The 144,179-nt window shown below is 43.7% G+C and overlaps 4 protein-coding genes across 8 annotated transcripts in view; 1 reads left to right on the top strand and 3 right to left on the bottom strand.

Annotated features, from left to right (window-relative positions):
* Positions 1–52,974: 52,974 nt before the first annotated feature.
* ppm1aa (protein phosphatase, Mg2+/Mn2+ dependent, 1Aa) lies at positions 52,975–70,411 on the bottom strand. Of its 3 annotated transcripts, XM_014210735.3 has the most exons (7): positions 70,258–70,387; positions 70,081–70,125; positions 64,955–65,800; positions 64,642–64,759; positions 64,383–64,494; positions 62,366–62,423; positions 52,975–56,943 (listed from the first exon to the last, which is right to left on the bottom strand). In XM_014210735.3, the coding sequence occupies exons 3-7, from the start codon at positions 65,789–65,791 to the stop codon at positions 56,914–56,916; spliced, it is 1,155 nt and encodes a 384-aa protein (XP_014066210.1). In that variant the 5' UTR covers positions 65,792–65,800; positions 70,081–70,125; positions 70,258–70,387; the 3' UTR covers positions 52,975–56,913. The 3 variants fall into 3 exon arrangements, with proteins under 3 accessions (XP_014066210.1, XP_014066209.1, XP_014066207.1); XM_014210734.3 differs by lacking the exon at positions 70,081–70,125 and having other exon boundaries at positions 70,258–70,411; XM_014210732.3 differs by having other exon boundaries at positions 70,081–70,387.
* Positions 70,412–70,794: 383 nt separating this feature from the next.
* Positions 70,795–96,581, top strand: dhrs7 (dehydrogenase/reductase (SDR family) member 7). 3 transcript variants are annotated; one of them, XR_006770972.2, is made up of 10 exons: positions 70,795–71,019; positions 72,029–72,181; positions 72,348–72,454; positions 75,194–75,433; positions 75,536–75,658; positions 75,912–76,127; positions 95,673–95,791; positions 95,876–95,994; positions 96,092–96,165; positions 96,364–96,581. XR_006770972.2 is itself a non-coding variant. In XM_014210736.3 (7 exons), the coding sequence occupies exons 1-7, from the start codon at positions 70,896–70,898 to the stop codon at positions 77,476–77,478; spliced, it is 1,005 nt and encodes a 334-aa protein (XP_014066211.2). In that variant the 5' UTR covers positions 70,795–70,895; the 3' UTR covers positions 77,479–78,020. The 3 variants fall into 3 exon arrangements, 1 of the variants encoding a protein (XP_014066211.2); XR_006770971.2 differs by having other exon boundaries at positions 95,876–96,165; XM_014210736.3 differs by lacking the exons at positions 95,673–95,791; positions 95,876–95,994; positions 96,092–96,165; positions 96,364–96,581 and adding an exon at positions 77,437–78,020.
* On the bottom strand, positions 77,834–88,001 carry pcnx4 (pecanex 4). Its single transcript, XM_082956539.1, is given in 12 exon segments — positions 77,834–80,633; positions 80,635–80,669; positions 80,742–80,841; positions 85,212–85,356; positions 85,359–85,575; positions 85,729–85,868; positions 86,207–86,602; positions 86,676–86,743; positions 86,905–87,084; positions 87,206–87,340; positions 87,342–87,802; positions 87,804–88,001. Coding segments are annotated over 12 exon segments (2,718 nt in total). The 5' UTR covers positions 87,891–88,001; the 3' UTR covers positions 77,834–79,879.
* Positions 96,582–129,572: 32,991 nt separating the features above from the next.
* The window catches only part of lrrc9 (leucine rich repeat containing 9), a 24,773-nt gene continuing 10,166 nt past the window's right edge, over positions 129,573–144,179 (bottom strand). Inside the window, exons 11-33 of the mRNA XM_014210737.3 lie at positions 144,155–144,179; positions 143,814–143,931; positions 143,591–143,726; positions 143,272–143,412; positions 143,001–143,125; positions 142,695–142,883; positions 142,447–142,566; positions 142,143–142,334; positions 141,912–142,037; positions 141,597–141,737; positions 141,267–141,444; positions 139,253–139,473; positions 138,989–139,111; positions 138,757–138,887; positions 138,527–138,635; positions 138,066–138,205; positions 137,419–137,555; positions 136,416–136,633; positions 135,566–135,634; positions 134,349–134,474; positions 133,229–133,406; positions 132,770–132,929; positions 129,573–132,637 (exon numbers count right to left, since the gene is read on the bottom strand). The exon at positions 144,155–144,179 is cut by the window's right edge and continues 155 nt beyond it. Coding sequence (XP_014066212.2) covers positions 132,598–132,637; positions 132,770–132,929; positions 133,229–133,406; positions 134,349–134,474; positions 135,566–135,634; positions 136,416–136,633; positions 137,419–137,555; positions 138,066–138,205; positions 138,527–138,635; positions 138,757–138,887; positions 138,989–139,111; positions 139,253–139,473; positions 141,267–141,444; positions 141,597–141,737; positions 141,912–142,037; positions 142,143–142,334; positions 142,447–142,566; positions 142,695–142,883; positions 143,001–143,125; positions 143,272–143,412; positions 143,591–143,726; positions 143,814–143,931; positions 144,155–144,179 — 3,143 coding nt within the window. The 3' untranslated portion in view covers positions 129,573–132,597. The remainder of the gene's footprint in view (positions 132,638–132,769; positions 132,930–133,228; positions 133,407–134,348; positions 134,475–135,565; positions 135,635–136,415; positions 136,634–137,418; positions 137,556–138,065; positions 138,206–138,526; positions 138,636–138,756; positions 138,888–138,988; positions 139,112–139,252; positions 139,474–141,266; positions 141,445–141,596; positions 141,738–141,911; positions 142,038–142,142; positions 142,335–142,446; positions 142,567–142,694; positions 142,884–143,000; positions 143,126–143,271; positions 143,413–143,590; positions 143,727–143,813; positions 143,932–144,154) is intronic.

The following is a 144,179-nucleotide window of genomic DNA, read 5'->3' as shown; positions in this document are numbered from 1 at the left end:
CTTGGCTTGTGGTTGATGGCTGAGCGACGTACTCAGATTATTGCAAACGTGTGCTTTCGCCGTGAAGCTTTTTTGAAGTCTGACACAGCGGTTGGATTAAGGAGACATTTATCTATAATTCTTTCATTAACTGTTGAATATTTTATCAATATTTATGATGAGTATTTCTGTAAATTGATGTGGCTCTCTGCAAAATTACCGGGAGTTTTGGTGGCAAAACATTTTCTGAACATCACGATGTAAAATGGGGGTTTTGGATATAAATATGAACTTTATCAAACAAAACATGCATGTATTGTGTAACATTGAGTCCTGGGAGTGTCATCTGATGGAGATCATCAAAGATTAGTGATTAATTTTAGCTGTATTTCTGGTTTTTGTGACGCCTCTCCTTACTTGGAAAATGGCTGTTTGGCTTTTGTTGTTTAGGTGATGTCCTAACATAATCTAATGTTTTGCTTTCACCGTTAAAGCCTTTTTGAAATCAGACACTGTGGTTAGATTAACGAGAATCTTATATTTGAAATGATGTATAATACTTGTATGTGTGAGAAATTTGAATTATGAGATTTTTGTTTTTTGAATTTGGCGCTGTGCTATTTCACTGGCTGTTGTCAAATCGATCCCGCTAACGGGATTCGCGTGTTAAGGGGTCACTAAGAGGTTAATCCTTTATTGATGCTTTGCTTGTTTGATGGTTCGTCTGAGGGCATCGCAGGATTTCTTATAAGCGTCCGGATTAGTGTCCCTCTCCTTGAAAGCGGCAGCTCTAGCCTTTAGTAGTGGTTTCTTTGCAGCAATTTGACCATGAAGGCCTGATTCACGCAGTCTCCTCTGAACAGGTGATATTGAGATGTGTCCGTTACCTGAACTCTGAGAAGCATTTATTTGGCTTGCAATCTAAGGTGCGGTTAACTTTAATGAATTTATCCTCGGCAGCAGAGGTAACTCTGGGTCTTCAATTCTTGTGGCGACCCTCATGACCCAGTTTCATGACCCTCATGACCCAGTTTCATCACAGCGCTTGGTTTTTGCGTCACTGTACTAAGTTCTTGAAATGTTCCGTATTTACTGACCTTCATGTCTTAAATCAATGATGGACTGTTGTTTTTCTTTGCTTATTTGAGATTATTTGAGCTGTTCTTGCCATAATATGGACTTGGTCTTTTACCAAACAAGGCTATCTTCTGTATACCATCCCTACCTTGTCACAACACAATTGATTGTGTCACGGATCCCCCCGGTACCACTGCTCATTCTGTTCACCAGCTCCGGAGGTCTACGTCACCGGCCTTCTAGACGTCACTGAACTGGATTCATTACCACCAACCCCGGACTGTCTTGTCTCATTACGCACACCTGGTTCCCATTCCCCCTGATCAGTATGTTATATGCCTCTGTTCCCCATTGTCCTTGTCGGTTATTGTTAAGATGTCCATTGGTCCTGTGAGTACCTGTGCTGTTGTATCGGCTTCCATGCTACGTTTTACTGTGCACTTGTTTTACGGGTCTTGTCCCGTGTATTATTTAGAGGTTTACACCTCGCTCTTTTGTTTGTGTGGAGTAAATAAAAAACCCTATTACATATTCCTGCGCCTGTCTCCAAGCATTAGACAATGTGACAGATTTGCTCAAACGCAGAAATAAATTCCATAAATGTACTTTTAACAAGGCACACCTGTTAATTGAAATGTATTCCAGGTGACTACCTCATGAAGCTGGTTGAAAGAATACCAAGAGTGTGCAAAGCTGTCATCAAGGCAAAGGGTGGCTAATTTGAAGAATCTCAAACATAAAATATATTTTGATTTGTTTAACACTTTTCTGGTTACTACATGATTCCATATGTGTTATTTCATAGTTTTGATGTCTTTACTATTATTCTACAATGTAGAAAATAGTAAAAATAAGTAAAAACCCTGGAAAAAGTAAGTGTGTCCAAACTTTTGATTAATACTGTACATCATGTGCTGTTCCACAATCTGTGCTCTGAAATATGATCTTCTGTCAGACTGTGTGCGCAACTGGTCAACAGGAGTCAGGTGCAGGAGAGCAGAGATGAGTGAACAGGCACACTTTAATTGGCAGAAGCAAATCAGTCAGACGCAACAGCGTCACAACACTTCAGCCAAAGGCAAAAGCGAATAGCGCACTGGTCACACAAAATCATGTACAACAATACAATACCACAGGTTCAAAACAATACCCGGAAAACCAGCCTGACGTGTCACACAATAAACTTAAAGAACAATTACACACACAGACATGGGGGGGAACAGACGATAATATACACGTAGAGTGATGAGGGGATGTAAACCAGGTGTGCGGGAAAACAAGACAAAACAAATGGAAAATGAAAGGTGGAGCGGCGATGGCTAGAAGACCGGTGACGTCGACCGCCGAGCGCCGCCCGAACAAGGAGAGGAACCGACTTCGGCGGGAGTCATGACATCTTCATACAAGTTCATGGAGTACAGCTGCTGTTTCCGTATGACAGAATGGAGAGGTCTTATCAAAGGCTTCCTAGAATCTACCTCTCAAGTCATGTAGTAAATGAGAAAATTAGATTTGGCTAATTGCAAACACATATGCCTGAGCAGACCTCTGCCTTCATCTGTATAGTATCTGGATGCAACAAAATGCCATGAGGAATTTTCTCGAACATCTCTTTCCAAAATCATGGGCATTAATATGGAGTTGGTCCCTCCTTTGCTGCAACAACAGCCTCCACTCTTCTGGGAACTAGATGGAACATTGCTGCTGGTACTTGCTTCCATTCAGCCTCAAGAGCATTAGGAATTTAATTCAGTCTGGTATTTTTTGTAACCACAATGACAGCAGACATATGTACACACACGTACGACCAAAATAATAATCTTGTAAATATTTTCCATTACTTTCATTTAAACCTCTATCCATCCATGCAATAACTGTCCAATCCATTTTCGTGTCCAGCCCATTAGTAAAAAGCTTGGATGGATAGACGTTTAATTGAAAGTAAGGAAAAACATAGACGAGATAAGTATGCTGGTACTATGTTTGTGTGTGTGTGTGTGTGTCTGCGTATGTGTGTGGTGTGTGTGGTGTGTGTGTAAATAAGTGAATATAGGCTACAAGATACATATGGGTTTGTTGTCACTATTAGGTAGGCCTATAACACTCTGCACTATATATGGTTGCTATATATATATATATATATATGCTAGCCACAAGCCATCTAATTTCCGTCTATGTGGAAATGCTCATATTCAAATGCTCACTCCGAAATAATGATGAATATGCATAACACACTGAGTGTAAAAAACATTATGAACACCTGTTCTTTCCATGACAAACTGAACAGGTGAATCCAGGTGAAAGTTATGATCCCTTATTGATGTTACTTGTTAAATCCACTTCAATCAGTGCAACTCAATATTAGGAAAGTGTTCATAATGTTTTGTACACTCAGTGTAAGACATGGACATACAGGGTGTACTGTATAAGCAGGAATAATTTTCAACCCAAATCCTTGAAATATGTCTGAAATAAGAGTGAATAGAAAAATGAATCCGGAAAATATATAAAATGAAAATATCTGTAATTGTTAAGACTGTTTCTTGTATAGTGTTACAGTACTGTACAGTACACTGTGGCATTGATAGTGTAGATAATGGTAGGTATAGGAGAACAAATAGCTACCGTAGTATGCTTCATGACAACTACCTTGGACAAATGTCAAAAACGCAGTTGAAGGCTAGCAACCTGGCTGTTCAGCAAGGAAGTATCGATAGCAAGACCTTTTCTCTGATAAATCTGTTGCATGTCAAAATAATTGATCTTCTTAACATTCTTTCAGTGTACACTTTCCACTTTGCTAAATGTACGCTAATTACATTTTAGACAGAAACAATATGTTTATTTCTCATGAAAAAATGTTGGAACACTTTTGAAGAACATCAAAACAAAATTACAAAATGCAGTGTCAATCAAAGCTAAAATACAGTGAACATTGTGATGACATGGCAATTATCATCAGATAGCCTTAGAAAATGAGTTTAGCTTTTCACAATGTTATTCACCATCACTGAATGTTCAGATTTATCCTCTTTCAGTCAGAGGAAAGATGGTCACCCGCAGAACGTTCGTGGCTGAGGAAGCATCCCTCCTGTCTTGTCCATGTCAAAGGGTCTTGACATCACCCAAAGGTGATAGGTGTCAAAATTCATCATGGCGCGAAGCTAGGCCAGGGACCCAAATTATGCGTGAGTCAGGCCACAGGTCTCTGTGCTGCAGTGTTGCTGCCTTCCCCTCACCTCCTCTTCACATTGTCTGAGAGTCTCAATCACTCTCACATGCATACTAAAAGACTCTCCCTGTCTGTCGGTCTGTCAATAAACATTTCCCTTTGCTATAGCCTTTGCCATCACGGATTACAAAGGGAAACCCAGCCTCGAGCTGCCCAGTGACACAAGCCTACCAGATGAGCTACATGCCTTCTATGACCGCTTCGAGGCAAGCAACACTGATCCATGCATGAGAGCACCAGCTGTTCTGGACGACTGTGTGATCTCGTTCTCCATAGCCGATGTGAGTAAGACCTTTAATTCTTCTGACGGTAGTGTCCCATCTGGCCAAGATCCGGTGAAATTGCAGAGCGCGAAATTCAAAATACCAAATTCAAATATTTAACAATCTTGAAAATATATGTGTTATACATCAAAATAAAGCTTAACTTCTTGTTAATCCAGCCAAGGTGTCAGATTTCAAAAAGGATTTACGGCGAAAGCAAACCATGCAATTATATGAGGACAGCGCCCCGCATACAAATGCATAACAAATCATTTTCAACCAGGGAGTTGCGACACGAAAGTTAGAAATAGCGATATAATATATGCCTTACCTTTGAAGATCTTCTTCTGTTGGCACTCCAAAAGGTCCCAGTTACATTACAAATGGTCCTTTTGTTCGATAAAGTCCTTCTTCATATTCATAAAAACTCAGTTTAGCTGGCGCGCTTCAATCAATAATCCACTCGGTTTCCCTCCTTCAAAATGCATACAAAATGAATCCCTGTAACGTTCGTCAAAAGGAGTAGACCAAGGTGCAGCGTGGAAAGTGCTCATATTTATATTTATTGTAACTCAGAAAAAACGAACGTCACGTTCTGCAGGCTTACTGAGCTGACAAAAACAAGATCCCACACTGAAGGAGGGAAAAAGGCCTGCCTAAGTATGATTCCCAATCAGAGACAACGATAGACAGCTGCCTCTGATTGGAAACCATACCAGGCCAATCAAAGAAAAAAACAACATAGAAATATGACACATAGAATGCCCACCCCATGTCACACCCTGACCTAACCAAACAGAGAAAAACGGCTCTCTCAGGTCAGGGTGTGACAATCACAAACATTACCAATAAACTTATCCAAACAAGTCAATCAATGTTTATAATCAAACCTTAGGTACCTAATACGCTAATAAATGATACCATTTAAGACGGAGAATAGTATGTTCATTACCGGAGATAAATAACAAAGAACGTGCTTTCTTCCACGCGCATTGGAAACACTACAGCCAAAATGGGAGTCACTTAGATAAACTCCAACTTCTCCCTCATTTTCCAAAAAAACTGCCTGAAACTCTTTCTAAAGATTGTTGACATCTAGTGGAAGCCCTAGGAACTGCAATCGGGGAGGATTTCGCCTTATTATAATAGTGCCAGCCATTGAAATCAGTGGTAGGATGATTTTAATTTTTTGGGGGTGGGGATAGTTTGTCCTCGGGGTTTCGCCTGCCATTTCAGTTCTGTTATACTCACAGACATTATTTTAACAGTTTTAGAAACTTTAGAGTGTTTTCTATCAAAATCTACTAATTATATGCATATCCTAGCTTCTGGACCTGAGTAGCAGGCAGTTTACTTTTGGCACGCTTTTCATCCGGACGTCAAAATACCGCCCCCTAGCCAAAGAGGTTAAACAGGTTACCATTCAGAAGACTGCGGGGCCAAACGGATTACCAGGACGCGTAATCAGAGCATGCGCTGACCAGCTGCCCAAAAACGCCAAGGTAATCTGTCTAAGCGGGTCAAGAGCTTTAAGATCCTCGGTGTCCACATCACTAAGGAATTAACATGGTCCACACACACCAACAAAGTAGTAAAGAAGGCACGACAACGCCTCTTCCCCATCAGGAGACTGAAAAGATTTGGCATGTGCCCTTAGATCCTCAAAAGGTTCTACAGCTGCACCATTTAGAGCATCTTGAATGGCTGCATCACTGCTTGGTACGGCAACTGCTTGGCGCTAGAGAGGGTAGTGCGTATGGCCCAGTACATCGATGGGGCTGAGCTCCCTGCCATCCAGGACCTCCATACCAGGCAGTGTCTGTGGAAAGTCTTAAAAATTGTCAAAGACTCTCTACTATCGCATGGTACCGATGCACCAAGTCTGGAACCAACAGGACCCTGAACAGCTTCTACTCCCAAGCCATTGACTGCTAAATAGTTAACCAGAAACACGGATCCCCTTTTTCACATACGCTGCTGCTACTGCTTATAATCTATCCTGTTGCCTAGTCACTTTACCCCTACCTAAATGCACATACACTACATTACCAAAGTATGTGGACACCTGCTCGTAAAACATCTCATTCCAAAATCATGGGCATTAATATGGAGTTGGCCTCCCCTTTGCTGCTACAACAGCCTCCACTCTTCTGGGAACTCTTTCCACTAGATGTTGGAACATTGCTGCAGGGACTTGCTTCCATTCAGCCACAAGAGCATTAGTGAGGTGGAGCACTGATGTTGGGCGATTAGGCCTGGACTCCGGCCGACGCTTGGCATTGCGCATGGCGATCTTAGGCTTGGGTTTCCATGGCTGCTCGGTCATGGAAACCCATTTCATGAAGTTCCTAACAAACAGTTCTTGTGCTGACGTTGCTTCCAGAGGCAATTTGGAACTTGGTAGAAAATATTGCACCGAGGACAGACTATTTTTACATTCTACACGCTTCACTGCACTCAGCGGTCTCGTTCTGTGAGCTTGTGAGGCTTACCACTTAGAGGCCAAGTCATTATTGCTCCTAGATCTTTCCACTTCATAATAACATCACTTACAGCTGACCAGGGCAGCTCTAGCAGGGCAGACATTTTACAAACATTCTCTGACGGTGCCACGTTGAAAGTCACTGAACTCTTCAGTAAGGCCATTCTACTGTCAATGTTTGTCAATGGAGATTGCATGGCTGTGTGCTCGATTTTACACACCTGTCAGCAACGGGTGTGGCTGAAATAGCCGGATCCACTAATTTTAAGGGGTGCCCATATACTTTTGTATATATAGTTTATCTACCTAAATTACCTCATACCCCTGCACATCTATTTTTCTCTCTGAATTGTTGGGAAAGGCCCGTAACTAAGCATTTCACTGTTCGTCTACATCTGTTGTTTATGAAACATGTGACTGTCAAGAGAATTTTCAATCCCAATGATAATAACTAACAATCAATTAAGCTTTGACCAACTGAGCCTGTGGCTGTAGAGCATGGTGTGTGCAACGCCAGGGTTGTGGGTTCGATTCCCATGGGGGGCCAGTACAAAATAATGCATGAAATGTATGCATTCATTACTGTAAGTCGCTCTGGATAAGAGCGTCTGCTAAATGACTAAAATGTAAATGTAAATCCCCAAGGTTTGTAAGACCCTGGGTTTAATAATAATTAGGCAAAGACTCAGCTTATGCAAAAGGTTCATACAGTTTATTCACGAGAACGTTCTAAAGTCCACAATACAAAGACATGCCATTTTATAACTCACTCCCTACTTACGCACATACCTCCACACAAACAGTAGATAGCCTATGCACATACATACACACAATCAGTAGGTGGAATGTGTCCTTCCCCATGGTTCTCACCACTGTTTATCACTACCAAACTGGCAGTTCCATTCCCCCGAGATTAGAGGAACCTTGACAGGACTCCCTGTCCTGCCGTAAGTTTCTCAGAGTTCTAGCCAGGTCAGCTCATACACAGTTTAATTGTTCTCGGTATCTTCTTAGTCACACACACATTTCTACTTGTCTCGACCAAACCTTATTAGACTGAAGTTTATCATTCTAATTCATTGTACATGTTACAGAATCGAATGATTACTAATAGTTACGTTTGTCTAATTATTCATTATATCTGTTACATAATGTCATAATTACGTTTCAGGGTGGAATTGTTTAGTCATTATCTTTAAGCATATAAATTCCCTTATCAGTGACAAATTACATTTGATTTCATTTTCTCTTTCATTGTCTGCAAATCTCAGCTTTTCAGCAACAACAACCTCTAGACACCCAAACTGGGGATATCTCCTAGATAATAGAAATAGTGATATTGTCTTATGGTTAGATTTCTATATGCATGAATTTGTATATCTTGATACATGGGGTTGTGTGATTCATAGCAGGCCCCTGGTAGCACAATGACCCACCCACTGGCTCCATGTCATCTACAAGTCTCTGCTAGGTATAGTCCCGCCTTATTTCAGCTCACTGGTCACCATAGCAGCACCCACCCGTAGCACGTGCTCCAGCAGGTATATCTCACTGGTCACCCCCAAAGCCAATTCTTCCTTTGACCGCCTCTCCTTCCAGTTCTCTGCTGCCAATGACTGGAACGAACTGCAAAAATCTCTGAAGCTGGAGACTCTTACCTCTCTCACTAGCTTTAAGCACCAGCTGTCAGAGCAGCTCACAGATCACTGCACCTGTACATAGCTCATCTGTAATTAGCCCATCCAATCTACCTCATCCCCATACTGTATTTATTTATCTTGCTCCTTTACACCCCAGTATCTCTAATTTCACATTCATCTTCTGTACATCCTACCATTCCAGTGTTTAATTGCTATATTGTAATTACTTCGCCACCATGGCCTATTTATTGCCTCACCTCTCTTATCCTACCTCATTTGCACATGCTGTATATAGATTTTTCTACTGTATTTTTGATTGTATGTTTGTTTATTCCATGTGTAACTCTGTGTTGTTGTATGTGTCGAACTGCTTTGCTTTATCTTGGCCAGGTCGCAGTTGCAAATAAGAACTTGTTCTCAACTAGCCTACCTGGTTAAATAAAGGTGAAATAAAAATAAATAAATAAATAAAAATGACTTCACCCTGAGCTCAGAGTTACAGTACTCTACACTTTGGTCTGTTAGACTCCGTCCCCACTTCTTCAATGACTTAAGAGGCTCCCTTAATTAGTTCAGTCTCCATAAAAATAGTACTGTTCTGCTTCCTATTTAGGAGTAAGTATTTTAATAGACTCAGCCGTAGTACAGCCAGGCACCTATCGGTGCCTTCTGTATCGGGAACGGGTATTTGGGCTTTGCATAGTAAGTCCAGGAGCAACGTCACCAGACAACAAAAGCAGTGTGACATATGTCACGGCATGTAGCTTACAGACACCAATCTGTTACTTAACAGTAAAGCATGATGATCATGTCTTGGAATAGGTGTCTGGAACATGTTGTACATTCCTAGACATCACTAGTCAAGTATTACAGGGAAAGGCCATCAAATATATATTTCCTCTGGGACTGTTCTTTTCAAACTACAACATAACGCAAAGCAACATTTTGCAGAACTAAAAAAGCATTCCCACACTATTAGAAAAAAAGAGTACGGTTATTGTACTGTATTGTTCCCTGGGGTACAAATATATCAAAACACACATAATGTACTTTCAGAGGTACACATATGATCTCATATGGTACTGTTGGGTACCTTTTAGGGTACATGTGAGGATAATCTAATATAATAGTACATTTTTGTACCCAATATTTTGAATATAAAGGTACAATCATCACACACTCTCAAAAAAAGGGGTACGGCAAAGGTACATTTCTGTTTCCAAGGGTACAAACTTATTTTGTGTACCCTCAAGGGTACACTAATGATTGTTCATGGTACTGTTCTGTCCCTTTGCTTAGCAGAATAGCTAGAAATTGACAATGTATTGAAGAGGCATGGCTTATTGGAGGCATGGCTTTTAGTTAGATATTTTTGGGCACTCATGAGTGGAAGCGCTGTACCAGTTTAAATTGTCTATGATTATGTTAATTAAGCAATAAAGCCCAAGGGGGTGTGGTATATGGCCAATATAACAGCCCTTAGCTGTGGTACTTTTGTGTAATATGTGTGGCAGCACAGAACCTAGATTTCAATCTGAGTGATGTTACATGGATAACTGTCAGCTGTGCATTAGATCAGAACATCCGAAGAGGGACTTGTGCCCAGATTACAAGGTCAGCATTACTGCTGTGTGTTTTTCCTCTTCAGGAGATCAGGGGCCGGGGATCTCCTGGATTTCCACAGTCTTAATGTCTGTCAACTGTGCTTTATTGATGGCTTATGTCAAATGCCATTCTGCCAGAGTTCATTAGGCTGAGAGGCTCTGCTAGGTAGAGTGAAGGCAGGGGAAGGCAGAGCTGGTGCGATGCCCGATCACTGTCTGTGCAAACCCTGCTGTACCAGTACCAGGGGGTTGATGTGGTGATGAGTTTGACAGGGCTTTGCTGACACGTCTGTGTGTGTGTGTGTGTGTGTGCCCGTGTGACTACTTGAGTCACACTGTGTCACAGAACAGGTCCCCTGCTTGATGCCATGACTCCGATCACAACTGACAGGCTGAGAGTCGTCTCACTTTCACCCCTCACACATATTCAAATATTTATCTCTGTAGAGCCTCTCCAGTGCAGTGCCTCACATCAGCAGTCCTGCAATGGGAAGACAAGGCATTGCAAAGGCATCTGACAGACTGAGTGGGTGAGTCAAAGGACTTCTCATTGGTTTTTCAGCGCCTCCACCAGTCCCACAACAACAGATCCCACTGTCCACCCCTCTTTCCCCTGGTCCCAGCGGGATTTGACTCGTGCTCCCGAGGGTGTATGATGGGACAGCTGCCGGATGCCAGGGTTTTCTACTACAACTGGAGCTCTACCTGGCGACCGTCCACCCGGCTCCTTCGGGGCGTGAGAGTGTGTCCGCCCTCTTCTCCTGCCTCTTAGGCAAAGCCCTGGAGTGGGCCAACGCTGTATGGTGTGAGGGAGATGCGGCGTTGGATCAGTACGCAGAGTTCACCCGCCGTTTTCGGGCAGTGTTCGACCACCCACCTGAGGGTCGAGTGGCGGGTGAACGTCTGTTCCACCTGAGGCAGGAGACGAGGAGCGCGCAGGACTTCGCCTTGGATTTCCAGACCCTGGCCGCCAGCGCGGGATGGAACAATATGTCCCTGATCGATCACTACAGGTGCAGTCTGCGCGAGGACGTCCGTCGGGAGTTGGCTTGCCGAGACACTGACCTCACATTGGACCAGCTGGTGGACATGTCCATCCGGCTGGACAACCTGCTGACTGCCTGCGGACGTCTATCGAGGGATCAATCAGATCACAGTGAGGTATAGCTACCCGCTGCCTGTCATCGCCAGTCCGATCGAGTCAATGCACGTGGCGCGCTTCTTCACAAAATTGGATCTCAGGAGTGCTTACAACCTGGTGCCTAGCCGGGATTTAGTACCACCTCAGGGCACTATGAGTACCTCGTCATGCCGTACGGGTTGATGAATGCTCCATCAGTCTTCCAGGCCTTTGTTGACGAGATTTTCTGGGACCTGCACGGGCAGGGAGTAGTGGTGTATATAGACGACATTCTGATATACTCCGCTACACGCGCCGAGCATGTGTCCCTGGTGCGCAGGGTGCTTGGTCACTTGTTGGAGCATGACCTGTACGTCAAGGCTGAGAAATGTCTGTTCTTCCAACAGTCCATCTCCTTCCTAGGGTACTGCATTTCCACCTCAGGGGTGGAGATGGAGAGTGACCGCATTTCAGCCGTGCGTAATTGGCCGACTCCCACCATGGTAAAGGAAGTGCAGCGGTTTCTAGGGTTTGCCAACTACTACCAGAGGTTTATCCGGGGTTTTGGTCAGGTAGCAGCTCCCATTACCTCACTTTATTATGAAGCCCTTTTTATATCAGCAGAGTCCACAAAGTGCTGTACAGAAACCCAGCTGTACAGATGTAGAATCCCTGCTCTCCTATCCAACAGTTCCTTGCATTGCCAAGATTCTGAAAAAACACTGATTGAATATGCAGCTACAATATGCTACTACACACCATATACCATGCGCACGCACGCACATATGCACCCATGCACACACACACACACACACACACCAGTCCTGCTACAGTAGCACGCCCGTAGTACTGTTACAGCAAACGATTCATGTAAATTGAGAATTTCTCCAAGGTAGAAATTTGTCCTATCGTTTTTTCGACAATGAACGTAAAGTGTTCAGTGTACAGTGTCCTGTGAACTTATCCCTGTGCTCTGGATAAGAGCGTCTGCTAAATGACGTAAATGTAAATGTGTTTTGGTTTATGGGCTGAAATATCATCTAAACTTGATATCGCCGTTTAGAATTCTTTCTCCATCCACATCTATTTCCTGGTTCAAATGACGCCAGCACTGGGCCTTTAATTATTCCTGTTGTAATCCGAAAATGCAAATCACTCACAATTCAGTATGTCCTCTCTCAGAAAACATATTATGTTGCACACAGTTTACACCACACACACACCCCAATCTCCCCCTTTTATTCTGTAAGCCTTTTGCTTTCATACAGAAATGATGATCCATCAAGCAGAAAAACGAATGTGCAATATTGAGTGTTTTCCCATTCTCTACTGTATGCAATTAGCTCGATGTGGAATAACTTTTCTTTAGGAGAACAAAATTACCTTTTTTTCTGAACAACAACCCTTCAAGGGGAAAAATAGAAATGCATTCTATGAAGTAGTCAAACGAGGACATTGATGAGAGTCATTGAGCGAGGGCAAGAAAGAAAAGACGGAGAGAGAGAGTAAAAATACTCAATTTAGTAATAGTTGTTGGGACAGTTGATATGGGATAAGGAGGAAAAATACGTTAGTATACTATGGCATAAATACTAATAGGTAAGACTAGAGTCTGAACAGATAGTTCAGAGCTTCTGCTCTTTTCTATAACCTATAGGGAACACAACTTATGGTCTATACTTGGTATGTAGGTTACTTACTCATTGGTTGTACAAATTGGGATATGGGGGAGGGGAATGGGTAGGGTATATGCAAATTAAATACTGTAGTATTACTATAGTAAGAAAACTGTATGTCACACGCTGATCTGTTTCACCTATCTTTGTGATTGTCTCCACCCCCTACAGGTGTCGCACATCTTCCCCTATTTATACCTGTGTTATCTGTTTGTCTGCCAGTTTGTTTTGTTCATTCCTACCTACCAGCGTTTTCCCCCTTGCTCCTGTCCTGTCTATAGTGCCTGTTTTCTAGTTTTCCCGGTTTTGACCTTTTCTGCCTGCCCTGACCCTGAGTCTGTCTCCCGTCCTGTACCTTTGCCCCGCTACTCTGGATTACCGACCTCTGCCTGAGCTGACTCTGAGCCTGCCTGCCGTCCTGTACCTTTGACTGCACGTGTTCGAATTAATACACTTTTCTTACTTCGGCATTGTCTGCACCTGGGTCTTACCTTCAAGCGTGTTACTGTAGTGTTTTTGCAGACACTGTAGGGTTTTGGTGGACATTACTGTAGTATTTACTGCAGTGTTTTTTGTGGATAATATTGTAGTATTTACTATAGTATTAGAAAGTGTGCTACAAAATGATATAGTAAGTACTACACATGATCAAGAGATACTACAGTGTGGAATATAGTATTTGTACCTTTATTTATTTAACTAGGCAAGTCAGTTAAGAACTAATTCTTAGTTCAATGACGTATAAACTAAAACATTCTCTAGTAAGTACTACACATGATCGAATGATACTACAGTATTCTACAGTATACTTTAGTTTACTACAGTTTACTACACAGTTCTATAGAAATTACTATAGTATCCTATAGTAAACTGTAGTATTTTTTTAATGTGGGGTGGTATGTTCCTTTTGAGAAAGCCTTTACTGTTTTAATTTACACAGAACGAACGTGAGTTTCAAACCCCCCACGTATACAGTACATACCTGTATCCCTGTGCCCATTGACTTTCTATAGACTAATTTGTTTAACAATGAGACAGTATTAAGGCCGATGAGGTCAGTAAAGATCTACGACAGATGCCTGAGTTACACTATATATACAAAAGTATGTGGATATTTCAGCAACACCCATTGCTGACAGGTGTATACAATCGAGCACACAGCATTGCAATCTCCATAGACAAACATTGGCAGTAGAATGGCCTTACTGAAGAGCTCAGTGACTTTCAACGTGGCACCGTGATAGGATGTCCCCTTTCGAACAAGTCAGTTCATCAAATTTCTGCCCTGCTACAGCTGCCACCGGTCAACTGTAAGTGCTGTTATTGTGAAGTGGAAACCTCTAGGAGCAACAACTGCTCAGCCGCAAAATGGTAGGCCACACAAGCTCACAGAACGGGATCGCAGAGTGCTGAAGCACGTAGCACATAAAAATGGTCTGTCCTCGGGTTGCAACACTCACTATCGAGTTCCAAACTGCCTCTGGAAGCAACGTCAGCACAAGAACTGTCGTCGGGAGCTTCATAAAATGTGTTTCCATGGCCGAGCAGCCGCACACAAGCCTAAGATCACCATGTGCAAGCCAAGCATCGGCTGGAGTGTTGTAAAGCTCACCGCCATTGGACTCTGGAGCAGTGGAAACGTGTTCTCTAGAGTGATGAATCACGCTTCACCATCTGGCAGTCCGACGGACTAATCTGGGTTTGACGGATGGCAGGAGAACACTACCTAACCGAATGCATAGTGACAACTGTAAAGTTTGGTGGAGGAGGAATAATGGTCTGGTGCTGTTTTTCATGGTTTGGGCTAGGCCCCTTAATTCCAGTGAAGGGAAATATTAACGCTTCAGCATACAATGACATTCTAGATGATTCTGGGCTTCCAACTTTGGGCAACAGTTTGGAGAAGGCCCTTTCCTGTTTCAGCATGACAATTCCCCCGTGCACAAAGCTAGGACAGTACAAAAATTGTTTGTCGAAATCGGTTTGGAAGAACTTGACTGGCCTGCACAGAGCCCTGACCTCAACCCCATCGAACACCTTTGGGATGAATTGGAACACCAACTGTGAGCCAGGCCTAATCACCCAACATCAGTGTCCAACCTCACTAACGCTCTTGTGGCTGAATGGAAGCAAGTCCCCGCAGCAATATTCCAACATCTAGCCGAAAGCCTACCTAGAAGAGTGGAGGCTGTTATAGCAGCAAAAGGGGGACCAACTCCATATTAATGCCCATGATTTTGGAATGAGATGTTCGACGAGCAGGTGTCCACATACTTTTGGTAATGTAGTGTATGTTCACTCTAAGCCCATAAGTGTCTCATATCAAGATGAATGGATCTTGATATGATATCAAAGGAGACTTACACTCTATCCGTGTCTGTCTCACTGCACAATGCAAAGGGAGAGGTCAGACCAAACTGTTTCTATGTAACATTGTCTATATGTCACATTGTTAAATTATTTAACAATCTACCTAGAGCCAGTTTGGTCTGATCGCTCCCTTTGCATTGTGCAGTGAATCAGAAGGGTTACTGTCAGATGAGTTGCCTAACTTTAGTTCCAGAGAAATTGTGTGGCAGATGAGATCATTGTATTTTTTAAAAATCTTGTTGTGTCTTTATAAGTAACTGAGAGCCCAGGAGTTTCTCTCATCGCCATTTTCTATACCTTGAATGCTTTTAGAAACATTGCCTACCATGGCCTTGCGCTTAATACTCAGCTTTCAAGTAAGCAGGGGAATTTTTCTATGGGCACAGCCTAGGTGTGCCTTGATAGTCTAAGCAGCCTCCGGCATCACAAAGGAATAGAAGATCCTTTCGATGTGAAGAGGAGGGCAGAGCGAGGTGGGGAAGCATATCCACAATGGGTTTCCCCTCTTGGTGTATTCGGTTGAGACTTTCAAGCTAAGCTTCAAATAAATGCAACACTAAGGGGTAATACACAACATCGGCATTGCCCTGAATTTCTGTACCATGCACTATGCCTTGGGTGAATACGTGACGTTCAAAGACGGACACAATTCTTTTACAAATTCTGAATGTTTTGTTACATTTTTTACAAATAAGAGACCTGGGTAAATTCTGTACAAGCACTAGAATTCCACTATGACACAGACATTCACATAATTCTGCCAAACTAAAAAATGCACCAAATAAACAGCGTAACCCCTTCACTGTGGCCCAGTCCTCCTTGGCACATCATAGTGAAGCTAAACTATTAAGATGCTCCCTGTCTCAGTGGGTGCTGTCAGCATTTTAAAGATACTTGGACCCACCCTTAATATTCATGCAGTTAGGGGCCAGATGACTTCTCTAGCCCTAGGTCACCCCACCACACCACACAGACACAGACACAGACACACACACTCTTCCTTGTGTGAAATATCAAAAGAGCAAGCTGCAGATGCTACTACAGACTTCAACGTTTTCTATCAACAGTCCGTTGTACACATGCTGTTTCAATCTGCAGAAGCTTGTGTCAATGATGGCTACAGTGTATTGGAGTTGTCTCAGGAGTCTATCTGCCATGTTGACTGTACTCACATGCCTCTCAAGCTCACACTCATCCTTCCCTCCATCTCCCTCTCCATCCCTGGCCTTAGACTGTCCCCTGAGCAGTAGAGGTGCCATGCTTGACATGCTGTAATGGGGGGGTGATAAGATGAGTGATCAGACTGAGTCAGGTAGTGCTGGAGCCAGGCACACAGAGGATGGAAGAGAAAGAGTGTCTGCACAGGACATTTGAATTATTATGTAGAATAAAGAAACAGGCTCTTAGTGTACCTAGGTTTGTTAAAATGGCTGACTAAAATGGGGAAAGAACACAGTTTCAAATCAAATTATATTTGTCACATGCACCGAATACAACACGTGTAGACTTCACAGCGAAATGCTAACTTACAAGGCCTTAACCAACAATGCTTCAAGATGTTTTTAAGAAAAAAAAGTGTGAAGTAAAAAATGTAAAATAAAAGTCACAAATAATTAAACAGCAGCAGGAAAATAACAATAGCGAGGCTATATACAGGGGGTACTGGTACAGAGTCAATGTGTGGGGGCACCGGTTAGTCAAGGTAATTGAGGTAATATGTACATGTAGGTTGAGTTAAAGTGACTATGCATAGATAATAAACAGAGAGTAGCAGCAATGTAAAAGAGGGGTTTGAGTAGCCCTTTGATTAGCTCTTCAGGAGTCTTATGGCTTGGGGGTAGAAGCTGTTAAGAAGGCTTTTGGACCTAGACTTGGCGCTTGGGTACCGCTTGCCGTGCGGTAGCAGAGAGAATAGTCTATGACTAGGGTGGCTGGAGTCTGACAATTTTTAGGGCATTCATCAGACAACGCCTGGTATAGAGGTCATGGATGGCAGGAAGCTTGGCCCCAGTGATGTACTGGGCCGTACGCACTACCCTCTGTAGTGTCTTGCGGTCGGACGCCGAGCAGTTGCCATACCAGGCAGTGATGCAACCAGTCAGGATGCTCTCATTGGTGCAGCTGTAGAACCTTTTGAGGATCTGAGGACCCATGCCAAATCTTTTCAGTCTCCTGAGGGGGAATAGGCTTTGTCGTGCCCTCTTCGCGACTTTCTTAGTGTGTTTGGACCATGGTAGTTTGCTGGTGATGTGGACACCAAGGAACTTGAAGCTCTCAACCTGCTCCACTACAGCCCCGTCGATGAGAATGGAGGTGTGCTCGGTCCTCCTTTTCCTGTAGTCCACAATCATCTCCTTTGTCTTGATCACATTGAGGGAGAGGTTGTCCTGGCACCACAAGGCCAAGTCTCTGACCTCATCCCTATAAGATGTCTCATCGTTGTTGGTGATCAGGCCTACCACTGTTGTGTCATCGGCAAACTTGGTGATAGTGTTGGAGTCGTGCCTGGCCATGCAGTCATGAGTGAACAGGGCGTACAGGAGGAGACTGAGCACACACCCCTGAGGGACCCCTGTGTTGAGGATCAGCGTGGCGGATGTTTTGTTATCTACCCTTACCACCTGAGGGCGGCTCGTCAGGAAGTCCAGGATCCAGTTGCAGAGGGAGGTCTTTAGTCCCAGGGTCCTTAGCTTTGTGATGAGCTTTGAGGGCACTATGGTGTTGAACGCTGAGCAGTAATCAATGAATAGCATTCTCACATAGGTGTTCCTTTTGTCCAGGTGGGAAAGGGCAGTGTTGAGTGCAATAGAGATTGCATCATCTGTGGATCTTTTGGGGCGGTATGCAAATTGGAGTGGGTGTAGGATTTCTGGGATAATGGTGTTGATGTGAGCCATGACCAGCCTTTCAAAGCACTTCATGGCTACAGACGTGAGTGCTACAGGTCGGTAATCATTTAGGCAGATTACCTTAGTGTTCTTAGGCACAGGGACTATGGAGGTCTGCTTGAAACATGTCGGTTTTACAGACTTAGTCAGGGACAGGTTGAAAATGTCAGTGAAGACACTTGCCAGTTGATCAGTGCATGCTCGGAGTACACGTCCTGGTAATCCTTCTGACTCTGCAGCCTTGTGAATGTTGACCAGTTTAAAGGTCTTACTCACATCGGCTACGGAGAGTGTGATCACACAGTCATCCGGAACAGCTGATGCTCTCATGCATGCTTCAGTGTTACTTGCCTCGAAGCGGGCATAGAAGTAATTTAGCTCATCTGCTAGGCTTGTCTCACTGGGCAGCTCGCGGCTGTGCTTCCCTTTGTAGTCTGGAATAGTTTGCAAGCCCTGCCACATCCGATGAGCCTCAGAGCCGGTGTAGTACAATTCAATCTTAGTCCTGCATTGACGCTTTGCCTGTTTGAAGGTTTGTCGGAGGGCATAGCGGGATTTCTTAATAGCTTCCGGGTTAGAGTCCCGCTCCTTGAAAGCGGCATCTCTACCCTATAGCTCAGTGCAGATGTTGCCTGTAATCCATGGCTTCTGGTTGTGGTGTGTACGTACGGTCACTGTGGGGACAACGTCATCAATGCACTTATTGATGAAGCCAGTGACTGATGTGGTGTACTCCACAATGCCATCCCAGAACATATTCCAGTCTGTGCCAGCAAAACAGTCCTGTAGCTTAGCATCTGCTTCATCTGACCACTTTCTTATTGACCGAGTCACTGGTGCTTCCGAGTCACTGGTGCTTCCTGCTTTTTGCTTGTAAACACATTTAACATGCTGGTAGAAATGAGGTAAAACGAATATGAGTTTCCCTGCATTAAAGTCCCCGACCACTAGGAGAGCCGCCTCTGGATGAACGATTTCCTGTTTGCTTATGGCCGTATATATACAGCTCATTGAGTGCAGTCTTAGGGCCAGCATCGGTTTGTGGTGTTTTATAGACAACTAAGAAAAATACAGATGAAAACTCTATTGGTAAATAGTGTGGTCTACAGCTTATGATAAGATACTCTACCTCAGGCGAGCAAAACCTCGAGACTTCCTTAGATTTCGTGCACCGGCTGTTGTTTACAAATATACATAGACCGTCACCCCTTGTCTTACCAGAGGCCGCTGTTCTATCCTGCCCGAAAAAGCTTAAAACCCGACAGCTGTATGTTATTCATGTCGTCGTTCAGCCACGACTTGGTGAAACATAAGATATTACACTATTTTAATGTCCCGTTGGTAGGATATACGTGATTGTAGTTCGTCTATTTTTTATTGATTGATTGTACGTTGGCTAAAAGGACCAATGGTAAAGGTAGATTGCCCTCTCGGCGATGGATCCTTACAAGGCACCCGGACCGTCATCCACGATACCTCCGTCTCTTTCTCCTGCGAATGACGGGGACGAGGGCCTTGTCGGGCGTCTGAAGTAAATCCTTCCCATCCGTCTCGTTGAAGAAAAAGTATTCCTCCAGTACGGGGTAAGTAATCTCTGTCCTGATATCTAGAAGCTCTTTTCGGTCATAAGACATTATGTACAAAATAAGTTACAAATAACGCGAAAAAACATACACAATAGCATAATTGGTTACGGGATCGGAAAACGGCAGACGACATCTCCTTCTGCGCCAGTTTGTGCATATATTTAATACTGTTAGTAGGAATAGGTAGTAAAGGTATACTTTATACAAGGCATAATGTCACTGCTGTGCAGATTAATTCAATGAAATGTCCTTGGTAACAAAAATGACTGTCTATAATTCATAGATCTTACCAGAAGTTAAATATTATAGTGGAAAATAAAACTAACCATACAGAGCACCACACTGTATTATATTATTTGTAATATAATATACTTTGAAATTCTGAGACGGGTCCAATGTATCTTACCGTTCGTTCCCTTTGATATTGATGCTGTATTTGTATGATAAGGAGCAGATAGAGCCTCGATATTCCCTGGTAGCATCCTTGCTATGGAGGAGAGTGGGGACAAAGGGAAATTCAGCCTGTTTTTGTGTCACTTACCAGCTTCCAGAAAATACCATATTTCTGCTGATGTTGCAAAGTGTCTCTAGGAAGCAAATACTTAATGCCAGATTCTATACTCACCTCTACATAGTTAAAAAGATGATGACTGGGTTCTTAAGTAGTGGTCGGTAAACAGTACGTCTCCTGCCTGTTTTAGCCACTCTCGCTTTACCTTCATTATCAACACTTCATCAATGAGGAGGGACGGGCAAGTAAATTGGTGGGAGGAGGGAAGGAATAAAACAGAAAGAAGTGCCAAGCAATGAGAGCTGGCATGCTGCAGTAGTCTGTCAGTCACCTAGCAACAAGTTGTCCCCATCACTTATCCCCCCCATCTCCCGCTGTGCTCTCTAATTCAACAAATCTGCTCAGAATGTATGGCTGCTCTCCTGACAAAACACATACTGTGCTGGGGGCTAAGGATGTGGGCCTCTGCTGAACACGCCACTCAGCTGCCCATTGACCACCGGGGCCTTTCTCTGCACACACTAAGGAGCTGGGGACAAAGCCCCTGAAAGAAGGCCAGCTCCACAGAGAAAACATTTGCTTGTAATTGTGTTTGACTGCGTAATGAAAATGATGTTCTTTTTGAATTTGGGCTTGTTAAGGCCACACTATTTTCCTCTGGTCACCTGATTATTTTAAAGAAGCCCCCCTCCCCCACATTGTAGGGGCTCTTTACTATAACCCCTCGTGTTTCAAGTATTCAGTGAGAACAACATAAATATGAACACTTGGTTCATTACAGGATGGGAGACAGGATGCCGGAATTTGGGTTTTCAGATAGGAAAAGGGTGTGCACACAAACACTCACTCACACAGCTCTGTCATCCGGTTCTAAAACCTGCAGTGAGTTGGGAGGTATTGAGGAGGTAGCATTCCTTGTGCTACTTCAGATAAACAGGCCATTAGGGGAAGCATCGGGCTAGCACCAGAACACTGCCTCAATGGACACATTCACAACCACTGGTGATTTGCACGTTAGCCTCTAATTTCCTGTATCATTAACTGGACTTTCCTCATTCCACATCCACTTGGTTTTCTTCCATTTCTCCTTCACTTTAACGAATGGAAAGGTGAATGTACAGGTGAATGTACAAGGGATAAAAAGTAAAAAACAAATAGAAAACCCTCACAATGAAAGACCCCTTAGTTTGATTGTTATTTGAAAGGGTTGTAATTAAGCTTGAGAGAATTTTGTTCCTAATAAAAAAAAAAAACCTTCCGCTCTCTCCAAGAGGTCAGCATGTTTTTCTCCAATGTACAGCCAGCCACACATTGTTGTCATGACTGATAACATGTTACATGAAACTTGTGGCCATCAAAGAGCAAAGGTTGTTGTATTCCTCAAAGTTTCTCCTCACACCTCATATAGATTGTTATTGAATTACATAATTGCTTTGGATGTTGTCCCATCGCTCGCCTTCATTGCACAGCAATGAGTGAGCATGAGGCTTTTCAAAGAGACAGGGGGAAAGGAGACATTATTTCTGGTTCAGATATTGATATGCAGTTTTTTAATGCATATCTCTGAGCCACTGGCTTACGTAACCCTGCTCCATGTATGCTGCTTTTCATACACATGTAGCTGTTTTCTTTGATCGTGTCCACATCTTTGCTTACGTAAACTAATGTCAGACTAGCACTCTGCAAACTTATTCAGTTTTCCCAGGTAGAAAGAAAAAAATCTACTTTATGGTTCTCTATAGCCACACACAACTGCACAAACTGAAGAGGAAACTTCTTTCAGGACATCTCTTACATTGTTATTACTGATGTATTTACTTCTAAGTGTCTCTCTCATGAGCACAACCGCAGTGGGATTTCAGACAAATACTATACCTGCGAACTTTTAGTCCATTTCCCTAATCTCTGTAACACTATAGTTTATGTAGGGTTCAACGGGTGTATGAAGTAAGGATTAATAGTCTGTGAGGTCAGATGTGAGTGGTCTCAGTCTTAGGGGCTTGGTCACACTTGACTTGCTTGAGGGCTTGCGGTGACAACCCTCACGGAATTAACGAGTTCCACCACATTGACCAGAGCCTGTTTTATTTGTTTTTAAAAGTGGAAACAAGCAGAAGTGTGGGTCTGTGGGTGTTTTTGGAACTCTTTCACCATCAAGACTCCAACTCTGACACCAATTAAAGAGATTATGTTTTAAACTGAGAGGAAAGCTATAGCCCTGTCTGTTACCACGGTGATTGCTTTTGACAAGGTCATGGGGTGCCATGCAACAGTGCATGACCTTAACAGAAATTTACTTGCTGCACAAATGCCAATTTAACTAATATTCCTCTCTGCATTTAGCAATTTCCAATACCCAATTACGGTGGCATATATCTGGACGAAGGGACACACCTGCACATATGATAGACAAAGGGACACAACTGAAAAGGGTGATCCGTTTTTAACTGTTGCCCACTCAAAACAATATGATATTAGCCATATTGTGATGAAAAAAAATCAGAAGTGAAAAAATATGGTAAAAATGTTTTTCATGCTGTTTGTGAACATGCCAGTTTATGAAAAAGGTTGGAATAGGTTAGATGTCTTGCTATTCCTTCTTGTCATAAATAAAACATGTGCAGTAGCCTTTTTAAGTGCTCTGAAAAATCCTGTTATATTTTGAATTTATAAACATTTCTTAAACCTAGAATCCTTAATTGAAACAATAACAAAGTGGTCATGGTTCCGGTTAAAAGCTGAGGGATGGTCCGGCAAAATGTTTAATTCATGATATATAGACTGATTGTTGAAGAATATAACTTATAAATGGCTCATGAGCCTAGTTCAATTGTCTAACCCCATCAGAACCCAAAATATAAGCTTTATAAGCTACGTCTTTGTTTGTAAACAATGTAGGCTAATGGTTGCCTAAACAAACTCTATATGGCCTCAAAACATGGTTAAAACTATACTGAACAAAATTATAAACACAACATGTAAAGTGTTGGTCCCATGTTTCATGAGCTGAAAATGTCACGCTGGTATAAAGGATTTTGAAGATAGGCGCAGGAATACACAAAGGGGTTTTTAATACACCCAAAACAAACACATATACAAAAACACTGGGCTGTACCCAAACAAAAGAGCGAGGGTAAACCTTGTTGACTGACACGGGACGATACCCGTAATACACACACACACACATATATATATCTATCACACATATATACACTCACACACACACACACACACATACATAACATACATACATAGCACAACAGCTGCACCAACGCATAGGTACTCACACCACCAACGGACATGGGAACAATAATTGACAAGACCATGGAAACCAAAGGACACATATATACTAATCAGTGGGAATAGGGGACAGGTGTGCGTGATGAAAGTTCCGTGACAGAAATAAAAGATCCCAGACATTTTCCATATGCACAAAAAGCTTATTTCTCTCAAATCCCTGTTAGTGAGCATTTGTCCTTTGCCAAGATAATCTATCAAGAAGCTGATTAAGCAGCCTGATCATTACACAGCTGCACCTTGTGCTGGGGACAGTAAAAGACCACTCTAAAATGTGCAGTTTTGTCACAGACATCTCAAGTTTGAGGGAGCGTGCAATTGGCATGCTGACTGCAGGAATATCCACCAGAGCTGTTGCCAGAGAATTTAATGTTAATTTCTCTACCATGAACCGTCTCTAATGCCGTTTTAGGGAAGTTGGCAGTATGTCCAACTGGCCTCACAACCGCAAACCACATGTAACCATGCCAGCCCAGGACCTCCACATCCTGTTTCTTCACCTGTGGGATCGTCTGAGACCAGCCATCTGGACAGCTGATGAAACTGAGGAGTATTTCTGTCTGTAAAGCCCTTTTGTGGGGAAAAACTAATTCTGATTGGCTGGGCCTTGCTCCCCAGTGGGTGGGCCAGGCTCCCAAGTGGGTGGGCCTATGCCCTTCCAGGCCCACCCATGGCTGTGCCCCTGCCCAGTCATGTGAAAGCCATAGATTAGGGCCTAATGAATTCATTTAAATTGACTGATTTCCTTATATGAACTGTAACTCAGGAAAATCGTTACAATTATTGCTAGTTGGGTTTATATTTTTGTTCAGTATATAATTGTGATATCATGGATGGTCAGTCCTTGCACCCATAGCTCTGTCTATGAATTTGAAAATGGTTACATTTCTACAGCCCCAACCCCTCAGCTGTTTACAGAAACAGTGTAGATTGCCCCTTTAATGACTCCGAACACGCATTCTCAGAGGAAAATAATAATTGATCTTATGCCAATCAGACAACCTTCAGACAGTCCAACTGGTTTTAATCGGATATAGGAGTTTTGTGCAAGATGGGTTCTTTACAGGCTTTAATTAACTACGTCATGTCTTCCCACAGGTAGCCTATTCAATTATCACAAGTTTAGTGAAATATACATGTTGTGGACATAGGCCTACATGCCATGTTCGTTGGGAATGTGATTTACTGCTTGTAGGCTACATACATGAGTATCTTTTGCTATTTTGAATGTTTGCGATGTCTAGTTCAACATATAGAGGGCCGGAGGATATAGATCCATGGTCATCTCGTCTCACAATGGTGTGTGCGTGCAAACTAGAGCGGCTCATCTCTTTTCAGTTCAAGTTTAAGCTAAGTTATTTGACAATGTTTTACTTTACAATAATACACGAACAGTGGCGATTTTAGCATGTAAATCTTGGATGGGGGAAAAAAAAGTGGGATGCATGCCAGAAAAGCTACTACTCAACACTAAACAATACATTAATTGCACTATAACAGTGACAAATGGTGCCCACAAACTGTTAGAGCCTACATAAAGCTGTCCCAACAGCAGAGTCCCAACAGCAGTCCCAACACCTTATCATTGCTACATCTAACTATCAGCGGAGTCTTGTCTGGCAGCGAAACAGTTCATTCAGCCTCATTTACTGCCTTTTAAAAAAACATAGCTGATATGAATGACTTGCTTAAACAAATGTGGTTTCTACTGACAATTGAGATGTACAAACTATGGCATAATGGGACAACAAGTGGATAAGAGACAATCTGTAATTTGATATTAAGACATTAATGAGCGAGCTAGGACGGACGTAGTCAATATAACTATTTGTTAAGCACTTTTGAAATGTACAGCAACAGAATTCAGAACATCGGTCGTTCTTACAGTGTTCTCCCTATACACCAAGTCAGAACCATAGGATAAATAATGGGGGCATATAAGCAGACAATGAAAGCTCTTACAATATTCAATGATTACATTTCTCAAAAACAGGTTATAGGCTACAATTTCACCACCAAGTCAGAACAGTAGGCGAAATTAAGAGGTGAAAATAGACCAAATTATTAGGGTGAGGCACATGGGCTACTAACAGCTTACTACACAACATACACTTCATCTTACTTTCTTAGCTACATTATACATATCTCCCTGGCATATTACATCATTTATGCAGCGGCATACAATACATTTTTGGACTCACCCTGTTGTGCTGTGTTCACTTGAACAGGAAGGTGGTGCGGTGGTCCTTTTGGGCAAATTTTGTTATCAAACTTTGTCATCAAAGCCTGGCATTCTCTGGATTTATAGTGCTTTCAAGACAACTGGGAACTCTCGAAAAAAAAAGGCTGAATCATGATGACGTCAGTGATCTTCAGGTCATAGCTCTAGAAAGAGGCCCGAGTTCCGAATTTACATTTCCGAGTTGGATGAAAGTTCCCAGTTGTCTTGAACTCACTAAAGTCAGATTTCGCAGTTCCAAGTTAACAGTTGTTTTGAGCGTGGCACAAATCATGCTTCATTGACAGCATGGCCAATGTTGAAAGTTTATAATTTTAAACTAGGAAAAGAGACCCTTAATCTTAGACTTGGGATCATACAGCAACTCCACTGAATAGCAGGCTAATGACTGCTTTGCAATGCTTGCAGTTATAGCCACTGATTCCTTCCAAACCAGTCATTGTTGAATTTGTGATTTCCAACTTGTTGTGTAATGTTTATGTCTAAAGGCCGATGAGCACCGATATGTTTTATCTATAATTACTATTCATTATTTCTCTTCATATGACAAGGATTACGAAGGATTTGCCAGTAAATTGTTGACTTGATTCATGATGATGACTGCTTGCTAAGATTTTGAAAGTATGATGTCCAATCAAAGATCATATTCCGTTAATCTAGCTAAACAAAGTTACATATAAATCGAATAGACATACATTTTGGACCAACGTTTATTAAGACCAAATTAATTAACCTGTAACAAGTTGCCTACAATTTCAAAGTGAGCATATAGACCGAAGGCTCCAATAATTTCTCGCTGGCCCATGGAAGGAAGATTTAACAGCAGCCTATCCCGGGGGTCAGCCTAAAACACACTGCTCAAAAAAATAAAGGGAACACTTAAACAACACAATGTAATTCCAAGTCAATCACACTTCTGTGAAATCAAACTGTCCACTTAGGAAGCAACACTGATTGACAATAAATGTCATATGCCGTTGTGCAAATGGAATAGACAACAGGTGGAAATTATAGGCAATTAGCAAGAAACCCCCAATAAAGGAGTGGTTCTGCAGGTGGTGACCAGAGACCACTTCTCAGTTCCTATGCTTCCTGGCTGATGTTTTGGTCACTTTTGAATGCTGGCGGTGCCTTCACTCTAGTGGTAGCACGAGACGGCGTCTACAACCCACACAAGTGGCTCAGGTAGTGCAGCTCATCCAGGATGGCACATCAATGCAAGCTGTGGCAAGAAGGTTTGCTGTGTCTGTCAGCGTAGTGTCCAGAGCATGGAGGCGCTACCAGGAGACAGGCCAGTACATCAGGAAACGTGGAGGAGGCCGTAGGAGGGCAACAACCCAGCAGCAGGACCGCTACCTCCGCCTTTGTGCAAGGAGGAGCACTGCCAGAGCCCTGCAAAATGACCTCCAGCAGGCCACAAATGTGCATGTGTCTGCTCAAACGGTCAGAAACAGACTCCATGAGGGTGGTATGATGGCCCGACGTCCACAGGTGGGGGTTGTGCTTACAGCCCAACACCGTGCAGGACGTTTGGCATTTGCCAGAGAACACCAAGATTGGCAAATTTGCCACTGGCGCCCTGTGCTCTTCACAGATGAAAGCAGGTTCACACTGAGCACATGTGATAGACGTGACAGAGTCTGGAGACGCTGTGGAGAACGTTCTGCTGCCTGCAACATCCTCCAGCATGACCGGTTTGGCGGTGGGTCAGTCATGGTGTGGGGTGGGGTGGCATTTCTTTGGGGGGCCGCACAGCCCTCCATGTGCTCGCCAGAGGTAGCCTGACTGCCATTAGGTACCGAGATGAGATCCTCAGACCCCTTGTGAGACCATATGCTGGTGCGGTTGGCCCTGGGTTCCTCTTAATGCAAGACAATGCTAAACCTCATGTGGCTGGAGTGTGTCAGCAGTTCCTGCAAGAGGAAGGCATTGATGCTATGGACTGGCCCGCCCGTTCCCCAGACCTGAATTCAATTGAGTACATCTGGGACATCATGTCTCGCTCCATCCACCAACGCCACGTTGCACCACAGACTGTCCAGGAGTTGGCGGATGCTTTAGTCCAGGTCTGGGAGGAGATCCCTCAGGAGACCATCCGCCACCTCATCAGGAGCATGCCCAGGCGTTGTAGGGAGGTCATACAGGCACGTGGAGGCCACACACACTACTGAGCCTCATTTTGACTTGTTTTAAGGACATTATATCAAAGTTGGATCAGCCTGTAGTGTGGTTTTCCACTTTAATTTTGAGTGTGACTCCAAATCCAGACCTCCATGGGTTGATAAATTGGATTTCCATTGATTATTTTTGTGTGATTTTGTTGTCAGCACATTCAACTATGAAAAGAAAGAAGTATTTAATAAGATTATTTCTTTCATTCAGATCTAGGATGTGTTATTTTAGTGTTCCCTTTATTTTTTTGAGCAGTGTATAAACAGTTAACAGTGTTTGCCTGATACTTTGACGTTAAGGTTGATGATGACCTTTATTACGAGTGTATGATTTATCTTACATTTTAGACGAAAGTTAAAGCTGGCTTCCTCTATCATGGGAGTTCTCTTTTTGTCTGTTTTCACGTTAATTGGTGGTTGCAATGGGAGCCGTAAATCAAGCACTACGGAGTGTATTAATGAGTTGGACCACCCAAGACACCATTTTATCCCCAGTTTCTTGATGGACAATGTAAGGATACTCGAGTCTGCCACGCTCTGAAAACCATTAAGGGCTAGGTGGGACGCTAGCGTGCCACCCGTGGTGCACTCCATCAACAGCAGGTGCATTTCAAGAGCGGCAAATTTGAATCCAAATAAATGTCAAAATTCAAATTTTTCAAAAATACAACTATGTTACACCATTTGAAAGATAAACATCTCCTTAATCTAACCACGTTTTACGATTTCAAAAAGGTTTTACGGCGAAAGCATAAATTTAGAGTATGTTAGGACAGTACATTTACAAGAGTTGTGTGTAATGTTTTGTCAAGTCAAAGACAGGGTCACCAAAACCATAAAACCAGCTAAAATGATGCACTAACCTTTTACAATCTCCATCAGATGACACTCCTAGGACATTATGTTAGACAATGCATGCATTTTTAGTTCTATCAAGTTCATATTTATATCCAAAAACAGCGTTTTACTATGGCATTGATGTTGAGGAAATCGTTTCCCTCCAATAACCGGCAGTCAAGTCAGCGTAACAAATTAAATAATTAAAATTAGAAAACATTGGTAAAATATTATATTGTCATTTAAAGAATTATAGATTTACATCTCTTGAACGCAATCAACTTGCCAGATTTAAAAATAACCTTACTGGGAAATCACACTTTGCAATAATCTGAGGAATGCGCCCAGAAAAATACGCGTTGCGATACAGACTAGACGTCATGTTGGGGAGATCTAAAATCGAAAATACTATGTAAATAATCCATTACCTTTGATTCTCTTCATCAGATGTCACTTCCAGGTATCACAGGTCCATAACGAATGTAGTTTTGTTCAAAAAAGCTCATCATTTATGTCCAAAAATCTCCGTCTCGTTAGCACATGATGTAAGCCAGCCGGACTTCTCGTCATGAACGAGGAGAAAAAATATATTTCCGTTCGTTCAAACATGTCAAACGTTGTATAGCATAAATCATTAGGGCCTTTTTTAACCAGAACATGAATAATATTCAAGGTGGACGAATGCATACTCTTTTATAACGTATTGGAACGAGGGTACCCAACATGAACTCGCGCGCAAGGTGTCTAATGGGCCATCATCGTTCCATGGCTCTTGTTCGGTCAGATCTCCCTCCAGAAGACTCAAAACACTTTGTAAAGGCTGGTGACATCTAGTGGAAGCAATAGGAAGTGCCAAAATATTCCTAAACCCCTGTGTTTTTCAATGGGATAGGTTTAAAGTCAATACAACACATCAGGTATCCACTTCCTGTCAGAAAATGTCTCAGGGTTTTGCCTGCCAAATGAGTTCTGTTATACTCACAGACACCATTCAAACAGTTTTGGAAACTTTAGAGTGTTTTCTATCCATATATAATAAGTATATGCATATTCTAGTTACTGGGTAGGATTAGTAACCAGATTAAATCGGGTACATTTTTTTTATCCAGACGTGCAAATGCTGCCCCCTAGACCCAACAGAATATTCACAAGAGCAATGGTCTCCTACTGTCACATTTCCAGTACAGGCCTGTGGCGGGGTGCAGGCCTACAACTGAAAAAAATATTTCACAAAGCTGAAGTATTTTGGACACAAAATTCAACTATTTTGTTTATTTTACATGCTATATGTTTGTCCAAATCATGAAAGGTGTGCAATTGCATTGAACAACAATGTAAGAGGGACGGGCCTAGTGGCTGTGCAATAAACTGTTTTGTAGATTTTTTAAATATTTGAAATCGTGGGGAAATGTGAATGCCATTGCCATACCATGCAATATTTGAATACGTGATATTTTACAAAAACACCAAATGTCATTGGTGCATAATTGGGCTCATTTCAAACGAGGGAACACGTTGTTTAAACTTATAAAAATCTTAATACAATTGGTTAACAGTTTCAGAAGAAGGCCTTTGGTCCGTCTGCTATCAGCTTCTCTTTTGTTTTGTTAATAGGATTTTTTATTTTAAATCAGCAAAAAATATCCTAATAAAGGCCTAATAAAAAATATATAATACATATCTATAAAAGGCAGAAACGTTTTTTTGCAAAAACATTTTTACATTAGATTTTTGGTCAGACGCTCATATCCAGAGCTATTGAAAGCTATTTATCCTTTTCAACCCCAATGCGTATCTCCTGGTGTTTCTTCAGAGTTCTGAGTTGTGAGAATGCTTTCTCACAGACATTGGAACTTTGGGGCAGTTTCTCTCCGGTGTGTTATCATGTGATTCTTTAGAGCTCCAAATAAAGCATTTAAAGTTGATTTTACGTCATAGTATAAAGTAGGCGACAAATCACGTTGTAACATGAAACATCTCAATATCTCCAAGGCCTCATTCCAAAAGCTCATTAAGTTGTTATTACTTATTATTATTATGCCAAGAAACGCAAGACCATAGTCACAACATTGAGACGGCCTACTGAAACGTCAGGCAGTCAGCAATGAATTAACCTACCATTATTCCAGAATATGCCTATGATTTACAAAGCGTAAAGATGATATTTTTTTAAAGTATTATATATTTGAACTTTTTATGAACTCTTTGAATAGCAAAATTAAATATATCAATCAGTCACTCACCAAAAATCACATTCAACTAGTCCTATGTTCTCGGTATTTTGTCTTTTAAAGTGCACTTCATTGATTAATAACTTAGTTCAAAAAAGTTATTTCCCCAAAAAGTTTTACTTCAAAAACCTGCCAGAGGTTCTTATCGGAAAATAAAGAATTATACCTATTTTGCACACCAATGAGGAGCGCAGGCTTTTACCACCACCTAAATTGAAAATTGTCTTCCATTATAACAGTTCACAAAGATAGACCAGTGAAGTATAAAACACAAAGGCTATAATCTTGTTAAAAGGTTTTTCCTCCAGGATACAAAATACTACATTTGCAAAATACACTCATCAATATGAAGGGAAAGTATTATTAATTGAAATGTTAACCTTGATGAGCAGGCTTTGAACTTTCAACCAAGTTTGGCATTCATCATTCATAGTGAACCCAAATTAAACATCACATGCACATAAGACTGATAATTCGAAAGACTGATGATTAGTTTTTCAATATCTTAAAAAAAAAAACATTGTTTTGTCATGTCAATGGGTAATATGTATGTCCCTGAAAATTTGTTTAGGAATCCCCACTGCTCTAACTCACCCGTTTCATCCTTCTCACCTGTCCACAATAACTATCACTTGTTCAGGTTAGCATTCAAGATGTAGGATTTCTGCCTCCTCTCTCCTTCCTTCTTTCCCTCACACACTGTCTATTTACTCAGCCAGGCTGTCCAAGCCATTCCTAAAGTGGAGAGCGGAGGAGTCCACATGGGGAAGCTAAATGCCCATCTTAAGAGACTTTTGTTCTCTGACACTGTGGCTTTTTAACCCACATCCTCGTGCTGAAAGATGTCGTCTTCCCACACCTGGCCCTGAAATGTGTTCTCTCCAAACACTGTATCTCTCTAAACACTGTAGGCCTGTGTGTGTCCCTCTCAATGAAGGGACCTCAGCCAGACAAGCAGTTCAACCAATTACCTTAAACTGGATGGATGACCATAGATATTGAAAAACGGGCTCATGCAGTTATCTTACTTGAAGCAGTTCTATACTGAGAACACTGAAGGGGATGTAACAAAATAACTGCCTCATATTCAACAACTGCCTTTTAGGTTGAATACAAATGTAAGTAACCACCCATTCTAATCATAATCACACCAAGTCTAACGGTAGTTGTCACCTAATTACTGTTTGGGTTTGTGTGTATGGTACGTCATTGCACTGGGAAATGAAAAACAAAAGACTACTGTGATAGAACAACCGTGAACAAGTGTTAGGTTGCTATTCCTACTTGATTCCAGTCTATCCTTTCTTACCCACATCATCATATTTTTCAGCCTGGTCTCATATACTAGACGTAACATAGTAAATGTAAATCCGGGCCACTCAAATTAGTATGAAATGTTATTTTGGTATGGTTAAACAAGACTGTCAAGTCCTCCTCTTGTTCACCATCCAAAGGACACAGGGACAACTCAATTTTCCAACTCAATCTTTTTTATTTTTAGTTTGCCTTCAGTTGATTGGTCTGTCCAGTAATTTAGCCAGTAAATTAGCCAGTAAATTAGGTTGTAAACCTTTAAAGACAGAACAAAAAGTTACCATCTTAATAAAATGTTTTAATGAACTTAAATTAGTTTAAACATTTAAATAACATTCTAAATAACTAAGATGAATTAACCATTTAAGCCTTTTACCACTGGCATCTTTGGACTGAACCTGTGAGTGAACTTGGAGTTTTCCCTCTGAAGTTTGTTCTTCTGAATGACTGACGCCCTCCATTCCTTCACAGGTGCTCCAAATCAGTGAAAATGATTGATCAGGTGACAAGCAGCCGGTTTGCTGCTGCTGGTGCACTCTGGGAAGTGTAGTCCTTTGACTCACTCCTGATATTCAGCTCAACAAAGACAGATGGTTACTTAAGGCAAAAATGAATGTAGGGTGGTTGGTCGGGGTGGACGAGTGGGCATACAACCCAAGCGTCTAGCAATCCAAAGGTTGTGAGTTTTAAACTCATCACTAACAACCTTTTCATTTTTCCTAATTAGTAACTATTCAGCTCCTTACTACTTTGCAGCTACTTAGCATGATTGCTAACCCTTCACCCAACCCTTTTAGCTAACTCTTCCCTAACACTAACTTAACTCCTAAACTTAACCTTAACCCTAACCCCTAGCCTAGCTAACGTTAGCCACCTAGCTAGAATTCGCAACATAATACATTTTTTGAATTCGTAACATATAACACTAATTGTAAATCACAACATATCATACCAAATGGAGTGTCTCAGATTTACGTTAAGAATTTTTTTATTTTGTTATTTCACCTTTATTTAACCAGGTAGGCTAGTTGACAACAAGTTCTCATTTGCAACTGCGACCTGGCCAAGATAAAGCAAAGCAGTTCGACACATACAATAACGCAGAGTTACACATGGAATAAACAAATATACAATCAATAATACAGTAGAAACGTCTATATACAGCATGTGCAAATGAGGTAGGATAAGGGAGGTAAGGCAATAAATAGGCCATGGTGGCGAAGTAATTACAATATATCAATTAAACACTGGAATCATAGAATGTGCAGAAGATGAATGCACAAGTAGGGATACTGGGGTGCAAAAGGAGCAAGATAAATAAATAAATACAGTATGGGGATGAGGTAGATTGGATTGGCCATTTACAGTCTATGTACAGGTGTAGTGATCTGTGAGCTGCTCTGACAGCTGGTGCTTAAAGATAGTGAGGGAGGTAAGAGTCTCCAGCTTTAGTGATTTTTGCAGTTCGTTCCAGTCATTGGCAGCAGAGAACTGGAAGGAGAGGCGGCCAAAGGAAGAATTGGCTTTGGGGGTGACCAATGAGATATACCTGCTGGAGCGCGTGCTACGGGTGGGTGCTGCTATGGTGACCAGTGAGCTGAGATAAGGCGGGGCTTTACCTAGCAGAGACTTGTAGATGACCTGGAGCCAGTGGGTTTGGCGACGAGTATGAAGCGAGGGCCAGCCAACAAGAGTGTACAGGTCGCAGTGGTGGGTAGTATATGGGGCTTTGGTGACAAAACGGATGGCACTGTGATAGACTGCATCCAATTTGTTGAGTAGAGTGTTGGAGGCTATTTTGTAAATGACATCGCCGAAGTCAAGGATCGGAAGGATCGTCAGTTTTACGAGGGTATGTTTGGCAGCAAGAGTGAAGGATGCTTTGTTGCGAAATAGGAAGCCGATTCTAGATTTAATTCTGGATTAGAGATGTTTAATGTGAGTCTGGAAGGAGAGTTTACAGTCTAACCAGACACCTAGGTATTTGTAGTTGTCCGCATATTCTAAGTCAGAACCGTCCAGAGTAGTGATGCTGGATGGGTGGGCAGGTGCGGGCAGCGATCGGTTGAAGAGCATGCATTTAGTTTTACTTGCATTTAAAAGCAGTTGGAGGCCACGGAAGGAGAGTTGTATGGCATTGAGGCTCGTCTGGAGGTTAGTTAACACAGTGTGAAAAGAAGGGCCAGAGGTATACAGAATGGTGTCGTCTGCGTAGAGATGGATCAAAGAATCACTAGCAAGAGCGACATCATTGATGTATACAGAGAAAAGAGTCGGCCCGAGAATTGAACCCTGTGGCACCCCCATAGAGACTGCCAGAGGTCCGGACAACAGGCCCTCCAATTTGACACACTGAACTCTATCAGAGAAGTAGTTGGTGAACCAGGCAAGGCAATCATTTGAGAAACCAAGGCTTTTTAGTCTGCCAACAAGAATGTTGTGATTGACAGAGTCGAAAGCCTTAGCCAGGTCGATGAATACGGCTGCACAGTAATGTCTCTTATCAATGGCGGTTATGATATCGTTTAGGACCTTGAGCGTGGCTGAGGTGCACCCATGACCAGCTCGGAAACCAGATTGCATAGTGGAGAAGGTACGGTGGGATTCTAAATGGTCGGTAATCTGTTTGTTAACTTGGCTTTCGAAGACCTTAGAAAGAATAGAATAGATAGTAGAATAGATATAGGTCTGTAGCAGTTTGGGTCTAGAGTGTCTGGGGATGACCGCGGCAGCTTTCCAATCTATGGGAATCTCAGACGACACGAAAGAGAGGTTGAACAGGCTAGTAATAGGGGTTGCATCAATTTTGGCTGAAAATTTTAGAAAGAGATGGTCCAGATTTGTCTAGCCCAGCTGATTTGTAGGGGTCCAGATTTTGCAGCTCTTTCAGAACATCAGCTATCTGGATTTGGGTGAAGGAGAAGTGGGGGAGGCTTGGGTGAGTTGCTGTGAGGGGTGGAGGGCTGTTGACCGGGGTAGGGGTAGCCAGGTGGAAAGCATGGCCAGCTGTAGAAAAATGCTGATTGAAATTGTCAATTATAGTGGATTTATCGGTGGTGACAGTGTTTCCTAGCCTCAGTGCAGTGGGCAGCTGGGAGGAGGTGCTCTTATTCTCCATGGACTTTACAGTGTCCCAGAACTTTTTGGAGTTTGTGCTACAGGATGCAAATTTCTGCTTGAAAAAGATAGCCTTAGCTTTCCTAACTGCCTGTGTATATTTGTTCCTAACTTCCCTCAAAAGTTGCATATCACGGGGGCTGTTCGATGCTAATGCAGAACGCCACAGGATGTTTTTGTGCTGGTCAAGGGCAGTCAGGTCTGGAGAGAACCAAGGGCTATATCTGTTCCTGGTTCTACATTTTTTGAATGGGGCATGCTTATTTAAGATGGTGAGGAAGGCACTTTTAAAGAATTACCAGGCATCCTCTACTGATGGGATGAGGTCAATATCCTTCCAGGATACCCGGGCCAGGTCGATTAGAAAAGCCTGCTCGCTGAAGTGTTTTAGGGAGCGTTTGACAGTGATGAGGGGTGGTCGTTTGACCGCAGACCCATTACGGATGCAGGCAATGAGGCGGTGATCGCTGAGATCTTGGTTGAAAACAGCAGAGGTGTATTTGGAGGGCAAGTTGGTTAGGATGATATCTATGAGGGTGCCCGAGTTTACGGATTTGGGGTTGCTCTGAGACCAGGGTATATTTCTTCATACAGTATTTGTAGAAAAAACCCATGGAGTTGGTGGAATAATCCTTTAATTCATTGCCACCTACTCAGCTGGGCCAGAGGCACTTTAATTAGGTCAGGTGGAAATGTCCGACAGATCTCCAACTCTATAAAAGGAGGAAATCACCATCGCCTGATCGCGCTGCTTTCTCTTTCTTCACTCTGTCTAATCCAGAAGTTCTGTGCGTCCATGAAGCCACGTAAGTCCACCGACTCTGTTACCTTTCATCTGAACTTTCATCTGAACTATCTGTTGCGATCGGGAGAGTGGGCCATCAGTTGTTGTTTGGAGTTATTATCGCGAGCGCGGCTTGGAGCGCACGCTTCAAACATTTTGTGTAATGTGAATGGTCAATGATCCCGGCCCTACGGATCATAATAGGACAATTATGCAATTGGTATAGTTAATATGTAATGAAATTATGTGTACGCATGAAGACACTTGAAGGGGTGAAATAAGAAAGTCATTGTTTGTTGAACTGATCGGCTCTGATCCAACTAATGGCGATTATAGATTGAATAACCGATCACTGTTTGTATTATTCTTTCATGATTTATGATAAATAGTTACGAGCCTAAATTGCTCACCGATGGTTCCTATTGACTTAATGAACTGGATTGTTGAATTCCCTAAATGATGTTAATAATGAATGATTGTTATGATTAGATCTTTGTGATGATGGATTTGATTGGATACACGTTATTCTGTTTCCTTTGTTATGCAGCACAGACTACTCAGTAAATATACCACTTTATTGTTAAAGGAATTCCTGCCTCAGTCTCATCCATTCCTCTGTCATCTGACCCGTGACCACCTGTTCACCCTCACTGTCAGTCATCCTACCTGTCCAGCTATCCCCACAGATTCCACTAATCTTTCAGTATTCATACATACTGCAAATGACTTGTAATAACCAATCATTGGTCCAATATAGTGTACATTAGGTGTTTGTGTGTAGCCTGCCCTTCACAATGAGGACCCTTGACCCCTCGATGAAAGGGTGAAAAGTTACCCTTTCTCAGCCCAGATACTTACCCACCACGAATACCAATGACTGTTAGCATGGCATGGGTGGGTCTCACAGACCAATCAACCAACCAACCACACACATACCAACCATTCAACCAACCACACATGAAGGGATTTGGAGAAAGCGTTTTCTGCTCACATCAAATAAAATGTTATTGGTCACATGCTTCGTAACCAACAGGTGTAGACTGTGAAATGCGTACTTACTGGCCCTTCCCAACAATGCAGAGAGAAAGAAAATAGAAAATAAATAACACGTAATAATAAAAGGAATAGCAACAATAAATACAAAATGAGTAATGATAACTTTGCTATATACACAGGTTACCAGTACCGAGTCGATGTACGCTATATATACAAAAGTATGTGGACACCCCTTCCAATTAGTGGATTCGGCTATTTCAACCACACCTGTTGCTGACAGGTGTATAAAATTGAGCACACAACCATGCAATCTCCATAGACAAACATTGAATGGCCTTATGGAAGAGCTCAGTGACTTTCAACGTGGCACCGTCATAGGATGCTCCCTTTCAGTTTGTCAAATTTCTCCCCTGATAGAGCTGCCCCGGTCAACTGTAAGTGCTGTTATTGTGAAGTGGAAACTTCTTGGAGCAACAACGGCTCACTCGCTAAGTGGTAGGCCACACAAGCTCACAGTACAGGATCACCGAGTGTTGAAGCGCGTAGCGTGTAAAAATTGTCTGACCTTGGTTGCAACACTCACTACCAAGTTCCAAGCTGCCTCTGGAAGCAACGTCAGCACAAGAACTGTTAGTCAGGAGCTTCATGGTTTCCACAGCCGAGCAGCCGCACCCAAGCCTAAGATCACCATGCTCATGCCAAGTGTCGGCTGGAGTGGTGTAAAGCTCGCCGCCATTGGATTCTGGAGCAGCGGAAACGTGTATCCTCTGGAGGGATGAGTTATGCTTCACTATCTGGCAGTCTGGCGGACGAATCTGGGTTTTGTGGATGGCAGGAGAACACTACCTGCCCGAATGCACAGTGTTAAATGTAAAGTCTGGTGGAGGAGGAATAATGGTCTGGGGCTGTTTCTCATGGTTCGGGCTTGGCCTCTTAGTTGCAGTGAAGGGAAATCTTAACGCTTCAACATACAATGACATTCTAGACGATTCTGTGCTTCCAACTTTTGGCAATAGTTTAGAGAAGACCTTTTCCTGTTTCAGCATGACAAAGCCCCCGTGCATAAAGCGAGGTCCATACAGAAATGGTTTGTGGAGATCGGTGTGGAAGAACTTGACTTGCGTGGACAGAGCCCTGACCTCAACCCCATCGAACACCTTTGAGATGAATTGGAACGCCGACTGCGAGCCAGGTCTAATCGCCCAACATCAGTGCCCGACCTCACTAATGCTCATGTGGCTGAATGGAAGCAAAGGCTGAATGCAGATAGTTAAATGGTTAACCAAATAGCTACCAGAATTAACTATTTAGCAGTCTTATTGCTTGGGAGTAGAAGCTGTTCAGGGTCCTGTTAATTCCAAACTTGGTGCATCGGTACTGCTTGCCGTGTGGTAGCAGAGAACAGTCTACGAAATGGGTGGCGGGAGTCGTTGACAATTTTTAGGGCCTTCCTCTGACACCGCCTGGTATAGAGGTCCTGGATGGCAGGGAGCTCACCCCTAATGATGTACTGGGCCATACACACCACCCTCTGTAGTGCCTTGCGGTCTGATGCCAAGCAGTTGCCATACCAAGCGGTGATGGAGACAGTCAAGAGGCACCAAATGGTGCAACTGTATAACCATTTGAGTATCTGAGGGCCCATGCCCAATATTTTCAGCCTCTTCATGCCTGTGTTGGTGTGATGTTGACACAGAGGAACTTGAAGCTCTCGACCCTCTCCACTACAGCCTTGTTGATGTGAATGGGTGCGAACTCGGCCCTCCGTTTCTTGGAGTCCACTCTCTGTGAGGATCAATGCTGGAGATGAGAAGCAGGTACAGGGAGTGAACATTTAACAGACATGAAACAGAACAGGAAGAGCGTCTGGACAGGGGAAAAATAACGACATCATTGCTGACACAGGGAACAAACTGAGGAGCAGACAAATATAGAAGGGGTAATCAACAAAGTAATGGAGTCCAGGTGAGTCCAATATTGTGCGCAGCTACACGTAATGACGGTGACAGGTGTGCGTAATGAAGGGCAGCCTGGCGCCCTCGAGCGCCAGAGAGGGAGAGCGGGAGCAGGCATGACAGTACCCCCCCCCAGGGGCACCACTCGGCATCCCACCTGGGTGAGCCTGACGGGCCAGCCGAGACATGGGCGCGGGCGCCGGACAAGCTGGCTGAAGCGTGGGAGCCAGACGAGCCGGCTGAAGCGTGGGAGCCAGACGAGCCGGCTGAGGGCGGGGGAGGCCGGCTGAGGGCGGCTGAGGGCGGGGGAGGCCGGCTGAGGCGGCGGAGGCCGGCTGAGGCGGGGGAGGCCGGCTGAGGCGGGGGAGGCCGGCTGAGGCCGGCTGAGGCGGGGGAGGCCGGCTGAGGCCGGCTGAGGCGGGGGAGGCCGGCTGAGGCCGGCTGAGGCGGGGGAGCCCGGCTGAGGCCGGCTGAGGCGGGGGAGCCCGGCTGAGGGCGGAGGAGCCCGGCTGAGGCCGGCTGAGGCCGGGGGAGCCCGGCTGAGCCCGGCTGAGGCCGGCTGAGGCGGGGGAGCCCGGCTGAGGCCGGCTGAGGCGGGGGAGCCCGGCTGAGGGCGGGGGAGGCCGGCTGAGGGCGGGGGAGGCCGGCTGAGGCCGGCTGAGGCGGGGGAGCCCGGCTGAGGCCGGCTGAGGCCGGGGGAGCCCGGCTGAGGCCGGGGGAGCCCGGCTGAGGGCGGGGGAGGCCGGCTGAGGGCGGGGGAGGCCGGCTGAGCCCGGCTGAGGCGGGGGAGCCCGGCTGAGGCGGGCGGAGGCCGGGGGAGGCCGGCTGAGGCGGGGGAGCCCGGCTGAGGCCGGCTGAGGCGGGGGAGCCCGGCTGAGGGCGGGGGAGGCCGGCTGAGGGCGGGGGAGGCCGGCTGAGCCCGGCTGAGGCGGGGGAGCCCAGGCTGAGCCCGGCTGAGCGTGAGGGGGGGCCCGGCTGAGGGCGGGGGAGCCCGGCTGAGGCGGGGGAGCCCGGCTGAGCCCGGCTGAGCCCGGCTGAGGCGGAGGAGCCCGGCTGAGCCCGGCTGAGGCGGAGGAGCCCGGCTGAGGCGGGGAGCCTGGCTGAGACCGGCTGAGGCGGGGGAGCCCGGCTGAGGCCGGCTGAGGCGGGGGAGCCCGGCTGAGGCCCGGCTGAGGCGGGGGAGCCCGGCTGAGGCCCGGCTGATGCGGGGGAGCCCGGCTGAGGCCGGCTGATGCGGGGGAGCCCGGCTGAGGCCGGCTGAGGCACCCCCGGTTTCATCGGTGACGGCACCTGGACCCGACATTACCAACCACTCCCTGATGCTTCCTTTAGTGGTGTCAGCATTCTGTGAGGAGCACCAGAGAGCACCAGAGAGGGAGAGCGGGAGCAGGCGTGACACTTTCAGCTCTTTTGCCTTGCTGACGTTGTGGGAGAGGTTGCTGTCATGGCACCACATTGCCAGATCTCTGACCTCCTCAATATAGGCTGTCTCATCGTTGTCGGTGATGAGGCCTACCACCGGGCCACTTAATGGTGGTGTTGGAGTTGTGCGCGTCGTTGAACAGTATGTGAATTGGAGTGGATCCAGGGTGTCTGGGATGATGGTGTTGATGTGAGCCACGAGCAGCCTTTCAAAGCATTTCGTGGCTACAGATGTGAGGGCTACGGGGCGATAGTCATTTAGACCAGTTACCTTGGCGTTCTTGGGCACAGGGACTATGGTGTTCTGCTTAAAACATGTAGGTATTACAGACTGGGTCAGGGAGAGGTTGAAAATGTCAGTGAAGACACTTGCCAGCTGGTCAGATTACGCGTCCTGGTAATCTGTCTTGCCTTGCAGCCTTGTGAATGTCAACCTGTTTCAGGGTCTTGCTCACATTGGCTACAGAGAGCCTGATTACACAGCTGGTGCTCTCGTGCATGGTTCAGTGTTGCTTGCCTCAAAGCGAGCATAGAAGGCATTGGATTAGTCTCCCGATCCTTGAAAGCGGCATCTCTAGCCTTTAGCTCAGTGCGAATGTTAATTGTAATCCATGGCTTCAGGTTGGGATATGTATGTATGGTCACTGTGGGGACAATGTCGTCGATGCACTTATGAAGTGGGTGACTGATGTGGTAACCTCCTCAATGCCATTGGATGAATCCCGGAACATATTCCAGTCTGTGCTAGCGAAACAGTCCTTCATCAGACCACTTCCGCATTGGGCGCGTCACTGGTACTTCCCGTTTGAGTTTTTGCTTGTAAGCAGGAATCAGGAGGATAGAGTTATGTCATAGTTGCCAAATGCAGGGTGAGGGAGAGCTTTATATGCGGTTCTGTGTGTGAAGTAAAGGTGATCTAGAGTTTTGCACAGATTACATGCTGGTAGGAATGAAGTAAAATGGATTTCAGTTTCCCTGCATTAAAATCACTGGTCACTAGGAGTATTTCCTTGTTTACTTATAACTCTATACAGCTCATTGAGTGCAGTCTTAATGCCAGCATCGGTTTGTGGTGGTAAATAGACAGCTAAGAAAAAAATTGATGAAATCTCTTGTAAAATAGTATGGTCTACAGTTTATCATGAGGTATTCTAAACAGGCATGCAGAACATAGAGACTTCCTTAATATTAGAGATTACGCACCAGCTATTGTTAACAAAGAGACACACACCTCCCCCCTTGAGCATACCCAAAGCTGCCGTTCTGTCCTGCCTATGCATAGAAAAACCAGACAGATGTATATTACCCATGTCCTTGTTCTGCCACGACTCTGAGAAACATAGGATATTACAGTTCTTCAGGTCAAGTTGATAGGATAGTCTCGAATGGAGCTCGTCCAGTTTGTTCTCCAGTGATTGTACGTTTGCAAATAGAACAGAGGGTAGAGGCGGTTTATCAACTAGCCGACGTAGTTTCATCAGTGTACCTGCAACAAATTGAAATGAACATTCAAAGCACTTGTGAAAATACAATAGATCATAAAGAGAGAACCATTTAGCGTTTTAAGTGCTAACCCAAATACTGTGGTCATCAGAACAGATATCACATCTTTAGGGTCCCTATTTTTCTGAGAAGGTCGGCTTGATTGGCTGTTTGGAAGCCTCTCAGATCAGCACCATTGGATGGTTTTGTGGCTTAGAAGCTAGAAGGAGATGATAGGGAACCATGCCTGCATCAGCCAGTCCTTTTAGTTACCATGAAAATGTTATTGTACTTAGCGAGCAGATAAAACCTCTAAGGGGCCACAGACTACTCTTGAATAATCCTATTCCTCTTTACTCAAACATCCCTGAGACGACATGGACAAGACCAAGACATTCTAAGTTGATGTGCTTGTCACACTATTCACAATGGGCCATACACTGACTTGAGTTGAGCACACAATCCCCTGACGATTGAGCACATATGCAATTGAAACCAGAGGTTGCACCAATGCATCTCAATTCACGATTGAGCCCATTGCTTGGAATGATTTAAAATTTCTTCGGGCTCCTTTTTTCTCAATTTCCACCTGACTGACGTGCCCAGAGTAAACTGCCTGTTGCTCAGGCCCTCAAGCCAGGATATGCATATAATTGGTACCATTGGAAAGAAAACACTTTGAAGTTTGTAGAAATGTTAAAATAATGTAGGAGAATATAACACTATAGATATGGTAGGAGAAAATTCAAAGAATTTGGAGAAAAAAAATATATTTTTTTGTTTGTTGGAGAGCCCATGCTCTTACAATGGAAAGTATAAGAGCATACTAAATTCTAGCTACCAGGATGCAATTTCTATGGCTTCCACAGGGTGTCAGCAGTCTATGTTCAAGGTTTCAGGCTTGTAACTTCAGAAATGAATAAGAAATATCAGTTTTAGTACAGGGACACAGTCTTGGAAATTCGTGTTCGGGCTCGCGATGAAGACAAGACGCACCTGCTAAAATCGTTTTCCTATTGAACATACTTCTTTCCGTAAGAAATATTATAGTTTGATTACATTTTAGGGTATCTGAGGAGTAAATAGAAATGTATTTTGACTTGTTGAAACAAAGTTTAGGGGTAGATTTTCGGATTCCTTTTTCTCCATGTTGAACGAGCGCATTACTCAAATCGATGGCGCCAACTAAACAGACTTTTCGCTATTTGTGAATTTATAAAACCTGTGCCGGGGGAAAAATATTTTGATGTGGGGCACCGTCCTCAAACAATCGCATGGCATGCTTTCGCTGTAATAGCTACTGTAAATCGGACAGTGCGGTTAGATTAACAAGAATTTAAGCTTTCAACCGATATAAGACACTTATATGTACCTAAATGTTTAATATCCATAATTTGTATGATTATTTATTTGAATTGCACCCCTCCAGTTTCACCGGAAGTTGTCCCGATAGCGGGACGCCTAATTAAGTGTTCAAATCAGACAGGAAAAATGTGTGAAAAAATTACCTAAATATATCTTCAGTTCTTGCCAAACAGGGTGCAGATAAACATTGATGGATTCTCTGACAATTCACAGCCTGTTTGGGAGGAGGGGGGTGGTCTACATTTTGAACAGTTTTCAAAGTCATAAAATATAACAGTGAGAGAAAATCACTGATCACAGACAGTTCAAGGTCTGACAATAGACAACAGCAAACACCTCAGTAGGTGGGCGGAGATCATTGGTTCAGCTGAAACCCCGAAAGAAGAGGATGTCCTGGGGAGGATGTAGGTGAAAGATGGAGAAATAGCACAAGCAACTAACTGCATGCAGGGGCAAGGATACTGAACATTACTGATGCATGTTAACAAGAGACACAAAACCGTAACAACTGTCTGCATTCTGAGGGACAGAAAAGCGTACCTTCTCAGATGTACTAAGGAAAAAACATTTTTTCTGCATTCCGAGGAATAAAACGACCACTGACTGAAGGCCAGAGGTAGCGGAAAAGGCGATAAAAAAAATGGTCAATGAAATGTATTCAAACAGAGGGAAAACCTTCCACCTCACTACAGCTTAGTCCACAGGGCAGAAAGCACAAACTGACAGACGGGCAGAAAGACACGGACCATGCTTAGTCAGAACAGGTGCTTTATAGTACAGTCAGCCACAGAGGAAAAACACTGTCAGCCATGTATTCATCAATACATTTAAATAACAAGAACAAACAGTATAGTACACAAAAAGGAACAAACAAAACAGCAGGTAGAGCTTGAAATGATACCGGACATGCAAGGGCAGTTTCTATCACCCTTTTGTGCAAGCATATGGGAAGCATATGATTAAAGGCCCAGTGCAGTCAAAACCGTGATTTTTCTGTGTTTTTTATATATATTTCAAACAACTATGTGGCATCACCAGGCGGTTAATTAGTTAATAGACCAATAAGAAAGAGTTTCAAACCTCTCTGCCAATAACAGCTCGTTTTTCCCTCCCCAATCAGATCACTCCCAGACAGTTCTAGCAAAACTCTTGCTTGAGAAATTGCTTTCTGCTAAGAAGCAATTTTTGTTGTTGCTTTTTGACCATTTTAATTGAAAACAATCACAGTAAGGTACTTAATTGTTACCCTGAAATGACTTGGTATTGAGATAAAATCGGCTGCATTTAAAGTTGTAATAAGCAGACAGGCTGAATGGAGCAGTTTACATGAAGAAAACGTGTAAATAATAATCATAATAAACTCAGTAAATTTGAAACAATGGGCAACAGGGTTGGAGTCAATTCCATTTAAATTCCAGTCAATTCAGCAAGAATACAAAAATTCCAATTCTCTTCAATGCTTTTCAATGACAAATATTTTGAATTTGAATCGGAGTTTGGTTCACTTTTTGAGTTGACTGGAATTTTAATGTAAGTGAACTCAACCCTGATGGTCAACCATAAAGTTGGGACTAAGGCCCAGGATTTTTTTACAAGGCAGAGAAAGCTGTAAACTCCGAATGAACATAGAAGTGATAAGAAGAAGGTTTTCATGCCACAACACAGAACGAATCCCTGATGCAACTTGACTGTCATTCTGCATCAAACCAAGGGGGATCCTAACAATGGATGTATTTCCCTGCAGTGCCATTTGTAGGGGAAAGGGAGGTGTGTCACATATAAAAGTTCAAACCGGAAGGAAATCAATCAGTCCCATAACTGGAGTGGTGAGCTGTGGGCCATATCTGACATTAATCCTGAACCTTCCAGTCAGCGTGAAGGAATGACAGGACACAATTTGGTGGGAGAGAATCCTGATACGGGGTCTAACGAGGAAAGTGCTGATGCTAATGAGTGCATCAGTGGAACTTAACGAGGCTGTCTTGTTTGGTATCTTAATTTACAATAAGTCGCATCTCAGGGGTTCAGGATAAAATGAGCTGGGCTGCGATTCCCAGGGCAGGGGGCGGTATAACCCACCTCACAAGGAGGACGCAAACTCCCACAATGTGTGTGTGTTTATGTGGGAGAGAGTGTGACAGAGAAAGCAGGAGGGAAACAGTGTGTGTGTGAGTATGAGAGAGATACAGTATGTCTGTCTGTGGGAGGGGGAAAGGGCGAGAGAAGAGGAGGGGAAGAGAACAGCTAGATGTCATCCCTGCCTGATACGCTTGTTAATACACTCACATCATTGAATCACCGTGACCAAGTGAGAAAAGCTTGTGCTCTCTATGACAAACTGACCTCGGGCAACAAATAGACTCACGGATAGAGGAAACGGAGAGGGAGGGAGTCTGAGCAAGACGAGAGAGAGGAGTATAAGCAAATAAGAGAAAAAGCCATACAGTCCTAAAAAAGGTTGAATGTTGATTCACTGCAATATTTTCATTGACATTAAGTGTTGTTGGCATTGACCTTGGTTGACTGCATTTCTAGGAGCTATGGCCCACTTCAATCTGTATCAATGAAGTAAGGTCAGCATGTCTACCTGTCCATGAGCATTCTATATACTATCAAGGAGAAATGATCAACTAAAGGGATGGCATTCAGTTTCAGGTCTTTCTTACCGGACTACCCAGAGAAAATATTGTTGCACTGCGTTCCGAAGTCAGCTAACAAATACAGAGGCTCGGTGACCTCAGTGTATAAAACCAAATGCAGAGTATGCATTGAGACCTGCCGCCCCGCCTCTTTCTGCTATGTCTGCATTAGTCAGGCTCAAATGGGTTCCTGCCATGAGTAACAGAGCATGACAGTCGCTAAACAATGCCAGGCGGACGACAGGCCAGCTCCATTTGATGATGGCCGCTTTCTGATTTGGAGGATTTTTTTTATTTCACCTTAATTTAACCAGGTAGACTAGTTGAGAACAAGTTCTCATTTGCAACTGCGACCTGGCCAAGATAAAGCATAGCAGTTAGACACATACAACTCAGAGTTACACATGGAATGAACAAAACATACAGTCAATAATAGAGTAGAAAAAAAGAAAGAAAAAAGTTTATATACAGTGAGTGCAAATTAGGTAAAATAAGGGAATTAAGGCAATAAATAGGCCATGGTGGCAAAGTAATTACAATATGGCAATTAAACACTGGAATGGTAGATGTGCAAAAGAAGGATGTGCAGGTAGAGATACAGGGTGCAAAAGGAGCAGAATAAATAAATAAATACAGTATGGGGATGAGGTAGATAGATGGGCTGTATACAGATGGGCTATGAACAGGTGCAGTGATCTGTGAGCTGCTCTGGTGCTTAAAGATAGTGAGGGAGATGGGAATCTCCAGCTTCAGAGATTTTTGCAGTTCGTTCCAGTCATTGGCATCAGAGAACTGGAAGGAAAGGCGAACAAAGGAGGAATTGGCTTTGGGGGTGACCAGTGAGATATACCTGCTGGAGCGCGTGCTACGAGTGGGTGCTGCTATGGTGACCAGCGAGCTGAGATAAGACGGGGCTTTACCTAGCAGAGACTTGTAGATAACCTGTAGCCAGTGGGTTTGGCGACGAGTAAGAAGTGAGGGCCAGCCAAAGAGAGCGTATAGGTCGCAATGGTGGGTAGTGTATGGGGCTTTGGTGACAAAACGGATGGCACTGTGATAGACTGCATCCAGTTTGTTGAGTAGAGTGTTGGAGGCTATTTTATAGATGACATCACCGAAGTAGAGGATCGGAAGGATGGTCAGTTTTACGAGGGTATGTTTGGCAGCAAGAGTGAAGGATGCTTTGTTGCGAAATAGGAAGCCGATTCAAGATTTAATTTGGGATTGGAGATGCTTAATATGAGTCTGGAAGGAGAGTTCAGTCTAGCCAGACACCCAGGTATTTGTAGTTATCCACGTATTCTAAGTCAGAGCCGTCCAGAGTAGTGATGCTGGATGGGCGGGCAGGTGCGGGCAATGATCAGTTGAATAGCATGCATTTAGTTTTATTTGCGTTTAAGAGCAGTTGGAGGCCACGGAAGGAGAGTTGTATGGCATTGAAGCTTGTCTGGAGGTTAGTTAACAGTGTCCAAAGAAGGGCCAGAAGTATACAGAATGGTGTTGTCTGTGTAGAGGTGGATCAGAGAATCACCAGCAGCAAGAGCGACATCATTGATGTATACAGAGAAGAGAGTCGGCCCAAGAATTGAACCCTGTGGCACCCCCATAGAGACTGCCAGAGGTCCGGACAACAGTCCCTCCGATTTGACACACTGAACTCTATCAGAGAAGTAGTTGGTGAACCAGGCGAGGCAATCATTTGAGAAACCAAGGCTGTTGAATGGGCAGCGTGATTAATTATGAGATGCAGGTGGATTCGGATCTAATGAGTCTGCCATATTACACACACCACAAAATGGAAATCGGAAAATAACCACAGGAAATATGTAACATTCACAGTATATATTCACCCAATGGTGAGTTATGGTCTCTTCTGGACTTTAAGCAAAAGCTCAAATACGGGACTTCTTGGCACAGTCTTTGAGAACTGTGTTTAAGGATTCAGAGACTTCATAACATGTTAACGTTGACCATCAAGAGCCATCAAATAATTCAGACACCACAATGAAAACTCTGATCAATCACTTTAGTGGAATTTCTCCTCACAGTCCACTACTGTCTGTGAGAATGTGTGGATCCACACAACTCTAATTGACACAGTTAAGAACACTGGCCCCCTCTGGCTAGCTAGCTGGCTGGCTTGATGCAGCTCTACCAGTAACTGGGACATTGGTCATTCCTCCGGTCACATTCACAGATCTGAATAGAGTACCACAGTATGAGTCATAATACCCATAAAACCTAGTGGTCAAACAGGGAAATAGTTCCAAACGTCATTAAACCATTCATTTGCCCCTCCATTCATTTTTCCCATAGGGGATTTTAGAAACGCTTAAAATAAGGGCTGTGTTTCATGTAGGCTTACCCCGGCGATTGGAACCATTTCCCTGTTTGACTGCTAGGTTTTATGGGTATTATGACACCTCCACTGTGGGGCTCTATTGGAAGAGGGGTGAAAGAGATGCAATATGAATGAAAAATTACCTTCGTTATCTAACTTAAATTCCAGAAATTGAGATACACCAAAAGGGTGATAGTAAACGGCTAACTACAGTGACATTTACAGATGATTAACAGGATTTTTTTTAAAGAAACAGACAGAATAGACAGAATAGCATCCCCAAAAAATCTTTGGTATGTAAAGTATTCATTCATTTATGTTACTTTAAATCTGATACATTTACTCTATTCCTCTCAAATAAACCGGACTATATTCAGAGTACATACACTTCAATTACACTGAAGAAAAACTAATGAAACATGTAAACTGTTGGTACCATGTTTCATGAGCTAAAATAAAAGATCCCAGAAATGTTCCATATGCACAAAAAGCTTATTTCTCTCAGATTCTGTGCACAAATGTGTTTATATCAATTACTGAGTATTTCTACTTTGCCAAGATAATCCATCCACCTAAAAGGTGTGGCATATCAAGAAGCTGATTAAACAGCATGATTATTTAACAGGTGCACCTTGTGCTGGGGACAATAAAGGCCACTCTAAAATGTGCAGTTTTGTCACACAACACAATGCCACAGATGTCTCAAGTTGAGGGAGTGTGCAATTGGCATGTTGACTGCAGTTATGTCCACCAGAGCTATTGCCAGAGAATTGAAAGTTCTGAAATAAAGCTGAAAATGTCCCAGTTGTTCCATGGCCTGCATACTCACCAATTGATCATGTTCACTGAATCGACAATCATGTTCCAGACAATATCCAGTAACTTCGCACAGCCATTGAAGAGGAGTGGAACAACATTCCACAGGCTACAATCACTCTATGCGAAGGAAATGATTCGCACTGCATGAGGCAAATGGTGGTCACACCAGATACTGACAGGTTTTCTGATCCACACCCCTAACTTTCTAAGGTATCTCTGACCAACAGATGCATATCTGTATTCCCAGTCATGTGAAATCCAGGGCCTAATGAATTTATTTCAATTGACTGATTTCCTTATATGAACTGTAACTCAGTAAAATCTTTGAAATTGTCACGTTTATATTTTTGTTCAGTGTATATACAGTTGAAATTAGAAGTCTACATACACCTTAGCCAAATACATTTAAACTCAGTTTTTCACAATTCCTGACATTTAATCCTAGTAAAAAGTCCCCGTCTTAGGTCAGTTAGGATCACCACTTTATTTTAAGAATGTGAAATGTCAGAATAATAGTAGAGAGAATGATTTATTTCAGATTTTATTTCTTTCATCACATTCCCAGTGGGTCAGAAGTTTACATGCACTCAATTAGTATTTGGGCGCCTTTAAATTGTATAACTTGGGTCACATGTTTCGGGTAGCCTTCCACAAGCTTCTCACAATAAGTTAGGTGCATTTTGGCCCATTCCTCCTGACAGAGCTGGTGTAACTGAGTCAGGTTTGTAGGTCTCCTTGCTCACACACGCTTTTTCAGTTCTGCCCACAAATGTTCTATAGGATTGAGGTCAGGGATTTGTGATTGCCACTCCAATACCTTGACTTTGTTGTCCTTAAGCCATTTTGCCACAACTTTGGAAGTACGCTTGGGGTCATTGTCCATTTGGAAGACCCATTTGCAAGCAAGCTTTAACTTCCTGACTGATGTCTTGAGATATTGCTTCAATATAAACCACATCATTTTCCTACCTCATTATGCCATCTATTTTGTAAAGTACCCCCACAACATGATGCTGCCAGCCCCGTGCTTCACGGTTGGGATGATGTTCTTCGGCTTGCAAGCATCCCCCTTTTTCCTCCAAACATAACGATGGTCATTGTGGCCAAACAGTTACATTTTTGTTTCATCAGACCAGAGGACATTTCTCCAAAAAGCACGATCTTTGTCTGGCTTTTTTATGGCAGTTTTGAAGCAGTGGCTTCTTCCTTGCTGAGCGGCCTTTTAGGTTATGTCGATATAGGACTCGTTTTACTGTGGATATAGATACTTTTGTACCTGTTTCCTCCAGCATCTTCACAAGGTCCTTTGCTGTTGTTCTGGGATTGATTTGCATTTTTTGCAACAAAGTACGTTCATCTCTCGGAGACAGAACGCATCTCCTTCCTGAGCGGTATGACGGCTGCGTGGTCCCATGGTGTTTATACTTACGTACTGTTGTTTTTACAGATGAACGTGGTACCTTCAGGCATTTGGAAATTGCTCCCAAGGATGAACCAGACTTGTGGTCTACAATTCTTTTTCTGAGGACTTGGCTGATTTCTTTTGATTTTCCCATGATGTCAAGCAAAGAGGCACTGAGTTTGAAGGTAGGCCTTGAAATACATCCACGGGTACACCTCCAATTGACTCAAATTATGTCAATTAGCCTATCAGAAGCTTCTAAAGCCATGACATCATTTTCTGGAATTTCTCAAGCTGTTTAAAGGCACAGTCAACTTAGTGTATGTAAACTTCTGACCCAATGGAATTGTGATACAGTGAATTATAAGTGAAATAATCTGTCTGTCAACAATTGTTGGAAAAATTACTTGTCATGCACAAAGTAGATATCCTTACTGACTTGCCAAAACTATAGTTTGTTAACAAGAAATTTGTGGAGTGGTTGAAAAATGAGTTTCAATGACTCCAACCTAAGTGTATGTAAACTTCAGACTTCAACTGTATATTGGCTAAATCAGGGATACAAGACAAAACCTCCCCTCCCCAACCAGACCATTCATAACAATGCAAATTATACCCAATACATCAACTGCATGGCACTGAGCACCGTTTAACCTAACACGGCTCATGACATTATGTTGACATTTAACGTAATCCCTCCCACGGGTTCCAAATCTGTCGCCGTGGACGGCCCTGGACCATCCCAAGCTGCATCTCCCCTATGGATGCAGACAGGCAAACACAGACAAGCCACATCCATGGCAGGGCCAATGCTTCGACACTAAGCTAGAGGCCACATGTCCCAAGCATTAGTGCAACCACACTGGGGTTATGGGACAAATGCAGGCACGTGGGTTCAATATGCATGTGTTTAATGCAGCGTTTCCCAAACTCGGTCCTCAGGACCCCAAGGAATGCACGTTTTGTTTTTTGCCTTAAAACTACACAGCGGTGGTCTAAGGCACTGCATTGCAGTGCAAGCTGTGCCACCAGAGATTCTGGGTTCTAGCCCAGGCTCTGCCGCAGCCGGCAGCGCCCGGGAGGCCCATGGGGCGGCGCACAATTGGCCCAGCGTCGTCCGAGTTAGGGAGGGTTTGGCCGGCAGGGATATCGTCTCATCGCGCACTAGCGACTCCTGTGGCAGGCCGGACGCAAACTCCAAGCAGGCTGTCATGTGTCCATTACTTAGGAGTGGCTTCCATCTGGCCACTCTACCATAAAGGCCTGATTGGTGGAGTGCTGCAGAAATGGTTGTCCTTCTGCAAGGTTCTCCTATCTCCACAGAGGAACTCTTGAACTCTGTCAGAGTGACCATCGGGTTCTTGGTCACCTCCCTGACCAAGGCCCTACTCCCCCGACTGCGCAGTTTGGCTGGGCGACCAGCTCTAGGAAGAGTATTGGTGGTTCCAAACTTCTTCCACTTAAGAATGACGGAGGCCACTGTGTTCTTGGGGATCTTCAATGCGGCAGACATTTTGTGGTACCCTTACCCAGACCTGTGCCTAGACACAATCCTGTCTCAGCGCTCAACAGACAATTCCTTCAACCTCATGGCTTGGTTTTTGCTTTGACATGCACTGTCAACTGTGGGACCCTATATAGACAGGTGTGTGCCTTTCCAAATCATGTCCAATCAATTGAATTTACCACAGGTGGACTCCAATCAAGTTGTACAAAGGATAATCAATGGAAACAGGATGCACCTGAGCTCAATTTCAAGTCTCATAGGAAATGGTCTGAATACTTAAGTAATTAAGGTATTTTTTTTATATACATTTGCTAAAATTTCTAGCACTGTATTCGTTTTGTGATTGTATGTAGATCAAAGAGGATTCATTTCTTTCATCCATTTTAAAATAAGGCTGTAACGTAACAAAATGTGGAAAAGGTCTGAATACTTTAAAGGCACTGTGTGGATCATTATTGAATCAACAAACCAATAAATCAGTACTTTGTGTGTCTTACAGTATATTGTGTGACTGAAAACATTGGTCTTTTATGAAGGAATCGATAGGTCTGAAATTGTTTTAGATTTCTGGTTTTAAAAATGGGACAATGAATTGAGCAGATCAAGAGAGATGAAATGAGAAGAGTGATACAAGGTAACAACCCATTTATTTAGTGGTACATTCTGCAAACTAGAAATTTTATTTCAAACTTCAAAAAGGCAAAAGAAATTAGAAGATCAGGGAAATAGGAGAACGCATAAATTCACAAGCAAGGAATGCAATTTGTTCATCGACTCAACACAGTACAATAAAGTTCAGGGAACAAAGCTTTAACATTTTCTTTTTATCCGTCTTTCCTTTGGAGCTAGATCATAATACAAAATATACAGTTACTGAACTTTGTAGTCAATCACAGACGCCTCTGAGAAGCAGTTGAATCAACAGACAATACTTATCTACAGGACTAAAGCTATTCTTGAATGCATTCATAAATATAGCAGACATGTACGCACATTTCAAATGCATACAAGGTTACCCAATTGTTTAACACTTGCATTTGCTCAAAGTATGACATCTGCAGGAGTGAGCAATTTAAATAATATTTCAAAAGATTCAACAAGGTAACATTTGTTTTTAATATAAACCAGAAATGAAAAGGTGTACCATGTGACTACCAAGATAGTATGCCACTTTGTAGAGAAGTACCCTAACTTGGAAACACTATTTGAAATTACTCCTTGAAGTGTTCCAATGAACAAGTACTTTAGGGGGTTGAGTTAGATTGGGTAAGGCAAATCGGTGAGCTTATTAGTGAGCTGAAAAAGGTCAGCAACATGGAGTTCAGGCCCCCGTTAAAGGGGACACAACCCACTGCCAAAGGGTCACACAGTATCACCACAACTGAGGTACATCAATATTATGTACAATATGGGCGCAAGCATTAAAATCTCTTTTACTCCAATATAAATAATGTTCCTTATGAGGCTTAAATAAGAATTATATAACAGAGATGACGCCTTACATGAACCTAACACCTAAGTCACTATGCAAGTCCTACAGTATGCGAGTAGCCCACATTAAAACTGGTGTGTTGACAACAGAACGCTGAACTTAAATCCCAAACTCCTTAAACAACAGCAGGGCAGCACAAAATCAGTGTTGAGTTGTACAGATGACAGAAAAATGTCTGGCTAGCCTAAAGATTAAGTTAATGCATTTCAGAAATAAAAAAAGTATTTATTTCGTCTTGTAAAAAAAAAAAAAAAATCCTTGGTTACGTCATTTCGTAAATGAAAAACAATATACATACTGTAGTATTTCTGTAGAAAATACTTTAGCTTATGAAAAGGACAACAGCGTAACCGAATATTTGCACTCCTTAAGCTAAGATCCTAAACTATTCACAGACGTTAAAAAAAGATAGGGCTTGTGTTACGGTTGTTCACGCCTCTTCGCGCTCCTAAAACTTGGTTCCCTTTACACAAATTCACAGTACAGAAAGACATTTACCAATTTAACCACATTTCTTTCTCAATTTGGAAAAGTGACTTGGGTACCTGTGACAGTTGAACAGAATGGGTATTTTGCATCTCAACAATGACTACATAATCACTTCACCAGATTCATTCATCAGTCACTTCATTGCTTAAAATTATGAAGGCATTGTTAGACTTGTTTACCCTTTGATTACCCTTTCTAAGTATAATTGACATTACAGCTGTATCAATTGTCCATATGGCAAGTTCAGAAAAAACAAACATTTTAAGAGTTTTAATCTGGGACGTACCTCGTATTGTTTAGAATTTCTAAAAAAAAATGCAGGTATGGATAAAATACAACAACAAGGGTGGGATATCAAGGCATCTCTAAACTGTTTTTCTTGGGGTCAAATTCAGGAGTCAACGTGGTAGTTTGTTGCCAGAAGTTACATCATTAGATTGTCAGTTGGTTAAAGAGAAATTATAAATTCAGTACGTTACCCTGTGTTAGACCAGTGTTTCCCAAACTTGGTCCTGGGTCCCCCGGGTGCAAGTAGTGTTTTTTGCCCTAGCACTTTGCTGCTGATAAAAAAAAACCTATTAAAAATCTAAACTTGTCATCAAGCTTTGATTATTTGAAAATCAGCTGTGTTGTTCTCGGGGAAAAAACAAAACGTGCATTGGGGGGGCACCAGGACCAAGTTTGGGAAAACCAGTTTTAGACAAACAGGACAGAACCCAAGGGGATTAGGACACATTTACCTACAGCGCTCAGTTCTAATTGATTCAACATCCAAAAACAAGAGTATCTTGCTAAGCACGCATCTAACTCAAGCAACATGATTTATTCCTTGACAAAAGGTCAGAAAAAAGTCACATACATTTGCAGCAATGCAGTTCAAAATAAAAAACATGTCACCAAGAAATACATCTGCGTGTTAAATACAGATTTAGTCTGACTATTCATTTCATTTTTTTAAGAGAGATTTACAGCAAAATCATATACACTATAGAAGCATACCATATTGTGCACGGGCTCCTGGTGCAGTGGCTGAGGACTCTACACTGAGAGCCCCCCAAACCACTCATAGTAAATACATGGTACTCTAGGACAGCTCATTGCATTCAGTGGATTTGTTATTGGTTGTATAGTTGAATATTGCAACAATAAAAAAAAAAAAATACCACCTCAAAATTGTTAAGGGAAGATTGAAGGTTCACTCAGACCGATGGTGGTAATTAGGGTTAACAAATCAGCACTTATACACTTGTAAAATCAGATTATCAGATAGATGTTGTGATTTGAACTCCTCTCAGTACCAAACGCAGGCTTGTAAGAAATAAAATGCACTGAATCTCAGAACTTCACTTGGCATGCTGGGCTGTCAAAGCTGAAATATGTGCATCTTACATGAATGACATGAAAACGTGTAAACTAGTCAGACTAGCATAAATCACTGCATGTCAGTAGAATTACAAAATGGTCGTGGCAGATGTCATAAGTTAAAAATGGCAATAAGTCAATTTAATCCATCCAGTGTCAAAGTGTTCTCCAAAGCTCTGAAGTGAAGGGTAGTATCGTACTGATATACAAGACGGGTGCACAATAGGTATGTAGGAGTAATGGAGGAACATTTCCCATAATCTGCACCACCATAGCAAACATTAGCTAGCAGCTACAGATATACAGACCTCTCTCTATACAAAACATGTGCACGCACACAAGCACCTAGGAACACTTGCCAGTACCCACAGACAGGCAGGCAGGCAGGCAGGCAGGCGCGCACACACACACACACACATACACACACACAGCAAGTGTTAAAAGGTGTAGGGTGAGCTCATCTTCATTTGCATCTAGGAACTGCTTTGTTGCGTTGTTTACAGGAGATGAACAAGAACTTCCCCCAAAAGACAGAACACACAATGAAAGACTGTAGTACCATAGTTACTACACTACGCAGATTCTTTTTATACAAACAAAATAAATGAAGATATTAGAATTTATATGGTTTAGAGAGCTTACTGTGCTGTGAACCTATACAATTTACCCGTTTCTTAAGGAGCAAAGACAAAAAAATAAAATAAAGAGCAAGAGGATAATATCACCTCATAATATTCAGTAATAGTCACTGAATAGACATTTGTTGGAACTCCAGAAGAGCAGGAAAAGGGCTGATAGTGTATAAAGGTATTTTCTTTCTTTTTTTCTACTTTAACTCAAGCTGCATTAAATACAGGCTTTGTACAGGACAATTGCACTTCACAAAAACAAATATACAAAAAAGGAAATTACAGCTCAAAATAGTTGTTTCAACTGATTATTTAAAAAAAAGAAAACATAAAACTACAGAGTCCCAACAGGTTAAGGGTGGGATTGAAAATAAAGGTGAGACAAAATGGAGGGTATCCTGAACTCCAGAGCTGACTGGTGCTGCTCTATCTGGGCTGTAGGGGTGTGCGTGCATCTCCTCCTCCTCCCATCATATTCCCTTCTTACAAATGGAACGCTCAGAGTGGTGGGGAGACAGACTGCTGAATGGAGCTGCTGTGAGTCTTGAGGGTAGAGGTTTGTAAACTCTGTGCTGTGTTAGTGGTAGGGGTTGTGTTACCACATGTCGTCTGTGGACGCTGAGTCCTTGAAGGATGGAAGGAAAAACCCATCAGATACTGGATCAACATCCAAGGGGTCTCGATTTCAACTCCTGGAGATGTGCTGATCTTTGCACCCAAGAGGATAATTTTGTCCTAAACTAGTTACTAGAACTTGGACATGCGTCCAGAAAAGAATTTAAGCTTTGCTCATGCCTTCTGGGAATTGAGACTGAGATCCCTGGTATAAAACAGCAATTTCTTGAAGTCTTCCCTTTTACCTACATTTCTTACAGCATTTTATTTATGGTTAATTTGAATAGAACACCTCACTAACGACAAGTTGTAGGAGTGAGTAGTCATCATGAAAATGTTTAGATATGACTGGATAATGGTTATGAATGATTGCTTCAATGAATATATTGTCGTTAAAACATTTGTGAGATCCTCCTGTTGGAGGAATCTTGAATATTAGCCATATTAATGGAACTTCAGGGAGCAAGAACACAAGATTGATATCAAACAATTTCAGCCGACTAAGATTGCCCTGCCAACTATCACTGCTACTACAATCCTGCCAACATAGATCTGAAAGCATCTTTGGCCATCAAACAGAGACATTACCTATGGGCAACACATAGGACGCATTTACACAGCCCAATTCTGATCCTTTGCCCAATTATTGGCAAAATACCTGATGGACAAAACCAATTAGTGGAAACCGCAGCCTAGATGTGTTTTGATAGTGTATATTACGCCACTTCAGGATGGCACAAACAAAAGCTCCAGTAAGGGGTCACGTTAACGCAGAATTCTGCGCTTTTCACGCTGAAAGAAAAAGACCAAAAAAACATACGAATATATTGCTGCGTTTTGTAAAAGGAGATCAAATTTTTGCTCGGCGTCAGACAAATTGTGCTTCAGTTGCACTTCTCCACTTGGAAGAGAAATACACTGCTCAAAAAAATAAAAGGGAACACTTAAACAACACAATGTAACTCCAAGTCAATCACACTTCTGGGAAATCAAACTGTCCACAACACTGACAATAAATTTCACTTGCTGTTGTGCAAATGGAATAGAAAACAGGTGGAAATTATAGGCAATTAGCAAGACACCCCCAATAAAGGAGTGGTTCTGCAGGTGGGGACCACAGACCACTTCTCAGTTCCTATGCTTCCTGGCTGATGTTTTGGTCACTTTTGAATGCTGGCGGTGCTTTCACTCTAGTGGTAGCATGAGACGGAGTCTACAACCCACACAAGTGGCTCATGTAGTGCAGCTCATCCAGGATGGCACATCAATGCGAGCTGTGGCAAGAAGGTTTGCTGTGTCTGTCAGCGTAGTGTCCAGAGCATGGAGGCGCTACCAGGAGACGGGCCAGTACATCAGGAGACGTGGAGGAGGCCAACAACCCAGCAGCAGGACCGCTACCTCCACCTTTGTGCAAGGAGGAGCACTGCCAGAGCCCTGCAAAATGACCTCCAGCAGGCCACAAATGTGCATGTGTCTCCTCAAACGGTCAGAAACAGACTCCATGAGGGTGGTATGAGGGCCCGACGTCCACAGGTGGGGGTTGTGCTTACAGCCCAACACAGTGTAGGACGTTTGGCATTTGCCAGAGAACACCAAGATTGGCAAATTCGCCACTGGCGCCCTGTGCTCTTCACAGATGAAAGCAGGTTCACACTGAGCACGTGACAGAGTCTGGAGACGCCGTGGAGAACGTTCTGCTGCCTGCAACATTCTCCAGCATGACCGGTTTGGCGGTGGGTCAGTCATGGTGTGGGGTGGCATTTCTTTGGGGGGCCGCACAGCCCTCCATGTGCTCGCCAGAGGTAGCCTGACTGCCATTAGGTACCGAGATGAGATCCTCAGACCCCTTGTGAGACCATATGCTGGTGCGGTTGGCCCTGGGTTCCTCCTAATGCAAGACAATGCTAGACCTCATGGGGCTGGAGTGTGTCAGCAGTTCCTGCAAGAGGAAGGTATTGATGCTATGGACTGGCCTGCCCGTTCCCCAGACCTGAATCCAATTGAGCACATCAGGGACATCATGTCTCGCTCCATCCACGAACGCCACATTGCACCACAGACTGTCCAGGAGTTGGAGGATGCTTTAGTCCAGGTCTGGGAGGAGATCCCTCAGGAGACCATCCGCCACCTCATCAGGAGCATGCCCAGGCGTTGTAGGGAGGTCATACAGGCACGTGGAGGCCACACACACACTACTGAGCCTCATTTTGACTTGTTTTAAGGACATTACATCAAAGTTGGATCAGCCTGTAGTGTGGTTTTCCACTTTAATTTTGAGTGTGACTCCAAATCCAGACCTCCATGGGTTGATAAATTGGATTTCCATTGATTATTTTTGTATGATTTTGTTGTCAGCACATTCAACTATGTAAAGAAAAAAGTATTTAATAAGATTATTTCTTTCATTCAGATCTAGGATGTGTTGTTTAAGTGTTCCCTTTATTTTTTTGAGCAGTACATTTCCTCTGGCCTTCAGACCAATCAAATTCCCGCATTCAAGAATAGCATTCGCTCAGCAGACAGCGAGCCGACTGATGGCAGAGTGGAATAATGGTTACTTTTAGCTGGTCGTTTTGGCAAAACATTAGGAAATGTAGCTGGCTACATTCTTTCTATGGTAAACATAAGAAATCTGATAGCCATGCATTGTCTTTGCAAAAAAATACCTTGCTTTTTCATTGAGGCTAATTTAATTGTTTGTTTGTCTGCTAGCCAAATAGTGTTGCACTTCTGTTGTCATCTGATGAAAACAAAGCCATTTTCGGACTAATGTTTTGCATTAGTTTATTTTGTGTGGTGAAAAACTAGAGTTGCATGCCACTTATCACTCAATTTATAGCAACAACTGTTCCCTTTCAATATAAAATGCAGGGAAATGGTTTAATAAGAGAGTTTTTTGATGGTCTATGTTTTGAAAACGCAGATTTCTGAACGCTCATGTGACCCCTGTATAAACAGCTCCACAAAAGAACCATTGCCTTTTCAAAGTGAAGCGAAAAGCTTATTTGATCATGACAGTACCCAACCAGTAACAGAAACCCTAAATCAATCTGGAGGCTAGCTAAAAACTGATTTACCTAGTTAATTAAGCACGACAAATGTGATTGCAAGTGCTGGTTTGGTTTCATAGACCTAGGTTAGGCCTAGTCTTAACATAATCTTAACTGAAAATACAATTTAGCAAACTGTTTCATGGGCATGGCTGACCTCGGCTAGATCTGTACACTGGCTAAGTTCCGAATAAAAAGTTTTGAGTTACAGTACAGAACCTGCTGTCAAGAAAAACATTGGCTGTGTTCATGCAATCTCATCTGCTCAATACAGTATAAAGCATTTTGTTATCTTTACATCAAAGGCTGCAGTGTCAATTCAGGAGTGAACTAAACAATACACATGAAAAAGTTGTGAACTGTGGGAAGAACTAAATGCATTCTGGGATGTTATGGTAATGAGTAAAATGGATTACAGGTCAAATAGAAAGTGGATTACAAACAAGGATTATATACAGTTGAAGTCGAAGTTTACATACACCTTAGCCAAATACATTTCAACTCAGTTTTTTACAATTCCTGACATTTAATACCATTAAAAATTCCCTGTCTTAGGTCAGTTAGGATCAACACTTTATTTTATGAACGTGAAATGTCAGAATAATAGTAGAGTGATTTATTTCAGCTTTTATTTCTTTCATCACATTCCCAGTGGGTCAGAAGTTTACATGCTACCAAATACTAATTGAGTGTATTGCCTTTAAATTGTTTAACTTGGGTCAAACATTTTGGGTAGCCTTCCACAAGCTTCCCACAATAAGTTAGGTGCCTTTTGGCCCATTCCTCCTGACAGAGCTGGTGTTACTGAGTCAGGTTTGTAGGCGTCCTTGCTCACACACGCTTTTTCAGTTCTGCCCAAGTTCTATAGGATTGAGGTCAGGGATTTGTGATGGCCACTCCAATACCTTGACTTTGTTGTCCTTAAGCCATTTTGCCACAACTTTGGAAGTATGCTTGGGGTCATTGTCCATTTGGAAGACCCATTTGAGACCAAGCTTTAACTTCCTGACTGATGTCTTGAGATGTTGCTTCAATATAATCCACATAGTTTTCCTCCCTCATAATGCCATCGGTTTTGTTAAGTGCACCAGTCCCTCCTGCAGCAAAGAACCCCCACAACATGATGCTGCCAACCCCGTGCTTCACGGTTGGGATGGTGCTCTTCGGCTTACAAGCCCCCCCCTTTTTCCTCCAAACATAATGATGGTCATTATGCCAAACAGGTACATTTTTGTTTCATCAGACCAGAGGACATGACATTTCTTTAAAAAACACGATCTTTGTCCCCATATGCAGTTTCAAACTGTAGTCTGGCTTTTTTTTATGCCGGTTTTGGAGCAGTTGCTTCTTTCTTGCCGAGCGGCCTTTTGTACCTGTTTCCTCCAGCATCTTCACAAGGTCCTTTGCTGTTGTTCTGGGATTGATTTGCACTTTTTGCACCAAAGTACGTTCATCTCTAGGAGACAGAACGTGTCTCCTTCCTGAGTGGTATGACGGCTGCGTCATCCCATGGAGTTTATACTTGCGTACTATTATTTGTATAGTTGAATGTGGTACCTTCACGTGTTTGGAAATTGCTCCCAAGGATGAACAAGACTTGTGAAGGTCTACAATTCTTTTTCTGAGGTCTTAGCTGATTTCTTTTGATTTTCCCATGATGTCAAGCAAAGAGGCACTGAGTTTGAAGGTAGGCCTTGAAATACATTCACAGGTACACCTCCAATTGACTCAAATGATGTCAATTAGCCTATCAGAAGCTTCTGCCCACAAATGACAATTTTCTGGAATTTTCCAAGCTGTTTAAAGGCACAGTCAACTTGGTGTATGTAAACTTCTGACCCACTGGAATTGTGGAACAGTGAATTATAAGTGAAATAAATAATCTGTCTAAACAATTGTTGGAAAAATGACTTGTGTCATGCACAAAGTAGATGTCCTAACTGACATGCCAAAACTATAGTTTGTTAACAAGACATTTGTGGAGTGGTTGAAAAACGAGTTTTAATGACTCCAACCTAAGTGTATGTAAACTTAGGTTGTAGCTATCCATAAGGCAATGATAGGAAAAGAGCAGTTCAATGCAAACATGAGGATTATCCTGTGCTATGTCATTGTCATGCTATATGTCATTCTATTATTCATCATATGTCTGAATAATTGTGTATATATATATATATATATATACTCTCCTTGATTCAGCTTTAAAAACAGATTTTTTTGGGGCGGTCCAAATTCTAAGAAGTGTTATATGTTGAATGTTCCAAATTGAGCTGATAAATTGTATTTTTCCCCTTGACATACAAACAGATGTGCACAAACGTACGTATACATTAAAATAAAAAAGATTATGTAAGAGGATAGCAATTGTTGGATGATACTTACTGTGTCATCACCCCGGTATGGGTTGAGTTTGTTGTACACTGCTTCAATAACGCTTCGTCTAAAACACAAAAAAGTAAAGTTATCAAACATGCAGGTTTAGCTAGGCAAGCAATAACAAAACCATTGTATGCAAGTCCAACGGAAAAAAAAACTGTTTATACAGGCGAGCTAAATGCTGAGCATAAGAGGGGAAAACAGAAGGCTGGAATTGAAGGGCAAAATTAAATTAGCCCAACTAATAGCCCAAACTTTCAAGCAAGTCCAAGCTATCAAAACCACTTAGGTGAAAAGTCATGAGTGCCTGTGCACCTGAGATCAGAAATATACTGCTCAAAAAAATAAAGGGAACACTTAAACAACACATCCTAGATCTGAATGAAAGAAATAATCTTATTAAATACTTTTTTCTTTACATAGTTGAATGTGCTGACAACAGAATCACACAAAAATAATCAATGGAAATCCAATTTATCAACCCATGGAGGTCTGGATTTGGAGTCACACTCAAAATTAAAGTGGAAAACCACACTACAGGCTGATCCAACTTTGATGTAATGTCCTTAAAACAAGTCAAAATGAGGCTCAGTAGTGTGTGTGGCCTCCACGTGCCTGTATGACCTCCCTACAACGCCTGGGCATGCTCCTGATGAGGTGGCGGATGGTCTCCTGAGGGATCTCCTCCCAGACCTGGACTAAAGCATCCGGCAACTCCTGGACAGTCTGTGGTGCAACGTGGCGTTGGTGGATGGAGCGAGACATGATGTCCCAGATGTGCTCAATTGGATTCAGGTCTGGGGAACGGGCGGGCCAGTCCATAGCATCAATGCCTTCCTCTTGCAGGAACTGCTGACACACTCCAGCCACATGAGGTCAAGCATTGTCTTGCATTAGGAGGAACCCAGGGCCAACCGCACCAGCATATGGTCTCACAAGGGGTCTGAGGATCTCATCTCGGTACCTAATGGCAGTCAGGCTACCTCTGGCGAGCTCATGGAGGGCTGTGCAGCCCCCCAAAGAAATGCCACCCTACACCATGACTGACCCACCGCCAAACCGGTCATGCTGGAGGATGTTGCAGGCAGCAGAACGTTCTCCACGGCGTCTCCAGACTGTCACGTCTGTCACGTGCTCAGTGTGAACCTGCTTTCATCTGTGAAGAGCACAGGGCGCCAGTGGCGAATTTGCCAATCTTGGTGTTCTCTGGCAAATGCCAAACGTCCTGCATGGTGTTGGGCTGTAAGCACAACCCCCACCTGTGGACGTCGGGCCCTCATACCACCCTCATGGAGTCTGTTTCTGACCGTTTGAGCAGACATGCACATTTGTGGCCTGCTGGAGGTTATTTTGCAGGGCTCTGGAAGTGCTTCTCCTGCTCCTCCTTGCACAAAGGCGGAGGTAGCGGTCCTGCTGCTGGGTTGTTGCCCTCCTACGGCCTCCTCCACGTCTCCTGATGTACTGGCCTGTCTCCCGGTAGCGCCTCCATGCTCTGGACACTACGCTGACAGACACAGCAAACCTTCTTGCCACAGCTCGAATTGATGTGACATCCTGGATGAGCTGCACTACCTGAGCCACTTGTGTGGGTTGTAGACTCCGTCTCATGCTACCACTAGAGTGAAAGCACCGCCAGCATTCAAAAGTGACCAAAACATCAGCCAGGAAGCATAGAAACTGAGAAGTGGTCTGTGGTTACCACCTGCAGAACCACTCCTTTATTGGGGGTGTCTTGCTAATTGCCTATAATTTCCACCTGTTGTCTATTCCATTTGCACATCAGCATGTGAAATGTATTGTCAATCAGTGTTGCTTCCTAAGTGGACAGTTTGATTTCACAGAAGTGTGATTGACTTGGAGTTACATTGTGTTGTTTAAGTGTACCCTTTATTTTTTGGAGCAGAGTAGATTCCTCCCCCTAAAGAAACCTTACCGTGCAAAGCATGCTACTCTATTTTGCTAGTACTTAATCGACCTCAAAAACATTAGGTTGGATGAAGTACAGTGAAAAGAGCGCACTCACTTGCTGGCCAGCTCTCCCCCAGGAGGGAGGTTAGGGATGCTCTCCAATGCTAAGGTCCGCATCACGTGGACCAAGTCTGGAACCCCTTCGTTTCCCTGCTTCTTTATGATCTCTGTGGAAATTAGCAGAACCGCACATTCTCTAAGTGGAAAACAATTTATGAAATACACAATTTGTGATGTGAGCTTCAAATCATATTAAATTCATGACAAGGTTATTGTATTATCTAGGTTTCTACACGCATATTAAGATGCTGCACCTTCTACTCTGCTTTCCAAGTACTTATCCAGCTCCGCTTCCCTTTTCACAGCTTCTGCAGTCACCTTTGGAGCCCCTGGGAGGCAGATCAGCACAACACTCATATTGTCCCGACTCCCCTGTTCATAGAGCGAGTGCAATACAGACAGACTTAAAGTAAAACGTTTAGCATGTGCTATCCATCATGTCTATTCGTGTGACAAAACGTTGTGAAAATTTTGAAATTGACTGTCTACATGTGAGTGGTAACATTCAGGTGCATGCAAATGCTTAACTGTTAGCGATTCTGTGAACAATAAATTGACAAATCTCACCTTATACAAGCAAGTGTCAACAATTTCATTGCAGACTCTCTCAAGGTCATCGGTCACCTCAAGCCTGGACCTGACAAAGTTGCAAAGTTCCTCATTGGCCATGACATCCCAGATGCCGTCGCAGGCTAGGACGATGAACTCATCTTCCACCTCAGACCTTTCAATGGCATACACCTCAGGCTCTGGTGAAACCAGCTGCTCCGTGGGGCCCTTGCCATGCACACACTTGTAGTCAAAGTCTCCCAGTGCCCGGGACACTGCCAGAGAGCCATTCACTCGCTGGATCATGACAGAGCCACCTGCATTCTGGATCCTCTCCTTCTCCAGTGGGTTGCTGGGCTTGTGGTCCTGTGTGAAGAAGTGCACAGCTCCTCCACGGCTAAGAAGACCCCGGGAGTCTCCACAGTTGATGAAGTAGATGTGACCTGGAGAAATCATGACCCCCACCGCGGTGGAGCCGCTGCGGTCCACACCGTGCTTCTTCTCAGAGATGGACCGCATGTGCTCGTCAATCTGCAGGAAACCTGTGCGGATGCCGGTCTTCACACTCTCAACGTTGGGTTCCGGCTCCAGAGCACTCTGGAAGTCTGGATTGCTGGTGATGTGCTCCAGAAGGTGCCCGCAGCAGTATTTTGCCACCTGGGAGCCAGCATGCCCGTCATAAACCGCAAAGAAGGCCCAAGGGTCAAGCCCATGAGGCAGGCCAATGACTGCCGTGTGGGCATCCTCCATCTCCACCCTCCAGCCCTGCATGCTGCTCAGGCCATAGGTCAGACGGTTCCCCTCACCATGAGCATTGTACTTCTCCATCTTTGGCTTGTCCAAAAACGCCCCCATTGTATCCCCCTTAAAACAGGAATGAAACAATTATTCTATTCAATTTAGGACAGTTGAGTATTTATAATAGTGACACTTGTTATTCTGCTAAGCTCAGCTAGCTACAAGTTTAATAAATAAACACCTAAATATTAGCCAGATAATAAATGTTAAGATAGGGATTATTTAGAAGTAGATGACACATCCGCAATCATTATATTGCAAAATGATTAACTAGCACCGTAGGCTGATCTCATGCATTGCAACGTGGCCTCAGAGCATTTCGTATTATTCTGCAGGTAAATCCTAGACACTCCATTTCGTATGATATGTATTAATTTGTGGATGTCCATGATCCATTTCATATGATATCTTCGAATTGAAATTCATACAATGTTACAAATTGCAATTCGTTCAACATTAATAACTTGCAAAACGTACAATGTTACAAATTTGAAAAACATACAATATGTTACAAGTTCCAATTTGTTATGGCTAACGTTTGCTAGGTGGCTGATGCTAGCTAGCTCGAGGGGTTAAGGTTAGGGGAAGGGTTAGCTAAAACGGTTAGGGGAAGGGTTAGCTAAAACGGTTAGGGGAAGGGTTAGCTAAAACGGTTAGCTAAAACGGTTAGGGGAAGGGTTAGCTAAAACGGTTAAGGTTAGGGGAAGGGTTAGCTAAAACGGTTAAGGCTAGGGGAAGGGTTAGCTAAAAGGGTTAAGGTTATGGGTAGCTGAAAAGTAGTAAGTATTTTGCATGTAACCATACACTACCAAAAGTAGGTGGACACCTGCTCTCCGAACATTTAATGCCAAACTCATGGGCATTAATATGGAGTTGGTTCCCCTTTGCTGCTAAAACAGCCTCCGCTCTTCTGGGAAGGCTTTCCACTAGATGTTGGAACATTGCTGTGGGGAATTGCGTCCATTCAGCCACAACAGCATTAGTGAGGTCGGCACTGGATGTTGGGCGATTAGGCCTGGCTCGAGGTCGGCATTTCAATTCATCCCAAAGGTGTTCGATGGGGTTAAGCTCAGGGCAGGCCAGTCAAGTTCTTCCACACCGATCTTGACCAACCATTTCTGTATGGACCGCGCTTTGTGCAAGGGGGCACCATCATGCTGAAACAGGAAAAGGGTCTTCCCCAAACTGTTGCCACAAAGTTGGAAGCACAGAATCATCTAGAATCTCATATTAACGCTGTAGCGTTAATATTTCCCAAGCCAAGTCCGAACCATGAAAAACAGCCAAAGACCATTATTCATCCAGCAAACTTTACAGTTGGCACTAAGCATTCGGGCAGGTAGCATTATCCTGGAAGCCGCCAAAACCAGATTTGTCCGTCGGACTGCCAGATGGTGAAGCGTGATTCACCACCCCAGAGAACACGTTTCCACTGTTCCAGAGTCCAATGGCAGCGAGCTTTACACCATTCCAGCCAAAGTTTAGCATTGTGCATGGTGATCTTAGGCTTGTGTGGCGGCTGCTCTGCCACGGAAACCCATTTCACGAAGCTCCTGACAAACAGTTATTGTGCTAACGTTGCTTCCAGAGGCTGTTTGGAACTCGGTAGTGAGTGTTGCAACCGAAGACAGACGATTTAAACACGATACGCACTTCAGCACTCTGAGATTGTGTGGCCTACCACTTCGCGGCTGAGCAGTTGTTGCTCCTAGACATTTCCACTTCACAATAACAGCACTTACAATTGACCTGGGAAGCTCTAGCAGGGCAGAAATTTGACTTACTGACTTGTTGGAAAGCTGGAATCCTATGACGGGCTACGTTGAAAGTCACTGAGCTCTTCAGTTAGCCCATTATACTGCCAATGTTTCTATGGAGATTGCATGGCTGTGTGCTCGAGTTTACACACCTATCTGCAATGGGTGTGGCTGAAATAGCCGAATCCACTAACTCTTGTTAATATACAGTACCAGTCAAAAGTTGACACCTACTCATTCCAGGGTTTTTCCTTTATTATTTTCTACATTGTAGAATAATAGTGAAGACAAACTGAAATAACATATTGAATCCAAAAATGTTTATATTTAAGATTCTTAAAAAGTAACAAGGCACAGCTTTGCACACTTGGCATTCTCTCAACCAGCTTCATGAGGTAGTCACCTGGAAGGCATTTCAATTAACAGGTGTGCCTTGTTAAAAGTTAATTTGTGGAATTTCCTTCTTAATGCATTTGAGCCAATCAGTTGTGTTGTGACAAGGTAGGGGTGGCTATACAGAAGATAGCTTTATTTGGTATAAGACCAAGTCCATATTATGGCAAGACCAGGGGCTCCCAAGTGGTGCAGCGGTCTAAGACACTGCATCTTAGTGCTAGAGGTGTCACTACAGACACCCTGGTTCGAATCCAGGCTGTATCACAACCGGCTGTGATTGGGGGTCCCATAGGGCGGTGCACAACTGGCCCAGCATCGTCCTGGTTTGGCCAGTGTAGGCCATCATTGGAAATAAGAATTTGTTCTTAACTGACTTGCCTAGTTAAAAGTAAAAAATAAAATAAAAAACAGCTCAAATAAGCAATCTGGAAAATTTCAAAGAACTTTGAAAGTTCAAGTGAAGTTGCAAAAACCATCTAGCGCTATGATGAAACTGCCTCTCATGAGGACTGCCACAGAAAAGAAAGACCCAGAGTTACCTCCGCTGCAGAGGATAAATATATTAGTTACCAGCCTCAGAAATTGCAGCCCAAATAAATGCTTCTCATAGTTCAAGTAACAGACATCTCAACATTGACTTGCTTGGTCCAAGAAACACGAGGAATGGACATTGGTCTGATGAGCCCAAATTTGAGATTTTTGGTTCCAACCTCTGTGTCTGTGAGACACAGAGTAGGTTAACGGATGATCTCTGCATGTGTGGTTCCCACCGTGAAGCGTGGTGGTGTGATGGTGCTTTGCTGGTGACACTGTCAGTGATTTATTTAGAATTCAAGGCACACTTAACCAGCATGGCTACCACAATTCCGCAGCGATATGCCATCCCATCTGGTATGCACTTAGTGGGACTATCATTTGTTTTTCAACAGGACAATGACCCAACACACCTCCAGGCTGTGTAAGGGCTATTTGACCAAGAAGGAGAGTGATGGAGTTCTGCATCAGATGACCTGGCCTCCACAATCACCCAACCTCAACCCAACTGAGATGGTTTGGGATGAGTTGGACTGCAGAGTGAACAAAAAGCAGCCAACAAGTGCTCAGCATATGTGGGAACTCCTTCAAGACTGTTGGAAAAGCATTCCAGGTTAAGCTGGTTGAGAGAATGCAAAGTTGTCCAGGCAAAGAGTGGCTACTTTGAAGAAACTAAAATATATTTTGATTTATTTAACAATTTCTTTGGTTACTACATCATTCCATATGTGTTATTTCATAGTTTGATGTCTTCACTATTATTCCACAACGTAGAATAGAATAGGAAAATAGAACAGTAAAATTAAAAAAATTAAAAATGGAATGAGTAGATGTGTCAACTTTTGACTGTTAACTTACTGTAGGTATCATTCTAATTTGGCTGTCCCAGATATACGTTTACTATGTTACCTCTAGTCTATGCGACCAGTCTGCAAAAATAGGTGACTAATGTAAATTAAATATTTGTCTCACTACACTAGCTATGAACGTCTATAGTTATCAATGAAGAACTAACGTTATCCGGTAAACGAGCTGTGTTATAGGTGTTGGCCATTGATTGTATGAGTTCATTACAAAACAGTCAGTACTGCAAAAACCTAGGTAATCCATCCAGCTAGCTAGCTTCCTAGTTAGGTCCCAAGCCAACGTCCACTACTAGTTACGTGTTGTTCTTGTGTAGTTAGGTAGCTAACGTTAACTAGCAACATTACAATAAACTGTATAGCTAGCTAACGTTAGTTATCTATCTTGGTGTTTTAATGATGTTGGCTTCCTAACTGGTTTAGCAACCTGTTAAATAGCAACCTACATAGCTAACTAGCTGGCAAGATTTGTTAGGTAACGTTAATTAAGTCAATGACCGAGCCAGGGCTAGTTACATTTCTAGAACAAGAAACACTTTCACGAAATTACCAACAATGTTTTGAACAACGTTTATTAGTTGGCTAACTAGCTAACTTAAATCCTCCCGCGGCAATATGACAATTAAAATACCAAAACAACATTGCGTCGTTTGGGCCTCGGCCCCAAGCGTTCACAGGCCTTCAGTCCCTCACCGACTCATCGCGCTGCCCCCAATGCTAGTGAGTATGGCTAATCGCAAATGTTAACAGACTAACTTGAGACAGTTTCTTACAGGCACAAACAAATGTGACTTACCAAAATCAGAAAGAGCTGTTTTGAAAGTGTAAAGACAAACAGAAGCTGCGACAAAAACGACAAGATTGAGAGTTTGTGGGTAACGTTAGCTAGCACCTCTCTGTACATCAATTTGTAAAGTAAACCAGGGATACATTACTTTCTCATTTGGCGACATAAAGTATATTTCAAATGTACCTCCTTTAAACTTTTAGGCCGGAGCTGTTGAGGCCAAATAGCGACAAGCCGAAAGCCCCAGCCTCTTCACTTGACAGGCAGCCTGCACCTAGCTAGCTAAACGAAACAGGAATCGAAAAAGACCCGGATGTTGCAGGTTGCGTACTTGAAAGCATTACATCATTCCTGTGAGGCAGTCAGTGGTTGATATCTTCTAGCAGTGGTTGATATGCATGTCATATCTAAACAAAAAACCATAAATGGATTAAACATTGTAAAGGCAAACACAGAATTAACAGAAATAAAAATACATTTCGTATGGAAATAGCTGTGGGTTGTGGCCAATCTTATTTTTCTCACAAATACATTTCTTTCAGTCACATTATCTTTTATCACTCTCTGTCTCTATTAAAGCGGCACAGTGCTCCAAATATCAGCATGAACAATGTCTATTTATCCTGACATATATTTCAAAATTCTAAATCTGTCTTTAATATCTTCTAATAGAGTAAACTGTAACCGGAAGTGTTTTTGTTTCTATTATAGTCGCTTCCGGGCAATTGATGTTTTTCAGCGGGTTTTTTTTACACGCTGGAGCGCAGATACATGTTGTTCTTGTTCTGCGACTTTCATAACATTTTCACACAAGCCAGAAGACTATGGATTTGGGCGTGACGTTGCTCACAGGAATTGCAGTTTACTTGCTTGTACCGTTTGTGTGCTTCATATTTGCGGACGCTGACTTGACCTTACTATGGGCAACCTTGTTTGGGAGCAAGCCAGGTAACACACCTGTCCCTTAATTAACTTGTATTGACCAATAACTCAAGGCAGTCGCCACAATGTGGCAATGTACGAGGAGTCAATCTTTCAATATAGACTGTAACACGTTGCTCTCACTTTTATTCCTACATTGTTTCAGTGCAGATCCATGGTCCCGTGTGGCTCAGTTGGTAGAGCATGGTGGGTTGTGGGTTCGATTCCCACGGGGGACCAGTACGGAAGAAAAACAAATGTATGCAATGTAAGTCGCTCTGGATAAGAGCGTCTGCTAAATGACTAAAATGTAAATGTATTGTAATGAAATAGAAGGGAGCAGGTCTCGAACCCTCGACCTTGAAGTCCGAAGTCCGGCGCGCTATCGACTGTACCGCAAAAGTATGTTCAAGCGGCAGAGTCGATTTCCGCGCTTATAAACCCAGGGTCATTACACTACTCCCTCCTTTCAAAGAGCGCGTCCTCGCGCTAGCTTGCGACTCTTACAGGAACGCACTCACCGGCCAAGCACACGCACTGTCGTGAATGCAGGGTCCGATCGCGCTATCGTCGATTTCCGCGCTTATAAACCCAGGGTCGTTACAGTATGTTGAAGAATCCATCCAATGTAATACCATGGTTGTTTTGATGACACGTTCTGTAGTCTGAGCACCAAGCAGACTTTGACCTCAGGATCTCCTTCAGATTTGAACAGCAATGTCCACACAATGTTGCAAAACAGCAATGATATGGAACATCTGGAGATCCAGAGAGGTCAGACTACAGAATTTGTCATATAAACAAAATGTATCTTTGTATTACATTGGTTGCTTGCCCTCAAGGGCCAATAGGGGGAAATTGCAACAACGTGGAAGGACCTGTTCTATAATGGTTGGAGAAACCAGGTGATGGTGAATATGACTACTACAACCCTATGGCACAATATGACTGTTAACCACCCTCCTCAAACAAGGTTGTAGTACTGTTTCTCAGTTTTTCCTGTGAAAAGTAACACAATCTACTGCTTGTTTTCTAGAGACCAAGTTGAAAGGACTGGTGGTGTGGGTCACAGGAGCCTCCAGTGGCATAGGGGAGGAGCTGGCTTACCAACTAGCTGGATGTGGGTCTCGTCTGATTCTATCTGCTCGCCGTGTGGATCAGTTGGATAGGGTGAAACTTCACTGTTTGGGTGAGTGTGATAGTAATCTCGTCTAATGAAATTCTCTTTACTGTTAAGAATTATAAATTACATAGCCTACTGCTTCAATGCAGTCACAGTAGTACGTTTGGTTCTATACACCTAGCCCTTTCATTTGCAGACCAGTTAACAGCATTTTTCATTTTTCTTTCCCAAGAGCGCTCCAACTTGAAAGATAAGGATATTCTTGTTCTTCCACTTGATTTGCTGGAGAGAGCATCCCATGAGGCAAAAATGAAAACTGCTATCCGGCACTTTGGCAATGTAAGACCACTGCACTTGATAATTTGTAATAACTCTCCCTTATCGCTCTTTATTTTATCGGGATTTTAAGTTAGTTCAATTTAACTCAGTGTCTGATCATTTCCACTTGATTAACCACTCAATCAAGGTTGAAGAAGTAACCAGGCATTAGTCATGTCGGACAGCGTTTCCCAAACATTTTCACTCGGGGGGGGGTTTATGCAATGACTAACATGACAAGAGGAACTGATGATTCACTACCCAATTTTGAAGTTGCACCTTGTGCGTTCAGTTTGAAGCTGGACTGAGTTCCTTGAAATTGTTTTGTGTGTATGTATGTATGTATGTATATATAGATATATCTATCTATCTCAATCAATCAAGTGGAAATGATCAGACACTGAGTTAAATTGAACTAACTTAAAATCCCATTAAAATAACATCAAATTTATCCAATAATCCAAGTTTATCATTTTAAAAGGCTAGTTGATCATTAGAAAACCCATTTGGAATTATGTTAGCACAGCTGAAAACTGTTGTACTGATTAAAGAAGCAATAAAACTGGCCTTCTTTAGACTATTTGAGTTTCTGGATCATCAGCATTTGTGGGTTTGATTACAGGCTCAAAATGGCCAGAAACAATTAACTTTCTTCTGAAACTCATCAGTCTATTCTTGTTCTGAGAAATGAAGGCAGATCATTGAGAAATTGCCAAGAAACTGAAGATCTCACACAACGCTGTGAAATACTCCCTTCACAGAACAGAGCAAACTGGCTCTAACCTGAATAGAAAGAGTGGTAGGCCCCAGTGCACTACTGAGTATGAGGACTAGTACATTAGAGTGTCTAGTTTGAGAAACAGACGCCTCACAAGTCCTCAACTGGCAGCTTCATTAAATATTACCCGCAAAACACCGGTCTCAACGTCAACAGTGAAGCTGGCCTTCTAGTCAGAGTTCTTCTGTCCAGTGTCTGTTCTTTTGCCTATCTTAAGCTTTTTTTGTGGCCAGTCTGAGATGGCTTTTTCTTTGCAACTCTGCTTAGAAGGCCAGCATCCTGGAGTCACCTCTTCACTGTTGACTTTGAGACTGGTGTTTTGTGGGTCCTATTTAATGGAGCTGCCAGTTGAGGACTTGTGAGGTGTCTGTTTCTCAAACTAGACACTCTAATTTCATCCCTTCTTACTGTGTTTGTGCCAATCAGTTGTGTTGTGACAAGGTTGGGGTGGTATATAGAAGATAGCCCAAGTCTATATTTTGGCAAGAACAGCTCAAATAAGCAAAGAGAAACGACAGTCCATCATTACTTTAAGACATGAAGGTCAGTCAATCTGGAAAATGTCAAGAACTTTGAAAGTTTCTTCAAGTGCAGTCGCAAAAACCACCAAGCGCTATGATGAAACTGGCTCTCATGAAGACCGCCAACAGGAAAGGAAGAGACACAGAATTACCTCTGCTGCAGAGGATACGTTCATTAGAGTTACCAGCCTCAGAAACTGCAGCCTAAATAAATGCTTAACACAGTTCAAGTAACAGACCCATCTCAACATCAACTGTTCAGAGGAGACTGCGTGAATCAGGCCTTCATGGTCAAATTGCTGCAAAGAAACCACTACTGAAGGACACCAATAATAACAAGAGACTTGCTTGGGCCAAGAAACACAAGCAATGGACATTAGACCGGTGGAAATCTGTCCTTTTGGTCTGATGAGTCCAAATTTCACATTTTTGATTCCAACCGCCGTGTCTTTGTGAGATGCAGAGTAGGTGAACGGAAGATCTCTGCATGTGTGGTTCCCACCGTGGCTTGATCCCCTGCCGACCCCCTCAGTTTGGAAACCACTGATGAAGGACATACTTTCTTCGCATTTACTTAATAGTCTAACCAGACTGGCTTTATTTATAAGACAATACATTATATTCAACAGACATGCTCACTACTAGTCTGATTTAATCAGGCTGTAATACACAAATAATTGGTATATACAGCCTGAAACATTTGTGTAAAAAAATTTAAATGTTCCTTGCAAGCCAGAATGTTAAATAAAATTACATTTAAACTTACTCTACCGGTTGTCTCTGAGACAAAATGTCCACAGCAAAGTATTGTTTACCCAACTTTTTAGAGAGCCGGTAGGTATATTGTTCTTTACTGAGGTGTGGATTGTTCTCCATCCTCCCCTGATTCAGAATATACCATTTTAATTGTACCAAACTATATACCTACCGGCTGTCTAAAAAGTCACTAATCCAAAACTTTCCTGTGGATATTTTGTCTAAAATTTTGTGCAGCTGAAGGACAAATCGCACAGACAACCAGTAGAGTAGGTTCACATGTAATTTTATTCAATATTCTGGTTTGTAAAGAACATTTACTGTCAACGATTTTGTACACAAATGTTTCTTGCTGTATATACCAATTCATTGTGTATTACAGCCTGATTAATCAGACTAGCTTACTACAAACCAGCTCCCAAAGGCAAATTATGCACATGCTGAACATGAAAATGCAATTCAAGGCTAAGTCCAGTATTAGTGCCGTCTTATTAGACGTGTTCTCTTATTCTGAGGCATGAGGTTGTTTCCACTTGTGAACTGTGTTTTGATTATACCTTTGGCAGAAATGTTCACAACCAAGTCTTGATTCTGTTACCAGTGTATCATGAATTCATTAATTCAATGAATTCCTTTGAAGAATAAGATAATTGGTGATACATGGCTTGCTTTGTTCCGGTCTACCTCTGCACTATTCCCATTTAGATTGACATCCTGGTTAACAATGGTGGCCGCAGCCAGCGTTCTCTGTGCCTGGAAACCAGTGTGGATGTGTACCAGGCGCTGATGGAGCTCAACTTCCTGGGCACAGTGTCACTTACCAAGCAGGTGTTGCCCCACATGACGCAGCGAGGGTCGGGCAGTGTAGTTACTGTAAGCAGTGTGGTCGGCCTGGCTGGGGCACCTCTGGCAACAGGATACTCTGCCAGTAAACACGCTCTTCAGGTGAGAGCAATCATGGGCTACCCTCTGCCCATTTGTAGTTGTACAACATCTAGATTGATAAATTGATTAAGATCTTGAGATGATCATCTACTTTTTCCATAGGGCTTCTTCAATTCTCTTCGAACAGAGCTGACTGAATACCCAAGGATACTCATCAGCACAGTATGTCCAGGGCCTGTACAGTCACAGATAGTCCAGAATGCTTTCACAGAAGAAGTGGGAAAGGTGGGTTTTGCTTCCAATTTGTTATCATTTTTATTCACATAATTGCTGAATTCATGCTTAATTTTACATTGACATTGGACATGTTGCAATTGCATCACATTTTGTTATTGTCAAGATGTCACAAACGCATTCATGGGAAAGCCATTGGTCTTTCAAATAATTGTCATTAAAGTATGATTTAACTTCCATTGAACTGAACATTCTTGTATGAGTGTTGACATTAATTTCCTGTCTTATCCCTTCCATATCTAAGGCCATTCTCACTGCTGGGGACCAGCAACACAAGATGGTCACTAGTCGTTGTGTGCGTCTCATCCTGGTGGGTATAGCCAATGGCACCAAGGAGATGTGGATTGCCCAGCAGCCCTTTCTGCTGTTCTACTATGTGTGGCAGTATGCTCCCACCTGGGCCTGGTTCATCACTGATGTGCTGGGCAGGAAGAGGGTGCAGAACTTCAAGGCTGGCCTGGTTAGTATTGGTACTCTGTAGGTCTCGCAACATGATTTTGCTTAAGAATGTGTTTTCTGAGCTGCATAATATATATTGTTACAGTTTTGCCTATAGAATGATCATAACTCAGAGCTCAGTGTATTCCATAGAGCGGTGTTTCCCAACTCGTCTCCTCCAGTACCCCCAACAGTACACATTTTTGTTGAAGCCCCGGACAAGCACACCTGATTCAACTTGTCAACTAATCAAGTCCTCAACGAGTTGAATCAGGTTAGTTTGTCTGGGGCTACAACAAAAATGTGTACTGTTGGGGGTACACAAGGACGAGGTGGGTGAAACACACTAGGCCAGGGATGGGCAACTCCAGTTCTCTGGGCTGGAGTGGTGTCACACTTTCCCTCCCATCCCTAGCAAACATAGCTGATTAAACTAATTGCATTCTAAACTGAAGATCATGATTATTTGATTATTGGAGTCAGGTGTGTTAGATGGGGATGGGGAAAAAGTGACACCAATCAGACCCTAGAGGACTGGAATTGCCCATCCCTGCACTAGGCATCGTTTATGCATGGCCTTGCTTTCACATTCTCTAAGGTTAACCTTGCCTTACCAGGCCAGGAATAAGGGGACACTAACTGTGTGAACAGTCAAATACTTGAGTAAAGCAGACTCTATTTAGAGCTGTCTCTTAACAGCTAGGGGGCTCAGCTGTTACTGACCTTGCTTTAGCCTGATAAAGAGAAGGGGGTGGCCACACTGGCCAGGGTATAGCAGTGGGCATGACTGCTTCCCAGTGGCAGTGACTGACTTACCTACTTCTACGTCTGGTGGCCTCTGCTGGACAGCTGAGAGCCACGCAGCAAGGTCATTTTCTGACTGACCAGACATTTGTGTCAGGAAGGATTTGGATGGACAATGTCGCCCAACCACTGTGGTTTAGTTGGAATGCTCAAGAAGGTTTGGTCAATATATTAAAACAAGTATACAAAGAGAAAATACAGACTGAGGAAAGGCAAAGGCAACTTAGTGAGTTTGCAGGTTTTAATTCTTCATCTGTCAATGAACAGTGTTTGAAATCTAGACACCTAAAACAGACAATGAAGCAAGATCGGCCTCAGGACATATGGATGAAGTAGAATCAGTCACCTTTCATTAAACTGAGATATGACCTATTCCCACATCATCCTGTTGACAAGTCCATGTTCTGATGCCTTAACTTCTTGAGTGACAGAGCGTCTCCCCAGAATGTAAAATGTTTATTTTGCCTGTGCTACAGATTTTCTTTAGTCGGAAAAACATAACTTTAAAGTTAAGCTTTGTTTTACAGGACGCAGACTCTGCTTACTTCACAAAGCCCAAGTCTTCCTGAAAGGCATTCCAAATGCTTGAGCTCCACCTTCAATTGGGTTAACTTGAACCTGGAAGCAATTGTCTCATTTTTAGCTGAAAGGAAAATGTTTTAGGACAGCCTTCCTCACAAAGCAGAAGAATAGGGATGAGGGTGGAAATAGAAACATTGAAGATTTTCCTCTAGCCTATGAAATTAGGATGTGTCCAGGCTGACTCAGTTGATGGGGGGGGGGGGGGAGTATTTCAGAATAAGGAGGAACATTAAAATTGATGAGATTGTCTGATAGGTGGAGTATGATTAATGCACTCCCCACAGATCTGTGATGAATGTCTATAGCACTGACCAATCTCCAGTTAAACAATAGGCTATCAGGTTTCTTTGTAAACTTTATTATAAGTGTATATACATTATAATTCAAATACACACATCAGTATGTACAAGAGAACATTAATTAGTCTTAAAAACAAGTGAACTGTAAACGAAATGATAGCAAAATAAAGACCAACCAAAAGGCACATCCTTGAATTTAACAGTGAATAATAATAAAAAGCTAAATCTTTGTCCCATTTTTCCTTTGGGAGCATTACATAACTGTATTTGAGGGAAAACATTTGCTAAATAGGTTTATCATGAAATTGGCACTGTGTTGGCTGTCCTCTTCGGGGGAAGGTGGTTGTATCTGATTTAAATTTAATTTACACATGATACAATTGTTTTTTCCAGAATGATAAATGTATTCTGAACAATTATATCCCATGTAAATATATATTTTTTTCTCCAGAAAGCTGATATTTCGTTGTTTGAACTAGTAACACACATTTTTACATTTACATTTTAGTCATTTAGCTGACGCTCTTATCCAGAGCGACTTACAGTAGTGAATGCATACATTTCATCCTTTTTTTTTCTCCGTACTGGTCCCCCGTGGGAATCGAACCCACAACCCTGGCGTTGCAAACACCATGCTCTACATTTACATTTTCTACCAACTGAGCCACACGGGACACACTTTTGGTAATGTCGCTCCTGCATGAATGAAACCATTTGTTTTAATCTGCCTTCCAGGTACTTTCCTAAGATACCCTAGTGCAGGGGTAGCCGACTAGATTCAGCTGCGGGCCAATTTTTGCCGAGGGGACGCAAAATAATTATAACTTGTAAACTGCAAATTGACCACAACTAAGCCCAAAAGAGATTGAATTTAGCAAAAAAGTATTACATACATTGAGACACGAGCACCTGTTTTTATTTGTAGGAACACTGGAACAGATTTCCTAAATGAAACTTTTTTTTTTTTAATTTCTAGTGATTATAGTATTTTTTCAAACTAAAATCCCCCAAATACATTGAATCTTGTATTTTACAAAACTTTTTGGGGCCAAAAATTAATTGCGGGCCAGTTTTGGCTTGTTGCCGACCCCTAGATGAGTTACATATACAGGCCACAACATTGGGCTTACCCAGTGATTAAAGTTAGGCAAACCAGAGGCAGGGTGGGTATAGGGGAGTCGGTGAAGATGGCGTATCCCAACAAGGGGTTGGGGTTATAAGCAGGGGAGGTGCAGGGGGACAGAGGAGTAGATGGGGTACCCCAGAGGGGGGTCGGCTGCCTGGACAGTAAGGTTCCTCAGCATGATGAGGTGGGCCTGGATGCTGAAGTGCTCCTCATCATCGTTGGTGGCGTAGAGCAGGTCCCAGGACAGGTTAGCCCACTGGCCACGCACCACCACCTCATTCAGACAGCCTACCTGAACTAGCCCTGTGTAAGTGCTCTGTAGTGACAGGCAGGTAGAGGTCACTTACTGTACTGACCACTAGCTCAGTTTAAAATACACACACCCCAAAGACCACACCAAACACTCTATACAAACAAACAATTTAAGCAATGTTAATAGTTCATCAGTTGTTTGTTGGGTTACTGTAGTGAGAACCCTGTGAGTTAGTAAGGTAACAGAAACACAGGTGTAGTTTGGTTACCAGGGTGAGGTCATGGCCCGGTGAGAAGAGGAAGAGAAGAGGAACTGTACCTGCAGGTAAATAGATCAGTTACAGGGACAAGCTTTGGATAGCAACATTGAATATGTGTAACACACATCCAGTATATACATTTTAGATTGCCTATGTTGGGTAACAGCTACACCCATGTTTCACCCCTGCCCTCTTTACCTGAAAGCCTTAAGTGCAAGCTGGTAAAGTTCTTTGTTTTCAGAGAGCCACTCCAGCCCCTCTGTCCAAGGCACGTCCCTACAGTAGACCCTGTAGACATAGCTGGGGCTGGTAAAGGCAGACTGCCCCCAGGGAGATGAGGCATGACAGGTCCCTCAGCTCCTCATCCTCCTTCAGGGCTTTGGTCACATCTTCCAAAGCCTTGTCCTGAATGGACAGCACCAACTGCCCCAGAGTGAACCGAAACCACTCCTCATGGAACAAAAGCATAGGGCTGTTGCAACCGGGATGATAAGGGGGATGTCCTCCACCCAGGGGGCAGACTGAACAGCTCAGTGTGGGGGCAGCTGAAGTTTGCATGGGCCAAGATGCCGGAGGACTCTGTGGGGGATACTTCAGGGTTCCTGCCCTTATCCACAGCCGGGAGCCCCAGAGGCTGGAGGGACGAGAGGGCCATGTTTTCAAACCTACTGTCCATCTCCACAGAGCTTGGCAGTGAGGGGCTGGTGTGGAGCACTGTGTCCCCCAGCTGGGCCTCCGTACTTACCAGCACCACCGTCCTCCTGGCTGGCTGAGCCCCAAACAGGTCATCCTCATCTGACCAGTCACCGAAGGAGGTGAAACTGGAGCTGTCCCGTCTAAACTTGAGAGAGGAGACGGACTCCACCATGACAGCCTCTGCAGGCTGGGTGACAGTTGACTGGCCAAGATGGGAGGGCTGGGACTTACTTCCCTTTTCCCCTGTCCCCTCCTCGGTGTCACCAGTGAAAGTCTTATGTCTCTGGACAGAGTTCCTCAGCAGCAGCCACACCAGGGCCTTCAGGAAGTCATCCTGGAGCTTCCTCAGGTCAAGCGAGTCAATGATACCCAAAAGCACATTTCGGGCATCAGAGTAGACACGGACAGGCAGGGCAGCACATGGGGTGAGGGCACTGCCCAAGTGCAGGTTTAACCCCTGGTTGAGACCAGGGTGCTCAAAGGCCCCCTCAAACACCTCATCCACCCTCCACTGTGTGGCACGATGTCTCCTGCAGCTCCAGACCCTGAAACAAAATGGTCAAATGAGTTAACCACAAATGAGTGATTCAAACACTTAACCATTAATGAACCAGTACCTTGATGTTGACCGTGCAGTAGCCATATCCTCTCTCCAAGATCATGATCCAAAACCATGCGGTGTCCTGGAAGCGACCCAGGAAGTGGGAGCCAGAGAACCTTCAGAGGGGAGGAAAGAAATCAAATGTAGGCCTATCAGCTTCTTCATACACCTATCCACAGCTAAGATTTTGGGGAAGGCTGATTCCATTACGCCTCATGTCCCTATTCATAGCATATTCTCATAGCAGCCTTTGAGTGGTGTTATACTTGGTCACAGTCATACCAGTGGTAAATTATTATAGGACATGCAGTCAAGTGATGCTGTCCTCTGAGGGCTGAAGATGAAAAAGCTTGGAGTATATACATAGATAAGTTCCCCCTGGTCACAGAACCCTTTTATTTTGCATCAGTAGTGAGTCTTTCGGCTGTGGATAACTTGGCTGTCGGATTAATTTACCATTTCAGTTGTAGATGAAGGTCATGATACAGTTTAAACTGGCTGACTGCACAGATCTAAATAGTGAATTCCTTCTATTCCTCGGCTTTCCATTAGTTTCTAAATATTCATTCCTCTCATGGGAGTAGACTTGGGGAATTTGTACGTGGGGGCATTTCATTTTTGGTCGACAAAGGGGAGAGCGGACAGACATTGTTAGTGAAATTGTAGTGGCAGAGCGATGGTTGCTTTCGTTTAAGTTTGACTAGTGTTCTCAAGGATAATGTCATATCCTAAAGCGGCGTCTCGGAATAGTCACCGACGCTGCCTCGCGATGGGAAATGACACGCTGTGCGTTCTCCGCTCCCGCTCAATGTTCACTGATGCACAGCCCCCAATGTCACAGAGGGGGCAAAGGGAAGGAAAAAAAAAAACACTACACTACAAACTCTCCTCTTTCTACTGGGTATAGCATGCCCAACAAGAGCTTAGCCTAAATTATACATCACAGCTCAGGCACCCCCAGTTAGCCAAGAAAACAATAAGATTGAGTGATGACATTACCGTAGCAATTTTTTTCTGTTTCTGTTTTGAGTAGTCAATCAATAAATAATTAAGCTTGTACTTGCTCAGTTTTTTCCTTGCCCCCTCCTGACAGCAAATAGAGCACTGAACACATTTTTTGGAAGAAGCTCTGGCTGGCTTTAGAGTATTATGAGGTTAATGGTGTTGAAACATTTGGATGTAATGAATACAGATCAGAGCGATTTTGTTCGGGTCACTTCTCGGGAACCACAACTGGATCCTGCAAGCTTACATTACTGCCGGCGGATCTACTGAGCAACTCACAACAACATTCCTCTTAATATGAAACCATAAAAGGCTCCGCCCGCCCGGCTCTTTCATCTGCATACATTCCCTGCTCGACCAATCTAAAAGTTCACTGTCACTGCGATTGAGTCAACATACACAGTAAGTAAAAAAAAAAAAAAAACCATGAGGACACGGAGCTGTAACACCTTGAGTGCACTATGGTGTTCTGTTCTAACTGCTTGTGGTTGGAAAATGAATGACTTCTCCCAACAATTCGGGTTAAAGATTAAACTGAAACCATATGCCCAACACCTAATGCAGTATGTAATGTATACTGTAAAGTGTGGGTAAATAAGGAAGTCTGACAACGTTACTGCCGGTGTAAATGTAATGTTTACCTCGCCATTATCATTTTGTACATGTTGTGTCACCCTGAATACGGTCCCCACACACCCCACTAGTTATTATGTTATGACAAATTTTTCTTTAAGGATTGCATACATTGAATCTTCTATAAGCTACAAAGTCATGTCTAGAAATTATTAAACAGTTATATCAAAGTACCTGGAGTCGCAAGCCAAATAGAAAAAGTAACAAGCCAGGCCTCCCCAGTTTTAAGTTTTTGCCGAACTACAGTGCATTTGGAAAGTATTCAGACCCCTTCACTTTTTCCAAAATGTGTTATGTTACAGCCTTCTTCTAAAATTGATTAAATTGGGGGGGGGGGGGGGTTCTCAGCAATCTACACACAATACCCCATACTGTATTTATTTATCTTGCTCCTTTGCACCTCAGTATCTCTACTTGCACATTCATCTTCTGCACATCTACCATTCCAGTGTTTAATTGCTATATTGTAATTACTTCGCCACCATGGCCTATTTTTTTTTTTTTGTCTTAACTTACCTCATTTGCGCTCACTGTATATAGACTTTTTGTTTTCTTTTGTTCTACTGTATTATTGACTATGTTTTGTTTATTCCATGTGTAACTCTGTTGTATGTGTCGAATTGCTACTCTTTATCTTGGCCAGTTCGCAGTTGCAAATGAGAACTTGTTCTCAACTAGCCTACCTGTTTAAATAAAGGTGAAATATATATATATATAACTTTTTATTTTTTATTTTTTTAAATGACAAAGCAAAAACAGGTTTAGATTTTTTAATTTGTATAATTTTTTAAAACATCACATTTACATAAGTATTCAGACCCTTTACTCAGTACTTTGTTGAAGCACCTTTGGCAGCGATTACAGCCTCGAGTCTTCTTGGGTATGACTCTACAAGCTTGGCACACCTGTATTCGGGGAGTTTCTCCCATTCTGGGGAGCATTGCTGCAAAGCTATTTTCAGATCTCTCCAGAGATTTTCGATCGGGTTCAAGTCCATGCTCTTGCTGGGCCACTCAAGGACATTCAGACATTTGTCCTGAAGCCTGCGTTGTCTTGGCTTTATGCTTGGGGTCGTTGTCCTGTTGAAAGGTGAACCTTCGCCCCAGTCGGAGGTTGAGTGCTCTGGAGCAGGTTTTCATCAAGGATCTCTGGCCTTTGCTCCGTTCATCTTTCTCTTGATCCTGACTAGTCTCCCAGTCCTTGCTGCTGAAAAACATCCTCACAGCATGATGCTGCCACCAAGACCAAGGCCCTACTCCACCGATTGCTCAGTTTGGCCGGGAGGCCAGCTCTAGGAAGCTTCTTGGTGGTTCCAAACTTCTTCCATTTAAAAATGGAGGCCACTGTGTTCTTGGGGACCTTCAATGCTACAGAAATGTTTTGGTAGCCTTCCCCAGATCTGTGCCTTGACACAATCTTGTCTCGGAGCTCTACAGACAATTTCTTCGACCTTATGGCTTGGTTTTTGCTCTGACATGCACTGTCATCTGTGGGACCTTAAATAGACAGGTGTGTGCCTTTTCCAAATCATGTCCAATCAATTTAATTTACCACAGGTGGACTCCAATCAAGTTGTACAAAGGATAATCAATGGAAACAGGATGCACCTGAGCTCAATTGAGTCATAGCAAAGGGTATGAATACTTAAAAAAAAAAAAACAGCTTATTTACATGTTTGTAAATTGAATGTCTTAACCTGTTTTTTCTTTGTCATTATGGGGTATTGTGTGTAGATTGAGGGGCGGGGGGTGGAAGTATTTAATTAATTTTAGAATAAGGCTGTAACAAAGTGAAGGGTTCTAAATACTTTCCGAATGCACTGTAAATGTGTCTGTGTGCTAAGGAGCAGAGAATCAGAGCAGGTGGTCAGTCCAGTTGAAGTGTTCAGCAGTCTGACGGTTTGTAGATAAACTGTCTCTGAGCCTGTCTAAGGGGTGGGCCTTTACCGTGGTAATGGTGGGATTCACATGTCTGACTGAGATTTTCCGACATACTAGCAAAGGTACCAGTTGAGCAAGCTCAAACAAACATTGAATAACAACCTAGCGTGTGAACAAAACAATGTAAATAGCCAAGAAACACAAGGACAAAGTCACACTTTAGTAGACTTTTTGGTAAATTCGACCAACTTCTATGGTTGTGCACTTATAAAAATCTATATTTCAGTGCGCACAGCGCCCCAGGCACTGTTGCTGCGGCCAAGGCACTGTTGCGCGCAAGTTGGGATATATGGGACTCTACATAGGTCTTTGTATAGAAATAAATCATTCTTATTTCTATGGTTCTTTGTGAGATTAGCTACCAGCTATGAAACAAAATGGCAAAGACATTAAATAGCTACGGCTGGATTTTTTGTCGATGCTATAAATCACAACTCGCAAGTGCTCATACTTAAGCTTACTTTTTCAGTTTGTACGCATCTACTTATAGGCGCATATGCAAGTATAATGGTCACATCGTAGAGCCCTGAAATTCACTCAAAGCATCATGCTCTCCCCTTCCTCTGTGTAAATAAATTTGACTACAACCAACCGAACCTCAGCGCACACAAATCGCACTGCCCACAGCAGACTGTCAAACCAGCATTGTTTCCCTGTCATCGCTCGCTTTGTGACTGACAGGCACCTGTCCTATCAATAGATCGCTAGAAGATACATATCGTTCATTGTAGCGTGAGAGGGCTCGTCTGACTTAAGTAGCCTAGTTAAGTGGAAAAAGTTTGCCGGCTGAAAATAAGTCTAATCGGCTGTTTAGCCGACAGCCAGCGCTAGTGGAAAACACTGTTCACCAATGAATGGAAGAAAATTTAAATAAGAAACGAGGAAAAAAACGAAAGAATGAGACCCACAAGCAAAGTGATCCCCTGGTGAAGGTACTCCTCAGAGCACAGGCCAGGCTCCCACTCATCTGCTGGTAGTAGATGGAGTCTGGACAGGGGCAGGCGGTGCCCACGGGCCCAACCCAACTATGCTGAGGCCTAGGGAAGCCCAACGGAAGATGGGCAGGGTGAAGAGGGGCAGCAGAGGAGCAGAGATCATGGCAGACAGGAACACCACAGAGAGCAGCAGAGGGCACAGGGAAGCGTTCAGGGCCAGGAGGGTCCCGGCTGACTGACGCCGCTGTTTCTTCTCAGTCCAGGAGGTCACCAGCACAGCCAGGGCAAACTTCAGCTTGGACAGGAACTGGAGCAGCCTATCACTCAGCAGGCCCACCTGGGTTGACCAATGAAAGACAAAAACTTTGTGCATTTCTGGTTTTGGGAGATACTAAAGATTTAACCAGGACTTTAATTTAAATGTTCAACTTTAAATATTTTTCTGTAAAAAGATCATGCCTATGTCATGAATGCTGAAATGTGTTTTTACCAGAAGGAGCTGGACCCCTATGCCCATACTGTCCCACCCAGGAAGTCTGGTTTCCACTGCAGCCAGCCTCACTGACACCACCATCTGAAACAGGGCATCCTCAGAGCTCTGCCACACCTGCACAACACAAAGACCCATTACTCAAATCAACATGACTTAAATCATATTGATAACAATCAGAGGATTAATGGTCATGAGGTCACCGGAGAGAGAAACTCTGGTTGATTGAAATACAGTACATGCTTACGTTATACATAAAATAATCCGTGTACCACTCTGAAGGCCCGGGTGAATCCCACACTAAGAGAGGCTGTGTGGAGCTGCTGAACAGAGCCATCCAGCATCAGCAAAGCAATCATTGCAAAGGGAGACACTGCAATGTAAAACACAAAGTCACTGTTAAATATAATGTATTAAGATGCATGAATAGTATGTTTCAGTAATGACAAAGCAATACTATATTGCAAGGTGAGCTCACCCAGATTGAGCAGCACCCTCCTGATGGCCCCAGCCACGTGGAGACCCCTTCTGCGCTGCTTGAACACCCGGACATTGGCCATTCCTCTTGGGTACAGTGGGTTGAGGAACACTCCTCCAAAAACATAGGCTCCCTGGATCTCTCCGAGAGCCCAGCAGACAATGAAGAGGATGAGGAGGAGGTAGCTGACAGCAGCTTGAGGTCCCCTGGCCAGGTTCTGGGGCTGAGAGGGACTGAGTAAGTGATGTAAGAGGCCTGCCTCAGCCATGGCCCCCAGCAGCAGCCCCAGGTAGAGCAGCATCTCCCTGCAGCACAACTGCCAGCCAAACCAGCGGGGAGTGGCAGGGGATGCCCCCCTACGCCATCCACTGTCGCCGCGGGTCACCCCGGACCCTCCTACAATGTGCCCCAAATTGTCTGAGGTCTAAACTAAGCAGAAACTCCATGGCCATGGAGAAGACGACCACACCCATGGTGGACGGGATGAAGAAGGTACGAATAGTGACACATGCAGATATGGCGAACATCCCCAGCAACCTTTAGGAAGGACAGAGAGCACAGAGTCATAAGAGCTCACACAGGCCAAGGAAACAGGCATATGGTAAAGAGCTCAAGGAACTACATCAGTGACTTAAGTATAATCAGACAGCATCTAACTGTTGACAAAAAAAACAACTGATGTAGCAAGCAAAATAAACCTAAAGTTACTGGACATGGGAAAGCCGCCCAAACCAAACACCAGTGCCTACTCCATGCCCCAAAGGAGGAGGGTGTCCAGAGGTGACAGCATGCCCAGCACCAACAGCAGAGGCAGGACCAGGAACACCACATGAAGAACCTGACTGGTTAGCTGGAGCTCTGGCACTGGACCGGTAAATCTGGACACCAGCATTGGGGAAAAAAACAAGAAGCAAAGAATCACAAAATGTAAGCAATCCTATCAAAATATATCCATAAGTTTCAAAACAGTCATTAAGATGAATTTTGTTATTTTTTTACCTATCAGCAAGGTCCACAGCTATGAAAGTTAATATGTAGAGTGGTCGGATGAGTGGGGTGATCTCATAGGTGTCCTGTGCCTGGAATGTGGCCATCTCTGTGGCCATGTTGATAAGGGAGTACTCTGCCGTACACAGTCACCCAGCTCAGGACAAAGACCACCAAGGCTACACCCACACTGCCGCAGAGTGCAGTTAACCTGCCCAGGAGCACATACCATGTCCCCAGGCCACAGAGGGCCCCCGCCAGCATGGTGTGGAGCACCACGTTCAGCCCAAACCTCTTCCCCGGGGCGATCAACCTCACTCTCTCTGGGCCTACACAGTTGAACTCCACCTCCTCGTCAGCCAGGAAGTTGGGCACTCCCAACCTCTCCACTGTGCCATTCCTGCAGGCTGCATACAGTGCCAGGGCCTGGACACCCACTGCTGCCACCGGCATGAGCATACCAGACAGCACAGCAGCGTGGAGCTCCTCCAGCAGCTGCAGCTGGCACAGCAGCGTGCCAATGCCACCCAACAGCCATGGTGTCAAGAACAACACCCCCAGGTTGACATAGATATAAGGCGGGGCGCAGTAGCCCAACTTCAAGCTGGGAACCCCCCAGCACCATCTGAGGGAAGCGCTTCCAGAACTCCTGCTTGTATTCATTGAGCATGGGCACATCTGGCCCCATCCTGACCATGCCCTAGGGTGGTGCAGGTCATCTTTCTGGGGCTGCAGTTAGCTTCCGTGTCATCCTTTAGGGCAAGATCAAAGAGGCAGCTTGAGTCATATGTCTGCCACAAAAGGAATGCTGCTTGCAGGAGATTATTTTTTTTAAATTCTACAAACTGCCTCGAAAACCTACCTAACATCAGTAATGTATAACTGTCAACAGGTTTGCTAGGTATGTTTTCAACTGCTGTCAAAGAGAACTGGCTGCCTGGGTGTGTCAGTCACCCACGCACGGATGACTAAGTTCGTAGTCAGGTCAATAACATTGCATAGCTACACTAGTACATGTTGTATAAACTGACCTTGACTAAAACATGTAAACAATCATGGCTGGCTAACGTTATCGCAGCAAGGTTGTAAAGAAAACATGAATACAAGCTAGCAGCATAACATACGCTAGCTGCATTCATATATGGGATGGCTAGCTACTGAGGCGAATGTCAGAAATAACGTTTATGAAAAAAATTATTAGCTAGCTACATTAGATTTAGCAATTTACCTATTGTACCTTTACCGAGGTAAAGACAGTTTCAGGTTGGATATTCGCCTGTAGTTTTCCTTGCGTCCACCAACAGCAGTTAGGGACCGTCAACAAAGTGACATCCATTTTGAAAAACTTTAATAGGTCTTTAACCATTACTCCAAATACTTTCAAAACTGGTTGTAGCTAACCCGATGGCATAGACACACATTGCACACCCTTTAGTTTGTCCATTTCATCTCACATGGTTTTACATGAATTTTTCAAAATGTAGAATTTCAATAGCTCCTTGGTCATGTGACCTAATGTCCGCTGACTACCCTTCTATATTGCACACTCTTGTTTGTGTACTTTCATCTCATGCTATTAGACTTAAATCTGTAAGCTTTGCAGGCCTTCATTTGACATGGGTGTTTTTTTTATTTATTTTTTATGAACAAATGTTGCATCCTCGCAATAACTGTCTTTCACATGGACACTGAAAAGATCCGCAAATGGCTGTATGTGGTATGGATCAAGGACAGGAGAGGTGTTCAAACAGAGGTTCTTAAAGGAAGGCGCACAGGTAGGCCTCATTAAAAACAATGTTTCATATGCTCTTTTTAATCACAGTAATAGGCAGTGATTTGTCAGTCACAGTGAGCTTGATAACGTGATAGAATCCTTTTCATAGCATCACTTTCATATACTGTACATTAAGACAAATCCTTCTACGTTGAGTATTAGAACACAGTTTACAGAACCTGATAATGACTTGATATGAGTGCATTCACAACAAGCCACCTGCAGACAACTTACAAAATGCATTATTGCATTTGAGGGTTCGTTTTTCTGATGAAAATAGTTATTTGATGCATGGCCTACTATTTCTATCTGGGAAAATAAATTCCTACGTCTTTCGTGAGTAAAATCCTTTTTCCAAAATTGATTTAGGTACATTTTTGTGAAGAGGTATGCGGGTTGTGATATGGGTAATTTAATAGTAAAATCATTTAAGGGATCAATACGTTTCTATATTGCTTCCCCAGTATCTGCATGAACCATCAGGCCAAGTGTTTTTGGTTGACCCTGCTGGACAGAAAGAGAAGAAACACGCTGCATTCAAATTCAGAACTTAGTTATTCCATTGTACTGGATGTAATACATATTAGCATTTTACATACATTATTAAGTGTAATACTTTTTTTATGACATACTGTGAAAACCTCTTGGCTGCTGGCTCTGTCACTTTCAGACATGCGCAGAGCAGACTTCAACCATAGGGGTTATCTGTACAGAGAGAGTAATCCAAAAGGCACAGACACACCCCTTGACTTTCTATTGGCACCGTTGACCTGTATGTATTCTCTCCTGATTGGCTCTGTGGTGCACAGTCTGACTAAAGTGCCAGAGGTATGAGGAGAGACGTCATCCTTTGTATTTAAGGGAACAAATATTTCCTAACACTTTGGATCCTATTCTTGGACAGTTAAAAAACACAATGCATCAATGCAAACATTTTTTTATGACTAATTACTGTCCATGAGTAACCTCAACCTTGTGGGTCTATGGGTGTTTGGGGCTATAAAGTGCCAACTCAATTCTACCACTGACTAGTCTCTCATGCCCCTATGAACGGGGACACAGGGCAATAGTTTTTAATCTAAACCAGCCCTTTTTTACTGGAGTACAATAACCCCTAATTGGGGCTCTTTTCTTGACACATAGTAGCAGTTTACCAGATAAGAAGTAGATTGTTGTAAGGGTGTATTACATCCTGTGCTGGCCCCATTGTCATATCCATTCTGGATTCTGAGTGGTAAAATCATAGCTGAAAAATGCCTCTATGTATGTATATACATTTTCCGCCAAGACAGAACTGCCAAAGGGGGTGGAGTTGCAATCTACTGCAGAGACAGCCTAAAGAGTTCTGTCATGCTATCCAGGTCTGTGCCCAACAGTTTGAGCTTCTACTTTTAAAAATCCACCTTACCAGAAATAAATCTCTCACTGTTGCCGCTTGTTACAGACCCCCCTCAACCCTCAGCTATGCCCTGGACACCGTATGTGAATTAACCTGTTAGGGCTAGGGGGCAGTATTGACACAGCCGGATAAAAAACGTACCCGATTTAATCTGGTTACTACTCCTGCCCAGTAACTAGAATATGCATATAATTATTGGCTTTGGATAGAAAACACCCTACAGTTTCTAAAACTGTTTGAATGGTGTCTGTGAGTATAACAGAACTCATATGGCAGGCCAAAACCTGAGAAGATTCCATGCAGGAAGTGGCCTGTCTGACAAGATGTGTTTCATCTAGGCTGTTTTTATTGAAGATTTAGGATCTTTGCTCTAACGTGACACTTCCTACGGCTCCCATAGGCTCTCAGAGCCCGGGAAAAAGCTGAACGATATCGAGGCAGGCTCTGGCTGAAACACTTTATCGCGTTTGGCAAGTGGCCGCTCAGAGTACTGTGGACTTAGGCGCGTGCCCGAGTTGACCGAATGCTTTATTTTTTTTCGTCTGTTTACCTAAATGCAGATTCCCGGTCTGAATATTATCGCTTTTTTACGAGAAAAATGGCATAAAAATGGATTTTAAACAGCGGTTGACATGCTTCGAAGTACGGTAATGGAATATTTAGAATTTTTTTGGTCACAAATTGCGCCATGCTCGTAACCCTTATTTACCCTTTCGGATAGTGTCTTGAACGCACAAACAAAACGCCGCTGTTTGGATATAACGATGGATTATTTTGGACCAAACCAACATTTGTTATTGAAGTAGAAGTCCTGGGAGTGCATTCTGACGAAGACAGCAAAGGTAATAACATTTTTCTTATAGTAAATCTGACTTTGATGAGTGCTAAACTTGGTGGGTGTCTAAATAGCTAGCCCTGTGATGCCGGGCTATCTACTGAGAATATTGCAAAATGTGCTTTCACCGAAAAGCTATTTTAAAATTGGACATATCGAGTGCATAGAGGAGTTCTGTATCTATAATTCTTAAAATAATTGTTATGCTTTTTGTGAACGTTTATCGTGAGTAATTTAGTAAATTCACCGGCAGTGTTCGGTGGGAATGCTAGTCACATGCTAGTCACATGCTAATGTAAAAAGCTGGTTTTTGATATAAATATGAACTTGATTGAACAAAACATGCATGTATTGTATAACATAATGTCCTAGGGTTGTCATCTGATGAAGATCATCAAAGGTTAGTACTACATTTAGCTGTGGTTTGGGTTTATGTGACATTATATGCTAGCTTGAAAAATGGGTGTCTGATTATTTCTGGCTGGGTACTCTGCTGACATAATCTAATGTTTTGCTTTCGTTGTAAAGCCTTTTTGAAATCGGACAGTGTGGTTAGATTAACGAGAGTCTTGTCTTTAAAATGGTGTAAAATAGTCATATGTTTGAGAAATTGAAGTTAGAGCATTTTTAAGGTTTTTGAATTTCGCGCCACTCAATTCCACTGGCTGTTGACTAGGTAGAACGATTTCGTCCCACATACCCGAGAGAGGTTAATGTTGACCTGTTTAAAGGGCTTGCACACATCGGCTATGGAGAGCGTGATCACAGTCGTTGGGAACAGCTGGAGCTCTCATGCATGCTTCAGTGTTGCTTGCCTCAAAGCGAGCATAAAAGGCATTTAGCTAGTCTGGTAGGCTCGCGTCACTGGGCAGCTCACGGCTGGGTTTCCCTTTGTAGTCCATAATAGTTTTCAAGCCCTGACACATCCAACGAGCATCAGAGCCGGTGTAGTAGGATTCAATCACAGTCCTATATTGACGCTATGCCTGTTTGATGGTTAGTCTGAGGGCATAGCAGGATTTCTTATATGCGTTTTGCATTTCTAAGGTTTTTGAATAACGCGCCACGGGATTGCACTGGCTGTTACGTAGGTGGGACGATTTGGTGCCACCTAGCCCAGAGAGGTTAATTGCCCCCCATTTATCCTCAGAGTTTGTACTGTTAGGTGACCTAAACTGGGATATGCTTAACGCCCCAGCCGTCCTACAATCTAAGCTAGATGCCCTCAATCTCACCCAAATTATCATGGAACCAACCAGGTACAACCACAAATCCGTAAACTTGGGCACCCTCATAGATATCATCCTGACCAACCTGTCCTCTAAATACACCTCTGCTGTCTTCAACCAGGATCTCAACGATCATTGCCTGCGTCCGTAATGGGTCCGCAGTCAAACGACCACCCCTCATCAGTCAAACGCTCCCTAAAACACTTCAGAGTGCAGGCCTTTCTAAACGACCTTGCCCGGGTATCCTGGAAAGATATTGACCTCATCCCATTAGTAGAGGATGCCTGGTTATTCTTTAAAATTGCTTTCCTCACCATCTTAAATAAGCATGCCCCATTCAAAAAATGTAGAACCAGGAACAGATATAGCCCTTGGTTCACTCCAGACCTGACTGCCCTTGACCAGCACAAAAACATCCTGTGGCGTCCTGCATTAGCATCGAATAGCCCCCGCGATATGCAACTTTTCAGGGAAGTTAGGAACCAATATACACAGGCAGTTAGGAAAGCAAAGACTAGCTTTTTCAAACATAAATTTGCATCCTGTAGCACAAACTCCAAAAAGTTCTGGGACACTGTAAAGTCCATGGAGAATAAGAGCACCTCCTTCCAGCTGCCCACTGCACTGAGGCTAGGAAACACTGTCACCACCGATAAATCTACGATAATCGAGAATTTCAATCAGCATTTTTCTACGGCTGGCCTTGCTTTCCACCTGGCTTCCCCTACATGGTCAACAGCTCTGCACTCCCCACAGCAACTCGCCCAAGCCTCCCCCATTTCTCCTTCACCCAAATCCAGATAGCTGATGTTCTGAAAGAGCTGCAAAATCTGGATCCCTACAAATCAGCTGGGCTAGACAATCCGGACCCTCTCTTTTTAAAATTATCCGCCGCAATTGTGGCAACCACTATTACTAGGCTGTTCAACCTCTCTTTCTTATCGTCTGAGATCCCCAAAGATAGGAAAGCTGCCGCGGTCATCCCCCTCTTCAAAGTGGGAGACACTCTAGACCAAACTGTTTCAGACCTATATCTATCCTACCCTGCCTTTCTAAGGTCTTCGAAAACCATGTTAACAAACAGATCACCGACCATTTCGAATCCCACCGTACCTTCTCCGCTATGCAATCTGGTTTCCGAGCTGGTCATGGGTGCACCTCAGCCACGCTCAAGGTCCTAAACGATATCATAATCTCCATCGACAAAAGACAATACTGTGCAGCCGTATCCATCGACCTGGCCATGGCTTTTGACTCTGTCAATCACCGCATTCTTATCGGCAGACTCAACAGCCTTGGTTTTTCAAATGACTGCCTCGCCTGGTTCACCAACTACTTTTCAGATAGAGTTCAGTGTGTCAAATGGGAGGGCCTGTTGTCCGGACCTATCTCTATGGGGGTGCCACAGGGTTCAATTCTCGGGCCGACTCTTTTCTCTGTATACATCAATGATGTCGCTCTTGCGGCTGGTGATTCTCTGATCCACTTCTACGCAGACGACATCATTTTGTATACTTCTGGCCCTTTTGACGCTGTGTTAACTAACCTCCAGACGAGCTTCAATGCCATACAACTCTCCTTCCGTGGCCTCCAACTGCTCTTAAATGCTAGTAAAACTAAATGCATGCTCTTCAACCGATCGCTGCCCGCATCTGCCCACCCGCCTAGCATCACTACTCTGGACGGTTCTGACTTAGAATATGTGGACAACTACAAATACCTAGGTGTCTGGTTAGACTGTAAACTCTCCTTCCAGACTCATATTAAGCATGTCCAATCCAAAATTAAATCTAGAATCGGCTTTTTATTTCTCAACAAAGCCTCCTTCACTCATGCTGCCAAACATACCCTCGTAAAAACTGACGATCCTTCCGATCCTTGACTTCGGTGATGTCATTTACAAAATAGCTTCCAACACTCTACTCAGCAAATTGGATATAGTCTATCACAGTGCCATCTGTTTTGTCACCAAAGCCACATATACTACCCACCACTGCGACCTGTATGCTCTCGTTGCCTGGCCCTCACTTCATATTCGTCGCCAAACCCACTGGCTCCAGGTCATCTATAAGTCTTTGCTAGGTAAAGCCCCGCCTTATCTCAGCTCACTGGTCACCATAGCAGCACCCACCCGTAGCACGCGCTCCAGCAGGTATATTTCACTGGTCACCCAAAGCCAATTCCTCCTTTGGTTGCCTTTCCTTCCAGTTCTCTGCTGCCAATGACTGGAACGAATTGCAAAAATCACTGAAGCTGGAGACTCATATCTCCCTCACTATCTTTAAGCATCAGCTATTAGAGCAGCTTACAGATCATTGCACCTGTACGTAGCCCATCTGTAAATAGCCCATCCAACTACCTCATCCCCATATTGTTATTTATTTTATTTATATATTTTTTTAAATTGCTCCTTTGCACCGCAGTATCTCTACTTGCACATTCATCTTCTGCACATCTCATTCCAGTGTTTATTTGCGAAATTGTAATTATTTCACCACAACGGCCTATTTATTGCCTTACCTTCCTAATCTTACTTCATTTGCACACACCGTATATAGACTTTTGTATTGTGTTATTGACTGTACGTTTGTTTATTCCATGTGTAACTCTGTGTTGCTGTTTGTGTTACACTGCTTTTCTTTATCTTGGCCAGGTCGCAGTTGTAAATGAGAACTTGTTCTCAACTGGCTTACCTGGTTGATTAAAGGTGAAATAAAAAAATACTGCATGTGGGAATGTCTTATGTCCATCTTACATGTAGTGTTGGTACATGGAATATTCCTCAACTGCATATTTCAGAAATTGATATTGCAAATAGAAGTATTATGTTCAACAGCTGACATTTTCAGATATTATTTTGACAAAAACACTTTGGTGCTTACAATTCATTCTCTGTTGTCATAGATTTGGTGGGCACTGTCATCTGTGATCTTTGTGATGTGACTTTCTTTAAGCACGTACTGATGATACTGTCACTTAATATTTTTTTCTTAAAGTCTACAAACGCTCTACATTTATTCACTCTGTGATAGGGTTGGATCCTAAATGCTACTCTTATTATTGTCCTGTAAATGGTTCAGTGCCTATAATTTAGGCTGTGTGTAGAATGGGGAATAAAGGAAGTTACCTCTACTAATAAATTACTACTAGATTATAGTGATAAGGAAAACAGCATACAAATGTGGCTTGTGTATCAATTTGCCTATAACTAATCATAATTCCATTATTTTTACATAAAAAAGAGAATACTTCAAAATGAGAAGATCCTGCCATGGAAAAGACGACGGCGGACATAAAGTGGAAAGGAGGGGAAATAACTCACACCATGGACACCTTCAGCTGCGGGGTCTTTGTAATGCAGGTTTGATAGTTATATTTTCAATAATGAATGGTTAGCTGTTATGTGACAATTAGGTCAAAAACTCAATTTTATTTTTTGGTTTAGATGGCCAAGGAAGTTGCACAGAACTTCCCCAACATCCCCTCCAAAACTGATATGGAACCTTCAAAAACACATGGAGCAACTGCGAAAAGAAATGGCTGAGGATATACTAAAAATGTCTGGTATGTAATGACATTTAATTCAAAGTAAATGTAAATTCTTTATTTTTATGTAGTTGTGTGGGACAGCCATACGTTCAGTTCATGCCTATGATTTCAGAGTTCACCAAAGCCAACAAGTGCTTCATGTGTGCCACTGATAAAGAACCTGGATGTGGCCCAAAGACTGACTGGGTTAGTAACCTTATTTAACATGCTTATAATCTTTTGACAACAGTGACAGCATGTAAGACAATTTATGATATAACACAATGGATGGCTAATTTGTCATTCGTCATACTGCATTGATATTTGATATTATTTGTAACGTGTTACGTTTTGTTTTGATTGAATGTTTTGCATGCCAACGGTGGTTCCATGTGCTGTGCCTAGAAATGAAGACAAAAGAGTTCAACAGAGTAAAGAACACAAACTGGAAGTGCAGTCTTTGTTGTTGAACATGTATGCTATACCCCATCCACACTGAAGAGGCTCTGAAATGTACATCAACCAGGGATAAAGAGAAAGTTAACACTGAAATGTTTCATACTTAATTGAAGTTAAGTGTCTGACATGTTGGAAAAGATTAAAGGTCTACAATTTCTGCTTAATTTGTCAATATTACATTTTTATTCATTGATTTACTGGCCACCATTACTGTGGTTACATGTTCAGTATATGTATTGACCAGCAAACCCACTGCAGCCTACCTCACCAGCTCACTCTCCATCCCTGCTTTGGACAATTAATAGCATGACTCTCGTACTTTGCCCTTTTCCTTTATGGTTGATATTAACGACAAAAGGAGATGTTATCTGTCTCTCTCCTATTGTGTACCACTGTTAAATACTGTGGACAAATAAAAAACAGGGAAAATAAGTACTTAGAACTACCAATTATTGTAGATAAATATTAAAGAAAAAACACAACACTGGACTGAACCCCCTAATTGTCAAACTAATATTAATGTACAACAATATAGAAGATACATGACTAGAGGTTATGCAATATGGGTGTATATCCATGCTTCTTAGGTGTGTAATTGACATGACCAAGGAGCTATTGCAAATTCGAAACTATGAAAAATGTACGTTACACCGCGCGATTTTACAGTACACAAACAAGAGTGCAATATAGAAGGGTAGTCAGCAGACATTAGGTCACATGACCAAGGAGCTATTGAAATTGTACATTTTGAAAAATCCATGTAAAATCATGTGAGATGAAAATGGACAAACTAAAGGGTGTGCAATATAGAAGGGTCAGCAGTGGACATTCTGAACCTTGTTTGACGTCATTAGATCACATGACCAAAGAGCTATTGAAATTCTACAATTTGAAAAAATCATGTAAAACCATGTGAGATGAAAATGGACAAACTAAAGGGTGTGCAGTATAGAAGGGTAGTCAGTGGACATTCTGAACCTTGTTTGAAGTTAGTAGGTCACATGACCACGGAGCTATTGACATTTTAATGTAAAACAAGTTTGTACTTTGTTTACGCTCCCTAACTAATTCAACTTGGAATACAAAATGCTGCTCACATTTCCACATGTTTATTAGCTTTGGAAAGCGAATTAATGTCAAAATCGTGAAAATAATAGCTGTGCAATGTTGTGCGCAATTTTTACAACATCGTGACACTTATTTGCAGTCTGTGGCTCAAGTGGTTTGAATGCTATTGAGGTTTGAAAGCGCGAATATCCGTCGAATCTCCAACTTAAAACTGTCTTTACCTCAGTTGTACCTTTGAATGGAGAGAAAGGATATCCTTTAAATTAAGCGGCTGTCTTATTAATTTGACAGTAAGTATAGCAATTTGTTTAGATACAAAAATGCTGTCTAAATGTGTCGTTCCCAGTGAGCAACAACGATAGCCAGCTAACATTTGAAGCTAGAAAATAATAATGACAACAAGACTAAAATAGGATAGGCAAAGTTGCACTTTGACAAATGGGTGTGTCGAGTGGTCGTGACAAAACAAACTCAGCCTACCCATCAATTTCCACCCCGCTCGTCTGCGTCTTCTTCTTCTTCATTATTATTATTATTATTATTATTATGAGTCTTCTTCTTCTTCGTGGTTTAACGCGGTTGGCATCCAATAAATGTTGCATTACCGCCACCAACTAGACTTGGGTATAAATCCCTTATACCTTGAGTGGGAAAAGTCCTAGCGCAGGCCAACGGACTGGAAGGATGGGACACCACCACTCAACTGTAACTCTTCTGACGTCAAATCTCATACACCCAAATACTTCCTCGCAGCTGCCACCACAACCTCTATTTTTTGTGGTACAGTTGATAACCATTGCTATGTATGCTACAAAGCCAATCTTACTGAAGCATATATCACTCGTTGGCCTATCCCTCAGTACTGGCACAGATCTACCACTCACACGAATCCTTTCAGAATCCCTCCCCATTGACCCATCTCCCTCTACTTTCTTCACTGCCTCAGCATATGGACACCCTCTCCATTACTCCAACCCTGATACACTCATCCTGCCTCTCTCGCACCAGACACTTCTGATCCCCTGCCCCACGGGCACCCCTACAATTAACACACACTGCTTCTTTCCCCAATACTCCACATTCTTTTCTCTTGTGACCTGCTGCTCACCCCACTCACCAGATGGGACGATCTAAAAACATTTATATACAGCTATTACCGAAAGTGACTTTTTCGTAGCAAGTTAGGAGAACTTACGCAGCAGGAGAATTAGGTTAAGATTAGGAAATGGGTTTGTTTTTTACAAATGCTTTCTTAACCTGCTACGAAAATCACTTTGGGCGAAGTGACATGTTTTTGGGGAGTCCCCTCACCTGACAGACCGAAAGACAGACAGAGAGAGACACGCCCAAACACACACACAGCACAAAACCCAAACAACAGCCCTAACATCTGGCTACGTCAATGATGTCATATCAAATCTAATTTATTTGAGTACAAAAAAATACAAAAATTAAAAAAGGCATGAAAATGAAATGAAATGTATGCATTCACTACTGTAAGTCGCTCTGGATAAGAGCGTCTGCTAAATGACTAAAATGTAATGTAAAATGTATTTGTCACATACACATGGTTAGCAGGTGTTAATGCAAGTGTAGCGAAATGTTTGTGCTTCTAGTTCCGACCATGCAGTAATATCTAACAAGTAATCCACAACAACTACCTTGTACACACAAGTGTAAAGGAATGAATACGAATATGTACATAAAAATATATAAATGAGTGATTGCCTAACGGCGTAGGCAAGATGTAATAGATGGTATGGAGTACAGTATATACATATGAGATGAGTATTGTAGGGTATGAAAACATTATATAAAGTGGCTAGTGATATGTAGCGGGTTTCTTATGCACCACAGGAGAACCAAGAAATGAAGAGCGACACCACGGCTGTCTTTTAGGCTTTTATGTTGATCTGCAATAGTATTATGAAAAGACAGGACAGGAACGCATCAGTCTCCAATGCACCACCTGACAAGTTGTTCTTTCTCTCTCAGTGTTTTCTCAGACTCTCACAATCACACTCATACATAAAGCCATAATGAATAGTATAAAATAATAACCAGTCCTTAATACAAAGAATGTATAATCTTAATTCTTAGACAATAGAACCATACCTGCAATAGTATTATGAAAAGACAGGACAGGAACACATCAGTCTCCAATGCACCACCTGACAAGTTGTTCTACACAGGAGCATGAAGAAAGGTAAAACACATATCCTGTCTCACATCCCCAATACATTGCTAGGTGCTTTCAGTGTTGATAGTAGCAAAATACAACAACTCATGTACAAAACCACTGCAACACAAACAAGTTACAACGTAAAATCGACTTAGAGGGCAAAAACTACATCCCCCATAATGCAACACCATCACTAGACGGCAGCTCAGCTAGCCGTCTGCATCACAGAAAGAAAGTCATGCTAGCTAGCAACACTTTTAGCACTCTGTAACTATATTAATAACAACAATAAAACTCTGAAAGTTACGTGTTTCGATAGTCTCACATCCCCTTATAACAATATCTACAGCATTAACCTTGGGACGTTTATTTATTTCACTTTACGGACTTCTACAAAGGAGTAATCTGCCACCCGTAGCTTTCTCTCTCAGTGTTTTCTCAGACTGAGGAGAGCGGGATCTATGGGTAGTACCAGGGTGTTAGTAGGTGACGTAAGCACCCAGATAAAATAAAATACATTTAATGAAACAAAACCTGAAGATGTTAACATCATTCAGCTACTGTAGCTGCCTACCTAACATCAACAGGCATCACCAGTAGAGCAACAATTAAAATTAGAAACCAAAAGTAAAGTTCCTGGCGATCTGACTCCCCCCTTCTGTCTGAACTTGGAATATTCCTGTTCGCGGGCTTTGGCCACTGACCCTCAACCTGATTGTTCTGTTCTGCGTTGTGTACTATTCTAATAATTTGAAGTTTGCTGGAATAACCATTTTAACTCTACTACAGATACATCTAATACATCAAGATGCAGTAGATGGTATAGCGTACAGTATATACATATGAGATGAATAATGTAGGTTATGTAAACATTATCTAATATAAATAATATAAAGTGGCAAGTGATAAATTGATTACATCAATTTTCCCATTATTAAAGTGGCTTGAATTGAGTCAGTATGTTGGCAGCAGCCACTCAATGTTAGTGATGGCTGTTTAACAGTCTGATGGCCTTGAGATAGAAGCTGTTTTTCAGTCTCTCGGTTCCAGCTTAGATGCACCTGTACTGACCTCGCCTTCTGGATGTTAGCGGGGTGAACAGGCAGTGGCTCGGGTGGCTGCTGTCCTTGATGATCTTTTTGGCCTTCCTGTGACATCGGGTGGTGTTGGTGTCCTGGAGGGCAGGTAGTTTGCACCCGGTGATGCGTTGTGCAGACCTCACTACCCTCTGGAGAGCCTTCCGGTTATGGGCGGAGCAGCTGCCGTACCAGGCGGTGATACAGCCCGACAGGATGCTCTCGATTGTGCATCTGTAAAAGTTTGTGAGTGTTTTTGGTGACAAGTCGAATGTAAGAAGTATGCTCTAGCCAGCTGTTTATTTGAAACACCAATAGAAATGTTAGCTGCTTCCTGGATAGGAATACATGCACATAATTATTCAGACATATGATGAATAATAGAATGACATATAGCATGACAATGACATAGCACAGGATAATCCTCATGTTTGCATTGGACTGCTCTTTTCCTATCATTGCCGTATGGAAAGCTACAGTTGAAGTCGGAAGTTTACATACACTTAGTCATTAAAACTCGTTTTTCAACAACTCCACACATTTCTTGTTAACAAGCTATAGTTTTGGCAAGTCGGTTAGGACATCTACTTTGTGCATGACACAAGTAATTTTTCCAACAATTGTTTACAGACAGATTATTTCACTTATAATTCACTGTATCACAATTCCAGTGGGTCAGAAGTTTACATACACTAAGTTGACTGTGCCTTTAAACAGCTTGGAAACTTCCAGAAAAGTATGTCATGGCTTTAGAAGCTTCTGATAGGCTAATTGACATCATTTGAGTCAATTGGAGGTGTACCTGTGGATGTATTTCAAGGCCTACCTTCAAACTCAGTGCCTCTTTGCTTGACATCATGGGGAAATCAGCCAAGATCTCAGAAAAAAAGTCTGGTTCATCCTTGGGAGCAATTTCAAACGCCTGAAGGTACCACATTCATCTGTACAAACAATAGTACGCAAGTATAAACACCATGGGACCACGCAGCCGTCATACCGCTCAGGAAGAGACGCGTTCTGTCTCCTAGAGATGAACGTACTTTGGTGCGAAAAGTGCAAATCAATCCCAGAACAACAGCAAAGGACCTTGTGAAGATGCTGGAGGAAACAGGTACAAAAGTATCTATATCCACAGTAAAACGAGTCCTATATCGACATAACCTGAAAGGCCGCTCAGCAAGGAAGAAGCCACTGCTCCAAAGCTGCCATAAAAAAAGCCTGACTATGGTTTGCAACTGCACATGGGGACAGAGATCGTACTTTTTGGAGAAATGTCCTCTGGTCTGATGAAACTGTTTGGCCATAATGACCATCGTTATGTTTGGAGGAAAAAGGGGGAGGCTTGCAAGCCGAAGAACACTATCCCAACTATGAAGCACGGGGGTGGCAGCATCATGTTGTGGGGGTGCTTTGCTGCAGGAGGGAATGGTACACTTCACAAAATAGATGGCATCATGAGAAAGGAAAATTATGTGGATATATTGAAGTAACATCTCAAGACATCAGTCAGGAAGTTAAAGCTTGGTCGCAAATGGGTCTTCCAAATGGACAATGACCCCAAGCATACTTCCAAAGTTGTGGAAAATGGTTTAAGGGCAACAAAATCAAGGTATTGGAGTGGCCATCACAAAGCCCTGACTTCAGTCCCATGGAAAATTTGTGGGCATAACTGAAAAAGCATGTGCGAGCAAGGAGGCCTACAAACCTGACTGAGTTACACCAGCTCTGTCAGGAGGAATGGGCCAAAGTTCACCCAACTTATTGTGGGGAGCTTGTGAAAGGCTACCTGAAATGTTTGACCCAATTTAAACAATTTAAAGGCAATGCTGCCAAATACTAATTGAGTGTATGTAAACTTCTGACCCACTGGGAATGTGATGAAAGAAATAAAAGCTGAAATAAATCATTGTCGCTACTATTATTCTGACATTTCACATTCTTAAAATAAAGTGGTGATCCTAACTGATGTAAGACAGGGAATTTTTACTTGGATTAAATGTCAGGAATTGTGAAAAACTGCGTTTAAATGTATTTGGCTAAGGTGTATGTAAACTTCAACTGTAAGTATTATGATGGCCAACCAATTGTGAAAGGATTTCCATTCCCAGCACTGTATACAAAGAGGGACCTTAGTTAGTTCACTGGTGTCAAGATCAACTTTCAGTTCAGTGTTGTTTGAGAGTCACCTCTGAGACTGGGGTGATTTTGACTGTGATTAGGCCAACAATGATCAGGATCTTGGAAGGTGCAGAAGGGTAGAAGAAGTTGATTCCATACAGTGTGAGCAAAGCACAAATCACATCAGATTTTGCTGTTATTGTCCTCAACAATTATTTTAAAGAGATAATTTGAGGTTATGCACGATGGCAATGGCTTCAACTCTTCTATAGGCTACAGTACAGTAAGTTCTTGTTTGAGAGTTTTATATAAGGAGAATCTGCACTGATTAAATCATCTTTCCTTCAAATGTCTAAATGCTTAATCAGTGAACAAGTCCTTTAGGTATAATGAGATGAAGGGGATGGCCCATTGTTTTTAGAGAGAAAATAGGACAAAATTAATACTACATAAAAGTCGAATAAAAAGCACATATAGGCTACTGTTGTTCAGGCAAAGTAAAATAACGATTTACCACCTCAGATTGTTTTCCCTCAAGAACATTGAAAATCACATCCATCGCTGTAATTAAAAAGACATCAAATACATGGCTTCAGTCTATCCTTCTTATCCCAAGTAATTTTCTACCTTAACACTTGACAGTGTCTTTAATTCCTAGAGCTTATGCGCTGACCACAAATGACTCAAAGGATTACTAATATCAATATTACATTTTAACTTCTTGTTATCATCGTTTAATGAAAAAGAGCAAATCCTCAGCTCTTTTTAATTTTAATATAATGAAAGTGATTGCGGTTCATAGCTTGTCTGGTCCCTCCAGATGTTATATTTTCTGTCAGGGTGAGAGAGGAGACTAAACAGGAGGATAATGGAGAGTGATCAAGAGATAAGGCTAAAATATCAACAGAAAGAAAGATCACCTGGAGCAAAGGAGATTACAGTTGTTGTTGACTAGGACTGCGGGGATGGGGTTGGACAGGAGGTTATTCTCTCTTGTCGTCTTTAAAAAAAGCTCTCTCTGCTCCGTGTAAAATAAACACAAACTAAAAACCCCTCAGCAGCCACAACAACCCATATTATACCCTGTAATCCTGCCAAAGTGACTAAAATATAGCCCTTGACCCCTTTGTCTTTTACATATGATAGTGGGATATCCATTTATCAATTCAGACTTGCAGGGTCAGGAAAGATTAGAGACTGGGTATGGTCAGAGAGTGGTTTCATTTACATTTCAGTCATTTAGCAGACTCTCTTATCCAGAGGTATGGTCAGAGAGTGGTTACATTTACATTTTAGTCATTTAGCAGACACTCTTATCCAGAGCGACTTACAGTAGTGAATGCATACATTTCATACATTTTTTTTTCTGTGCTGGCCCCCTTGGGAATCGAACCCACAACCCTGGCATTGCAAACACCATGCTCTACCAACTGAGCTACAGGGAAGGCTGGTTAGAGGGGTAGTTGCAAATGTATCACTGAATATTTGTGGCAATAAATAGTGGTTATATGGATACAGCTCCTTGCCTTTAAGCAACCAGTTGATGTCAATACAAGCACATTCATGTATGAGGTTATAATCAAAGGAATACAGTGCATTCGGAAAGTGCTCAGACCCCTTGACTTTTTCCACATTTTGTTATGTTACAGCCTTATTCTAAAATTGATTAAATCGTTTTTTGACATCAATCTACACACAATACCCCATAATGACAAAGCAAATACAGTTTATTTTATTTTTGCAAATGTATAAAAAATAAAAACGTAAATGTTACATTTGCATATGTAATCAGACCCTTTACTCAGTACTTTGTTGAAGCACCTTTGGCAGCGATCACAGCCTCGAGTCTTCTTCGGTATGACGCTACAAGCTTGGTACATCTGTATTTGGGGAGTTTCTCCCATTCTTCTCTGCAGATTCTCTCAAGCTCTGTCAGGTTGGATGGGGAGCGTCGCTGCAAAGCTATTTTCAGGTCTCAAAGATGTTCGATCAAGGATCTCTGTACTTTTCTCCGTTCATCTTTCCCTCGATCCGGACTCTTTCCCTCTCCCAGTCTCTGCTGCTAAAAAACATCCCCACAGCATGATGCTGCCACCACCATGTTTCACCGTAGGGATGGTGCCAGGTTTCCTCCAGACGTGATGCTTGGCATTCAGGCCAAAGAGTTCAATCTTGGTTTCATCAGACCAGAGAATCTTGTTTCATGGTCTGAGAGTCCTTTTAGGTGCATTTTGGCAAACTCCAAGCAGCTGTTATGTGCCTTTTACTGAGGAATGGCTTCCGTCTAGCTACTTTACCATAAAGGCCTGATTGATGGAGTGCTGCAGAGATGGTTGTCCTTCTGGAAGGTTCTCCCATCTCCACAGAAGAACTGTCAGGGTGACCATTGGGTTCGTGGTCACCTCCCAAGGCCCTTCTCCCCGGATTGCTCAGTTTGAATGGGCGCCCAGAGTCTTGGCGGTTCCAAACTTATTCCATTTAAGAATGATGGAGGCCACTGTGTTCTTGGGGACCTTCAATGATGCAGACATTTTTTGGTAGCCTTCCCCAGATCTGTACCTCGACGCAATCCTGTCTCGGAGCACTATGGACAATTCCTTCGACCTCATGGCTTGGTTTTTGCTTTGACATGCACTGTCAAATGTGGGACCTTATATAGACAGATGTGTGCTTTTCCAAAGCATGTCCAATCAATTGAATTTACCACAGGTGGACCCCAATCAAGTTGTAGAAACATCTCAAGGATGATTCATGGAAACAGCATGCACCTGAGCTCAATTTTGAATCTCTGTCACGTCCTGACCAGTATAAGGGGTTATTGTTTATTGTAGTTTAGTCAGGACGTGGCAGGGGGTTTTTGTTTTATGTGATTCGGGGGTTTAATGGTATATGGTAATAGCCTTCCCTGTAGCTCAGTTGGTAGAGCATGGTGTTTGCAACGCCAGGGTTGTGGGTTCGATTCCCACGGGGGGCCAGCACAGGAAAAAAAAAAAATGTATGAAATGAAATGTATGCATTCACTACTGTAAGTCGCTCTGGATAAGAGCGTCTGCTAAATGACTAAAATGTAATGTAAATGTATATGTATTTATGTAAGAGAGGTGTTTGATTTATGTGTTCCGGGGTTTTTGGGTAATGTTGTTGTTTTGTATTTCTATGGTTTTCTATGTTGTGTATTTCTTTGTGTTGGCCTGGTATGGCTCTCAATCAGGAACAGCTGTACATTGTTGTTGCTGATTGAGAGTCATACTTAGGTAGCCCTGTTTTCACCTGTCCCTTTGTGGGAAGTTGTTGTTGCACTGCTGTGTGTTAGCCTGCAATACTGTTCGTTCGATCATTTTCTTGTTTTGTTTTGTTTCGTTTGTGTTCAATAAAAGTCATTATGAGCACTCAACCCGCTGCGCCTTGGTCCATGATGTACGACGACCGTTACAATCTCATAGCAAAGGGTCTGAATAATTATGTACTGTAAATAAGTCATTTCTGTTTATTTTTAATACATTTGCAAAAATGTCTAAAAACCTGTTTTAACTTTGTCATTATGGGGTGTTGTGTGTAGATTGATGTAATTAAAATAATTTCATCCTTTAGAATAATAAGGCTGTCATGTAACAAAATGTGGAAAAAGTGAGGGGGTCTGAATACTTTCCGAATGCACTGTGTATATATATGAACTGAAGAAAATAAATAACTACATTTTGCTGCTTTTTTAAGGGCATGCTTTCAGATTAGTATACACAGAATAAGCATATTTTCCCTTTCTCGCTCATTATCCCTCTTTCTCTATCCTTTCCTATTTTTCTCCAGGGAGATAGACAGGAAATTAATTACAGGGAGCCTGACAGACCACAACAATAAGACAATGACAGGTTTTTACAGAGGGCATTATGTCAAGATTATCTCTGAATGGGGTATTTGCTTGTGGGTCTGTAAAACTAACTTGCAACATAATACGTACCTTGTGAAAGATAAATATATTCACATTTTGATAATGCTACATTGTGGAAACACGTGGTTGCCATAGTAAAATTTAATTTAGTCTTCATAATAAGCATTCAAGGAAACTGATTTGTGTTGCGATAATTGTAATCTGTACCCCATGCACACATTACACACAGCTTCGAAATGTGTTATGAATAAGTAATATATTTATCCTCATGACTTGGTCACAGAATATTTTCCTTTATAATGAATATAGAACTATTCAAAATATTGGTATTTCTTCATCCCTGGATGAACTTTCCCTTTTTAAGGCGCTGTAGTCTGTATTATTTGATGATTAAACATCCATTAATGTGCTCAACCCTCTCAGTTCACCCTGCCTTGGAATCTTAGTAGATAGCACAGAAAACATGGTCCATTCAGCAATTATTCACACAGTCTTGGGCTAATGGTACTCTGAATGCACAGACACAGCAGAATAAAGAGAGTCAGTGGACCAGCAGTAATGTCCCCATGTAGTGTGTGTGTGCGTGTGTGTGTGTGTGTGTGTGTGTGTGTGTGTGTGTGTGTGTGTGTGTGTGTGTGTGTGTGTGTGTGTGTGTGTGTGTGTGTGTGTGTGTGTGTGTGTGTGTGTGTGTGGTGTGTGTGTGTGTGCAGGGCGCAACTTTCACTGGGGACGGGGGGGACATGACCCCCTCCACACACACAAACACATTTTAAAATTACATTTTTGACCCCCCCAGTTTTTTAATTGCAGAGTGATACAAAAAGCGGCATCGGTGTGCTTCGGGACTGTTTAGGTCTGGTAGGCTGTTTGGTGGTTTCAGCCGGCAGGATTTAGGACTGTGCGGACACTACAGAGCATGCGGACAGGCTGTGTGAAGGCAAAGCTATTATTATAGGACCAGCACGATGCTGCTGTCTGGAGCTGTTGTCTCTGTGTGTTGCGCTTTTTCTCCGGGTTGTAAAAGCAAGCAGAGCAGAAACTAAACAGGCTACTCTTTATTTGATTGATGTAGCTGGCAAAGTAACTGTTGTTTGTCTTAACAGAAAAATAAGTATTTATTCCCAGTGCTGAGCTAGTAGTGTAACTGACATGTAACATGTAACATTACATGTTTCATCCCCTCTCGACTGAAGTTCCTTCTGAAGAGAATTACAGTGCCTTGCGAAAGAATTCGGCCCCCTTGAACTTTTCGACCTTTTGCCACATTTCAGGCTTCAAACATAAAGATATAAAACTGTACTTTTTTTGTGAAGAATCAACAACAAGTGGGACACAATCATGAAGTGGAACGAAATTTATTGGATATTTCAAACTTTTTTAACAAATAAAAAACTGAAAAATTGGGCGTGCATCTAATGATGAACCTAGACTATGGTTGCCCAGACCCACACTCACTCTCCATCCCTCCCTTTCTCTACCCATTCCTCCCAGGCTAGGCTCCATATCAGGCAGATGAAAACCTAACCTGTCACATTCCATCCCATTAAACCAGCCATGAACCATGTGTTCTACTCACAGGGAGACACACACAGAGAGAGAGGGGGGTTAAGAAAAGAGTGAGACGTGGCACAGTGTGAGAGAGGAGAGACAGAGGGGCTAGGAAAGAAATGGGGGGGGGTTGAAGGCTAAGTGCATCTGGGCACACTTAAGACTAATGAATTATTCATAATCTTAATGCTAATGTAATTTTAATGAAAAGAATAGACCGATATATTCAAGGGACAAACATACAGTAGGAAGGTTTTTACTTAACACATATTTTAGACCTATGTACATACAGTACACATACAAACATTTGCAAAAAAAAATTTGTTTATTTATTTATTTATTTATTTTTTCACCTTTATTTAACCAGGTAGGCCAGTTGAGAACAAGTTCTCATTTACAACTGCGACCTGGCCAAGATAAAGCAAAGCAGTGCGACAAAAACAACAACACAGAGTTACACATAAATAAACGTACAGTCAATAACACAATAGAAAAATCTATGTACAGTGTGTGCAAATGTATAAGAGTAGGGAGGTAAGGCAATAAATAGGCCATAGAGGCGAAATATTTACAATTTAGCATTAACACTGGAGTGATAGATGTGCAGATGATGATACTGGGGTGCAAAAGAGCAAGAAGATAAATAACAATATGGGGATGAGGTAGTTGGGTGTGCTATTTACAGATTGGCTGTGTACAGGTACAGTGATCGGTAAGTTGCTCTGACAGCTGATGCTTAAAGTTAGTGAGGGAGAGATAAGTCTCCAGCTTCAGTGATTTTTGCAATTCGTTCCAGTCATTGGCAGGAGAGAACTGGAAAGAAAAGCAGCCAAAGTAAGTGTTGGCTTTGGGGATGACCAGTGAAATATACCTGCTGGAGCATGTGCTACGGGTGGGTGCTGCTATGGTGACCAGTGAGCTGAGATAAGGTTTACTTAGCAAAGACTTATGGATGACCTGGAGCCAGTGGGTTTGGCGAATATGTAGCGAGGGCCAGCCAACGAGAGCATACAGGTCGCAGTGGTGGGTACTGTAAGGGGCTTTGGTGACAAAACGGATGGCACTGTGATTGACTACATCCAATTTGCTGAGTAGAGTGTTGGAAGCAATTTTGTAAATGACATCGCCGAAGTCAAGGATCGGTAAGATAGTCAGTTTTACGAGGGTATGTTTGGCAGCATGAGTGAAGGAGGCTTTGTTGCGAAATAAAAAGCCGATTCTAGATTTAATTTTGGATTGGAGATGCTTAATGTGAGTCTGGAAGGAGAGTTTACAGTCTAACCAGACACCTAGGTATTTAAAGTTGTCTACATATTCTAAAACATATTCTAAGTCAGAATCGTCCAGAGTAGTGATGCTAGGCAGGCGGGTGCGGGCAGCAATCGGTTGAAGAGAATGCATTTAGTTTTACTAGCATTTAAAAGCAGTTGGAGGCCACGGAAGGAGTGTTGTATGGCATTGAAGCTCGTTTGGATGTTTGTTAACACAGTGTCCAACGAAGGGCCAGATGTATACAGAATGGTGTCGTCTGTGTAGAGGTGGATCAGAGAATCACCACCATCAAGAGCGACATCATTGATATATACAGAGAAAAGAGTCGGCCCGAGAATTTAACCATGTGGCACCCCCATAGAGACTGGCAGAGGTCCAGACAACAGGCCCTTCCATTTGACACACTGAACTCTATCTGAGAAGTAGTTGGTGAACCAGGCGAGGCAGTCATTTGAGAAACCAAGGCTATTGAGTCTGCCGATAAGAATGTGGTGATCATCGACCTGGCCAAGTCGAAAGCCTTGGCCAGGTCGATGAAGACGGTTGCACAGTATTGTCTTTTATCGATGGTGGTTATGATATTGTTAGGACCTTGAGTATGGCTGAGGTACACCCATGACCAGCTCGGAAACCAATTGCATAGTGGAGAAGGTACAGTGGGATTCTAAATGGTCGGTGATCTGTTTGTTAACATGGCTTTCGAAGATTTTTAGAAAGGCAGGACAGGATGGATATAGGTCTGAAACAGTTTGGGTCTAGAGTGTCTCCCCCCCTTTGAAGAGGGGGATGATCGCGGCAACTTTCCAATAATTGAAATTCTCAATTATTGTGGATTTATCGGTGGTGACAGTGTTTCCTAGCCTCAGTGCAGTGGGCAGCTGGGAGGAGGTGCTCTTATTCTCCATGGACTTTACAGTGTCCCAGAACTTTTTGGAGTTTGTGCCTCAAGATGTAAATTTATGTTTGAAAAAACTAGCCTTTGCTAAAAAGTTGCATATTGCGGGGGCTATTCGATGCTAATGCAGTACGCCACAGGATTATTTTTGTGCTGGTCAAGGGCAGTCAGGTCTGTAGTGAACCAAGGGCTGTATCTGTTCCTGGTTCTACATTTTTTGAATGGGGCATGCTTATTTAAGATGGCGAGGAAAGCACTTTTAAAGAATAACCAGGCATCCTCTACTGATGGAATAAGGTCAATATCTTTCAAGGATACCCGGGCCAGGTCGATTAGAAAGGCCTGCTCGCTTAAGTGTTTTAGGGAGCGTTTGACAGTGATGAGGGGTGGTCATTTGACCGCGGACCCATTACGGACGCAGGCAATGAGGCAGTGATCGCTGAGATCTTGGTTGAAGACAGCAGAGGTGTATTTAGAGGGCAGGTTGGTCAGGATGATATCTATGAGGGTGCCCGTGTTTACGGATTTGGGGTTGTACCTGGTAGGTTCATTGATAATTGATAAGGCTATCTGCAGGGGTTGCAATAATTTTGGCGGATAGTTTTAGAAAGAGAGGGTCCAGATTGTCTAGCCCAGCTGATTTGTAGGGATCCAGATTTTGCAGCTCTTTCAGAACATCAGCTGTCTGGATTTGGGTGAAGGAGAAGCAGGGGGGGGGCTTGAGCAAGTTGCTGCAGGGTGTGCAGAGCTGTTTGCCTGGGTAGGGGTAGCCAGGTGATATCACATATCCACACATACTGTACTGAGATGCAGGGACGCAACCTTCCCACACATTCTGAAATTGTATTTTTGTCCCCCACAGTTTTATCGTTGAAATGTGATACAAAACAAGCCAGTGGTGTGCTTTAGGACCGTGTGGACACCTCCGAGGGGTTGGGTAGGCTGTTTGGAGTATTTATCCAACTGGATTTAGGACCTCCCGGTCACCCCAGAGCAGGGTGACAAGCGGTGTGAAGGCAAAGCTTCTGGAAGGCTGGCTGGACCATCGCAGGAGAATTGAGCATAGTTCAGTGTGTACGCGTTGCGCTCTTTCACCGAGTTGAAAAAGGAACAGAAACTGGCTACTCTTTAGGTGACTGATGTAGCTGGCAAGGTTACTGCTGTTTAACTTAACAGAAAATAAAAAAACTAGTGCTTATTCGCAGTGCTGAGCTAGTATTGTAACTGACATGTAACGTGAGCTAATGTTCCATCCCCTCTTGACTGAAGTGAATGAATAAGCTAGGCTAGTGAGTAGCTACCACAGCCAGGTCAGCTCTAGCCACTAGGTATCTGTCAGATAGTGATATGAGCTGGGTATTATTGCTAGATAGAGTGCATGCGCAAAGTATTCAGACCCCTTGACGTTTATCACATTTTGTTACTTTACAGCCTTATTATAAAATAGATGAAATCATTTTTTCCCTTATCAATCTACACAAAATACCCCATAATGACAAAGCAACAACATGTTTTTTTTTTTGCTACAGTTTTGCACATTACGCAGCGATCACAGCCTCAAATCTTCTTGGGTATGACGCTACAAGCTTGGCACATCTGTATTTGGGGAGTTTCTCCCATTCTTCTCTGCAGATCCTCTTAAGCTCGGTCAGGTTGGATGGGGAGCGTTGCTGCACAGCTATTTTCAGGTCTCTCCAGAGATGCTCGATCAGGTTCATGTCCGGGGTCTGGCTGGGCCACTCAAGGACATTCAGACTTGTCCTGAAGCCACTCCTGCATTATCTTGGCTCTGTGCTTAGGGTCGCGGCAGGTAACCTTGTGGTTAGAGCGTTGTGCCAGTAACCGAAAGGTTGCTGGATCAAATCTCCGAGCTGACAAGGTGAAAATCTGTCTTTATGCCCTTGAGCAAGGCAGTTAACCCACTGTTCCCTGGGTACTGAAGACATGGATGTCAATTATGGCAGACCCCTTCACCTCTCTGATTCAGAGGGGTTGAGTTAAATGAGGAAGACACATTTCAGTTGAATGCATTCAGTTGGACAACTGACTAGGTATCCCCTTTTCCCCTGTTGGAAGGTGAACCTTCACCCCAGTCTGAGGTCCTGGTCGCTCTAGAGCAGGTTTTCATCAAGGATCTCTCTGTACTTTGCTCCGTTCATCTTTCCCTCAATCCTGTCTAGTCTCCCAGTCCCTGCCGCTTACAAACATCCCCACAGTCAGGTTTCCTCCAGACGTGACGCTTGGCATTCAGGCCAAAGAGTTCCAACTAAGTTTCATCAGACCAGAGAATCTTGTTGAATCTTGGTCTGAGAGACCTTTAGTTGCCTTTTGGCAAACTCCAAGTGGGATTTCATGTGCGTTTTATTGTTGAGTGGTTTCCTTCTGGCCACTCTTCCATAAAGAACTGATAGGTGGAGTGCTGCAGAGATGGTTGTCCTTCTGGAAGGTTCTCCCATCTCCATAGAGGAACTCTGGAGCTCTGTCAGAGGGATCATCAGGTTCTTGGTCACCTCCCTGACCAAGGCTTTTCTCCCTTGATTGCTCAATTTGGCTGGGCAGCCAGCTCTAGGAAGTCTTGGTGGTTCCAAACTTCTTCCATTTAAGAATGATGGAGGCCACTGTGTTCTTGGGCACCTTCAATGCTGCAGACATTTTTTGGTAGTCTTCCCAAGATCTGTACCTCGACACAATCCTGTCTCGGAGCACTATGGACAATTCCTTCGACCTCATGGCTTGGTTTTTGCTCTTACATGCACTGTCAACTGTGGGACCCTATACAGACAGCTGTGTATGTCACGTCCTGACCAGTATAAGGGTTAATTGTTATTGTAGTTTGGTCAGGACGTGGCAGAGGGTATTTGTTTTATGTGTTTCGGGGTGGTGGTTTTTGTAGAAGGGCATTTGATTTATGTATTCCGGGGTTTTTTGGGCACTGTGTCATATTCATGTATTTCTATGTTTTGTCTAGTAAATCTGTTTCTATGTTTAGTTAATTGGGGTTGGGACTCTCAATTGAAGGCAGGTGTTGTCTCTTTGCCTTTGATTGAGAGTCCTATATATTAGGGTGTGTTTTGGTTTGTATTTTGTGGGAGATTGTTTCTTGTTTTGCCTGTTTCTTGTTTAGCGTGAGTAAGCCTTACAAGACTGTTGTGTTGATTGTGAGTTCGTTGTTTGTTATTTTGGTGTTCATATTTTGAGTAAATAAAACGTCAAGATGAGCATCCACATTCCTGCTGCATTTTGGTCCTCCTTTCCCAACGACAACCGTGACAGTGTACCTTTCCAAATCATGTCCAATCAATTGAATTTACCACAGTTGAAATCCAATCAAGTTGTAAAAACATCTCAAGGATGATCAATAGAACCAGGATGCACCTGAGCTCAATTCGAGTCTCATAGCAAAGAGTCTGAATACTTATGTAAAGAAGTTATTACTGTTCTTTATTTTTTATAAATTTTCTAAAATTTCTAAACCTGTTTTTGCTTCGTCATTATGGGGTATTGTGTGTAGATTGATGAGGAAAACATTTAATTAAATGTTTACGATATCAGCTTTGAGATATGTTTGAGATATCAGCTGATGTAAGAAGGGCTTTATAAATACATTTGATTTGATTTAAGTCCAGTTTAGAATAATGTTGTAATGTAACAAAATGTGGAAAAATAATTTTCGAATGCACTGTAACAGCAGTTGTGTCACGTCCTGACCAGTATAGGGGTTATTGGTTATGGTAGTTTGGTCAGGACGTGGCAGAGGGTATTTGTTTTATATGGTTCGGGGGTTATGTGTATGTAGAGGGGTATTGTATTTATGTGTTCCGGGGTGTTTGGTGTATGTTCTTGTTTTGGGTTTCTAGGTTTTCTAGGTTTTGTATTTCTTTGTTGGCCTGGTGTGGCTCTCAATCAGGAACAGCTGTAGATCGTTGTTCCTGATTGAGAGTCATACTTAGGGAGCTTGTTTTCACCTGTCTCATTGTGGGTAGTTGTATTTTGCACTGCTGTTATTATAGCCTGTGAAACTGTCGGTCTGTCGTTCTTTGTTTCTTGTTTTCGTGTTCACTTTAATTAAAATAAATAATGATGAGCACGCAACCCGCTGCGCCTTGGTCCCCTTCTCTCTTCAACGACGGCCGTTACAGAACTACCCACCAACCACGGACCAAGCAGCGGAGGAAGGAGCAACGGGTGGACTATCGTGAGTCATGGACTTGGGAGGAGATTCTGGCCGGAGAGGGCCCATGGAGGAAGTCTGGTGAGGACCGGGAACGCTACTGGGGAACACAGTTGGCGAGGAAGCCGGAGAGGCACCCCCAAGATTTTTTTTGGGGGGGGGGCACACGGGTAGTTTGGCTGGGCCAAGGGTGAGGCTTCCAGTGCATCAGCCCAGTCCAACTCAGCCTGTTCCCGCTCCCCGCACTAGCCCTGAGGTGCGTGTCCCCAAACTGGCACATCCAGCACCACGCATCAGGCTTCCAGTGCGTCAGCCCAGTCCAACTCAGCCGGTTCCTGCTCCCCGCACTAGCCCTGAGGTGTGTGTCTCCAGGCTGGTGCTTCCACTACCAGCCCCACGCATCAGGCTTCCAGTGCGTCAGCCCAGTCCCGAGCTTCCGACGACAGTGCCCCGTCCAGAGTGTCCGGCAACAGTACCCCGTCCAGAGTGTCCGGAGACAGCGCCCCGTCCAGAGTATCCGACGACAGTGCCCCGTGCAGAGTGTTCGGCAACAGTGCCCCGTCCAGAGTATCCGGCAACAGTACCCCGTCCAGAGTATCCGGTAATAGTGTATAGCCCGGAACCGAGTGAGACGGCCTTCAGATCAGAACCAAGAGAGACGGCCCACTGTTCAGAGCCGAGTGAGATGGCCCACAGTTTGGAACGGAGTGAGAGGGTCTACAGTCCGGAACCGAGTGAGAGGGCCTACAGTCCGGAACCGAGTGAGTCTGCCTACAGCTCAGAACCGAGTGAGTCTGCCTACAGTCCGGAACCGAGTGAGTCTGCCTACAGTCCGGAACCGAGTGAGTCTGCCTACAGTCCGGAACCGAGTGAGTCTGCCTACAGTCCGGAACCGAGTGAGTCTGCCTACAGTCCGGAACCGAGTGAGTCTGCCTACAGTCCGGAACCGAGTGAGTCTGTCTACAGCCCGGAGCACCCAGAGTACAGTCCAGAGTCATCAGTGAATGGGGGGGGGGGGGGGGGGGGGTACTGTCACGTCCTGACCAGTATAGGGGTTATTGGTTATGGTAGTTTGGTCAGGACGTGGCAGAGGGTATTTGTTTTATATGGTTCGGGGGTTATGTGTATGTAGAGGGGTATTGTATTTATGTGTTCCGGGGTTTTTGGTGTATGTTCTTGTTTTGGGTTTCTAGGTTTTCTAGGTTTTGTATTTCTTTGTTGGCCTGGTGTGACTCTCAATCAGGAACAGCTGTAGATCGTTGTTCCTGATTGAGAGTCATACTTAGGGAGCTTGTTTTCACCTGTCTCATTGTGGGTAGTTGTATTTTGCACTGCTGTTATTATAACCTGTGAAACCGTCGGTCTGTCATTCTTTGTTTCTTGTTTTCGTGTTCACTTCAATTAAAATAAATAATGATGAGCACGCAACCCGCTGCGCCTTGGTCCCCTTCTCTCTTCAACGACGGCCGTTACAAGTTGTTTGTATGGAAATGTTTTGTAGCCTTTGTTTTTTTCACATTTTAGAAGTAAATGAACTTGGCAAGCTCTCGCCAGTTGATGTACTGTTAGAGCAAGCTGGGCAAAAGTTGATTTACATGAGCTATTATTTTTGCCTCAATCAAACTGGACCTGAATCAGACGATGAAACCATCGGCCAAACGATTGAAGATTGATACTCCAACGTTTTTTCAGTGCAATGTGAGTTGTATTAGTCAGTGTTTCAATGTAACGTTATTGATCTGTCAGTTTCCCTAGCTAATTCCCAACTTTCACATAATAAACAGCTTATCACAGGAGACAAAGGGCTGTGAGAAATGGGTTTGATTCTAGACATATGAAAAGTGGGATGTATATGGAGGGTACGGGGCAACAGAAGACGAACAGCAGAGGAGCTAATAACCTTGGAGATGGGGAAAGAGCCGATAAACCGGGGGATAAGTTTGCGGGACTCGACCCGGAGGAGCAGATCCCGGGTGGACAGCCATACCTTCTGCCGAAGACGATACCAGGGAGCCAGGGTCCGGTGGCGATCCCCTTGTCATCGATGTCTGGACGTGGTCTTGAGAAGGACCGACCAGGCTCTCTTCCAGGTACGATGACAGCGGCGCACTAACATCTGGGCCGAAGGTATGCCGACCTCTTCCTCTTGCTCAGGGAAGAGCGGGGTCTGATAACCCAGGAAACACTCAAAGGGCGAGAGACCCATGGCAGAGCAAGGAAGGGTGTTGCGGACTTATTCGACCCACACTAGTTGCTGGCTCCAGGTGGTGGGGTTGGCGGAGACCAGGCAGCAAAGAGTCGTATCCAGGTCTTGGTTGGCTCGCTCCGACGGGCCGTTGGACTGGGGGTGGAACCCGGAGGACAGGCTGGCCGAAGACCCAATGAGTGTGCAGATGCCTTCCATAACCGGGACAAAGAACTGAGGACCCCGGTCGGAGATCATGTCCACTGGCAGTCCATGGATCTGGAAGACGTGGTGTACCTGAGCTGGGCCGTCTCTTTGGCAGAGGGTAGCTTGGGGAGAGGAATGAAATGGGCGGCTTTTGAAAACCGGTTCACTACTGTCAGGATGGCAGTGTTGCCATCAGACGGGGGGGGGGGGGGGGGACCCGTCACAAAGTCCAGGGATATGTGAGACCAGGATGGTGAAGGACAGGCAGAGGTTGAAGGAGACCAACCGGAGCTTGCCGAGGAGTCTTGTTCTGCGCACAGATCGTGCATGCGGCGATGAACGCAGAGACGTCAGGAACCATGGTAGGCCACCAAAAGCATTGTCGCACAAATGCCAGGGTCCGACGGGAGCCCGGGTGGCAGGCAAGCTTGGAGGAGTGGGCTCACTCCAGGACCGAGGAGCGGACCATGTCAGGAACAAACATCTGGTTACCTGCCCCCCCCCCCCCCCCAGGATTTGGCTGGGAACACTGCACCTCATGAACCTGCTTCCTTATTCCCCAGCTGAGTGCCGTCACCAGGCACGAGGTGGGAAGGATGGTCTCGGGTTCCGGGGTTGTAGCCGTGGGGCTATATAGGCGTGAGAGTGCATCTGGCTTTACATTCTTGGATCCCGGTCGGTATAAGAGGGAGAAGTTGAACCGGGTGAAAAGCAGGGCCCACCTAGCTTGCCTGGAATTGAGACACATGGCGGTGCAGAGATTTTCCAGGGTCTTGTGGTTGGTCCACACAATCCAGGATGTTCCGCCCCCTCCAGCCAGTGTCTCCACTCCTCCAACGCCAACTTCACCACGAGAAGCTCACGATTCCCTACATCGTAGTTCCTCTCCGTGGCGTTGAGGCGATGTGATAAGAAGGTGCAGGGATGTAACTTGAGGTCCAGGGCAGAACACTGGGACAGGACAGCTCCCACTCTGACATCCGAAGCATTGGCCTCCTGTTACGCGGGGTGGAACAGGGGAACCCAAGAGCAGACTCAGACTCGGATGAAGTAACCAAGGTATTTATTGAACCTGAGGCTGAGGCTGGAGCGAGAGGGGTTGAGACAGGGTAAGCAGGTCCGGAGGGGAATCCAAGGGGGTAGTAGAGTGGGGAATCCAGGACAAAGGAGTAGGATGACTAAACGTGGGACAGGAGACAGGGACCAGAGTCAGAGCGGGCAGAACTGTAGCAGAGAGGAAAACCGCGTCAGGCAAGGAAAACAGGCACAACAGGATAGCAGGATCTGAATAGTAACAAATGGCTAGAACGTGGACTGACTGAGCAGAGATTACGATCCGGCAGCGTGGAAGTGGCAGAGCTGAGTATTTGGTGGTGAAACGCCCGGTCAGCAGCTGGGGACCACGTGAACGGAACCTTGGGAGAGGTGAGTGCAGACTGGGGGGGAAGCCAGGGTGCTGTAACCTTGGATAAATCGTATATAAAATTTGGCGAACCCCAGGAAACGCTGCAGCTGCACCTTGGACGTAGGGGTGGGGCCAATCCACCACCGCTCTCACCTTCCCGGGATCCATCTGTACACACCCTGCTGCGATGATGTAACCCAGGAAGGGGATGGTGGAGCGATGTAATTTGCACTTCTCTGCTTTCACAAAAAGCTGGTTTTCCAGGAGGCGTTGGAGAACCTGTCAGACTTGGACCACGTGTTCTTGAGCAGAGCAGGAGAAGACGAGGATGATGTCGAGGTAGACGAAGACGAACCGGTTCAACATGTCGCGGAGAACATCATTAACCAGAGCCTGGAACACAGCTGGGGCGTTGCTAAAGGCCAAATGGCATGACCAGATACTCGTAGATACCGCTGGCCATGTTAAAGGCAGTCTTCCACTATTCCCCTTCCCGTATCCGCACTAGGTGGTAGGCATTCCGTAGGTCCAGCTTGGACAACACGTTGGCCCCCTGGAACGGCTCCAAGGCCGGGGAGATGAGTGGTAGTGGGTAGCGGTTCTTCATCGTGATGTCGTTGAGGCCCCGGTAGTCGATGCATGGGCGCAGGGTTTTGTCCTTCTTCTCCACAAAGAAGAACCCTGCACCGGCGGGGGAGGCAGAAGGACAGATGAGCCCTTCAGCTTGGGAGTCCTCAATACAGGTCTTCATAGCCTTGGTCTCCGGACCCGACAGAGAGTACAGTCATCCCGGGGCCGGAGTGGTGCCTGGGAGAAGGTCAATCCCGCAGTCATAGGGTCGGTGCAGCGGAAGCGAAGTGGCCCGGGCCTTACTAAACACCTCCAGGAGTTCCTGGTATTACGCAGGAATGGCGGAGAGGTTCGGGGCAACTTCCTAGCCCCCAGGAAGACGTCCTGGGGCAGGCTGCGCTGACTTCAAGCAATGTTCGTGGCAGAACGGGCTCCAGCTTATGATGGCACCAGCAGACCAGTCAATAAGGGGATTGTGTCGCTGGAGCCAAGAGAATCCCAATTCCACAGGAACCTGAGGAGACTTAATGAGCAGGAATTGGATCATCTTGCTGTGGTTCCCTGACACACATAGATTGATGGGGGTGGTATTGTGGGTGACCCAGCCTATAGAGCGCCCGTCCAGCGCTCTAACGTCCATGGGAATGGAGAGGGGCTAAGTGGGGATGCCCAGCTCGGACTCCAGGGTAGCGTTCATAAAGCTCTCATCTGCCCCAGAGTCGATGAGTACCCCGGAGAGATTTCGAATGGTTCCCCCACAGCAAAATTACATGAAAAGGGGAGAGGAAAAGTTGTCCGTATGGCCCAGGAGAGTACTCGCTCCTACCGGGGAGTCTGGTCTTTCAGTGGACAGGTGGAAACGAAATGACCAGTAGTCCCGCAATACAGGCAGCTCTTAGTGTGAAGCCTGTATAGCCGTTCGGCTGGAGACAGCCTAGCTCTGCCTAGTTGCATTGGCTCAGGAAGAGGTGAATCAGTAGACTTCAGAGACTCTTGGGGGAACTCGGGTAGCCTCAGGTTCTCTCGGCAACGGAGCTGTCGGGGACTTCTGGGATGCCTCGGAGGTGAGGTGGAATCCTTGGGCAAGCGAGTGAAATCGAATCTCCTCTCCTTCCTTCGCTCCCATAGTCGCCCATCGATCCGAATGGTCAAGGCGATGAGCGAGTCGAGATCAGTCGGTAGTTCCCGGGCTGCAAGCTCGTCCTTTACTTCCTCCGATACTCCGTGCAGGAACATGTCGAACAGCGCCTCCGGGTTCCAGACCCTCTCAGCTACCAACATGCAGAAATCCACCGCATAGTCTGCCACACTGCGGAAGTCTTGTTGAAGCTGGAGTAACTTCCGGGCAGCCTCTCACCCGGACAATGGAGCATCGAAAACTCTCTTTACCGCCACCATGAACTCCTCCAGACTGAAGCATACAGCTGACTGTTGTTCCCATACTGCCGTAGCCCAGGCGAGAGCCCTCCCGGACATCAGCGTGATGAGGTACGCTATCTTAGAGCGGTCCGAGGGGAAGGAGGAGGGCTCCAGCTCGAGAAAGAACACTGAGTGATAAACACCCAACAGCTGCCCGACTCTCCATCTAAGTGTTCCAGGGGAGGTAAGCGGGGTTCCCGGGAAACCGTGGTGGCGGCGCTGCTAACAGCCGAGTTACTGAGGGGCTGGGAAGTTACCGTCGTGGTAGGCTGCCTAACAGACAACCCGCAGATTTGCTCCAGCAATGTGTTCAACTCTCGGTCATGGCTTTCGGCCAAGGTCTGGAACCCTTCCATAAGACCACGAAGCAACTCCTCGTGCCTTCCAATGGTGGCTCTTTGGGAGGAGATGGCGTTACGGAGATGGTCCGAGTCTGCTGGGTCAGTCATGGCCAGTTCGTACTATCACGTTTCAGGGAAGACCCAGATGCAGACCATGTCGAAGTAACAAAAGTTTATTACTAGAACAGGGGCCAGGCAAAACGACAGGTCAAGGGCAGGCAGAGGTCAGTAATCCAGATCAGAGTCCAAAAGGTACAGAACGGCAGGCAGTCTCAGGGTCAGGGCAGGCAGAGGTCAATAATCCAGTGTGGTGTGACAAGGTACAGAATAGCAGGCAGGCACAGGGTCAGGGCAGGCAGAATGGTAAAAAGCAGGAAATCTAGAAATAGGGAACTAGAAACAGACAGCAGCAAGGGGGAAAACGCTGGTTGGCTTGACAAACAAAACGAACTAGCAACAGACCAGCAGAGAACACAGGCGACACCTGGAGGGGGGTGGAGACAGGCACAAAGACAAGTGAAACAGATCCGGGTGTGATACAGCTCTAACGTTACAAGCTTCACTGTCATGGTGCACAGTAGAGGTCTGCGTGGGACCGATTTCTTGATCCCGCTCCCACCTTCACCCACTGGCTTCCTGTCCGACTCCCATCCGCTACCTCAAAAACTGGTCCCAAACCCAACCGCAGTCCCGCAATGTAATTTTAGGGGTATGTGACGCAACTCACTTGCCAACCATGGTCCCAGCAATTGTGCCCCCTATAGGCAACATCAAATGAGCAAAAATAACTTAAGAAATTGGTTAAATTACCAGAGATGTTTGCCTGGCCCTTACATTGTCTTACTGGTCTATATCAGCCAATATGCTAGATGTAGTTTGAGGAGAGCAGAGTTGGAGAGACTTGCACTTTCTCTTGAGCTATTTTATAGCCTACCTTTTAGGAGTGGGAAGAATTTTAGATGGAGAAATATGGGTGATCAATATTTAGGCCTATTTCTAGGCAATGTAGTAAACTATAGCCTCATCATAGGCCTATTTAGGAAGTACATTTCCTTGGAAAGTTAACTGTCCCGTTCTTCTCTGCCCATGCGAAAGTATTCGGCCCCCTTGAACTTTTCGACCTTTTGCCACATTTCAGGCTTCAAACATAAAGATATAAAACTGTAATTTTTTGTGAAGAATCAACAACAAGTGGGACACAATCATGAAGTGGAACGAAATTTATTGGATATTTCAAACTTTTTTAACAAATAAAAAACTGAAAAATTGGGCGTGCAAAATTATTCAGCCCCCTTAAGTTAATACTTTGTAGCGCCACCTTTTGCTGCGATTACAGCTGTAAGTTGCTTGGGGTATGTCTCTATCAGTTTTGCACATCGAGAGACTGACATTTTTGCCCATTCCTCCTTGCAAAACAGCTCGAGCTCAGTGAGGTTGGATGGAGAGCGTTTGTGAACAGCAGTTTTCAGTTCTTTCCACAGATTCTCGATTGGATTCAGGTCTGGACTTTGACTTGGCCATTCTAACACCTGGATATGTTTATTTGTGAACCATTCCATTGTAGATTTTGCTTTATGTTTTGGATCATTGTCTTGTTGGAAGACAAATCTCCGTCCCAGTCTCAGGTCTTTTGCAGATTCCATCAGGTTTTCTTCCAGAATGGTCCTGTATTTGGCTCCATCCATCTTCCCATCAATTTTAACCATCTTCCCTGCCCCTGCTGAAGAAAAGCAGGCCCAAACCATGATGCTGCCACCACCATGTTTGACAGTGGGGATGGTGTGTTCAGGGTGATGAGCTGTGTTGCTTTTACGCCAAACATAACGTTTTGCATTGTTGCCAAAAAGTTCGATTTTGGTTTCATCTGACCAGAGCACCTTCTTCCACATGTTTGGTGTGTCTCCCAGGTGGCTAGTGGCAAACTTTAAACAACACTTTTTATGGATATCTTTATGAAATGGCTTTCTTCTTGCCACTCTTCCATAAAGGCCAGAATTGTGCAGTATACGACTGATTGTTGTCCTATGGACAGAGTCTCCCACCTCAGCTGTAGATCTCTGCAGTTCATCCAGAGTGATCATGGGCCTCTTGGCTGCATCTCTGATCAGTCTTCTCCTTGTATGAGCTGAAAGTTTAGAGGGACGGCCGGGTCTTCGTAGATTTGCAGTGGTCTGATACTCCTTCCATTTCAATATTATCGCTTGCACAGTGCTCCTTGGGATGTTTAAAGCTTGGGAAATCTTTTTGTATCCAAATCCGGCTTTAAACTTCTCCATAACAGTATCTCGGACCTGCCTGGTGTGTTCCTTGTTCTTCATTATGCTCTCTGCGCTTTAAACGGACCTCTGAGACTATCACAGAGCAGGTGCATTTATACGGACACTTGATTACACACAGCTGGATTCTATTTATCATCATTAGTCATTTAGGTCAACATTGGATCATTCAGAGATCCTCACTGAACTTCTGGAGAGAGTTTGCTGCACTGAAAGTAAGGGGCTGAATAATTTTGCACTGACAATTTTTCAGTTTTTTATTTGTTAAAAAAGTTTGAAATATCCAATAAATTTCGTTCCACTTCATAATTGTGTCCCACTTGTTGTTGATTCTTCACAAAAAATTACAGTTTTATATCTTTATGTTTGAAGCCTGAAATGTGGCAAAAGGTCGAAAAGTTCAAGGGGGCCGAATACTTTCGCAAGGCACTGTATACATAGGTTATAGCCTATACTCTATTTAATTGAGACCACACACGAGAATTATGACAGCGACACTTGCTATGTTTTGCATAGACCTATAGGATATAGCCTGCTGTTTAGGAGGACAATTTACAGGCAGAGAAAAATAAAGGGGTAATCCATACCCAGCTAGCAATCAAAATGAATGACTGCCCAGAATCTGCCCAAGTACATCGGGACGTATCCATTCAGCCGACATTGCTGGCATCTTACCAGAATCCCCCCAGAAGCGGCCTGATGCAAATTTAAATAAATGTATACAAAATTACCCGATGAAGTCATTTTAAATATTACTATTATACATTTTATACATACAAATGATACCCATCCACACAAAAAACATTGTGTTGGAGGAAACACCATACACCTGGTGACCATGTCAGCGTACATGCGCCTGGCCCGCAACAGGAGTCGCTACTTCGCGATGGGACAATGACATCCCGGCAGGCCAAACCCTCCCCTAACTCGGACGACGCTGGGCTAGTTGTGCGTCGACTTCGTGGATCTCTCGGGTCTCGAACCAGCATCTGTCTGCGCCACTCCGGAGGCTCCGGATTGCCTTGCACAAAGTATAAAAATACTAAAATACTACACAGGACTCTTAAAGAATTTCATTTCAATGTTAACTGTATTTTTTGATCACAGAAACAATGAGAAAATATGGAAAAATAAATAATGAAATGTTAATTATATAAAGCATCCCGTGAGATAATCTGCCAGATAGTAGCCCCAATCGTCCCGAGCCCCAAGTAATACATTTGGGCCCAATAACTCACACCGGAATTGGCCTGAGCTCAATCCCCGCATCCTATCCATTAGTAATACTGCCGAAAGCGGTCCAAGACTCGGGCCACATGACGTCGGCCGAGTCTGACTCTCACCCGAGTGCCCTGACTTTCAACCAGAATCGGTCCAGATCCACTGTGCTAGCTGGGTACTTATTGAAAATGAAAAGGCGCGATGCTCGCTAACCACAGTAGCCTGATCTATGTGCCCATTGTGCCTTTTCCTTTTCAATCATGATTACATTTTTTGATTGCACCTAGACTCCTATTGGTTGAGTTCCCTCCACTTCTTTTCATTATCAATATTTATTTACAGACACTGTAGTAAACTACAGTCTAAAAATATTGAAGTTAATTTCATATTGAAGTTAACTGCTACGTATTTCTCTGCCCATGTAGGCAGCCTACTCTATTTCTATGAGACCCCACATACTAGGCGCACTTTCGACTGTCACGGCCAACAAGGAGAGGTAGGCTTCTGAAGTTGAATCTGCGAATTCTCTGTGTGAATAATGACAAAAAGTTGTGCTTTTAATACAATAGGTAGGCTAACGAATACAAAGCAGAATAATCTGTGGGACAACAAAAATATTTTCTTCCCCAGTCATCTGTCGTGCTCCTGCCTGCAGCAGGAATAATGCCGACCCTGCCGCAATGATCTCCCGCAGGGTCAGACAGCCAGGGAAGACCAGTCTACGGAGCTTAGGTGAATTTTGCAGTTTATTAAGTGAATGATACAAAGTTCGTTATTGAATTGATGGGTAGACCTACAGTAGCTACAGGACAGCAGTTTAAAGCTACAGTCTGGGATCTGGGAATAATGGTCATTTCAATTATGGAACCATTGATTCTATTATTGGGAATTCTTTGTCATGCCTCATTTTAGGAGGGTCAGATGGTGACAGGGGTCTCAGCCGAGTCAGGCAGCCAGGGAAGACAAGTCTGTGACAGAGGTGAGGTGAACTTTTGCAGATAAAACACTTAATTCTCTCTGTGCAGCAAACACTGGACAAGCTAGAAGCTTCAAATATTTAATCTATTTTAAGGCAGTATGACAAACCTCCAAAGTTGATTTCCAAACTGTATCAAGGGTTGATAGAGGATTTTCCCGATGACACAAAACATGTAAAACAAAAATGTGAGGAAGACCTGGGAGATGCTATTGATGATGTTGAATGGATACAGATATGTTAGAATGCCCAGTCATGTTCATATCATCTCAGACATAAATTACTGCAGGTTAAGACCATCCATAGAACATACTATATGCCAGGGAAACTGAATATCATGCACTCAGAAACTGTATTATTCTGCTTTAGGTGTAAAGCACAGTAGGTGATATATTTGTATATTTTGTGGTCTTGTGAAGGCTGCCTGAATTCTGGCAAAGAGTATTTTTTTTATCTCAGCATGTCTACAGATTCTCCCTTCTTCCTGTTTTTGTTTGCTTGGAAATGTTGAAACTGGAGACTGTTATCAGAAGAAATTGTGTAACCTAGCATTTATAGTGGCTAATAAATGCATTGCCATTAATTGGAAGGTTGGTTATCCTCCCACAATGGATGGAAGAAATGTAAAGTTAAATCAAATCAAATGTTATTTGTCACATGCGCCGAATACAACAGGTGTAGACCTTACAGTGAAAGGCTTACTTACAAGCCCTACCAACAATGCTTTAAGAGGTTTTAGAAAAAAAAGTGTTAAGTAAAATAGAGATGAGTAAAAATAGAAAATAAAAGTAACAAATAATTAAACAGCAGCAGTAAAATAACAAGCGAGGCTATATACAGTGGGTACTGGTACAGAGTCAATGTGCGGGGGCACCGGTTAGTCGAGGTAATTGAGGTAATATGTACATGTAGGTAGAGTTAAAGTGACTATGCATAGATAATAAACAGAGAGTAGCAGCAGCGTAAAAGAGGGGTCTGAGTAGCCATTTGATTAGCTGTTCAGGAGTCTTATGGCTTGGGGGTAGAAGCTGTTAAGAAGCCTTTTGGACCTAGACTTGGCGCTCCGGTACCGCTTGCCAGGCGGTAGTAGAAAGAACAGTCTATGACTAGGGTGGCTGCAGCCTTTGACAATTTTTAGGGCCTTCCTCTGACACAGCCTCGTATAGAGGTCCTGGATGGCAGGAAGCTTGGCTTCTGTGATGTACTGGGCCGTACGCACGAACCTCTGTAGTGCCTTGCGGTCGGAAGCTGAGCAGTTGCCATACCAGGCAGTGATGCAACCAGTCAGGATGCTCTCGATGGTGCAGCTGTAGAACCTTTGGAGGATCTGAGGACCCATGCCAAATCTTTTCAGTCTCCTGAGGGGGAATAGGCTTTGTCAAGCCCTCTTCACAACTATCTTCATGTGTTTGGACCATGATAGTTTGTTGGTGATGTGGACACCAAGGAACTTGAAGTTCTCAACCTGCTCCACTGCTGCCCCGTCGATGAGAATGGGGGCGTGCTCGGTCCTCCTTTTCCTGTAGTCCACAATCATCTCATTTGTCTTGATCATGTTGAGGGAGAGGTTGTTGTCCTGGCACCACACGGCTAGGTCTCTGACCTCCCTATAGGCTGTCTCATCATTGTTGGTGATCAGGCCTACCACTGTTGTGTCATCGGCAAACTTGATGATGGTGTTGGAGTTGTGCCTGGCCATGCAGTCATGAGTGAACAGGGCGTACAGGAGGGGACTGAGCATGCACCCCTGAGGGGCCCTCGTGTTGAGGATCAGCGTGGCGGATGTGTTGTTACCTACACTTACCACCTGGGGGCGGCCCGTCAGGAAGTCCAGGATCCAGTTGCAGAGGGAGGTGTTTAGTCCCAGGGTCCTTAGCTTAGCGATGAGCATTGAGGGCTCTACGGTATTGAATGCTGAGCTGTAGTCAATGAATAGCATTCTCACATAGGTGTTCCTTTTGTCCAGGTGGAAAAGGGCACTGTGGAGTGCAATAGAGGTTGCATCATCTATGGATCTGTTGGGGCGGTATGCAAATTGGAGTGGGTCTAGGGTTTCTGGGATAATGGTGTTGATGTGAGCCATGACCAGCCTTTCAAAGCACTTCATGGCTACAGACGTGAGTGCTACGGATCGGTTGTCATTTAGGTAGGTTACCTTAGTGTTCTTGGGCACAGGGACTATGGTGGTCTGCTTGAAACATGTTGGTATTACAGACTCAGTCAGGGACAGGTTGAAAATGTCAGTGAAGCCACTTGCCAGTTGATCAGCGCATGCTAGGAGTACACGTCATGGTAATCCGTCTGGCCCTGCGGCATTGTGAATGTTGACCTGTTTAAAAGGTCTTACTCACATCGCCTACGGAAAGCGTGATCACACAGTCGTCCGGAACAGCTGATGCTCTCATGCATGCTTCAGTGTTACTTACCTCAAAGCGAGCATTGAAGTCATTTAGCTCGTCTGGTGGGCTCGTGTCACTGGGCAGCTCGCGGCTGTGCTTCCCTTTGTAGTCTGGAATAGTTTGCAAGCCCTGCCACATCCGACGAGCGTTGGAGCCGGAGTAGTACGATTCAATCTTAGTCCTGTATTGACGCTTTGCCTGTTTGAAGGTTCGTCGGAGGACATAGCGGGATTTCTTATAAGCTTCCGGGTTAGAGTCCCGCTCCTTGAAATCGGCAGCTCTACCCTTTAGCTCAGTGCGGGTGTTGCCTGTAATCCATTCTGGTTGGGTTATTTACGTACAGTCACTGTGGGGACGACGTCTTCGATGCACTTATTGATGAAGCCAGTGACTAATGCCATCGGAAGAATCCCGGAACATATTCCAGTCTGTGCTAGCATAACAGTCCTGTAGCTTTGCATCTGCTTCATCTGGCCACTTTTTTATTGACCGAGTCACTGGTGCTTCCTGCTTTAGGTTTTGCTCATCAACCCCCAAATCTGTGCATTACTGTGCTTTTCAGTGAGGGCCATCAGTTGCCATTTGATGTCAAACAAAGCAAGGTAATGACAGTGCACTCACTCACTCAGTCATTAGCCCTGCTTAATGCTGGGAGTTAACACAAATTCATTGAAGTTAAGTACATGCATTGGAGGAGCTCTTCAGGGGACAGAGCATTCCACTCTTGCAGAAACTAAACTCTGGTGCAGTCCATGAGGAGGAGATGCACTGCAGTACTTAATGCAGCTGGTGGCCACACCAGATACTGACTGTTACTTTTGATTTCGACCCCCACTTTGTTCAGGGACACATTATTCAATTTCTGTTCTGTGGAACGTGTTCAGTTTGTCTCAGTTGTTGAATCTTATGTTCATACAAATATTTCCACATGTTAATTAAGTTTGCTGAAAATAAACTCAGTTGACAGTGAGAGGACGTTTCTTTTTTTGCTGAGTTTAGTTGTTGTTCCATAAGTTTTGAACAGGTCACATTAGCTGGAGCATAACCTAGGGCATTACTGAACATCGACTCAACCTGGCCTTGAATCAATGTGTTACTCAGTGGAAGATAATTTACAGTGTTCTGACTAACAGCAGGCTGAGGGCAGGGTGTAAGGAGCACTAGGGGCACCTAGAGGTCAATGGCATCACTGGGTGCAGGGTTGGGTAGATTACTTTCTAAATGTGATCTTTAAAAGTTACCTGTCCACAAGCGTAATCAGTAACGTAACTTTTTTTCCGCAAACATTCTTTCTGAATTTAAAAGTAATCACCTAGTTTTTCAAAAGTATCTGTAAACTGATATTTTTTGTTGTTGTTGTTGCTGGTAACGTTACTGATTACAGTTTTTTGTAATCGGATTACATGTACCTGATCACATGTAATCAGTTACTCCCCAACCCTGACTGGATGTGTGAGAAACTAACACTTTCACTTCATGTTGGTTTACATCATTAGCTCGGGGCACAGAGGGCATACATGTGCTTGTTACACCCAGGTTAATTCCTGATTTAGTGCTAATACTGTACTTACCAGAGGAGCCTTGTTTCTGTTAAACCGTCTAATACTGGGCTACATTAACATGAATACAGCAATGATGGTAAATTAAGTCAGCTCTCACATCACCCAAAGGGCCAACTGTAAGAGATCACTGATTTATTTTCAGTAACGGTCCATGAGAGTTGCCTATTAGAGGGAAAACCAGAGTGGGCCTTTTAAAAGAGGCTAACATGCTGAAACTGACAGATCTCTGCAATCCATTTGGATCTCATTCAAGATTATGGCCCCATCTGAGTGACTGCAGATTATTGTCCACAGAGAGGTGCGCTAAACCCAGATTATCCACTTGCTGGGGATCCATTTGACCCGATGAACACAACAAGCCAGCCTCACACGCCCTTGCATCTGTGGGTGTTTATTATTTTTTCAGTTTTGGAGGCAAGGAAAGGAGTGTAATGGACATGACTCCAAACCTCACAGTATTAAATAGATTACAGTGGTCACTGGTTGGAGAATAACAGTTGTGGATAGAAAGAGACAGTTGTTCATGCCACACTCTCCTAACATACGGATACTGTATACACAGTTGAAGTCAGAAGTTTACATAAACCTTAGACAAAAACATTTAAACTCAGTTTTTCACAATTCCTGACATTTAATCCTAGTAAAAATTCCCTGTCTTACATTAGTTAGGATCATCACTTTATTTTAAGAATGTGAAATGTCAGAATAACAGTAGAGAGAATGATTTATTTCAGCTTTTATTTCTTTCATCACATTCCCAGTGGGTCAGAAGTTTACATACACTCAATTAGTATTTGGTAGCATTGCCTTTAAATTGATTAATTTGAGTCAAACGCTTTGGGTAGCCTTCCACAAGCTTCCCACAATAAGTTGGGTTAATTTGGCCCATTCCTCCTGACAGAGCTGGTGTAACCGAGTCAGGTTTGTAGGCCTCCTTGCTCGAACACGCTTTTATAGTTCTGCCCACACATTTTCTATGGGACTGAGGTCAGGGCTTTGTGATGGCCACTCCAATACCTTGACTTTGTTGTCCTTAAGCCATTTTGCTACATTTTGAAAGTATGCTTGGGGTCATTGTCCATTTGGAAGACCCATTTGCAACCAAGCTTTAACTTCCTGACAGATGTCTTGAGATGTTGCTTCAATATATCCACATAATTTTCCTTTCTCATGATGCCATCTATTTTGTGAAGTGCACCATTCCCTCCTGCAGCAAAGCACCCCCACAACATGATGCTGCCACCCCCGTGCTTCATAGTTGGGATAGTGTTCTTCGGCTTGCAAGCCTCCCCCTTTTTCCTCCAAACATAACGATGGTCATTATGGCCAAACAGTTCTATTTTTGTTTCATCAGATCAGAGGACATTTCTGCAAAAAGTACGATCTTTGTCCCCATATGCAGTTGTAAACCGTAGTCTGGCTTTTTTATGGCAGTTTTGGAGCAGCGGCTTCTACCTTGCTGAGCAGCCTTTCAGGTTGTGTGACTATAGGACTCGTTTTACTGTGGATATAGATACTTTTGTACCCGTTTCCTCCAGCATCTTCACAAGGTCCTTTGCTGTTGTTCTGGGATTGATTTGCACTTTTCACACCAAGGTACGTTCATCTCTAGGAGACAGAACGCGTCTCCTTCCTGAGCGGTATGACGGCTGCTTGGTCCCATGGTGTTTATACTTGCGTACTATTGTTTGTACAGATGAACGTGGTACCTTCAGGTATTTGGAAATTGCTGGATGAACCAGACTTGTGGAGGTCTACAATTTATTTTCTGAGGTCTTGGCTGATTTCTTCTGATTTTCCCATGATGTCAAGCAAAGAGGCACTGAGTTTGAAGGTAGGCCTTGAAATACATCCACAGGTACACCTCCAAGTGACTCAAATGATGTCAATTAGCCTATCAGAAGCTTTTAAAGCCATGACATAATTTTCTGGAAGTTTCCAAGCTGTTTAAAGGCACAGCCAACTTAGTGTATGTAAACTTCTGACCCACTGGAATTGTGATACAGTGAATTATAAGTGAAATAATCTGTCTGTAAACAATTGTTGGAAAAATTACTTGTGTCATGCACAAAGTAGATGTCCTAACCGACTTGCCAAAACTATAGTTTGTTAACAAGAAATTTGTGGAGTGGTTGAAAAATGAGTTTTAATGACTCCAAACTAAGTGTATGTAAACTTCCAACTTCAACTGGACATGTAGCTCTTTTCAAGTATCATCAGCTCACTGGCCCTGAACGTGCTTGTGAAAATGAAAAGAAAAAAAACGTAAAGTATAGACATCACATATATTTTGACAAAGCATACAGCAGTTCATGTTTCACATTATGTCTCAAAAGTAAATATACTGAACAAAAATGTTAACGCAACATGCAACAATTTCAAAGGTTTTACTGAGTTACTGTTCATATGAGGAAATCAGTCAATTGAAATACATTCATTATGCCCTAATCTTTGGATTTCACATGACTGGGAATACAGATGTGCATCTATTGATCACAGAAACCTTAAAAAAAAAAAAAGGGCCTCAAAATGGGCCTCAGGATCTCGTCACGGTATTTTTGTGCATTCAAATTGCCATCGATTAAATGCAATTGTGTTTGTTGTCCGTAGCTTAGGACTGTCCATACCATAACTCCACCGCCACCATGGGGCACTATGTTCACAACGTTGATAACAGCAAACCGCTCGCCCACACGATGCCATAGACGTGGTCTGCGGTTGTGAGGCCTGTTGGACGTACTGCCGAATTCTCTAAAATAACATTGGAGGTGGCTTATGGTAGAGAAATTAACATTAAATTATCTGGCAACAGCTCTGGTGGACATTCCTGCAGTCAGCTTGCCAATTGCACGCCCCCTAGAAACTTGAGACATCTGTGGCATTGTGTTGTGTGACAAAACTACACATTTTAGAGTTGCCTTTTATTGTCCCAAGCACAAGGTGCACCTGTGTAATGATCATGCTGTTTGATCAGCTTCTTGATATGCCACACCTGTCAGGTGGATGGATTATCTTGGCAAAGGAGAAATGCTCACTAACAGGGATGTAAACAAATCTGTGCACAAAATTTGAGAGAAATAAGCTTTTTGTGCATATGGAACATTTCTGGGATCTTTTATTTCAGCTCATGAAACATGGGACTAAAACTTTACATGTTGAGTTTATATTTTTGTTCAGTGTACATTTATAAATAGACAAACTAAAGGAAAGGGGGTTATCCGCAGTTCACTAATCTACAATCTATGGAGCTGAAGTGAACAGAATTCAGCTGAACAATACTTCCCACTCTTACTCTGCATGTGTGCAATGACCCACACAGGAGTATCAGGATCCTCCCATTTCTCTACTTCCTCGTGTCCACAGTAGTGTCCCCCATTCCTCTGCCCAAACCCCTGGGGTGCTACATGGGTGGGGGTTTAGGAGCACCACCACTTTGGTATCTGTAAAAGAAACACAAGCATACAGGTAGGGTTTTACAGTGTATCCTCCGCTCTAGAACACGGACATCTGACCAAGACCAAACTAGGTTTACTCACTACAACCCAAGGGTCTGAGTTTAGGGCTTTACCCACCTGCTGTCCTGCTCGAGGTTGGTAATCAGGACCCTGTACCCGTTAGGAAGGAGGCCGGTGGATGGCAGGGTACTTGCCATTCCTCTGATCTGCCTAAAGGTCATCTCTGCCTGGGCACTGCGGGCGTGGTTGGCAGCGCTGCTGTGTTTTTGCTTCTTGTCTGAGATGGAAATTAACACAGTTGTGTGGATTATAGTGGTATCTCTGATGTCAAACCTTAATGAGTGGATAACCGAGTCTGAGTCCCATAGCATAGCCAAAGAGAGAGAGAGAAAGACGTATGCTCTCTGTGTTGGTTAACAGCTCTGCCCATCATGGAGGTGAATGAAACATGAGTGTTCCCCATAACCAGACACTTTTAGATTCTAATGTTGGTATTTGATTAATATTGATGAGGATATCATGATGTACTGTGCGGATGTGCCGTGTGGGTGACATATAAGAGGGAGTCTAACTAACGTTTGGGCGTGTCATGGGGCAGTGCTTCATCCAAGTTGCAGGGCATCAGGATCTCATGACCCAGGAAGTGCTGCAGCCCTCCACTCAGACTGGTCCCCCGCAGAGGGGCAGTCCGGGACATGAGGGGAAGCAGGCCAGGCAGGTTCATATCCATGCCGGACCCATGAGCCATTGGGCACTGTGGGGAGAAAGGGAGAGACAGTGAATACCACACCAATACCATACCACAAGAGAGGATATACAGCCTACATAAAGCTACTTTGAGTCGGGTGATATTAATGGGTGTCCATAATAAGTGCACATGGGGACACGTTAGCAACACTGTCTCAACTCTCTGACCTCACTAATTAATATGTCCTGCATTGGCTCCCATCTATGCTTCCTGCCTCACTACACCCTCCATAGCTAGTCTCTGCTACACCCACGTTACAGTATGGATGGCCAAATTTCTATTCTCTTTCATCAAGTGTAAAAATCGAATTAGAGAATGATAATGATCACTCAATAATAATAACAACTGTTGAATGAAAACAAAAAAAAGAGCCGGGTGAGAGCAGGCATAAGCTTGAAACGAAAGGAATGGGGGTCAAGAGCAGGAAGAGGGTTTTGAATTTATGTTTTTAATGAGAAAGCCCAGGATCCCCCTCTCTCTCTCGCTCCCAAATACTCTCTTAACGAGCACAGGGGGCCGGGTTGACCCAGCTAATAGGGGGGCAAATCCATTGGTGCATTATCGGCCGTGCACATTTCATCTAATCAGCAGGATGAACTGAGCTGGCTTAGGTTGCTTTTAATTCAGCACTGGAGGAGCATTACTGCCCCCATCTCTTGTTATGTGCAGATCAAATCAGGGAGACAAACTGGAATTTTGATCCTTGTTTTTAAGTAGTTGCTGTTTGGTTGTTGTTTTTCTGTACGCTGTTTGAGTTCAAGTTCCATTGCAGTTGACATGATATGGCCAGTTATCTGGCCTTTAACAGAAATTAGGCCTTTGTGGCTTTTTAGGTCAGTCTCCTAAGGGCATGGAGATAGCTGCAGTGGTCTGCAGGAGAAGATGCAGTTAAGAAGACAAAGCTCTTACCAACCAGGTGATACACAAAGGCAGTGCCATAACTCTCACCTGGACCTCTGTGCAGAGTAGCTCAGCCCTGGTCCTCTCCTCCAGGGTGACCATCACCCCATCCAGAACCTGCAGTCTGGAGAGGCGTAGTACCACTGCCGGCCTATGGAGGGATCGCCGGGCCACCTGGGACAACAGAAAACATTTACTCATGTAGGACCTCGGTGTGAAGTCTGCAAGGCTGTCCTGTAAGGACTAAACTGGCATGGGTCTGTTTGTGAGTCCAACAAAGTTCTTTGAATTCACCACCTTCAGAGACCACACTCTCATCATCTCCTATGCCGGCCCCACTAGCCCTACCCTTCTCCCCGGTCCAGCTGATGGAACCGTCTGGTCCCCCCTTCACAGGGGACAAAGCCATCCTCTCCGGTCAGAGACCTGTCAGTCCCTACAGGAGGGAAAACTGAACAGAAGAGAAGGAGAAGAGAGGAGAGATGATCTGGCCAGGGCACATGGGTGCAGCAGTGATCTCATGCGGCTGACAGCAGGGGTATTGTCTCTGGAGCGGCTGCTGGCTCTCCACCCTGGCAGGATTAAGCCCCAAGGGGGAAGGGAAGGGATGGGACGGGGGGGATGGGGCTGTGGGGTAAACAGGCTGGCCCAGCTGAGAAGGCCTCCATGGATGGCAAGCCCTCTGCACTGGGCAATGAGAGCTCTGATCCATGGGCTCCAGATGGGTGCTGAACCCAGGCCAATAGTGTCTGATAACGGCCCTGCCATTTGGTCAGCGGATTTGTCTCTGATGCAGGCCAGTTTGAGGCACAGCAGATGGTCCATCATGTAATCGCTTAATTTAGAACTACAGAGTTGCACTGAGTGTGTGTTTTTGTAAAAGTGAGTCTGTGAGCTTGTGTGTGAGAATTTGGGTGAGGGTGTAAATTAGGTAGTGTGGGTGTGTGTGGGATGTATGTGTGTGTGTGTGAGAGAGTCTGTGTCTCAGTACACATATTGAAGTGTCCTCTGGCCTCTAAATAAGAGCAGCCAGGTTTGGTCTCTTGGATTTCCATTGCGCACAGAACTCAGGGGCTTTTCAGACAAAATGAACACACACTGAAATGCAGGCGAAGGAGACCCATAATGGGAATAATTTGACAATTTTCATACTGTCATGGGGGCAATACAATTCACTGAGCCCTTGCTTGATTGTAGTAATTGTAGCTTCCGGTAGACATACAAGGTTGTAACCGACATTGGTAAAAAAACAAATAGATACTCACAGGATTCCCTACAACTGACAGCTCAACCAGGGAGGGAAGGACTTCTAGCTTGTCCAGCTCTGAGATGTCCTACAGGGAATAGAAAGTAGAGATAAGACATATTTTATACTGTCTGTCCTACTCACTTCATACCAGCATGAATTTAACCCCTCCCCAATCCATTAGGGCCAAACCTCATCCACATTTTGAAGCTGTGAGAGAGGAGTGGGGCAGCTCATGGGAGAGATTACATGTGTGATCTTTCATTAATCTCATGAGAGTTCAGGCACGCAAAAGGGGAGCGGGGGCATCTCTCTCCCCCACGGAACGTGACTGAGCCGGGCTGAGACTCACACAGACCTCCATTAATTGAAAACATGAAAAGATGAAGGAAGAAAAAGAAGCAAATTGGAGAAAAAAAAAGACAAAGCACAAATCACCCGCCTGGGGTGAGAATGAGATGTAGGCTGAGACACTGATTACACGTTGCCTTGATTGTTCCTCTCTGTCCTCATACGTATAACCCTGACCTTCAGTCAATGTCGATTCTCCTTAATACTAGCTACCCCACACACACGCCACAGTGGGGTGGTAACGGTCTATAATTATGGAACTATATTTCCACCCCCTAGAATACACTGTAGATCACAATAAAACACATTTTAGACGCCAAATGCTTTGCACATGATGAGTGCATCACCATAATTCAGTAACTGCTGTACAGGGAGTTTGACTTTGAAGTTGGTGGACATTTCCACACTGTGAATGAATGAATTCCTCATTACAGTATATGAATGCATATGAATGGCTCAGTATTGCCAGAAAGGGCAATAACTTGCAGGACACTGGAGGACTGCTGGAGGAGGGGTACCTGTAGTTTGTTCATGCCCAGGAACAGCCTCCTCAGCTCGGTAAGGGGTTGGAGGTGGTTAAGTTCCCGGAGGCGGTTCTCTGCCAGGTGCAGCTCCAGCAGAAAAGCCTGACCAAAAAAGGAGTTCTCCCCCAGGGCCTTGATCCGGTTCCGGTCCAAGACCAGCTCCCGGAGCTGATGCAGACCCTCCAAGCCCTCCACCTGGCTGATCTCATTACCTGAGAGGAGAAGGTAAGATATTAAATCAGTAGGTAATTACATGACTACAGCTACCCCTGTTACCAATATGATTTGACCGGGCGGCATCATTGCAAATTATAACACTGTGAATTTCAATCATTAACTCTGAAATTCACTCAGATACTTAAAGGAGAAATCTGTAGTTGAAACAACAACAGAGCGAACACCCCGCCACTGTTTTTGGTAAACAGCTGAGGGATGGGGCTTGAGCAATGTAACCACTCTCTAATTCATACAGAGCTATCGATAGGACTGACCATCCATGCAATTAAAATAACAGTTTTAACCATATTTTGGGGCTATACAGTGTGTGTTTACAATTACATTGTTTACAAACAATGGAATAAAACAAGCTTATATTTTGGGTTCTGATAGGTATCGACAGTTGAACAAAGCTAATGAGGCATTTATAAGTTATAGGTATATATCTATAATTGAAAAGTACAAAAATGTAGTTGGAAAAGGTGCATCTTCTGCCCTAAATCCGTGTGTATAGTGAGTGTGGTCTGTGGTGTGTACAAAGCTGTCTTGACAGGCTAATAAACAAACACCGAGGGTGGGATTAGGATGAGACAGTCACCCTACTGAAGAAAACAATAATCAAATGCAAACAATGGCAGACAGAATAAGGCACTGTTTTCCTGTGACTCATTGCCATGCCCATTTCATTCCTATTCTTGTTGCATCATCTCCACCTGGACATGTCTGTTACTGAGCTGTACTTTTCATCAGCTTTGAAACCTGAAGGAAGCTGTTACTGTACCTTGGAGGAAGAGTGCTTTGAGATTTGTGAGCCTGCTGAGCTGCAGATTGGCCATATTTGAGATGCCATTGTGGCTCAAATGCAGCACCTCCAGGCTGCTCATTAGTGGCTCTAGGCTGTCCACAGGACCCACTTCCCTGAAAGAGAGGGAAAGAATGGGCACTCTGAGCTTTAGTTGCCACTCTGACTGAATGCACTGCAACTTCTCTCCCCAGTGCCTAATTTAGAAGGCCAGACCTCAGGTGCACAGCAACTCAAGGCAAACCACACAAAAGCCTGACCCCCCCCCCACCCCCTTCACATTTTAAACCTTTTACTTTGTGTAAACTCTCCTCTGGTCTTTTTCAATAGTATCAGTGAAAATTGAGATTTGTGCTTTTCCCGAGAGCAGCTAATAGAAGCCTAAAATATTTGTCACGTCAACAGCTTCGTGCTGCCCCCAAGTGGCTGAAAGTAGAAAAATATACTCTTGTCTATTGCAACAAAGACATGAAATAAGTCCATTGCCAACCACACAGTATACTGAGAAGACATCAATGTTTAAAGCTATTCATGAATTGTACATTTACACCTCACAAACTAGGTTTAAAAGTAATACATTTCAATGCCATGTTAAAATAATATACTTTTATCTGTACTGCTGGTACCTGCTGCCTTTTGATGAGCCCTGCTGGCCATAGCCACTGGAGTTCACCTTGTGGTAGAGAATCTGTCTGTTAGTCAGGGGGGCCTGGGCCTTCTGCCTGGGCAGGATGGATTCTATGTGGTTATAGTTCAAACATAATGCCTACATGGAAGAAAATAAGATTTTTTTATTTATTGTTGATGGTTTAAAAAAAACCTGACAGTGCAACTGATAAATGTAAAATTTTACATTTATTACATTTACATTTAAGTCATTTAGCAGACGCTCTTATCCAGAGCGACTTACAAATTGGTGCATTCACCTTATGATATCCAGTGGAACAACCACTTTACAATAGTGCATCTAAATCTTTTAAGAGGGGGGGGGGGGGGGGGGGTTAGAAGGAAAAATATCTGCCACAGATTACATTTAGAACGGTGGGAAAAGTCTGGCCGGTTGGTAGCAATCATTTGGCAGGCCCACCTTGATGTTGGGCAGGTAGACAAGGCCACTGAAGGAGGTGAGGTTGTTGTGCTCCAGGTTGACACTGCGCATGTTGTGGAACAGGTCTGCTGGGGCCAGGTCCACCATACTGGGGAGAAAGGGAACAGTTTATACACACTCACTCTTTCTTTTACTGTCTCTTCTACTCATCTAAAAAGGTGACTGAAATACTGTAATGAACTACTACACAGTACACTATGCTCAATGACCTGATGGCACTGGACTGCAGGTTGAGATCAACGACGTCGGAGTAGTTGGAGTGTCCCAGTTTCTCTGCCACCATGTCAGGGGTCAGACGTCCACCAAACACATCTTTGGCATTCTCACACTCCGTCATTTCCTGTGGATCACAATGACGTCACTTCTGTTTCATCTCAATTCAGCAAAAGTTGTATTTATCTCTAAAACGAATATCTCTATTTGATTATGACGTAAACATACCACTGCAACCCCATCCAGTGCCTTTAGAGAGGGGAGATGGAACACCACATAAACCCTGTAGCTTTCCAGTTTCTCCACTAAAGGATTACCATACAGATCCAGAATGATTAAGTTTGTCAAAGCCTAGAAACAAATGTAAAAAACAATTATCTTACTTTATTTTAATTTCCACATTGACTAACAGTGTATAAAAAACAGCTTTTATGTATCCTATGGGTTGGTGTACAGTATGTTATCATGCTTGGCTGTGTGAGGTCAGCTCACCTTTAGGTGGTAGATGTCTCGTGTGGAGGTGATGATGTTGTTGCCTATGTACAGCTCGAATAGTGAGCGGGCCCTATGCACCCCGTTCAGGGAGCCAATGCAGTTGTTCTCCACAGACAAGAAGTGGAGGTTGGGCATCTGGTCCAGGACAGTGCCGTCCAGACAGGACAGCTGGTTCCCATTCACACTGAGCTTAGTGAGCTGGTGTAGTTTGGACACACCTGAGAGGACAAAGATAGGGAGGGATATCTCGTACATCTTTGATGGACATGATTCCCTTGTCAATACCAAATAGTTCTCTTCCTTGACTAGACCTAGTGCATTCTGAACCAAGAGTGCCAAGGGTTTTCTATTGTGTTAAAATATACAGTGAAGCAAAAAAGTATTTAGTCAGCCACCAATTGTGCAAGTTCTCCCACTTAAAAAGATGAGAGAGGCCTGTAATTTTCATCATAGGTACACGTCAACTATGACAGACAAAATGAGAAAAAAAATCCAGAAAATCACATTGTAGGATTTTTTATGAATTTATTTGCAAATTATGGTGGAAAATAAGTATTTGGTCACCTACAAACAAGCAAGATTTCTGGCTCTCACAGACCTGTAACTTCTTCTTTAAGAGGCTCCTCTGTCCTCCACTCGTTAACGGCACCTGTTTGAACTTGTTATCAGTATAAAAGACACCTGTCCACAAACTCAAACAGTCACACTCCAAACTCCACTATGGCCAAGACCAAAGAGCTGTCAAAGGACACCAGAAACAAAATTGTAGACCTGCACCAGGCTGGGAAGACTGAATCTGCAATAGGTAAGCAGCTTGGTTTGAAGAAATCAACTGTGGGAGCAATTATTAGGAAATGGAAGACATACAAGACCACTGATAATCTCCCTCGATCTGGGGCTCCACGCAAGATCTCACCCCGTGGGGTCAAATTGATCACAAGAATGGTGAGCAAAAATCCCAGAAGCACACGGGGGGACCTAGTGAATGACCTGCAGAGAGCTGGGACCAAAGTAACAAAGCCTACCATCAGTAACACACTACGCCGCCAGGGACTCAAATCCTGCAGTGCCAGACGTGTCCCCCTGCTTAAGCCAGTACATGTCCAGGCCCATCTGAAGTTTGCTAGAGAGCATTTGGATGATCCAGAAGAGGATTGGGAGAATGTCATATGGTCAGATGAAACCAAAATATAACTTTTTGGTAAAAACTCAACTCGTCGTGTTTGGAGGACAAAGAATGCTGAGTTGCATCCAAAGAACACCATACCTATTGTGAAGCATGGGGGTGGAAACATCATGCTTTGGGGCTGTTTTTCTGCAAAGGGACCAGGACGACTGATCCTTGTAAAGGAAAGAATGAATGGGGCCATGTATCGTGAGATTTTGAGTGAAAACCTCCTTCCATCATCAAGGGCATTGAAGATGAAACGTGACTGGGTCTTTCAGCATGACAATGATCCCAAACACACCGCCCGGGCAACGAAGGAGTGGCTTCGTAAGAAGCATTTCAAGGTCCTGGAGTGGCCAAGCCAGTCTCCAGATCTCAACCCCATAGAAAATCTTTGGAGGGAGTTGAAAGTCCGTGTTGCCCAGCGACAGCCCCAAAACATCACTGCTCTAGAGATCTGCATGGAGGAATGGGCCAAAATACCAGCAACAGTGTGTGAAAACCTTGTGAAGACTTACAGAAAACGTTTGACCTGTGTCATTGCCAACAAAGGGTATATAACAAAGTATTGAGATAAACTTTTGTTATTGACCAAATACTTATTTTCCACCATAATTTGCAAATAAATTCATTAAAGATCCTACAATGTGATTTTCTGGATTTTTTTCCCTCATTTTGTCTGTCATAGTTGAAGTGTACCTATGATGAAAATTACAGGCCTCTCTCATCTTTTTAAGTGGGAGAACTTGCACAATTGGTGGCTGACTAAATATTTTTTTGCCCCACTGTATATGACAACACTTAATAATTTGTCATGTGGTGACCATTGAGATTAGGACTGACCATCTAGCCTAGAGATGCAGTTGTCGTTGAGGGACAGCTCCTCTAGATGCTGGCAGTTGTCCAGACCCTCCACTTTAGAGATGTCGTTGTCATTGAAGGAGGCCCAGCGCAGGTTGACCAGTTTGTCCAGGTTGGTGAGCCTGGAGAGCCTCTGGCTGTCAAGGTTAAGGGCTGTGATCTGCTCAGAGTTCAGAGGTCACTGTTAAGTAAACAGACTGCACTTGTACCGTAGATGAAGCACCTGGAGAGAACCCATAAACTACAAGCTGAAACGAGTACATCTTTATTGTTCCTGGACTCCAGTGTTGTGTATATTAGTGTTTGTTTCACCTTGGTGGTCCAGCCTTGCTCTAGGTCTCCAGTGATGTCCCAGGGCGAGGGGCTGAGTTGATCCAGGAGCTGGGCTGCAGAGAGCAGGCTGAGACTGCGGGGACGCTCACTGTTCGTCCGGGAGTGGGCCAGCAGAGATGCCTGTAGCCAGAGTAAAAATCAGACTGAGGAATTACTACTCTCAACACAGACGGTAGACCAAACTTTCTCACGCAGCATGCAACAGCAAAGGTAGCCCACTTACATTAAAGTATTCAACCTATCTGGCAAATCATGAACTAAGAAGAGAGAGTGATTCTCTTGTCTAACTCTTACCTGGTTGATTCTGGAGCCTGCAGCCATCTGAACAGCAGCGCTTGCCTCTTCCTCTGTCACCAGCATGTCATCCAGGTGTGTAAGGCTAATCAGACGTCCCAGAACCGTCATCCTTACCGCCTCGGGCTGGGACAAACACATCACTTTCATCAGCACAGTGTCTTATGGTCTTACTATATGGACACTAGACTAGACCAATGTTAAAGCTGGTGTTAGTGTGTGTGGTTTTACCCTTTGCCAGGGGTTGTGGCGGGTGTCCAGTCTCAGCAGGGTGGGGGCATGTTTCCGGAGCACAGCCGTCTCCTCCCTAGCGCGGGTCAGCTGGTTCCAGCGCAGGTCCAGTTGATTGAGCCGCCCCAGCCCCCTCAGCCCCTCCAGGGTCAGCAGGTGGTTGTAGCTGGCATCCACAAACTCCAGGTTGGGCTGGAGGAACACAGAGAAACATTAGGGAACATATTTGCTGTATGTAGGACTCCAAGTTGAAAATGATTCATGAAGATTGGTCGACCTAAACGCCCCATCCGTCAGAACGCACCATGTGGGAGATGTCATCTAGTTGTGTAAACTCATTGAAGCTGATAGTCAGGCGGCGCAGGGCTGTCAGGTGAGAGATCTCCTTCAGCTTACTCAGGCTGTTGCCATGGAGATTCAACACCTTTGACCAGGGAAGAAGAAAGATGGAAGTGGGGCACCAGCACAGTACAGAGAGGATATCAGTGCTAAACCTAGTGGGCTAAAGTACCATTATGTGTTAGTCCCTCACTCAGAGGCCTCAACCCTTACTGTAATCTGACTGAGGACGTTGGCCCTGGCTACACTGAGTAAAGTCTTCTCGTCCAGGCTCAGCAGCTTGGGCCGCGGTTTGAGCATGGGCTCCATGTTTAGAGTCTCCTCGTCCAGGTTGATATCGTTGGGAGGGGGGTCGTCTGTGCCTCTGCTGCTGGGCTCTGGGAACGCAGGCTGGGCTCGGTCCTGAGAGGAGGAAACATCATAGTGGTGAGGACAAACGGTTGGTGAATATCAGCACCTGGTTGGTGGGTTTACAAAAATTGGAACATTGAAAGACAAACACGGTATACTTTTTCCTACCTGCGTGATATACTCAAAGTCGATGAGGTACTCTGGCAGGACAAGCTCACGGTCAAATACAAACCACTGACTCTGTCTCTGACTGCAGTCACAACCACTGTGGATCTTGGAGGAGCAAGGCCTCTCTATTTGGATAGAAGTCTCAGGTTGGTCAACAATAAGATGGAATAGAAGAATGTTGACTTTTGCTGGTTGTTTCCATTCCACTGTCACCAGTAAAAAAACTGGTTGTTCTGAAAAGTAACAGTTGTGATATTTCACATGACATTACCTCCATTTGTCTTATGGACCTGCTCTGGGCTCACATTGCGGTAAACAGAATGAGCTTTGGGGTAGTTGAGGGCGTCCACTGAATCCCCTTCATGGATGGGAAAGCTGCGGCCCAGGAACACTTTGGACACTATGAGCTGACCTTGAAACAGGAGGAGAGTTTGAATAATTCCATTTCAGTTTCTCTGACACAGGTTCATTAAAATCAAAAATATATAATTTGTACATTTACATTTTTATCCTGATTTATATCCTCAAGGTTTCATTAGCAATACAAAGTCATTGAAGTGTGTGAAAGGATGAAATAGGACCATACAGACCATGTCTGAAAAGAAGAGGGTCTATGCTCTGCTTGGAGGTGCCTTGGTTGGCCTGTCGCTGTGTGTACTCAATCCTGGGGCTGTCCGTCACACTCAGGCTGTTAGACAAGGGTACAGCTCTCTCTCTGCCCAGGGCCTAACACAGACACAAGACAGTGTCAAGAACTAAAACAATGACACAATCTCAGGCATAGCGTACAGTCTAAATAAGCAATATGTGTACCTTATACATATCTGCTGTTTTAAAGCCATCCTCTGGAATGTGCAACATCTCATTCTTCTCACTGGTTCTTTCAGGATCAGACACATAGAACAGGTACTCCAGCCAGCGTTTGTAATTCCTGCACAGATGGAACTGCAGTCAGACAAATGTAAATACTGTCAAAATATTTCAGTTTATGTGGTCTGTTATCAAAAAACATAAATGTTCAACTATTTCTGTGTAATATTAAACATAGACATAATACTGAGGAGCTGAGGTGAATATCATAGAGAAAAGGAACGCTGCGTGTAGAAGAAAGAGGCGCCATTTTAAGATTTAACTGTCTCATCATAGGAACTCACTGTGAGAACATTGTCGACTCCTCGC

Source organism: Salmo salar, chromosome 09 (assembly GCF_965601325.2).
Source record: "Salmo salar chromosome 09, fSalSal1, whole genome shotgun sequence".
NCBI lineage: Eukaryota > Metazoa > Chordata > Actinopteri > Salmoniformes > Salmonidae > Salmo > Salmo salar.
The sequence above is the reverse complement of the archived record's forward strand: the minus strand, read 5'-3'. Positions and strand labels throughout refer to the sequence as shown.

Excerpts from the sequence above, each read along its gene's own strand:
- dhrs7 (XM_014210736.3), top strand. The coding sequence starts at position 70,896 with ATGGATTTGGGCGTGACGTTGCTCACAGGAATTGCAGTTTACTTGCTT. Across the intron at positions 72,182-72,347 it reads GGTGAAACTTCACTGTTTGG|AGCGCTCCAACTTGAAAGAT; the intron begins GTGAGTGTGATA and ends TTCTTTCCCAAG. Across the intron at positions 76,128-77,436 it reads AGAACTTCAAGGCTGGCCTG|GACGCAGACTCTGCTTACTT; the intron begins GTTAGTATTGGT and ends TTTGTTTTACAG.
- ppm1aa (XM_014210732.3), bottom strand. The coding sequence starts at position 70,188 with ATGTACAGAGAGGTGCTAGCTAACGTTACCCACAAACTCTCAATCTTG. Across the intron at positions 64,495-64,641 it reads CTTGGAAAGCAGAGTAGAAG|AGATCATAAAGAAGCAGGGA; the intron begins GTGCAGCATCTT and ends TAATTTCCACAG. Across the intron at positions 56,944-62,365 it reads CATACCGGGGTGATGACACA|GACTCAGCGTCCACAGACGA; the intron begins GTAAGTATCATC and ends CCATCCTTCAAG.